Here is a 144,179-nt window from a genome sequence, read left to right on the forward strand (position 1 = left end):
AAAATAATTTTGGAGCAGATGAGCTAATTATCTACATGTAATTTTTAATTAAAATTTTAACATTTTATATAGATTTAATAAAACATCTTGAAATTGAGGTAATTTCTTAACTTCAGACTAAATATTTGTTTTTTATCACAAAGCCATATTAGGCCGTGAAGTCTCTCTCTAAAATTAAAAATAAAAATCTAAAAAAATGCAAGAGTTAGGTATATTTTTTTCAACATTAGAGGTTAGGTACAGATTGTCAGCTACAAATAAAGACATTAGTATATTTAGACTTTTCTTTTTTAATCTCCATTTCCTTTTTATGTGGTTCCTTCAGACATTCCTGAGCTGATTTTCCTTTTGCTGCATTTTTCAAACAACTTTAAATTTCTGCTATCTTGCTATATTTTATGTATTTTTGCAAGCCACCCCTTGTTCATAAGAGGAACAAGGCAGGGTAAAAAAATCACGGATAAACATAAAGTATGGGAAGTTATTATAATTCAGATGTTGGTAAACATGACTCATGATTTACTGGTAATTTTTCTGTGTCAAGGTTTCTTCTGACATATCTTAATTACTGAAGGCAGAGTTTAGAATAACAAAAAAAAAAAAATCTCTTTTTAAATCAGTATTCACCCATTCACAAATAAGTCCCATCATAAATCGTTGTGTCTCAACTAACCATTGATGAGGAGCGGAGAAAAAAAACTTGACTTTACCTGCTTTGATATTGAAATTGTGTGTTCTAGTATAGTGAGGCCATGAGGCGAGTGACTTCTGGCTTCCTGTTTCTTAAATTATAGGTTATTCAGTAAGATTTACCAGGATCAGATCCTAAAAATGAGTTATTTTTCACATATCAAAATCCAAGTTGAAACCCTGGCTTGCTTGTTAAGATTAATTAACTAGAGGTAATACTTGCACACTGGCTCATTAACAGAAGAAAAATTGGCTCACTCTAATCACTCACAGAATTTCAGCAGAAAAGTTAATGATGAATGTAAGCGAAGCTCATATAAATACAACCCTTTTACTGTTTAGGAAAAAAAGAAAAAAAGAAAACTTTTTTTTTTTTCCCTTCTAAGGCAGAGGTAATTACCTAGCGTGCAATTCTCCTGCAGCCGCCTTCTCATCTTTATATGACCTCTCTTTCCTAGTGTTAGGAATCAGAAGCTTAACTGTTTCTAATCTTGTATGGTCGCACAGTATTGGGTGTAATAAGACACACAGTGGCTCTGTCCTAAGTAGATTTGAACTTGGACAAGCTTATTAGCCTTATGAGCCTCAGTTTCACCGGAAAAAAAAATGGAGGTGAACTAGTGGGTCGCTTAGTGTAAAATTTTTGTTCTTAAAATAAACTTTATTAAGCATATTCTTAAATCAGTTATGTTGAAACTATAAGAGCTCTTGGGCGTGCCTTGTGTCAAGTCGCCATGGAACAATTTCAAAACATTCTTTTTTTTTTTTTTTTTTTTAAATTTCAAAACATTCTTGAAAGAAAATTGTATTGACTTGCTTTAACTTAAGCTTCAAGTGGTTTTACGGTATAAAATGACTGTAACTGAGTGCCCCATGGTAACACGGAGGGTCACCAGCGATGGTGTTTCTGTGATCAGCACCACGTTGCATCACTGAAGCCCTATATAGTACTTCAGTCTACCAGATTGACCGTTAACCTTTTCCAGTTCCCACCATGGAGGCTGCCTCTGACTATCTGGAGCAGGTGAAACCTTAATGTGGTGAAGAGAGGAGTCTAGTTATTTGATAAAACAATAATCATACGCCTGCTTACTTCATAACTGGTACAAATCCAAGGACTTTCGGCTAAGGTACGCAACCAACAGAACCGAGTATTTTCTACCAACTTTTAGTATAATGTTGTTGCAACATCATAAGCAATGAGAAAGCATGTGTCAACCTTTATTATGGTTATTAAGTCCCATAAATCTTGTAGTGTATGAAATTTCTTTATAGAACTATTAGTATGTTGAATGTAAATAAAAGTTTTACAGTGTTGTTTTCTTTCTTTCTTTCTTTCTTTCTTTCTTTCTTTCTTTCTTTCTTTCTTTCTTCTTTCTTTCTTTCTTTCCTTTTTCTTTCTTCTTTCTTTTTCTTTCTTTCTCTTTCTTTCTTTCTTTCTTTCCTTTTTCTTTCTTCTTTCTTTCTCTTTCTTTCTTTCTTTCTTTCTTTCTTTCTTTCTTTCTTTCTTTCTTTCTTTTTTCTTTTCTTTTCTTTTCTTTTCTTTTTTTTCTTTTCTTTTCTTTCTTGCAAAAAGGTGCTTTTATTAAGGGGGACAGGACCCCTGGGCAGAAAGCTGCGCTGTGACTGTGAGGAGCGATTGATTATGTACTTTCAAGTTGTGGTGGGAGAAGAGATCACGCAAGTCTCTAGATGGATTTCTGTCTGTTAAAGAAGACTTGGGATCCTGGAGGTCTGGCTACGATGTTGAGTTTTCATATATATATTCTGTGTCTTCATCAATATGTCAGTGAGAATGTTGTGTTACGCTCTTCTACTTAGACGTTTTATTCGTAAAAAACTAAGGGCTTTCTAGTTAGATGCCGTCTTAATCAGAAAATCAAATCTGTGAGTCTTAATTTCTCTCATTAGGTAGAAAATGTCAGACTAGATCATCTTTAAAGGTCCCTTAACTCCAAACTACTGTTATGTGTTTAATTTGTGCTCAGAGTAATTGAGCCGTCTTTATTTTTCTCAATTAGTGATAATGCCCCTCTCTCTGAGTTTATCCCAACTACTGGAGGTGCACACTGTGTGCTTTAGAGATGTGAGTAGACGGATGCGATTAGATGTAAACCGTTTGAAATGATTGAAAATTACATGTACTTAAGTCATTATTAGAAAAACAGCCTTTAAAAGTTCCACTCGTAATCTGAGTTTAGCAGCCACAATTCTTGTGTCTAGTTTGGGATTTTAGTTCTTTGATTCGGTCCCACTTATCATGGGACCGAATATTATGCCCCTTAGGAGTCATGTGTTTGTTTCTTCACTGCAAACCACGACAGCTACTTCTGGCAATCTCAGTGCAAAGCGATTTCAAAATAATGTTTAGCCTGGAAAATGTTATTCCTCCCTGCCTGGTGAGTGATGAGACGTGGGCATGTTGCTTCCTGCTGTTGTATTGCTTCCACAGAGCACCATCCTTGTAAATAAGAGAAGGATTAATGGAAATGGTGAAATCTGCATCTCATTTTAGGGATTACTTTTTCAAAGCCAGTCTTTGTTCCTGAAGCTTAATAATCTTTTTTTTTTTTTTTTTCCTGATTCTTTTTGTTGACAGAGCATTGGTATGTGGCATCATCGAGGAGCATAAATAGTTTTGAGTCCACTGTAAAACTCTGTCTACCTCTGGTGCCCTTTTTCTTCCTCTGTAAAATTTTGTGATCTGCAATTTTTTTTTTTTTTTAAACGACATGGTAGTGATGAGGAAGGGCTCTTAGATTAGACAAGGCTGGTTTTGAATTCTGGCTCCAACGCTTAAGAACACTGTGATTCCTCTTGGTCTACTTAGTCTAAGACTCAGTTATTCCAGAGGTAAAAAATGGGGTTAATAGTACTTGATGTACTTGTTCTGAGCATTAGATTAGATAATGCATGTAAAATATTTAGCACAGTGCCTGGTACAAATACATATTTATTAACCGTTGGCTATTATTAACTCTTACCAAATACAATGCAGACCCACGTAGAAAGCACTCAAACTATTATGACTGAGCACGTAGGAGGCTCGGTAGGTGTACTCTTAAGCAGTAATTAGAGTTAGTCTCTTTTCTTTGTATATCTATTACCTAATATGTTCTGAGAAGATATTCCTGATAGGACATCTATTCAGGCATTAAATTGTGGTGGAGATGACTCATGTTTGGCCTATTCTACTTTTCCACTTCACTGGATCCTGTATGATTTTCTTGAAATTAAATTGCCTTTTTTATTTCCACCTGCACACCAGGTTGCTGTCTGGTGCCAGTATTTCCTAACCAAAAAATATTCAGTCAGTCTTTATTCTGATGAAGGAAGATCCTTAAAAGTCTGTAGCAGGTCCTTTATCTGGGGTATTTAACAAATTCTAATTGCAAAGGACATATGGTACTAATTTTGCTAGTAATGTAGATCCGAGGACAACTGTAATATAAGAAAGAGGGCACGTCCTTGTTTTTCTTAGAAAGTGAATACAGTGTGTGGGAAACTTTTCCCTGAGCGGTGGGTGATTTCAGTTATTTAAAGCAAATGTTTTTCTGTAGAATATACACAATAGTAACCAGTAGTATAGATAACCCACAATTTTGCTTATTTAGTTCATAGACTAATAGATTTTTTTTAAAGAGTAAAGTGTGGTATAATATGTTTTTGGAAGGAATATTTATAAGAACTATTCCTCTTATTAACAAATTAAAGTAAGTTAATTTTTTTGGCTAAGGAAAGATGATTAAAATTTTCACAGTATGCATGTATATATATATATTGTGTATATATATAAATGGCAACAAACTTTATATATATACACACACTATGAAAATTTTAATCATATATATTACACTAGAAAACATGAGGATTTGACTTTTAAAATGTGTCATTATCCATTTTTTCAATTCTCACTATATTAATGTGAGACTACAGTGTTGTGTATACTGTCATTGCAGTATACTGTAGCGCAGAGATTGACAGCCTTTCGAATTACTGCTGGATTAGAGATACAAACGATCACATTTTTTGCTCTATATACCTACACAGAAACATAAACACATATACACTCACATATTTATATATATAAAACTTTGTGTAACTCAAACATTTTTGGGGAAAAGTCTCCATCAGCTAATGTAGTGAGAGGGGCATACCTGGGAAGAGAGTCTACTTGAGCTCAAGACTGACGATCACACAGCCTTATACTTACAGGGTCACCTCCCTCATCGTCTGCCCTCCACCTCATCCTTTCTTTTTTTCTTGTCTTTGGGAAGATAGGTAGGCTCATGACATCCAGGTGGGAAGACGAACACTGGATCATAATCAACTCCTCCCGCCATGATTCTGCTGCCTAGTGAACCAATTGGGACTATGTTGAGGATCGTTTACATCGAAAGGACATAGACTCTGTCCTAGAATCAAAGTGATTTTCCATGTTATGTTCACCCTAAATGTGATGATCCCGTAGAAGGGGTAGGGCTGCTGGGTCACCTTTAAGACTTGGTGCAGCATTGGCTCAGGTCCTTTGTGAAATTTTGTGATGTGTGATTTTTTTTTTTTTTTGGAAATGGCATGGTACTGATGAGGAAGGGCCCTTGGATTAGACAAGGCCAATCTTGAATTTTGGCTCCAACCCTTAAGAACTTTGTGATTCCGCCTGGTCTACTTAGCAGACCCAGAGATCTCAGTAGGGGTTGTAGCTGCTGAGCGCCTGTTGGTTCTTCTCCTGCAGCTGGTGGGAGTGCATACTCAGGGGCCCCAGGGAGCTGGGCGGGGAGCTGGTCCCCAGGGAGCTGGGCGGGGCCCCCAGCCCCGTCCCCACCTTTAACTGTTGTACCCAGGACTGTGACTGTCACATCCTGTACCGAGATCCGCCCGAATGTGCTTGCTTCTCACACTGACTCTTCCTGGAGGGAGGTCTGGGGAAGGGCAGCGGCAAAGAGAGGGCCTTAGGATCCTTTCTGTAAGCTGTAAGCCCCCAATATCCTTTTATGCGTTCTGTTCTCTTTTGTGACTCTGGGGATTTCCCATCCAAATACTCTTTTAAAAGCCTAGTGATATATTTGATATCACCCATGTATCATTATGACTTTGATGTATAAAAGTGAGTTTTCAAAGACTTTATTATTAAAGAGAAATCATGTTATGAAAAAAGGAGAACAACGGAGTAGTTATTTGTCTCTCCTGAATACTATAGATTTGTCCACTTATTCCCTTACTTCTTGGTGTTATAGAAATAAGAAGATCGTGCATGGTTCCTGGTAATCTCTCATGGTTTCTCTCATGCCCTAGATTCTAGAATAAAATTTATCTTCTGATTTAGATACGTGTAGAGTTATCGCTCTGGTCTTGGAATGTATTGTCATTTCCCAAGTCAATAAATCAAGGAGGCTGACTGAAAACTCCAAAATAACTGAATAACCGAGTTGTTGAGTCACTAACAAGCGTATGCAATTCGTCACTTAACTGATACATGCCGCAATGCGTAAAACTTTGTGAAGGATGTGCTATTGCCCTCTATTTATTTATTTATTTTTAGTTTTATCAGTTAAGTCATCAGGGCAGAGAATATGAAGAAGAGGATATAAAGGGGAAGGACATAAAAAAGGAAGATTTCATATTATTGATTTTAGAGGATAACAGTTTGTTATTTATAGAGCTAGAAGGGGACATTCAGGCATTAGCTCTTTATAATAGAGCACCGCGGTTGTGCTCAGGATGCTATTTTAATCGGAAGGGTCAAGAATAACACTTTTAACTGCTGTTAATAAAGCACACGTGGGGCGCCTGGGTGGCTCAGTCAGTTAAGCATCAGCCTCGGGCTCAGGCCACCAACTCTGGTCCTGTGGTTGAGCCCACACGGGGCCCCTGCTCAGCCAGGAGCCTGCTTCTCCCTCTCCCTCTGCCCCTCTCCCTGCTGGTGCTCTCTCTCTCTCTCTCTCTCTCTCTAATAAGTAGTCTTTAAACACATAATAAAACACAGGTAATGTCTGTTTTAGTACCTCTTAAAAAATTCACCCAAGCCAATTGTTCTCAACCTTTGATTTGCATACACATCAAAGCGAGGCCTTTAAAATTCAGATTCTCAGTCTCCCTCTAAAGATTCTGATTCACTCCCCGGGTGGGTTCCCATAGCTGCATCCTGAGATTCACTGTGGGTGGTTGGCACATTTCTTTTCTCCTCTGAGTCCTGCCAGAACTTCGGAATGTCTGAAAAACAGGACCGTTGTTCTTAACAAAGTCTAAGTAGTTACTGTAGAGTAATGTCAATGTAAAGCCTGGTACCGTCTCCTACTTGCCATTAAATCCTGGTGTTGTGATTGCTTGTGTGACTTTGAAGGTGTCCTGTTTGACGCATCTTGCTATTCCTGTTGTCTGAGTCCAGGGGGTCTGTGTTTGTTGCCTAGAAACAGAAATCAATTGTGGTTAACTGAAGCAAAGAAAAAAAATATTCAAAAGAGCTCATAGAATTGTTGGGCATCGGAAGGACCAATTTTGGAAAAAGAGCAGGAGTCAAGGGAGTTGTGGGTGGGGCTGGGGGCCTGGAAGAGGACCACCTGTGGGGTTGCCCTGCAGGAAGCCTTTGGGCCACATCCTGCCCTTGTGATGCTGCTGAAGAGAACATCAGTGCGGATAGAATATCACTGTCTGACCTGCTCAAGAGTCAGGGTTTGGGGGAGAGTGTTTGCAATTTGTACTGCTCCTCACTCCCTGGCTGGAGATACAGACAAGAGGCAAATCCTAAAAGCAGACTTTTGAAGGCAGTTTTGAAGACTTACTCAGGCATCAGAGTTCCTGACATCTCGGTTTTGTTTCTTATGGTGATGCTGATGAGAAAGCGCAGGTATCAACTATGATTTGTTACTCAGGCCGACTAGTACAGAGTCAGTGGAAAGAGCAAAAGGTCGTCTGAGTCCAGAAACGCAATGTTGACATTAATTCATTAATTTGTAAAGATGTATCTGTTTATTTTATTGAGGGAGAGAGAGAGAAAGAGGGAGAGAGAGAGAGAGAGCTCAAGTGCACTTGAGGGCAGGACAGGGGGAGGGAGAGAATCGCAAGCAGACTCTCTGCTGAGCAGGGATAGCATAAGATCAGGCTATCACTAAAAGTGTGTGACTACTTTTTTTTTCTTATTCATAATATGTAAATATGCCAATCAATTCATGAAATAGGGCTTTTAGATAACAAAGTTTGTTACCATTTGTTACACAGAAAGCCATTTAAAAATTTTAAACCCTGTAAATTTTTTTTTTTTGGAATATTTTCTTGACTGAGACAATATTGGATGCATGAAATAATTGAATATTTCTTGGTGGATTGAAAAATGCAAATTCCTTAAGATCCCTATTCGACTATATATAGGAAATTAAGCACTCTCTAAGGACTTCCACTTATTTTTCAATGCCCAGAGCTAACCAATGTGGCCATACTGGGTGCATGGTGGGCTGGGAATCTCATTATTTTGAATGGATGTCAAGTGAGCCAATGTACCTTAGCTACTATACTGATAATGGTGGAAAACAAATGCACCGGGGGAGTGGGTGGGGAGGGAGAATGAGTAGATGGGGGGCAGAGAGAGAGAGCTCAAACTCTAATAATCAGACAAGGCAATGCAAGGGGAGATGTAATATGTGAGGCACCCAGTCAGCATTTTGAAGAATTTATCAGGAGAGAAATTCTCAACAGGAATGAAATGAGACTGTACTGAAAGGAATTTATAGCTACTATATAAGCAAACAATAGTTTTTGAATAGCATTCACTAAAAAAGTGTTTTTTTAACTAAATTTTTAAAAATACTAAAGTCAGATTGAATTTTTATTTGTTATAACATTTTTATTATATAAGTGTGATATGGTTTTTGACCTAAACTCTTTATGTCAAGTGTACTTGCTGTTAGAGGTAATAATTTATAAATTATTAATTAAAAGATTCTATTATTTATTTATTATTTATTTATTTATTTATTTATTTATTTATTTATTTTTAGATTTTATTTATTTATTCATAGACACAGAGAGAGAGGTAGAGACACAGGGAGAGGGAGAAGCAGCCTCCACGCAGGGAGCCCGATGTGGGACTTGATCTCAGGTCTCCAGGATCACACCCAAGGGCTGCAGGCGGCACCAAACCGCTGCGCCACTGGGGCTGATTTTATTATTTTGTGATTATGATTTATGATATTATTGTTTATGATTTTATTATTAATTAAATTATACCTAAAATGAAATATGATAAAGAAAAGAGGACTTTTAAATGAATGATTTGCAAAGACTCTTTAAAGATCCAAATATTTTTTTTCGATCAAATGGGTCGCATCTAAAAACTAAAAGCAAAAATAAAAATATATAAGAATTCTGCATTCAGTTGCTTCGCAAGGTCAAGTTTTCTCTTGAATTTGAAGAAACCATAAAAGAAAATAATATATGATGCATCATGGGGACTTAGTAGAACAATAATTAAAAAATGAACCCTACGACGAAATGTGGGGCACCTGGGTGGCTCAGTCAGTTGAATGTCTGACTTTTGATTTCCGCTCAGGTCATGATCTCAGGGTCCTGGGATCAAGTCCTGTGTTGGGCTCCATGCTCAGCGCAGACTCTGCTTAACATTCTCTCCCTCTCCTTCCTCCCCTGCTCTTGTCCTTGTGCATGCAGGTGCATGTGCTTTCTCTCTCTTTCAAATAAATAAAGAAACGAAAAATTTTTTAAATTGAAAAAAAGTTATATATTTATATATCTATATGTTTAGAATTAAAAATAAAAATGCCTAAGATATGCATGCATCAATATATGTTATTTTCTCTTTTAACTGACATACAGATTAATTGATCAACTATTAGTTTTGATTAATTTGGATAAGAAGTTGCTAGAGATAAAGCTGGCAGATGCAGCTGGTTGTAATGCAGCAGTTTAAATTAGGTGTGAATACTGTGTTTGAAAAATATGTAGTTGGCCTTTACACATATACACATATTTTTCCAACAGTATTCCATGTGAAATTTCAAACATCCAGCAAAATTGAAAAGAATTTTAGCATTAACACAGCAACTAGTTTCTACTATTATTTTTTTACTCTACTGCGTTATCCTATATGACATTCATCCCTCTATCACCAATCCATCTTTTTGGATCCATTTTAAAGGATGCTGCAGACATCAGTACATGTCTCCAAATACTTTAGCAAGCATATCATTAACTATAGTTCAATTTTTTATGTTTTTTTTTCCTTTAGAGACAAAATGTACATCTGATAAAATGCATAGAACTTGTTATGGTTTTAGAGTTTCACAAAATGCATGGCCCTATATAAACCAAATCTCTGTCAAGGTGTAGAGCATTAGTACCACTCCAGAAAATTTCCATGAGTCTATTTCCAGTCAATCTCTGTCCTCCTCCCTGTCCAAGAGGCAATCATTATGATTATGATCAAAGTATGATCAAATTTGTTATGAATTAGCTTTGCCTCTCCTAGACCTTCATGTAGGCAGAGTTATAGATTTTTCTGGATAAGTCTCTCTCACTTAGCATCATCTTTTTGAGACTCGTCTATGCTGTTGTGGCTGTTGGTAATTTGTTCCTTTCTATTTCTGAGTAGTGTCCCTTCCGTGGATGCACCACAGTGTGCTTATTAATTCTCTTTTATATGAACACTCAGGCTGTTACCAGTCTTTGGCTCTTATCAGTGAAGTTATAATGAAAAGTCTTATACAAGTGTTTGTGTGGACACTATCTCTTTTCTTTGGCTAGGATTCCATTCCCATTGGATTTCACGAGGATAGGAAGCAGCATTAGGGTAGTTTGTATTGTAACCAGACTTCAAAAGTAGGTGTGTTTCTGCAAAACCTTCCTTATTGTGATACAAAGGAATCTGCTTTAGCTTGATCTCATGAACTAGGGAATCAATCCTTAGTGAGATTAAGGTGTTACACTCTACTTTTAGAGAATGTAACTTTTAGGTTCTCTGGGAGGCAATGATGAGAGAGTGAGGATTGCAAAAAGTGTTTATTTATTTATTTTTTTACTTGGATTTGCCATAAGAAAATACCACAGGCTAGGTGGCTTAAACAGAAATTTAGTTTCTCCAGTTCTGGAGGTCAGAAATCCACGATCAAGGCGCCAGCATGTTTGTTTTCTTCTGAGGCCTCTCCTTTACTTGTTGGCTGTTGTCTTTTCACTGTGCCCTCTTCACACGGCCTTTTCTTTGGACACACACACCCAGCTATCTCTCCCTCTTATAAAAGTCCTATTGGATTAGGGTCCCATCCTTATGAACTTAGTTAACTCTGATTACTTCCTTAAAGGTCCTCCTTATTTCCAAAGACAGTCACATTTGGGATTAGGTCTTCAACTTCTGAATTTTGAGGGGATACAAGTCACAGTTCAGTCCAGAACAAGCTTTATGGAGAGGTAACACCTGTGGAAGATTAAAAGGGAAAGATGCATTGCTTAGGCAAGGAAAGATTTCAAGCCATGATGTAAGTCTATGGAAGGAGTGAGGGAAGGAAGCAGAAGATGGTGGGGAAAGCCTTAGCCAGTAATAGAGATCATAGTAAACTCAAAGGAGAACTTTGGAGCTAAGTTTGCCCATTGGGACACTGATGTGGGAAGAAATGGCTAGAACCTAATACCCTTGCCGTGGTCTTTGGCTGAAGGCTTTGTGGGAAGAATATAGCCTTTAGGTTATAAAATATAGCCATTTTATACCCTGATGGTCACCTTGCCTATGTGACATTTCCCCCTATAAATCTAAAGATTCTTTGTGTGATTACCATAAATAATCCCAAATCATATACATCCTTCTCAGAATATTCCATAGATAAAGACTAACCTTCCATCAAATATGATTATTCTATTTCGTAGGCAGTCTAATTACCAAGATTTTACAAGATCATTAAACGGGCACACATGCCTTCTTCCTTTCCCCAGGAGAATCTCTACTCTCCTACCAAATGAGGAGGGAAATGAATCACAGTCTAGTTCCTTTAACTTCCTTCTCCCCAGTAGATGGTCTGATACTACTTAAAATCCAGTTTATATTATTACCTTAAATGACTAGGAAAGACAAGTTCATAAGACAGAAAGTAAATTAGTGGTTTCCTGGGTCTGGGAGTGGGAAAAGCGATGAACTTCATGGACATAAGAGATCTTGTTGGTGGGATGAAAATGTACTAAAACTGATTTTTGATGATGGTTACACCACTTGGTGAAATTACTAAGATCATTGAATTATAAATGTGAAATGGGTGAATTTTACCATATGTAAAATTATAAAGTTGTTAGAAAATGAATGTTGCAAATAAAACAGAATGGCAGATAAAAATATGTCAGATTTGGGAGAAAAAAACGTATCTGAAGAACATGTTTAATTAGTGCAATTCAGTATATCAACTTTGCAAATCACAGACTTGCTTAATGAACAGTGTTATCTTAAGATAATTCAGTCCAATTATATTATTATATACTCTATAATTTATAGGATAAGTAATTTTCTTTAGAATATCAAAAAAAAGTTATATAAAATTAAAAATCAGGGTTACAGTTTCTTTCTCTTCCCATCCAAATAAACAATGATAAAGCCATAGTAATTTGCAAATCATGAAACTAGGTCATTTTGAGAAAAATTATAACAGATATAAATAGCCTCCAAAATTCAAATTATAGCAACAGGAGACGTTTGGTATGTCATAATATACAATGGATTGAGGAAATGCTCTGGAAGTGTTCCAAATGCAGTACATATGGCATATATTTGAATCCTACACCGAGAGGCTGTTCTGCATTGTTGATCATAAATTGGGTTGGCTAAGTAATTAAACTGAATTTTTTGGAGGTGAAAGACATTGTTTTCGTGGCACGTTTTACTTGTACTGTTCTGTATATAGTTAATAATAGTACATTACTGAGCCAAATTCTTAAAGTAATTCAATTATAGTAAATGATAATACTCAACTAAGAGAGTCATTAATCACTTTTAATCTATCTCTTGCAGGCATAGGATTCTTTTTAGGGCATAGACTTTGTAATGATTTAGTTTTAGGAAATCATGTACAAGTATATTTAGTTTTAATAATTCATGAAGTACTAAAATATTGAACAACTTCAATCAGATCCACAATAAACTTATTAGCTGGAAAAATATAGCATAGATTCACATATTTTAATTTGAGACTGTAAAGTTTATGATATGTTAAATGTTTGGAATGAAGAATTTTTCATTCACTGTTAGAATTTGTAGGCCTCAGGAGAAGTCTGAAGATACCATGTTCTTTGTTACTTCTCCATTCATCTCAGGTAGCAAAAAAACATTTTTGTGGCACTGGGAATTTTTTTCCCTATTCACCCACTTGCTATATCATTTTCTTTATTATTATTATTACTATTACTATTTTTATTACTATTAGTTTATGCCATTCTAGAATACTGGCTTCAGGTTTTTTCCCTTTGTCTATGTTTCCTGAGTTTGAGATTGGCACCAGGACCTCATTTCCTAGGCCTTCTAACGTCTTTCTTCACTGGTTTTAGGGTTCAGGAGGAAGCACTGGCAGGATCACCTGTACTGATGGTCTCTAGTCTCTCAGCAATCTACTTGGACTTACTTGTTCTGCTTTTTGGTACTGAGTGTTTGAGAGAAACTAGAGTTTGGGGATATAATAAAATGTATGGGTACCTATGTACATATGAAAAGATATCAACTCATCATTATTTGCAAGGCTTGAGTGCTGGGTGTCCAGGGCTTCCCCTGTTCTTTTATTTTTTTGTTTGGGAATCTTTAGATCTCTAATGGACTTTAAGTAAATCTTCATCATGGGCATGTATTGGAGGGTAAAATCCTTCTATAAAATATGATGAAATATTTTGTTTCGTGGGCAATTAAAAAAGAAACCAACTTAGCTCAAGATATAGAAAAAATACTGATTCAGGAAAAAAATATACATATTTTTCTTTTTTTTGAGAGAGGGCAGAGGAGAGTCAGAGGGAGAAGGAGAGGAAGAGAGAATCTTAAGCAGATTTCACGTCCGGCATGGAGTGTGACACAGGGCTGGATCTCACAATTCTGAGATCATAACCCGAACTGAAATCAAGAGTTGGACGCTTAACTGACTGAGCCACCCAGGCCCCCTCTCCCTTTTATTTTCAGGAAGGAATATTTAGGAGTCGTTGCTTGGAACATTCTGAATCTGAAAGCTTTATTTGCTCAGACTTTTGGGAAAACATTGGTTATATGGGAGTCTTCAGAAAATACTGTCTTTAAAGAAAATTCTTACAGTATGGAAGACCAAAATTAAAAATGGAAGGTCAAGTTGAAGTTAAAAACAAACAAACAAACAAACAAACAAACAAACAAACTTGTCTTTAAGAAAGAAACTATGGAAAATAGAAGTGGACAGAAACTGTGGGAAATGGAATTTGCACGGCCAAACTTTTCATAATAAATAATTTTCATAATTATTTTCATAATTTATAAACCCAGCTGAATGTTATCTAAAGTGCAGGCAGTGTGACCTAATTTGAGGAAAGGAGATCTAGGTCTTGCACTATGGTTGTAGAGGGTATTTGGTGGAACCCTCAAAGTAGAAAGGATACCCAAGGTCAGGGAAAAGCTGAAAAGAGAATTTAGAACGTGGAAAGGGAGGCAAAGACTTTAAGGTAGATCTTAGGAGGCATTTTAAGAAGAGGTATAATCCAGCAACCCAGGAGCCAATGTGGTGTTGGCGTGTAAGAACCAGGAGGGAGTCCTTCCGTTGGGATGAGGAGCTGGAGGCCAGAGGGATTCCTGAGTAGGCAGTAGTGTCAACAGGGTGGCAGAAAGCCAACTACTAAGTCAAGCATGACACACAAAAAGAAGAGGAGGCAATGGGGAGTGTGAGGAAGGAGATTCTATGAATGTTTTTTAGTCAGTTGCTTATTATTAGGAAGTATCTCAGAAAAAGAACAAAAGCTGTGTCTCTTGACTCAGTCCACATAATTTGGAATTGAGGTGCAGCCATATAGGGGTGAAGGGGAATCTCAAGCACATTGGGACCTGAAGGTGTGAGTGTCAGTGCTCAGGGTGGGAGCCTCGGGGCCTGCAGTGGCCATCATTACCAAAACGGAAATATTTTCTAGCCTTTCTAATGGCAGCCTCTAATCACGTTTTAATTGGGGAGCCCTAAGTGATTGAAAAAAACTCTTTCAAGACCAAGAAAAACCTAGAAGCCATTGATGCCTTTGTCTTTTTCTTACATTTTTGCCAATTAAACTAAGTATGTGATCCGTCAATGAAACGAGGTCTGTGATGGATTAGAGGATTGTATACGACATGCAAAATACCAGACAGTAAGGTTCAAAGGTTCTTAAATTTGATTCTGTTTTTACCGTTACTCGTACACTAAGTGATTATGAATCTGCTGTTGTCATTTGGGCTTCGATATCAACCTTCCATCTACTCTAGGAATTCACAAGTTGGGCTTTTAAGAGATGACATGGAAGACTTACCAGAGTTTCTTCAAGAAGAAGCTTAAGCTCTAATCAGATTTTGGAATGAAAGTCTTCTGCTTTTGACTACATTGGAAGAAAAAAGGAGAGGACTTTCACTTATCTCACTTAATCTATGGGAACAAAGGATTTAGAATATTGTTTTATTCACAAGGGAAAAATGATTTAGTGCCTCAAGTATCAAAGAAAGAACTAAAAAGAGAAATTGAAACATCTTTGCAAGCTTTTTCTCTCTTTCCCTTGGATCCTTTTCATAGGAAAAGTGAGGATATTTTAATAAAAGCTCTCCTTGGGGGGGGGTTGCTCATTTTTCTTTGTTGATGTATTAAAATATGAAATAAAATATCAAATAATCTTCTCTAGCGTTTCTCAGTTTTTCCTCATCAAATATAACAACCTGCTGCTCAGTGCCTAACAGAAGAACAAGCCAATAGGCAAACAGACAAATGTTTACACATCAAAAAACTAGCAAAATAGGAAACATGGCATCTTACTCTTTATTACATGGGTTAAATGATATGAAAGTCACATTGTTGGTTTGTGTCTTCTCCTAGAAAAACAGAGGTATTAATAAAACTCCTGAATTATCTAAAAAAATAAAATAAAATAAAATAATAAAATAAAATAATAAAATAAAATAAAATAAAATATAATAATAAAAAAACTCCTGCATTAGCAGCAGAGTCTGCTCAATATACTCCTACGTGGTCTCTGTAGCAAGAGAGCAGAGCTCACTCAACATTTCCCTCTGGCTAAATGTGTTCCGTCTATATTCCTGTGCTCTGTCTCACTAAACATTATTAAGTACATAATTAGCTAAATGATTTTAACAAGATAAAAATGATGCTCTTAAATTGAGATTTAAATTAAAAGTTTAAATTAAATTAAATTACGAGTTGTCCTTCTTGGTGCTGGAGAGACACTTTTACAAATGGAAATTTCCTTTATAATGTAAATTTCCTATACAAGAAGGGAAATTTATGCAGTTCTTAGAGCTTTTCCTGCAGATGCTCTTCTTCAATTGCCTTCAGTTCAAAATAGTCCTTACAACAAAGAGGCATATTTTGGGGTGGCATATTTTGGTCTCTTTCAATATATTGACAAAAATATATTTTATTTATATATAAATATATATATATACACATAAATATTATAATCTTGGAATATGCATCTATGCTCTCTCTCTACAATCAACAAAATCCTTTCTGAAACATAAAAAAATGAATGACTAAAAAGTTCTTAGCCTCTTCAAACTTCCTTTTTTTGGTAGAGATTTTAAGAATTCTTAGGATAGGTTTATCAAGGCAAAAATTGCATTGGACCAAGCTGAATAATAGACAAAGACATTATTTAAGACTATTGCAGTAGGGGAATGATAGCAGAAGCGGAGAGCTGGATGAGTTGTAAGCACTGGGTGGGCAAGGGGAAAAGTACTTGAGGTGTTTGTAGGGGAGGTTGGTCAGTGGGATGCGCCGAACACTTTCAGTTACTTCCTGAGTTTGCAAATGTTTTGTTTTGTTTTGTTTTTCTCCATGATTAGGCCATCTGTGTTTGTAATTGGTACCTACCCAGAAGTTAGGCTCCTACCCTCCTAGAAACTGCCAGAGACGGGCTTCTCTTGATGATTACATTTCAAAAGGGTTGGTTCCCAGGTCTTTGAGAAGGGTTTCTTGGGCAGCAAAACTGATGAGAGGCCGTTAGAAAGATTTACGTCTCAAAGGAGCAGAGCAATAATTTACAACTACAAATTTTCTAAAGAAAATGGTCTAAGAAAAGAGGGGCCAGGGCCTAGCCTCAGGAAGAAGACTGTTTCTTAGGCCGAGGGATTGTTGAGACTCTTGTGCTCTGTTTATTTGATCAGAATCTTTTGCTTATAAATCTGAAGCTCCTAATTATGCAGACAATACTTTGGTATTGAAGAAGCGTATGCACGTGTTTTGATCTTCAGTAACTTTCCTTCGTGCGCTCGATGATGTAAAATGCAATCACGTGGCCGTCGTTGATGGTACCGATAGTGGAGGATGACTTTACGTGAGCTTTCTTAGTTTTGAAAAGTTTAGAGACTACGTGGGCAGCTAAGTTTCAATATATTAATCGATGAGGGTATTTCCTTTGGCTTACTGCTTTTTTGAGAGTGTTTGCTTCAATTTTTATCAACTAAATATTTTTATTAATACATGGTTTAATTCCTTTGTAGTTGTCATTCAAATAAATAGGTGGCTTTGATGTGAGAAGTATTGAATTTCCTTTTATTAACCTATACAGATGGATTTAGCTAAGACCAAAAATTCTGAATTCTCTGGGCTTTTCAAACTTCTGCTTCCCAACATCCATTCTACAGCACATTAGTTCTATAATTTTTGTTCTTGCCAGGACAAGTACATGGCATTTACCCCACTTTTAATAGACAAGAGACATTTCAATGATTTAGTCTTGATTTTTTTGTTTTGCTCATTTTTCTTGTCTTAACATAGCTTTTTATTTCCCTCAACTCCGAGTTTATGACAAAAATGAATTTTTAAAATTATCAGTATATCTGAGTCCTGTTGGGAAAATATAATTAAAAATAAAATCTCCTGCCAACCCCGTGAATCTTTTCCACAAGGTGTAGGTAGCAAAGAATGAAACAATTTTAATATTTATAGTCATTAAACCCAACTGTGGTGTGCATCACAGGCAATATGCTAAAGAGATTGCAAAGACAAAAGGAAATACTCCTTTTTATGTAGCCAGGCAGATACAATCCATTACACACATGTTAATTGTCTTTATCCAAGGAAGAATAAAACTGCATTTATCTTCTTGACAACCAGGAGGTTTCAACTTGGAGCCCAGGCACCTAGGCTCAACTCTGACAGAGACAGGGAGCTGGGGCTTCGTCCTCCCTGATGAGTTCACAGGTTAAGGGGACAGTTCAGGCCTCCACCCCCACCCCCTCCCAGAAAGACCTTCCCAGAGTACAAAGTTGCCAAAGAGCTCATTTAACATTTTTTGGAGGATCATTTAACTTTTAAGAAGATTTACATATATTTAAATCTCGAAAGACGGAGAAAGCGTTTATTTATTTATTTTCTAAAGATTTTATTTATTTATTCATGAGAGACACAGAGAGAGGCAGAGACATAGGCAGAGGGAGAAGTAGGCTCCATGCAGGGAGCCCGACGTGGGACTCGATCCCAGATCCTGGGATCATGCCCTGAGCTGAAGGCAGATGCTTAACTGCTGAGCCACCCAGGCGTCCCGAGAAAGCGTTTATAATTTCAGATCTTTTAGAAGGAATGCTAACGGTAAGGGAGGGGTGGGGAAGTGTGACCCAACCCACATGAGTTTGCATGTCACAGAACTGCACCAGGTGAGTTGTTGCACAGACAACTTTACTTGCAGCAGATAAGGAGATCCTGGGAAGGCTTCCAAAGCTCTAACTCTCTGAGAGGGGGTGGATGGGTATCTTTTGTGTAGGGCTGGGATGCATATTTAGATAGGGAGGCCTCCTTGTTGTATGTAGAGGGGGCATGAAGTCGCCCACCCATTAAGGGGCAGTGCCTTTACATACATTGTATGTTATGTAAATGAGGCTGAGGTTCCTCCCTGGGTGGGGAGTTTGCTATGATAATGAGGTAAACGTAACTGTAGGTCTTCCAGAGGTTACTCCATGGTCCGTCTGCGCAGTTGGGAGTCTGGGGTGTAGCTCCACCGCCTGGGAGGTCTGGGCCGGGGGGAGGTCTCATCAGGAAAGTCCCCATCACCTGAGGGCTGGTTTCAGGTGTCACTTGCATGAGTGAAGAGGTGAGCTGGAAGAAGAGCTGAAGGAAAAACGAAGACCAGCATTAGTGAGGGCAAAGCAGATGAGGAGTCAAGGTCAGGTCTTGGGTTCGAGCTGGCGACACAGTTCTGCGTTCTCCTTCACAAAGGGGGAACTTTTACACGGAGATATTTTAGATTTGTGTTCACCCTTATAATCTGTGCAACTTTCTTTTAAACTATTTTCTCCAACTTTAAACTTACAGGACCAAAGGTAATGTATTTAACCATTTAGCAGCTAAAAGTCCCAGATAAGTGCTTCCTTGGTTAAAGGTATCCTTTGTGAATTATTGAGACCACCTTGACATTTTATCAGAAATTATTTTTAAAACCTCACAAAATCTGTTTATTTAAAACACAATAAAAAGGAATTAGAGGCATATCTGAATTTTTGTAGTGATTGCAAATCAATGAGTTTGAGTAAGTAATTAGTTTGAATAAGTAATTAATTGTGAGAACATTTATTTGCCTATGTCTCTATTCTAACTGTGCCCAAATTGCACAGCAAGATTCTTAAAGCTTCACATTTATTCATGAAATTGGAAAATTTGGATGGACATATTACTTTCAAACCGAATCATGTTTAGAATTTTTAAATTCGTTCTTTCATTCATTCACGGATTATTTATTGAAGGTCGACTCTGTATAAATCACTCTTCAGGGATCGGAGAAAGATTTAGTGAACAAGGGACTAGATGTTTCCAGGTGCTAATGTTTGTCATGATCCTACAATGTTCAGGGAGTCAGAATGAAAATAATATTTGCATTTATATAATGTATTGGAAAGAAATATGTGTTCCTTAAGAAAAATGTTAATAGATATTCGTGCATTTCCATATTTTAAGGTTCCTCCATTTGCAACTTTTCCACATATGCCCGTGAGGTGATCACTTACAGTGTTGCTGAGGCACAGATTTGAATTTAAGTTGCTGCAAAACACGTGAGCTGCAACAAGTAAATGATCTGGTAAGTGAAGTTAGCTGGCTGCCACAAAGCACATCACAATTTGACTCTGTAATTCTCTACTTATTGTTAAGTGTGAATGTAATAATTCTTGTGAAGTTATTTGGTTTTGGAATCTTGGAGTAAATTTATATCCATTGTTTCCACGTTTAAGAGAGTTTTAGGATATATCATTTCGTAAGCTGAGATTATTTTATGCTTTTGGTGATTCATTGCCTCTCTTTTAGTTTTTCACTTAGCATTTTTATTAAACCTTTTTTGGAAAGTTTAAATGGTAGCAGTGGAAGGATAAGAATGTCTATCAAAGATTTTTTTTCTTCTTTTTTTTTTGAGGTTGTTGATTGGTCAAAGCTATAAAAACTTTATAAGGAGTGAGCAGAGTGAGGAGTAACATTGGGGTTGGCGATACTGATCAGGGTAAAGGAATCCCATGGAGAAGATCTAACAGGACCAGAATCACTGCTCAAAGGAAGGTCATTACCCAGGAATAAAAGAACTCGAACTTGCGTTTTTCTTCTTTTGTTTCTTTTTGTTTTTAATGCAGGAGATCATGTTCCATGTTGGTAAGACATACAAGATATTAATTATTCCGAGAAAAAAGGCCGTGTCGTTTTATTTAGAATGGTTTATTTTGTTCAAGTTCTTAAAGTTTACCCAAGGAAGGGGAAGGTTGAGTAGTTTTTTTTTTTTTTTTTTTTTTTTTTTTTTTAATACTGGTTGTCACTCTTTGGCCTCAGACTCTTCAATCATTTTTCGCTGCTGTTACAGTGAAGTCCAACGTCCCCAGTGTGGACTGGGAGGCCTTCCACGGTAGAGCCCATGGTGACTGGTCTAGGCCTGTGCTTCGCAGTGCACAGTGACAGTTCTCTCTGCTGTGCTGTTTCAAGCCGCTGCGACTTGGCTGATTCTTTCCCCATCCTGCCCTCCTGGGAGCGAATCACTCAGGGAAGATTTCCTGGGTGATAGGACACCTTAGCAGAAAAATAGCTTACTCAAAGAGTTCTCAAGCTCTGGAGTTTGGAGAGTACTCCAGAAGCTCGCTTGTTGGACTACAGATTCCTAGGTTTCCAGGAAATTTCAGATTCAGCAGGCCTGGGAGGTGAACCCCAGAAGCAGCATTTTTAGCAACCACTACAGGGGATTCGATGCAGGCGGTTCATGATCACGCTCTGGAATAACCTGCCTTACAAGATGAGGGGCCCTCAGAGAGGCAGGAAAGAGTCTGGATAACGGAATAAAATGGCATTCCAGGCGCAGGAACACCTTGAACAAAGCCATATAAAAGCGGTGGTATGCTGGAGCTCGCTCATACTGGCTTGCCAAAGTTGGCAGCTAAATCTTCAGGAATTTTGTGTGCTGCTTGTTAAACGCAGCCATTATTAAAATTAGATTTATATGAATTTGCAATTAAACAGATCACATTAAAAGCATCAGTAATAAACAGAAAACTCATCACTTTCTAATTATTTCACCACATTCACTATTATCTATGCTTTGTTAAGGTTACTTATGTCTGTTGTGTCTGTGTGGTGGGACCGCTACGTAATTATGTGCTGCTGGGAATGTCTTCCTAGGTCCATCTTCAGTGACTCCATGCCGGTAGCTTGGCGTAGGCCGTAACAGGAGTATTTGCTGTCTAGGAATGAGCAAATGTTACAAACCAGGTTCTACCTACATCCCCTTCTCCCCCAGGCCTATTTATACCGCTTCGCTGCATAAGGAGTGAAAACAGGAATTGGTTATATCTCGTAAAATATAAGCAGTGTGATACTTCTGGAATTTCCACTGGATGTAGCTAACTATGGAACTCAGGAAGCAGGCATTGCCGTGTCGCAGTGTGCTTTGTGACCCAGTTTTGAGACACACGGACTTTATTCTATTGATGACGGGAAACCATTGTGTCAGGTTAGGCTGTAGAGTGCTTTCATCAGATTTGTTTTGAAAAGGGGGCTCCGCGGAGGATAATTTTGAAGCTGACAAAACCGAAGACCAGGAGACCATATCCATTTAAGCGTTGGTGATGAATTGGACCATGGTATTGGGGAAATATTTAGAAGTTAAATTTGATAATGATTAGGGAGATCGTGAGAAAGAGGCAAGGGTCATGTACGACTGACATCTCCAACCTAGATGACTGGGTGGGTGACGATAACAAGCCAGTGAGATAGAGAATCCAAGACTAAGAAGAGCAAGTCAAGATGAGGAAAATGATGTTTACACTAGAGATTTGTTGTTAGATATGTTAAATCTCCTTATCGCACTTCCCAAACTTTTTCATGTTATGACACCTGCAGAGAATGATAATGTGGCATATGAGCTAAAAGGAAGAGGCTACTTAAGATTAGACGCAACCGAGTTCTGGGTTCTAGTCTCCTTGGCTCCTGCTCTGATTGGATCAAAGCTGAAGAGATCCATATGGTGACCCACATATTACCCGGGGGGACATGTTTCATTTCAGAAGCTTCCATATTTTTTTTTTTTTATTGGTGTTCAATTTACTAACATACAGAATAACCCCCAGTGCCCGTCACCCATTCACTCCCACCCCCCACCCTCCTCCCCTTCCAACACCCCTAGTTCGTTTCCCAGAGTTAGCAGTCTTTACGTTCTGTCTCCCTTTCTGATATTTCCCACAGAAGCTTCCATATTATACTCATTATCATCTTGTATCTCTAAACTCATAAGCAACATCAGGAAAGGGCGTTGGGGTGAACGTGCATGTGTGGGAGTGTATGTTTGTGTTACATAATACGATTCATGTGGTCAAACGCTCACAGAGCTCAGTTAAGTTACACATTTAATATTGATGTGACCCGCTGGAAGGTGAGAGAGTTGAGAATGAGACACATAAATTAAGACTCTAGCATTTCTTTCAAAATTAGAGCAATTGCAGTCACTCTGATTGAGGTTTCTGTCACCACCACTATAGCCTTGTGTTTCTTTGTTATCGCTGAAAAGAAGGAGGAAAATGCAATTGAGAATTGAGTTCCCTTAATCTAATTGGGAGTGCAAAAGGAAGCAAGTTAATGTCTTTTTTTTTCCCCAGATAATCTTAATTGGCAATTATAGTACAAAGAAAATTGAATATTTTTAGTAGAAATTGAGAGAGGAGACTGCCCAAGTTCTGGCCTACAGCCAGAAGACTTCTAACAGTAAGAAATACCTAAATGTCTATATCCTTTAAGGCCTGAGAAAGTTGTTATTTTTATTTACGATAACGTACCAGCGCATATGATTTTATTTTCTTTCTCAGACCCATATCCAGTTAAATCTATGCTTGTCATCATATTTTTGTATGCTAAAAATGAAGAAGTAGCATCCCTGGAATGTTATTCTGTATTTATGGCAGCCATGAGATAAACTATATGATAAAATAAAAAGATCCAGGTTGGTATAGAAACAGTATCCACATGAGTGTTATGTAAAAATTAAAAACCATTTCATCCTTTTGGAGCTCCCAGGTTGGGCAGGAGGAGACAAGCACACCGGCAGTGTGGTGGTAGTATAAATACGGCAGGTGCAGAGTGTGAAGGAGATGCTCTTTACTCCCGGAGCCTGAGAGGAAGGCAAAGGGGAAGGCCAGGGAGGTAGTGTGAGTGGGGACCAAGTCTTCCAGGCACATGAGGGCATCAGAGAACACTGTTCCTGTGGCATTTCAGGCGGTGCTATATTATTAGGTTTTATGAGACGATAGAATGGGAGATGGGATAGGCAAGCAAGGACCACAACATGGAAACCAGGAAAAATTGCTGAAAGTTTAGAGCTTAGCCTGAAAACAAATGGAGACCCATTGGGAGATCTTATAAGGGGACAGATAAGAATAGTTTTGAGATTCTTTCTTTCTTTCTTTCTTTCTTTCTTTCTTTCTTTCTTTCTTTCTTTCTTTCTTTCTTTCTTTTCCTTCTTTTCTTTCTTTCTTTCTTCTTTCTTTCTTTTCTTCTTTCTTTCTTTTCCTTTTCTTTCTTTCTTTCTTTCTTTCTTTCTTCTTTCTTTCTTTTCTTCTTTCTTTCTCTTTCTTTCCTTTCTTTCTTCTTTTTCTTTTCTTTCTTTCGTTTTGAGTTTTAGAGAGGATCCTTCATCAGGGATGTGGAGAATAGAGAGGAGGGGGGATGACCGAGGTAGCAGGGCAGGAGACCAGTTGAGGGACTTAGTAGTCCAAGTGAAAAGTCCTGTAAACCTGAATTTAAGCAATGGCAGTGTGGGTATTGAAGAAGGGAGGGATTCAGACCTGTTTAGGAAAGGGAGTTTAGAGACTAGTTGAGAAAATGAGACAGAAGGGGCAAATCGAGATTCATTTGGTCTAATGTGTTGGGTACATAGTGGTACTTTTTCCTGGCAGAGACGATAAAGTAGTTGAGCACACTGCAGTGCGTTACACTGATTGCCATCACTACCAAAGCCTCTATGTCTAACGACATCTTGTCATCACCAAGATGACGTCTTATGAGAAGTTAATTATGGATGTCACATGACTGGAATAGTGAGAAGACAAGAAAATTAATTTTGCATTTCTGATGAGAAATGAACATTTCTACGAGGAAATATATGTAAATACTTAAGGTAACAAAGGTGTTGCTGCTGCATATTATTTTTTTTATAGCTACAACTTCTTCTACTTGGAATGACCGAATAAAAAGTGGTGCAATATAATGAGGTATTCGATAAATTAGGCCAGTTTAGTTATGTGAAGAATAGATGTTAAAACAAGGGTAGGTTTTACTTAACAAGGTGAACTGTAGGAGATAAAAGTAGTTTTACTTGTAATTTTGAAATCTGTATGCCCTGCACCATTTTCATATTTGTGATGTATTGGACATCTTCTGGCCATTGCTAGTGATTGCTAAGGAGTGGAGAAATTAAATAAATCTTCTCAACTTTACTGTCAAAGTTATGCACATGTAGCTTAAAAAGTTGGGAAAATATGTAGATGATGATAGATGTACTGTGGCTGTAATGCCTACCCTAACACAGTAGGCCCGTGACACGTTTCTTCAATTTGTGATCTCATTTAAAATATGTACAGAAGATACTAGAGTGAATCCCTTGTTCGTATTGGGAACCAATGAGTGAGGAATAAAAGCAACTTTTTTGTTGGTTTCTAATCATTGCATATTTCATTGAATGGATTTAAAAAAATATTATTGTGAAAGCATAATTTTTTTTTTTTTTTGCTAAAAATGGTCATGTTTACTTTACATTTTGGACCCAGACCATTTTTCTTTTTCTTATGAACACACGGGGTTAGAAACCAGGATGTTCTTCATTAATTTTGATAAAATGTCAGAAATGTTATATTTTAAAAAGTCGGCAGTCTGTAGTTATGACTGCCAAGGTCAATGCAAACACATTACAAAGATTAACAAGGAAAATCACACTAAAAACTTACACAGAACTTTTTCTGTGTAAGAGCTGTGAAAACCTGAAGCCTAATGATATGTCAGCCTACTCTTATAACAAACGGGCACAGGATGCCTTTAAAGCAACGGGATGTTGGTATGAAGTAATTACTGAGAAGCAAGTTGAGGTGTTAAGTTTGATACTTGGGTCTCTCCTAGCTGGTCCAATTTGCCTCCATGGTAACCGTTGCTACTTCTCCAGCCTGACTACCATCCGGCTCTCAGCATTTCCTTTTAATGAGAGATATTCTTTGGTTGGGTGCAATTTCACTTACCACCATTTAGTTGGATTTTTTAAGCAAAATAATTCAATGCTTAATTATATGTAAACTGTTGATCTTCAGGGTATTGATCTATGGAGAAGTTTATGTTTAGAATTGGATTTCTGGCCCCTTTCACTTTATGCCTTTTACTGGACTATGTATTCAGTTAAAAAAAATTTCACATTAGCTTTGAACACCTTAGAGAAAACAACCACATAACGGTCATGACATTGGTATTATGAGTTACTGGGTCCAAATTTTGCCCTCAGAAAGCTGAGAGGACAAAGAGCCATGAAGAATATTATGTTAATTTTTCATACTCACCTATTCAATGTTTTCCTTCTTTAATAAAATATCAATAAAATTTTTATATTTATATAATTTATATTTTATAATTTATAATTTTTCTCTCACACTTTCCTCAGATATTGAAAAATAATTACATGCCTTTTTTTTTTTTTTTTTTTCTGTGAGAAGAACCTGGACTTCGGAGGTAGATAATGTGCACTGTGAGTCTTGCCTTTGCCACGTACCACTGTAGCCTCTGGTTAAGTTACTCAACATCTGTTTTTCACCATCCTCATCTGCATCGTTAAGAGCAATCACATTTGTTCTATCAAATGATATGCATGACAGTTCCTAGCACAAAGTAAGAAGTGAGAACATGTTACACAAAAGGTAGCTTTATTTTTACAAAAATTTATAGTTTATTTGTTTTTTTAAGTAATCTCCATACTCAATGTGGGGCTCAAATTCCAGACCCTGAGATCGAGAATCGCATTCCCTCCCGAGCCAGCTAAGCACCCCTAGCTCTATTTTTGTTCTAAGGATAGGGAAGAGTTCTGATTATCTAGGGTTCTTCAGAAATCTTTGTGTTCTATCCCAATTTTATATTATTTTTACTTAATTTTGTACAAAAAATGATTTGAAACCATTGATGAACACAACAGTAAGTATTACAAATTTTTTACAAGGAAAATGGTGGTTCTCCTTTTGAGGTCTTACATGAAATTCAAGAAAGTATTGTGTGACGCTGTTAAACAGGAATTAAAATATAATAAAGTGGTGCATGCAATATTCAGTCCTGAGAGCATTTTTTTCTCTAGAAATATATAAAATCATGAATTTGAGTATTTTTATTACTATTATAAAAGTAAAACATGTGCTACATGATGCAAAAAAAGAATTGAGAACACTCATTGCCTATGCTCCTACGATCGAAAGAGAAATGACATTTAAATTCAGATCAATGTGAAGGGAATTTCAATTCTGTACAAGTAAAGAAGAAAAGTCTTTTTCCACTGGCTCAAAAGCTCTACATAGGAAACTTAAAAAGATTCAATTTTTTCACAGTAATTGAATGGCCATGTAATTTCGGTTTTTACCCTATAACTACAAAAGTGAACCTTGGTTATGGGATGGAAAAAACTGAAACTATTTAAGTTTTACTTCTACCCATTTTCTCCTTCCACAGGCAATTATATAAAATGTATTTTTATGTTGCTATGGAAGAAAATGCAGTATTAACTTTTTTGCAATATTAAATATTTATTCAATGCAATATTATATATAAAATATATTCTAATTCTATTAATTTAATTAGAATAGAAAATAGTTCATGTAGAATATATAACAAAATTTTTGAGGGGCTTGGAAAGTAAAGGAGAAAAAGCTCTTTAGACTAAATAATATTTGTTAGTAAAGAATACTGTCGGTATCTGAATAGAGGGAATAAACGTATTGAAGTCTATTCTTGCATATCTTACAATAATTATGGTATCCTGCACTGCACTCTTGAGCTTCCCTGAAAAATTCCTTATGTGCCATTTTTTTTCCTTTTTTTTAAATGGAAACACCATCTATTTGTTTGCTTAAATCAGAAATATGGGTTACTTTAACCCCTTTCCCTCACCTCACATCCTAGCAATCAAGGCTGTTAATCCTGCCCCATCTCAAAAACTTTTCCAGGCTTATTCACTTCTCTCCATTTCCACCGCCATTGCCCTAATCTGATTCGACTTTTTGGCAATTATGAGTAATGCTGTTAGGACCATTCACGCTCACATGTTTGCATGACTATGATCTCGTTTCCTTAGGTGTAAACCTAAGGGTAGACTTGCTGTGTCATATGGTTATAACTATGTGTTGAGCATTTTAAGAAACTGTCAGGCTATTTTATTCTAGAAAGATTGCACCAGTTTGCATTTCCACCAGTCAAGTATGGGGATTCCAGGTTTTCCCACATCCTCACCAATACTTGTTACTGTTTATCACAGCCGTGCTCGCAGGTGTGGAATGGCAGCTCTTTATGATTTTGATAATGATGTTGAGCATCTTTTCATGTGCTTATTGGATACTCACGGATCCTTGGAGAAATGTCTCAGTAGGGCCTTCCTCCCACCTTTCTTAAAAATAAGCCCCATGCCCAGCAGAGTCCAACACCAGGCTTAAACTCAACCCCGAGATCAAGATCTGAGCTGAGATTGAGTCCGATGTTTCGCTGACTGAACCACCCAGTAGCCCCAAAGTAGGGCTTAATTCTTAAATGTGAGTGGTCAACCAAGGCTCTCGAGGGATAGAGAAAAGCCTAATCCACAAGAATTGAGATAAACATATAGAAAAAAATGACCCTAGGAAAGCAGTAATAATTCAGGAGGCAGAAATAAGCAAAGAAAACACACTGTGATAAGCAGCCTCCGAGACATGTGAGATCTACGACAGCCACAAGAGGATGCACAGCAAAGACTGTTTTCCTGAAACTTCTCCAACGGGGGAGAGGTGAGCTCGGAGACATGCAGCTGGGGGTGGAAGAGGCTCGGGACCCAGAGCATGTGCTTTCCAGGTAACGCGTGGGTTAGTGGGTAGTTTCTTCATTACATCCTGTTGGGGATGAGCTCATCTTGTACTTTGAGGTTTTTCTTTTGTAGGACATGGTTATTGTTTTCTGTCCTTGAAACAGAGAAATACATCCTGTATTAATGTTAATTAGTCAGATAATAAGCATGTTTTGGCTTAAAATGTAAAATTTATAAAAGTGAATACTGGGGACGCCTGGATGGCTGAGATGGTTAATTGTCTGACTCTTGGTTTCGGCTCAGGTCATGATCTCCGGGTCCTGGGATCGAGCCCCACGTTGGGCTCCATGCTCAGCAGGGAGTCTGCTTGAGATGCTCTCTCTCTCTCTCTCTCTCCCTCTCTCCCCCCTCCCCGTCTAAAAAATAAATCTTTAAAAAGCAAAAGTAAGTTGGGTACTGACTGCACATGAAGACCTTGAATGATGGAAGAGTCCTCAGCGTTGATAATGGCCTAATGGAGAGGGACTGGTGATGATTAGTCTTTATCTGCTGGTCTGGTAGTAGAGAAGGGGGCAGAGCCTAACTCAGGGCTTGGACTCTTGTGGGACATTAACTTGTTTGATCATAAGATGCTTAAATACCAGAGAGAGATAATGGGGTGTTTGTCCTTCCTGTTTTCAGGCTTCCCCTCTGAGCCCCCATTCACGAATTTCTCCCGGTCACTCAGCAAGCAGTAGAAGGGCTGAGAACCTAGGGGTGTGGGTTAGTTCCTACGCTCTTAGGACTCTGTTGCTTGATTTTGAGGAAAAGCAGCAGAACGATTTGAACTTGGTAGCCATTCGGGGGCTTTGTCTTGGTTTAAGAGCGTTCGTTTAACACCATCTGTGGCTGACGTCCGTCCCCTGTGGAAGAACGTCTACCCTAAAGCCAGCAGCAGAGAGTGGGAGAAAGGGCAATCGATTCCTCTTTGCTCTTTTTCTTTTCATTCACTACGCACAATTAATAGGCCTTTCCCCCTGTTTAGTGCCTGCTAGTATTAAGTGAACTTGGGGGAAATAAAAGGGAGCTCTGTAAGGTAAATCAGATTTCCCGCTCTATGGTAGTGACTCCAGGCCCCCCAGCATCAGGGGTGTCTGTTGGCCAGAGAGCGTGTGTATAGCTATTAAAGAACTAAAAAGAGAAAAAAGGAAACGCCTGACTTTGGTGTATAAAATTAATACTAATGATCGTTATCAATAAAAGTAATGAAAACTGGGTATCACCTGTGGATAATTACCTTCCGTGTAACAACGATGATGAGTATCATTAATATCTGTCAAATTATTCCTGTAGATTTTATTTGATTACAACACTAAATCATGTTCAGCCTTGCCCAGGTTCGTGGGTTCGCTCTCTGAAGTCTTAAACTGGAATATCCCATTCTCTCATCATCATCATCTCCTGTCCTGCGTAGTTAAGCATCTACAGCGAACTCATTTTAATTCTTTGAACCTGAGTTTGTCCATCAGTAAAATGCACGGTGTTAGGAAGGGTTAGTATAAGAACTAAATACCATGTGGCTGGAGTGCTTGGTAGAGGCAGGCCCATTGCTGACGTATGGACGTGTCCTCCTCCATTTCCCCCATTTTTTTTTTAGGTCTTCAGACTCTTGACCCTTCAAGTTTACCTCAGTTCCTCTCTTGCCTTTATCCCTGGGCTCCTCCTCTCCCTGCCCTTCTTACAAATTACTTCATATTTTATGTAGTGGGACTTCTCTCTCCTATGCCTGAGTGCTCAGCGCAGGAAAGAAAATTACATGTTGATGGATTGGACCCCCTACAAGTTCAGTTTCTATATTATTTGAACTCTCAATCCCCTTTATCTACCCTTTGCATTTTCTTTGTTGCGTTCCCTTTCGTTTGCACTTACTTATTGTTTCCGAAGTGTGTGTCTTCTGAGAATCCTCCATCCAAGGTTCACACCTTATTTTTCTCCTGTGGTTTGAACATGTCCCTCCCTCCCCAAAAATTCATATGTTGAAATCCTAACCTCCAAAGACGCTGTTACTGGAAGGTGAGCTCCTGGGAGGTGCTTGGCTCCTGAGGGTAGAGCTGACTTCTAAATAAGAAAACTGTCTTTTGTGCCTGAATTATCTATACATTTTCTAGAATGACCCCCGAGTAACACAAAGATTGTGCTTCCTCGCCTTATAAAGAAGGATAATGGAATTAAGTTTGTTTTGGCCTTTTCTAAACGTAATGTATTCATAACAGTTGTGATTACCGAATTTGAGATAAAAGAAAGGCTGATCCATCAAAAGAAAAGTAATCTTTTAAATTTAATTATGTATAAGGAAGAAGATTAATATAAATACACTTCAGTGATCGTGTGGCTTTCAAGTTAAAGGAAACATGCTCATGTTTATGCATAAATACTGGTACAATATCTATCCATAAAATGATTTTCTTCCAAGGTTTCATCAGTCAGGGGTAATAATAGTACGTTATAATATAAATAAGAAGTCCTCACAGGTTTTCAGAGGCACTGTTCATAATACGTCCTTATTCCCAGGGTGATCTTTGACTACGTCCTTATAAATTAATTGCGTATTGTAACTTAGGAGAGCATTCTGCTCTTCCAGTCTGCGAGCGCTGATTAACATAATGCATTAGCCAGAGCTGTTAGCTTCATTACCATGGCAGGGATAAATTGACTACATTTTAAAACCTGCACTGATGAGAAAACTTTAAAGGTGCAGCCAAGAATGTCTTCTGGCCCCACTTGCTTCCAACATAATCCTGGCAAAACGGTAAAGTTGCTGTAGGGACTGGAAACTGAAGCCTGGAGGAGAGGCTGTTCCGGGGCACCCCAAAAATACACTCGCCTTCGCAGTGAGATAATCAGCGTTTTGGTTATTATACACGTATTAATCAGGAGAGCTCAAGGTTTCTCTTGTCTGAAAGCCACCGCTTTAACAGGAAAGAGCCTTCCTTGGCCTTATGCTTTCCACCCGGCAAGTGTCTGCCTACCTCTTTAGTGACCGTGGAGCTCATTTCACAGTCCCAGTCATGGAAAAATACTGCAGACTCTTATCTATTAGCCAGAAACTACATTAGTTCTTATGGCCTACAGTCTTCTGGGAAAAAAAAAACAAAGGAACTATGGTATTCTGAAATGCAAGCTTGCGAGATTCACTGAAGATCTTCACCTGCCTTGGCTCTAGGTGCCCCTTTGAGCCCTAAAGACAATTAAATCTACCCTTTCAGGATCTCACAGGTTGTCTCCATTTGCACCTTGACAGCTCTCCTAATGAGTCTCAGTATCTCAGCTTCCATGATAGACGTCACCCTATACCATGTGGACATAGCTAAAACTGCCAAAGTAATACTCTCAGAATTATCACCGCAAGGGAAACTGAAAATATTTATAACTGAATGAAAATGAAAGTACTGCATGTCAGTGTTTGCAAGGCAATGTTAAAATGATGCTTAGAGAGCAATTTAGAACCTCAGTTATATTTACTGAAAAGGGCAGAAAGCTATGCGTTGTCAAGAATCTAGAAAAGAACAGGGTAAATGGCCAAAAAAGTAGAATAAAGAGGTATGAAGATATGAGTAGGAAAAAATCACATAGAAATATTTTTGAAATAATAAGTTAAAAAAACCCAAAGACAGTTATTGGAAAAAATTAGTCTGTATAAATTCTAGGCAAGAATGATCAAAGAATGAAGAGAAAAAGCACAAGTAAATAACAGTTGTGCCACAAAAAGGCAACATGACCTGAAATATATTAAGATTAAAAAAAAAAAGTCTTAGGAGAAGTCTATGAACAATTTTATGCCAAAACTGTCAGAACTTGAAAAAATAGATAATTTTGTAGTAAATATAAATGAAGATATTTGATCAAATAATAGAAATCCAAGAAAATCAATGAAAGTTAAATGAATTGAATTAGTAATCAAAATCTGACTCAGCAAAAGACACTACACCTAGATGGTCTTCAAGATAAATTTTATCAAGCTTCCTGGAAAAGTATATTTCTTTTTTATATATGTGATATTTTAATTGAGATATAATTTACATATAACTGTAATTTTAAGATGTATAATGTATAGATTTGATACACATATATTGCAGTATGATTTCCTCTGTATCATTAGCTCATGCCTCCATAACCTCATATTATCACCTCTTTTTTGTGATAAAAATATTCAATATCTAACCTCAGCAATTTTCAGGGATATAATATTTTGTTATTAATGAAAATCACATTGCTTGGCATTAGAACCCCAGAACTTATTTGTCTTCTGACTGCAAGTTTGAAAAACATATTTGTAATATTTTTATGAATATATACACACAAATGTAGGTGTATATATATTCTTTCAGGGTGTAGGAACAGAGAAAATCATTCAGGTAGTTTTATGAGGTCGCTATTACTTCGGCACAAAAACAGAGTAATTATAGTGCAGATAAATAAAATTGTAGACTAATCTCACTTATGAGTTGAAATAGATTCTAACTATATACTCGCAGATCAAGTTCAGCATTATGTAAAAATGAATATATCTCAACCTGATAAAACATAACAAAATGCAAGAAAGTTTCAATATCAATAGATTGAGGAGGGTGAGGGATCACTTCTATAAGTGTAGAAAAGTGCCCTCTCATCAAGTGCCCATCACCCGGTTACCCCTTCCCCTCAGCCACCTCCTCTCCAGCAGCGTTCAGTTTGTTCCCTAGAGCTAAGAGTCTCTTGTAGTTTGCCTCCTTTTCTCTTTTTCTTATTTTATTTTCCTTCTCTTCCCCTATGTTCCTCTCTTTTGTTTCTTAGATTCCACATGAAAGTGAAATCATATGGTATTTGTCTTCCTCTGACTTATTTCACTTAGCATAATTCCCTCTAGTTCATCCACATCTATGTAAATGGCAACATTTCCTTCTTTTTGATGGCTTGGTGATATTCATATATATATAAATATATATACACACACATATATAATATGTATATATAATCACATCTTTATGCATTCATCTATTGATGGACATCTGGGCTCATTACATAGTTTGGCTATTGTGGACATTGCTGCTATAAACATTGGGGTGCAGTTACCCCTTTGAATGGGTATTTTGGTATCCTTGGGTAAATACCCCAGAGTGCAATTGCTGGGTGGTAGAGTAGCTCGGTTTTTAACTTCTTGAGGAGCCTCCACACTGTTTTCCACAGTGGCTGCACCAGCTTGCGTTCCCACCCAGTGTAAGAGGTGTCGCCTTTCTCTGCATCCCACCAACATCTGTTTTTTTTTTTTTTTTTTTTTTTTTCCTGAGTTGTTGATCTTATCCATTCTGACTGGTGTGGGATGGTATCTCATTGTGGTTTTGCTTATATTTCCCTGATGCTTAGGGATGTTGAGTATTTTTTCATGTGTCTGTTGGCCATTTTTAAAAATATTTTATTTATTTGAGAGAGAGTGAGCGTGCATAAGTGGAGGGAGGAGCAGAGGGAGAGGGTGAAGCAGACTCCCCACTGAGCAGGGAGCTTGACACAACGGCACAGGGCTTGATTCCAGGACCTTGAGATCATGACCTGAATCAAAAGTGGATGCTTAATCTACTGAGCCACCCAGGTGCCCCTCTGTTAGCCATGTATACGTCTTCTTCGGAGAAATATGTCTGTTCATGTCTTTTGCCCATTTCTTGACTGGATTTTTTGTTTTTTGGTTGTTGTGATTGGTAAGTTCTTATAGATTTTGGATATTAGCTCTTTATCTGATACGTTGTTTGGGAATATTTTCTCCCATCTGTAGGTTGCTTTTTAGTTTTGTTGATTGTTTCCTTTGCTGTGCAGAAGCTTTTTATCTTGATGAAATCCCAGTATTTTGCTTCCCTTGCCTCTGGAGACCTGTCTAGGAGGAGGTTGCTATGCCCCACATCAGAGGTTGCTGCTTGTGTTCTCCTCCAGGATTTTAACAGATTCCTGTCTCATATTTAGGTCTTTCATCCATTTTGCATTTATTTTTGTGTGTGGTGTAAGAAAGTGGCTCCATTTCATTCTTCTGCACTTGGCTGCCCAATTTCTCCCAACACCAATTTTTGAAGAGGTTGCCCTTTTTCCACTAGATAATTCTTTCCTGCCTTGTCAAAGATGAGTTGACCATAGAGTTGAGGGCCCATTTCTGGGTTCTCTGTTCTGTTCCATTGATTTCTGTGTCTGTTTTTGTGCCAGTACCACACTGTCTTGATGATCACAGCTCTGTAGTACAGCTTAAGTCAGGCATTATGATGCCCCCGGCTCTGGTTTTCTTTTTCAACATTGCTTTGGCTACTTGAGGTCTTTCCGGGTTCCTTACACATTTTAGGATTATTTGTTCCAGCTTTGTGAAAACTGCTGAGGGTATTTTGATAGGGATTACATTGAATGTGTAGATTGCTTTGGGTAGTACAGACATTTTAACAATATTTGTTCTTCCAATCCATGAGAATGGAATGTTTTTGCATTTATGTCTTCCTCAAATTCTTTCTTTTTTTAAAGGTTTTATTTATTTATTCATGAGAGACAGGGAGAGGTAGAGACATAGGCAGAGGGAGAAGCAGACTCCCAATGGGGAGCCTGACATGGGACTTGAATACAGGACCCCAGGGTCACAACCTGAGCCAAAGGCAGATGCTCAATCACTAAGCCACCCAGGCGTCCTCTCAATTTATTTCACAAGTGTTCTATAGTTTCCAGAGTATAGATATTTTACCTCTTTGGTTAAGTTTTTTCTTAGGTATCTTACAGTTTGTGATGTCATTGAAAATGGGATCAATTCTTTGATTCTCTTTCTGCTACTTCATGGTTATTGCATAGAGATGTGACAGGTTGCTGTGCATTGATTTTAAATCCTGTGACTTTGCTGAATTCCTGTATCAGTTCTAGTAATTTTTTAGTGGAGTCTTGGGTTTTCTACATAAAGTATCATGTCATCTGCAAGGAGTGAAAGTTTGACTTCTTTCTTGATTTGGATCACATTTCTTCTTGTTGTCTGACTGCCGAGGCAACGGCTTCCAAGACTATGTCGAATAACAGTGGTGAGAATGGACGTCCCTGTCGTGTTCCTGACCTTAGAGGAAAAGCTCTCAATTTTTCCCCATTGAGGATGATATTAGCTGTGGGTCTTTTGTATATGGCCTTTATGATGTTGAGATATATTCCTTCTGTTCCTACATCAAGGAGGATTTTTATCAAGAAAGGATGTCGTATTTTGTCAATGCTTTTTTCTGTATCTATTGAGAGGATCATATAGTTCTTGTCCTTTCTTTTATTAATGTCATGTACACATTGATTGATTTGCAAACATTCAACCACCCCTGTAGCCCAGGAATAAATCCCATGTGATGGTGGTGAATAATCTTTTTATTTTTATTTTTGAATAATCCTTTTAATGTACTGTTGGATCCTACTTGCTAGTCTCTCGTTGAGAGTTTTCACATCCATGTTCATCAGGGATATTGGTCTGTAATTCTTTTTAGCTCAGTCTTTATCTGGTTTTGGTATCAAGGTAATGCTGGCCTCATAGAATGAGTCTGGAAGTTTCCTTCCATTTCTGTTTTTTTTGGAACAGGTTGAGAAGAATAGGTATTAACACTTCTTTAAATGTTCCGTAGAATTCCCCTAGGAAGCCATCTGGACCTGGACTCTTGTTTGTTGGGAGATTTTTGATGACTGATTCAATTTCTTGACTGGTTGTGGCTCTGTTCAAGTTTCGTTTTTTCCTGTTTCAGTTTTGGTAGTTTCTATGTTCCTAGGAATGTGTCCATATCTTCCAGATTGCTCAATTTGTTAACATATAACTACTCATAATATTCTCTTATAATTGTTTGTATTTCTGTGGTGTTAGTTGTGATTTTTTTCCTCTCTCAGTCACAATTTTATTTATTTGGGTCCTTTCTCTTTTCTTTTTGAAAAGCCTGGCTAGGGGGTTACCAATGGTGTTCATTCTTTCAAAGACCCAGTTCCTGGTTTCATTGATCTGTTCTACTGTTGTTTTATTATTTTTTTTTAATTTCTGTATCATTGATTTCTGCTCTAATCTTTATTATTTCTCTTCTCCTGCTGAATTTAGGCCTTATTGGCTGTTCTTTCTCCAGTTCCTTTAGGTGTAAGGTTGAAACCTTTCTTGTTTCTTGAGGAAGGCCTGTGTTGCTATAAGCTTCCCTCTTAGAGCTGCCATTGTTGCATCCCAAAAGTTTTGAACTGTTGTGTTTTCATTTTCATTTGCTTCTATGTTTTTTAAAAAACTCTTCCTTAATTTCCTAGTTGACCCATTCACTCTTTAGTAGGATTCTCTTTACCCTCCAAGTATTTGTGGTCCTTCCAATTTTTTTGTTGTGGTTAACTTCAAGTTTCATATCATTGTGATCTGAAAGTATGCATGGTATGATCTCAATCTTTTTGTACTGGTTGAGTCCTGATTTGTGACCTAATATGTGATCTATTCCAGACAATGTTTCATGTGCACTTGAAAAAGAATATGTATCCTACTGCTTTAGGATGGAATGCTCTAAATATATCTGTGAAGTCCATCTGGTCCAGTATGTCATTCAAAGCTCTTGTTTTCATATTGATTTTCTGCTTAAATGATCTATCCATTGTCGTGAGTGGGGTGTTAAAGTACCCTACTATTGTATTATTATCGATGAGTTTCCTTGAACTTGTTATTAATTGATTTATATATTTAGCTGCTCCCAAGTTAGGGGCATAAATATTTACAATTAGATCTTCTTGTTGGATAGACCCTTTTATTATGATATAATGTCCTTCATCTCTTATTACAGTCTTTATTTTTTTTAAATTTTTATTTATTTATGATAGTCACAGAGAGAGAGAGAGAGAGAGAGAGAGAGAGGCAGAGACACAGGCAGAGGGAGGAGCAGGCTCCATGCACTGGGAGCCCGATGTGGGATTCGATCCCAGGTCTCCAGGATCGCACCCTGGGCCAAAGACAGGCGCTAAACCACTGCGCCACCCAGGGATCCCTTATTACAGTCTTTATTTTTTTTTATTTTTTTATTTTTTTTATTATTACAGTCTTTAAAGGTTAAAAATCTAGTTTGTCTGACATAAGGATGGCTAGTCCAGCTTTCTTTTGATGTCCATTAGTGTGATAGATGGTTCTTTGCCCCCTCACTTTCAATCTGCAGGTGTCTTTTGGTCTAAAATGAGTCTCTTGTAAGTAGCATATCAATGGGTCTTATTTTATAATTCATTCTTTTTTTAATTTAAAGATTTTATTTATTTGACAGAGAGAGAGAGAGAGAGAGAGAGAACTTGCCCAAGAGGAAGAGTGGCAGGCAGAGGGAGAGGGAGAAGCAGACTCACTGCTGAGCAGACACTCTAATGTAGGACTGGATCCCAGGACCCTGGGATTGTGACCTGAGCCAAAGGCAGATGCTTAGTTTACTGAGCCACCCAGGTGCTTTTTTTTTTTTTTAATCCATTCTAATGCACTGTGTCTTTTAATTGGAGCATTTAGTTCATTTGCATTCAAAGTAATATTGAAAGATATTAATTTAGGGCCAACGTATTATCTGTAAATTCATTGTTCCTGCAGATTGTCTTTGTTCCTTTCTGGTCTTGTTACTTTTGGGCTCTCTTTCTGCTCATAGGTTCCCCTTTAATATTTCTTGCAGGGCTGGTTTAGTGATCATGAATTCCTTTAGTTTTTCTTTGTCTTGGAAACTCTTTATCTCTCCATCTATTCTGGATGATAACCTTGCTGGGTAAAGTACTCTTGGCTGCATATTTTTCCCATTTAGCACCTGAATATGCTGAATCATGCCAGTCCTTCCTGACCTGCCAGGTCTCTCTGGACAGGTCTGCTGCTAACCTTATGTGTTTGCTTTTGGAATTAAGGACATTTTGTCTTGTGCTACTTTCAGGATTTTCTTCTTTTCCTTGTAATTTGCAATTTTCAGTATAATATGTCATGGTGTCAACCTATTTTTGTAGATTTTGAAGAGAGTTCTCTGTGCCTCTTTGACTTGTTTGCCTGTTTCCTTCCTTAGATTAGGGAAGTTCTCAGCTATAATTTGTTCAAATACACCTGCCCCCTTCCCCCCCCCCCCCCCCCCCCCCCCCCCGCCGCTCTTGTTCTCCTGGGACTCCTGTAATATGAAATCACTGAGCTCCCTAAGTCTACCTTCATGTTCTAATAGTTTTCTTTCCCTCTTCTTTTCAGCTTCATTATTATCCATAATTTTTTCTTCTATATCACTGATTTGCTCTTCTGTCTCATTCCTCTTCATTTTATGGCCTCCACTTGAAACTTCATCTTGGTTATAGCATTTTAAATTTTGGCCTGACTAGATTTTAGTTTTCTTATCAGATAGTAAAGGATTCTCTCATGTTTTCTATGCTTTTTTTCAAGCCCAGCTGGTATCTTTATAATCATTCTGTTAAATTCTAGTTCAGGGGCACCTGTGTGGCTCAGATGGTTAAGTGTCCATCTCTTGATTTCAGCTGAGGTCATGATCTCAGGGTCATGGAATCGACCCCTACATCAGGCTCTCTGCTCAGCAGGAAGTCTGCTTCTCCCTCACCTTCTGCTCCTCCCACTCCTCATGCTCTCTTTCTTACTCTTTCTCTCAGATAAAATCTTAAATAATTTTAGTTTGGACATCTTACTTATATTCATTTTGATGAGTACTACCTCCTATTCTTTCTTTGGGTTAGATTTCTCCATCTTCTCATTTTGGCCAGAAAAGAAAAGAAGAAATAAGGGACAAAAAAAAAAAAAAAGAACAATAACAAGAATGAAAAAACAAAAAACAAAAAACCTTAGATTCTGGGTGTCTTTTGGTCTGTTTAAAATAAACTAGATCCCAAAATTAGGAAGAAAATATATAAATAAAATGCAATGAAAGGAGACAAAAATTTAGAAATCTATATGAAAATAAAAGTTAAAAAGAACTGGAAAAAATAAAGTAACTGAGACAATAAAAGACTGAGGAATAAAAATACAAGGAATGCTATATAGCGTTTTCCCCTGGAGCTGAAGCTTTGCAGCCCTCTTTGACCAGCAAACTTAGTGTGAGCAAGTTGGTCCAGCTGGCCTGCTGGGGGAGGGGCCTGTTCAATGATTCTCAGGTGCACTTCCCTCGTGGAAACGTGCCCCCCTAGTGCAAGGCCTTAGGGCCTGGGGTAAGCCCCTCCGGCTCCACCCTGCAGTGCTCTTTTGCTGCCTGAAGGTGGTCAGTGCTGATGCCTGAGATGAACGTGGTAGTCCCAGAGCTGAGAACTCACAGCCCCCACTCTTCAGTGGCCCCTCACGGACGAGCAGTCAATCACTCTCCTTTCTTCCATCAGAACTCTGCTCACCTGGCCTCTGTCCGAGTGCTTTTATCTCAGGTGTGCAACTGAGTTTGAAAACTCAAAATTTTAGCAACTTCCGAGGTGCGCACCCGCACCTTTCCTCCCAGGGAGGGTGTTGCTAGCTCCTGCCATTTGCTGGGCCTGTCTCAGGAAAGTGGTTGCAGCTGTTTGAGGTTCCTGGCAACGCAGCAGAAACCAGCAGGAGGCTTGCTGTTCTCGACTGGCTTCCCCCTCCTGAGCCGGGAGCTGTGCAGATGCAGGCACCAGCCCTCCTCCTTGTGGCCCTGGGCATCCTCAGGCCTGTCACACCTGGGTCCCACCCCGCTACCCCGGGCCTGTAGGTCAGGTAGGTAGCCCTCTGTGGCAGACTTCTCAACTTCTCCAAGTTCCAGTTTTGCACCCTGCTGCTTACAGTATTGAGTGGCAGGCTCCTTGAGCAGCCTCCTCTCCGCCGCCCTGTCCCCAGCTGTGTTGCATGGGAGTCCAGTCTCTGCACCTCCTGTCTCCCACCAGCCGTCCCTTTCCCGCTTGTAGAATCGCAGCATTTGTGGTCTCTGAACTCCGCCTGATTTCTCAGGTGTGCAGAAGGATTTGCTAACTATCTAGTTGTATTTTGAAGGATGAGACAAATCCTTCACTTTGAGGCTCCCACTCCACTATCTTAAATCTCCAGTGCTGTTGTATTTTTTTTTAAAGACATTTGAAGCTGATATAATATCTAGCATCCAATTGTAGATAAAGCTGTATTATATTTCCATTATGTTTTATACATTTTTTTTTCTGTATGTTTGAAACCCTTATAACAACAAAATAAAGACTGGATCAATCTGGGATTGGTTCCTGGATAAGGAGAATAATTTTACTTCTACAATTATGTAATTTTGTTTAAACAGTGAGGTACAATTAAGATAAAAGATGAACAAGTGTGTAGAAGCTGTAGCTTTAAAATAGTCAACTTGGTTTTCTTTTTAATAGAACAAGTAGTTATTGTATATCAGCATCTTAAGGAAATTATAGTGTGGCCCTGTTATCTGTCTTTAATATAAAATATAACCTTTTTATTATATATTGAAAAGACAGAAGAAATACTGAATATAAGAAAAAGGTAAATGTTTTGAAGGAAATTGTAGTAGATAAAATTGAAATATACATACTTTATAATTCATAGCTTATAAATTATGTAGGCTGATGTTAGTCTATGAATTGTAACTCCATGAATACATTAATGTTTCCTCTGTCTTTTAACTCAGGAATTTAAGGTGAAATAATATTTTGTTTAGTATAAATTATATGTGCATGACAGGGAAGTTAATTTTCTTTCCAACCATTTCCTCTGAAGTGGGTTATAAAATCTACCTCATGAATTTTCTCTTTAAAATGTATTTCTCTGGATCAAAAAAGAGTTTGATCCAAAAAATGTAGATATTACATATCTCAGGTAAACACTATTCATATAACAGTTTATTATGCATTAAATTCTGTTGATAAACAAAATATGGGTAAAGATAAGAAAACAGATCAAATTTAGGATAATAATTACACAATCCCAGGATGGTGATAGTTATCGTATCACTTTTGTTTGTTCAAATTGAAGGTGCTAGATACAAATCTTGATGTACAAATATGTACATTTTGGAAGTACTTTGTAGGTGCAGCAAAAAAATTGCGAAGAGTCTGGTTTCTCTTTCTGTTGGCTAGATGCCCAGTGTACTTTATACGTTTATGTCAGTTTATTTTTCACCTTTTGTGTAAACAACTTGATCTGAGTTGTCACCTACAAAATATATTATGGTTTGTGTTTGTTTTCTATTGCTGTGTGACAAATTTCCACACGTGTAGTGGCTTAAGACGTCACACACTCATTATTTTACAATTTCGGTGGGTCAGGAATCCAGCACGGTATCACAGGTCCTCTGCTCTAGCTCCCACAAGGCTGAAATCAAGGCATCGGCTGGAGTGGGTTCTGTCTGGAACTCGGGGGCATTTTCCAACGTCATTCAAATTATTGACAGGATTCAATTCATTGCAGTTGTAAGACTCAGGGCAACTTCTTTTCTCAAGGCCAACAGGAAAATTCTGACTTCCATCTTCTAAAATGGAGTGTTATGTAGCCTCGTCAAATGAATGACATCCTAAAAAAAAAATAAAAAAAAATGAACAAAAAAAAATCAGTGACATCCTATCATATTCACAGGTTCTACTCACACTCAAGGGATGGGGATAACATAGGGTGTGCACACTAGAGGCAGGAATCTTGAGGGGACCTCTTAGGATTCTGCAGAGTGTTTTATGTTCTCATCCTTATTTTAACTAACATAAAAACAAAAATACTAACATCTTATTTCTGCTCTTTGTGTTATTGTTCCTGAGCAACTAAAAAGACTATTTTCTGATAATAACTTGCATGGCTAGTGGTGGGTGCCCTTCTGATCTTTGAATTAAATTTGAAGAAGCGGATAATTATAACCAGGCTCATGTTGCTTTAGCGATTGTGAAATGATTTCTGCATTTAGGGGTGCATGAAATGCTGTGAACCTTGTCTGTCAATAATAATAAATCGCTTGATAGGAACTAGTATTTATTGAAGTAAAATTTGAACTTTTAAATAAAATTGTTAGTGATTATATATACATATTTTAAAGATTTTATTTATTTGTTCATGAGAGACACACAGAGAGAGGTAGAGACACAGGGGAAGAAGCAGGCTCCTCACAGGGAGCCTGATGTGGGACTCGATCCTGGGGCCCCGGGGGTCACGCCCTGAGCCAAAGGCAGATGCTCAACCACTGAGCCACCCAGGCATCCCTGTTAATGATTATATTTGAAGAGCAAAATTAGTGGAATAAAATAGTCTGTTGTCTTGGAGATCTATAAAAGTGAGCTCTAAAATTTTATGGTATAGTGAAAAACTTCAAGGAAATTCTTATTTTTAGACAAGATACCACAAAAATTTTATGTTCCCTTTGTCTTCTTAAGCAATGATAATCTTCATTTTGCTTTTTACAAAATAATGTAAAGTGGATTAGTCATGGAAATATACTTGTATCATTTTTCTCTTTGTTTTTTGAAGAGCAGAGAATTGAGTTTCATTTTCTAAACTAGAATTATTTTGAGCAGTCATGAAATTGGTTGGGGTCAAAAATAGAAATATGTAAGTCAAAACTCTGTATTTTGTATTGTTGGCCACTTTCAGGACCTGCTAAATTAATGGGGAAATACTTCAAAGAAAAGATACTAAAAAAGCTGAAGTCTGTATGAAGCATATTTGGGTTCTTCAGACATAGTCCTATGAAAGAAGTATTGTCTGAAGAAATGGATTAAACTGCGAATCCAGGTCCTAACTCTTGCCAGTCTGGGTAGACGATGACTTAGGTCACCTTATGGGACCCATACAATGCAACAAGTGTGAAGTCTTCACATGTCCAACCTCTGTGCTGTCCTCCTCTCACCCAGAAGGGATTAAAACAGTTCAGATAAGAAATTCTAGATGTAGTTCTTCTGTCCTTTAATATCTGCTTCAACTAATAGATTTCATGGTTAGTCCTGGAAGGTTTCAAGTGTGAGATTGATGACTAATAATTCCCAAGTGCTATTAAAAATAGCATCAAGAAGTTTAAGTAATGATTGCAGAGCTGGTTTTCTGGAATTTTCCAAGTTTTATTTCTATTAGAGAAAATTTAAGCACACAGAAATTATGTGAACTTTTATAGTTTGAGGCAGTTATAATTGATTATATTAATCATTAATTACATACTGCAGATCCTATTGCATTTAATGGCCTTTGCTTTAAAGCAAATTATAATTTTGATCTGAATTCTTATGTTTAACTAGCATTTATTTAAACTATATGATTTTGTAGATTTACCTAACCCTAAAAATTTATAGCTTAGTTTTTCTAAGCAATGGAAGAACTTCCTTTATTTATGGTTGACACAAAAAAGAGATAGTACATGAAGGGATAATAGATAATTCTACTCAAATAAATTCTTGAGAGTTTCAGAAATACATTCTAATAAGAATGGAAAATACTGAGATTCTTATAATACTTTTTTATAATGCGTGTTATCTATTTAGACTGTGGGGCATTTTTTCTTTCATGAAGATTTAGATATTGGATTATATATGATGACTATGATTGTACTTTTCATTGTATAGAACCTGAATCAGAACTTTGGTACATTATTTTAATTATTTTTGGTACATAATGACAGTTAAATATTTAGTTAATAGATAATATAGAACCAACTTAAGACATATATAAAATCATCTTGGTGATAATAAAGATGAGTCAAAGATTGTAAGAAAAATCATACCACTCACCTCTTATATTATGTTGGAATAACATTTAAGCCATTTATCAGAAATATAAAAGGTATTATTTATAAACTTCAGTCAATTAAAAGCAATTGGCTTTAATTTTTTTTGAATAAGATTTGGTAAGCGTATCATGTATTTCCAGAAATTAGAAATAATACCTTAAATTAAACCAAATTCTTTTGAGATATATCATGTTAGCAGGAAGGCAGGGAAATGTTTGAAATAAAGTGAACATATTAAAATGTGCTGAGTTTCAATAAAAATTAGGAAAAAAAGAGACTAATACAACAAAGCAACTACTTTCTTGCATATTGAATAATACCTTTAGCAACCAAAACTAATTGGTTTAAGTAACAAATGAGTTAATAAGCAGTTTAAAGATAGAATATAGAAATGCAGATAATTGCTTGTGTTCCTTTGAAGTACTGAGCGGTATTCTTTTTCATGTTTTTCATTTCCAAAAGGAAATATGCAAGCTATTTATGTCTGATGAATTAATCTGAACTCAAAATTAATCAAGCTTTTTTATTCCCCCTTCTTAGTATATTCCATTGTTAAATGTAAATGACTAGAGTCAATTTTAAAAATGGATTTAAAGTGAGGAAAGTGGAGGAGTGTTAATGATAGTGGAGTTGACTTTGATTGGGGCATAAGTTCAGAAGAAGAATAGCAAGGCCCTGAATTAAGTACTATAAATAGAATGTTTATATTAGCAAGCTGTAATCATTCTGAAACATATGAACTCGAGCAAAGTATCTACAAGTTGAGATGTAGTCAACTTTTAAAATAGCAGTACAAGTTATTTCTGATGTCTTTATTCTCTATTTTATCATGGGCTCTGATAGTTCTGTTTGACACTGCTTTATCCACTGAAGCAACGTCGTCTCCAATTTTCCCATCTTTATATTATATCAGGACATCAAGTGACAAGATACTTCAAAATAAATTTTGTTGTTACAAGTTTTATCACGTAAAGTAGATAGATTTGTAACTCTGCCCCTTACCTGCTATGAGATCTTCAGGGAGAGTCTCTTTGGTGAGATGGTATTTAAGCTGAGATCTGAATAGTAAATATCAGCCAGTTCTACAAAGATTAGGAGGAAATAGTTCTAAGATCAGAGGGAAGAGAAAATGCAAAAGTGAGAGTGAACTTAGAGTGTTAAAGGAGCAGAAAGAAGGTCTGTTTCCCTGAAGTTGTGATGAAATGGGGAGAGCCCAGGATGAGGTGAAAGGGGACGCAGGGGCCTCATCGTGTTGGCTTTTGTCCATGAAAGTTGAATTCTGAATTTTATTCTTAGGGTGATGAGAAAGGCAGCCACTAAAAAGTTTATATATATATATATATATATATATATATATATATATATATATATATAATTTTATTGTGAAATATACCGTACACACCAAAGAGTGTTTATCTATAACTTAGCTTAAGAAATAGATGCTGCCTACATTACCAAGACGCTGAAGACTACTTATTCTCTTCCCTACAGGGTTTCCCTCCCCCATGCCCCCCAGCAGCCTGAATTTTAAGCTTTGTCTTCCCCATTCTTTCTAGTTGTTTCATATGCTGCAAATCGTGGTTTAATTTAGGTTTCCCTCTTTTGAATATTATGATAAATACAATTCATACTTTATTTTCTGTGACTTGATTTTTTGGCTCAATATGATATACTTTCATTTGCTTTTCCTGCTGGATAGTATTTCATTGTATTATGACACCACAATTTATTTGTCCATTAAATTATTATTGATATTTGACTTATCCCCTCCTTTTTGTTTTTTTGCTCTGAAGAAAAGTGAATAAATGATGAATAAACTTGCACTATGCTCCTTGCATGGTATCCTGATGTACACGTGCAAGAGCTCCTCTAGAGAATTGTTGGATGTAGAACGTGTGCATTTCCAACATTAGGAGGAAATACCAAATAGTTTTCCCAAGTGATTGTATCAATTTACATATGTATCAGCAGAGGATGAGAGTCCCATTTTTCCATATTCTCTCCAGTACTTGGTATTGTCAAATTTTAACTTTTTAAAACTGATCAAACCAATCCAATGTAGTAAAATATTAATTCCTTATGGTTTTACATTGGATTTCTCTGAATGTCAATAAGGTCAAGCATATTTTAATGTTTTTCCTTTTTTTTTTTTTTTTTGGTCTTTTTTGGGGGATTTGTTTTCATTTAATTATTTATAAATGTGTGTGATTTTTAAGGCATTTTCTAAATATGAGCCTTTTTAGTTTTATTTGTTGCCGGTATCTTTCACCATATGGCTTTTCTTTTTAATTCTCTCAATAATGTCTTTTGGTGAACATAAGTTCTTGATTTTAATGTATTCTATTTATGACCCCTTCTTTTTAGTTAATGCTTTTATAATCTTGTTAGAAACCCTTTAATACTCCAAGTCATGAAATTTATTTTCCTATATTATTTTCTAAAAGCTTTATTATTTTGCATTTTATACATGTTTGCAATTACTATCATAATCAATTTTAGTGTTTGCTATGAAATCAACTTTCTTCTCATATGAATCTACAGTAGTATGTGGCTTTTACTAACAGTCATAATTATTTGCTTATTTGTTTAGTGATAATATCTAATTGAAAAAACTCACCCTTAAATCACTTCTCTTTTGTCCTGAACTTGCTGTAAATCAAGGGTCCACCTATGTGCTAACTCTCACTCCTTACAGATAATCTCCCTTTTTTCAGCCTTTTCTGCATTTTTATTTCAATATATTAGGTGTGTTTCCTCTTTTCTTCTGGAAGGAACCTTGGTATACATGTTCTGAAATTCAGTTCTGGACAACTCTTGATCATTACCTCTTTACATATTACTTTTCTCTCATTCTGTCTGTTACTTCCATGTGGACCTCTAGTGATGCATGTGTTGAACATATCATATCTTCTAACCTGTTTTCCATATTCCATAAAAAAGATTTTTCATCTTTTTTCTCTTGGTGAATTTATTCCAATTTATGTTCTAGGTTATTAGTTTTCTCTCCAAATAGGACTATTCTGGTTAATCCAAGCATCGAGTTTCTAATATCTATTATTTTAAAAAATTTTAGATATATATCTCTGGCTATTTTTCTAATCTGCCTAATATATATATTGATAATTTTTTAATTTCTTTGTCTTATTCTTCAATGTCTTATTTTTATTTCCTTAACATATTAAGTATATTTATTTTATATTTTAAAAAATATTTATTTTTGATGTATATTTTTCTCAAAATTCCATCTTAGATACAGTAATCATGAGCTTTATTTTGTAGTCTGTGGCCTTTGCTAACTCATATTCATGATTTCTTGTTTCCTTGTGAACTTAGTAATTTGTTACTATGAGTTTATATGTTAGGCAATATAATGGTCTTTAAAGATGTGTATGTCCCAGTCCCTGGGACCTGTGGATATGTTATTTAACATGGGAAAGGGATTTTGCAAATGGTCTTAACATTATGAACCTTAAAATGGGAAGACTATTCTGCTATATTTAGGTGGGCCAAGGCAAATCACATGAAACTTAAAAACTGAAGAGAAGGGAGGAGAGATGAGACACCAGAAGGGATAGACCCAGCATTACTGGCCTTGAGGATGAAGATGATACAGGAGAGCTTGGTTCTTGTCTCACAAAGAATCTCCCGGACAACAGAGTGAGCAAAGCGATAGAGGTTTATAAAGCAGAGATACAGAGACAGCTCTCAGGAGTGAGAGGGGTCCCAACAGGGTTGCTGCTGAGAGCTTTTATGGTCTGTCCTTTATAGGGACCGACCCCGGGAACTTGGTCAATTCCTTGTCCATATTAGGGTGGATTTGTAAATGTCATGTCAATCCTGAGAACAAACATGGGGGACTTATAACAACTGAGATGTTCTTGCAAATATCATGAGCCCAAACAAGGTGTCCTCTTCTCTCTGGTTAATGTCTCCTCCATAACATCCCTCTACAGCTGGGTTTCTGTGAGCCTCGGCAGGGAGCCCTGGCCTTGACATTCCTGTGTCCTCAGGGTTTGAGCAGGGACTATGACCACACCCTAATGACCTATTTCTTTGTAGTCTGGTGAGTTTCTGTGATTACTTAGTAGCCATTAAAGGGGGGGACTCCCTAAAATTTTGGAGCTGGGGAGTAAGTTTTTCTGATTTTTACTGTCTTATCTTTGTTTTCTTTTCTTTGGATGGGTAGAAGCCTGACTCTGAGGCCTTTCTCTTATCTTTCCCTGCCTAGCCCTGTCTGCCCCCTAACTGGTTCCTACATCAAAGGTAATCATGAACCAAGGAATGCCAGTGGCCTCGAGAAACTGGGGAGGGACATCACTGACAGAAGCAAGGATTTCAGTTCTTGGTGCTAAAAGGATAACTACTATCCTGATTTGCATTTATATTTACTTTGTTTTTTATTAGCATACATTGTGTCATAGGTAAATTGACTTTAGTTCTGTTTGGTTTTATTTTTTTAAAGATTTATTTATTTTAGAGAAAGAGCACAAGCGAGGGGAGGAGTAGAGGGAGAGGGGAAGAGAGAGAGAGAGAGAAGCAGACTTCCCCACTGAGCATTGAACCTGATTTGGGGCTTGATCTCATCACTCTGACATCATGACCTGAGCCAAAATCAAGAGTCAGATGCTTAACCAACTCAGCCACCCAGGCACCACTGGTTTTTTATTTTTAAGGCAAGTAGATAAGACTTCCAGTTTTTGCTCTAACTTGAGATTCATTACGTCTATCCTCACAACAGGAAAAACACTGAACAAACTGGAAATTGACAACTCTCTATAGGTTCATCAGAAAATTGAAATTAAGTGGCAGATTTCTGCCCTGTAAATCAACAGGTGAATCCAGAGAATCAATTTATGGGGAGTAGAAACCACAGTAATAACTGGTAGGAAAACATAAACAATAATTAACAGGTTTCTGGAGATTGAACTCAACCAACTCTCCAGGAGCTAATAAGTGATTATAGTAACTTTACAGTATAAAAGTTGCTAACCTATGTCGGTTGCTTTTCTATATACCAGCCATGAACAATGTGAATTTGAAATTAAAAACATTATGACTTACAGCAGCACCAAAGATGGACATTTTTAGATATAAATCTAGCAAAATATATATATAAAAGAAAAGCTTCAAAATTGATGAAAGGAGTCAAAGAAGATCTAAATAAATGCAGAAATATTCCATATTCATGGACAGAAAGACTCCAAATTGTTAAGATATCAATTATTCCCAATTTGATCAATGCATTCAATGAAATGCCAGTCAAAATCTCAGCAAGTTATTTGGTGGATATTGGAAACTGATACTAAAGTTGTATGGAGGAGCAAAAGAACCAGAATAACTAATTTTGAAGGAGAAGAATGAAGTTGAGAGACTGACATCTGATTTAAAGATTTCATGTAAAGTCATAATGAAGATGATGTAGCACTGAAGAAGGAATAGACCGATAGAACGATGGAACGGAGTAGAGAGCCCAGAAATAGAGTCACACAAATATAATGAACAGATCTTTGACAAAAGAGCAAAAATAATTCAATGGAGAAAGGATAATTTTTATAATAAATAGTGTTGGAATGACTGCCTACATGCAAGAAAGGAAAGGAAGGGAACAGAAAGAAAGGGGAATCTAGACACAGTCCTTACACCTTTCACAAAAATTAAATCCATAGGCTCACAGGTTTCAATGTAAAACACAAAATTTATAAAACTTATAGAAAATAACAGGGAAATCTAGGTGACTTTGGGTTTAGTGATAATTTTTAGGTACCACACTGAAAGCACTATCCGTGAAAGAAAAAAAATTAAGTTAGACTTCATTAAAATTAAACATTTCTCTGCAAAGGGCAATGTTAATGGAATGAAAAGACAAATCACAGATTAGGGAAAAACATTTGCAAAAGACTTATCTGATAAAGGACTTGTATCCAAGTATACAAAGAACTCTTAAAACTCAACAGCAAGAAAACAAGTAATTCAATTCAAATATAGTTTGCAAAAGATCTGAACCTCACTCAAGAAGATACAATAATAGCACAGAAGCATATGAAAAGATACTCAGCATCATCTGTCATTAGAGAATTGCGCATGAAAACAACAATAAGATGATATTACGTACCCATTGGGAAGGCTAAAACCCATATCCATAAGGCTGACGGCGCAAAATAATTGGCAAGAATGCGAAACAACAGGAATTCTCATTCATTGCTGTTGAAAATGCAAAATTGTACTGCTACTTTGGAAGACGGTTTGGCAGTTTCTTACAAGCTAAACTAGTCTTACCATATGATCCAGCGATTGCATTCCTAGGTATGTACCCAAATGAGTTGGAAACTTATGTCAATGCACAAATTTGTTTATGAATGCTTATGGATTTTTTTATTCAGAATTGTCAAAAGCTGAAAGCAACCAAGATGTCCTTCAATAGATGAATGGATAAACAAACTGGTAACCCATGCAATGCACTGTTATTTAGCAATAAAAATAAATGAGCTATCAAGCCATGAAAAGACATGAAAGAAATCAATAAATGCATATTGCAAAGTGAAAGAGGCCAGTCTGTAAAAGCTATGTACTGTATTATTCCAACCATATGACATTGGTAAAGCACCTGGGTGGCTCAGCGGTTGAGCATCTGCCTTTGGCTCAGGCTGTGACCCTGGGGTCTGGGATCGAGTCCCACATCGGGCTCCCTGTATGGAGCCTGCTTCTTCCTCTGTGTCTCTGCCTCTCTCTCCAGGTCTCATGAATAAATAAATACAATCTCTAAAAAAAAAAAAAAAAAAAAGGATCAGTGGTTGTTAGAGGTTTGAGGGGAAGAAATGAGTGGAGAAGGAGAGAGAGATGAATAGGTGGACCACAGGGCATTTTTGGGGTGGAAAAACTGTTCTGTAGAGTAGTGTAATCCTGGATACCTGACATCATCCATTTTGTTAAAACCCACAAAATTGTACAACACAAAGAGCAAACCTTATGTAGTCTTGGACCTTAGTCAATAACGATATATCAATATTGCTTCATCAGTTGTAAGAAATATACCACACTAATGCATGATGTTAATAATAGGGGAAACTGCACAGGTTTGGGAATAAGTGAGACACTCTGCACTATTTCTTTGCTTTTTCTCAAAATTTAACACTGCTCTACAAAATAAAGTCTATTGATAAAGCAAAAAGAGAGTATTAGACTATATCTTCTACAGTTATTTTTATTCAATGTTTTGCAAATGAAAGCAATTAGTTTTTTACATATTTATATATTTTATATTATTTACACATAATATTTGTTATATAATATTCCACTTATGACTAGACTACAATTTGTTAATTCTTCTGTCAGTGTTTTTTGAATCACTTCAAGTTGCTTTTTTTTTTTTTTTTTTTCTTCAGTGCTGCTATGAACATTCTTGAACGTATCCCCCTGGTCTATATTGGTGAGTTTCTTTTATGGCTGTATCTACTGTAATACTATTTTAATTTATACTTCCACTGGCAAAGTATAAGAAATACTATTTTTAATACATGTAATGTTAGGCTTCTTAATTTTTGCCAATCAAGTGATAAAAATGGGTTCCCTTTGTTGCATTCCCCTGTCCACTAGTGGAAATGACAGTGTAGGTATACATTTATCAATATATGCTTTTTCCTTTTTTGTAAAATGCCTATTCATGCCTTTTCTTCATTTTTAATTAGGTTGTCTTTTTTGTAATGATTTGTTCTTACTGTGTCCTTAATATTATTTTTTGTTTTAAAAAGTGTCTGAATTCAAATTCTTAATTTTAAATAGTTAATATATCATGTCTCTTGTTTTGATAGGTTTTATTTGTTTATTCAGAGGGCACTTGAGTGGGGGGAGGGGCAGAGGGAGAGAGGGAACCTTAACCAGACTCCACAGTAAGCTCAGAGCCCTACTGGGGGCTCCATCTCCCCACCCTGAGGTCATGACTCCAGCTAAAATCAAGAGTCAGACACTCATGACTGAGCCACCCAGGCGCCCCAATATATCATGTCTCTTACAGTTTGCACTCCTTTCTATTAGGTTTATGAAATACTTCTAGGGACACCTGGGTGTCCCTAGTTGGTTGGCAAAGTTGGTTAAGTTGGTCGGACACTTGATTTCAGCTCAGGTCATGATCTCAGGGTGGTGAGATAGAGCCCCGTGCTGGGTTCTGTGCTGGGCTCCACACTGGGCTGGGAGCCTGTTTAAGATTCTCTTTCTCCCTCTGCCTCTCTTTCTCCAAAAAAAATAAAAATAAAAATAAAAAATAAAAATAAAAATAAATAAAAAAAAGAGAGAGAGAGAGGAACTCTGTACCACAAAACCAGAGAGATATTTACTTATCTTTTCTGCTAATAGTTCTAAAGCTTTGTTTTTTACATATAAGTCATTGGTTCACCTGGAATTTTTCTTTGTATGTAATATAAGGTAAGGATGCAATTTTGTCTTCTTTTTATATTTAGATAATTTTTCAGTATCATTTATTTAAAAAATACCACCTTCTTCCCTAATTTGGCAGAACATCTTAGTTATATACCAAAGTTCCATGTATGCATATGTCTGCTTCTGGCCCCTTTACTGCATTGTTTGATTTGTGCCTAAAGTAGCACCATGGTGTCTAATTACTACAGCAGGAGACCCAGATTCTAGCAGGACGATTCCTTCTCTGTGTTCTTCTGTCACTGGCTTTTTACATGTCTGTATAATTCTAAAATAATTTTATCAGTTCTAATTAAAATATACCCTGCTTGGATGCAGACTGCGATGGTACTGTGGCTAGAGATCCACCTGACGAGAATTGACAACTTTAAATATTGAATATTTCCATCCATGAAGATTGTATTATGTCCTTTATTTTTTTTTTTACTTTATATTTCTCCCCTTAGAGCTTATAAACATCTTCCATTAGACCTATTACTCATCAGTATTGGCTTTATTGTAAATAATGTTTTGTTTTTATTTGTCTTGTTGACAATTCTTGCTTGCATTTAGAGATGCAGTTGATTTTTGTTTTGATCACATGTCTGACCATTTTGTTAAATTCTAAATACATTATATTATGTGGAAATACAAAAGCAATAGTGTGCACAGAATGAGGAGCATAGTAGAGGGAACTCAGTTTTCTTGAAGAAGATACTTCTGGGCTGAGATTTTTAAAAAGCATTTTAAATTCTAAAAAAAAAGACAAGCTTGTAAAAGTTCGAAGTATAGTAAAGCACATAAAGGGATGGGACTCTATTCCGCTACCTCATCCTATGATAATAATGATTATTCTCAGTGTATCTTCTCAGACTTATTTTTCTCTCTCTTAATACTCCCTTTATGTATGTAGGTTGTTACTAAACAGGGATAATAATTTACATATTATTTTATTTTAAATAGCTATTTTGGACTTTTAAAATGTCAAATTGATGTACATTTTTATTATAACTCTAAACTATAATCCATTCCCTCATTCAGAAGCACTCTAGTTTAAGGATCATAAGTTTTATTATGACCCATAATACGATTCATCATAAGTCTTAAATCATCTACTGGAGTTTCTACTTACCCTAGAAAAAGGGAAAGTGCTTTGGACAACAGCACCAATCTCCTTGTCTGATCTGATATATTATACACAGTTCAGCACAATATTATGAACCAGTTTATTTCATGGCAAAACCTTTCTTTTTTTTTTTTTGATGCTATGCTCAAACAGTAACCTTGTCAAAAATAACAGAGTTCAACTTATCTTAATTCCAGCCCCAACCCTCACCAAACACACCCTTTTGTGCTAGTAATTCCCACTGCAACTACCATAACTAAACTGCTTATGGTAGCCCAGTAGTATTTCCTCTTCATTAATATTTCCTGTTTTCAAAACTAGATTTACCTCACTCTAGCTTTTCTATTTCCTCCTATTTTAGGTTTCATAGTTAGATTTTTCCTGCTTCAGTCTTTTTCTCTCAGAATGGTTTGAGTATTTTGCTATTGTTTTGCTTATGATCACCTGATACGATCTAGCCAGAATTTGCTCCTTTTATTCAAACTGATATAATTTTGAAAGATCTTTAAAAATGAGAAGTACCAAATTATATTATTTTAATTGTTTCCAAGTAATCTTGATAATGAATTCTTCTAAGTTAGTTTTCAAATATAAAACATTAAAAAAACTATTAATTATAGAATGATACTTAGGTTTTTCTGCACTGAGGCACTGGGATGGGAAAATCTTAATTTCTTCTTTTTCATAAAAGAAGAGACCTTTAAAACATTACCTATGTTTATGTTTAGAAATATATGTAAACTTTTATTTCACAAGATACTAGGTTTCCTTTTTTACCTGGCAAATATCAAGAAGATCATTGAGAAATTTAGAGAAAGGTGAGTTAATTATTTATGTGAGATATTTATCTTTGTTTTAATGATTTTTTTCAGTTCCTGATTTATGAGAGACTTGAATGACTTTTTATGACTTTTCTGATCAGAAAATAACCAATTAAATACAGAAATTGAAAGTTCAGGTCAAGTTAAATGCTTTTATGGTTATAATAACACTTCCCCTAATTTTAGAGAGCTCTGATCAATACATTATTTCTTTTATGAATACTACTTTGGCATATGTTTACCACTCTATTTTTCTCTTCCTCTTCAGAAATAGACATTTATCTAACTCTTTGATTAATACATAAATTTATAATGTTTGAATGTTTAGTATTCATGACCATTTATTAAAATTGCCATGACTTGATTTTGCTTATTTGTGCATACAAAAGTTAGTTACAAATTGGTCCTTTAAAAAAAAAAAAAAAAAAAGAAGGTCTTATTTATTCATGAGAGAGAGAGGCAGAGACACAGAGGGAGAAGCAGGCTCCATGCAGGGAGCCCAATGTAGGACTCGATCCCAGGACCCTGGGGTCATGCCCTGGGCCAAAGGCAGATGCTCAACTGATGAGCCACCCAGGTGCCCCCTGTAACTTCGTTTTTGATCTGTAATCTTATACTAATTTGCTGGGTCTAATTATAGACTCAATCACATATACATTACTTCTCACATATACAGTGTAAGTCCTAAACAGTGTCATATTGGTACAATATTTCACCATGTAATTTGTGTGAATTCAGTCATATTAATCAGGATTACCTGTTCTCCCTTTGTACAAATCTTAAAATTTATACAAGATTTTATAAAAAAGAACAGTATTTTTTCTTTTCTCCATTCCCAGTGATAAGTGGAAAATGAGGATCTTTAATAGAGTTGTGTCAAAAATGCTCTGTGCTCACCTTTCAATTGTTGGTATTTCTCATGGCTTTCTTTTGGAATTTCTCTTCGTAATTTTTCTGGGTACTATCACCACCTTCTGGGGCTTTTCCTTCATAAATAGTATTTTGTATGCTGATGACTCTGGTATATACAGATCATATCTCTTTCCCAAGTTCAAAATCTATGTTTACAAAATATTATCGATCATCCTATATGAATATATTACAAACAACACAAAGTCAACATATTAAAAATTGCTTCTTAAGTTTCTTGGTGAAACACACTGTTCCCTTTTAAATTCTGTTTGGATAGTGGCATTGCTGCTCATATAGTCTTAAGCAGGAACCTTTTTTGGTCCAGAAATAAACACCCAGGCCACATCTGAACTCTGAGAAAAGAGTTTCTACTCTTCTGTTGTCAAGATTTGTTAACCAAACCACTCTGTGATTTAGTTAATTCCATTGTAGTTCCGTTTCCTTAGCCATTGGCTAGTAAACCCTGGTGTTCTCCCTAACCTGCTCTTATAGTTAACTATTGATGTGTTCAAACTGATATGTAATGGCTCAAAACAATATTGTATTATTGTTCAGGTCGATGGACTCAGCTAGGCAGTTCTTACTTGGATCCTCTCATGCATTTCCAGTCAGATTTTAGATTGGATTGAAGTCTTCTAAAAGATTGACTAGGCTTAACATGCAGAATGACCCACCACACAGCTGACTGGTGGTGTTCTCCTGGGGCTCTTAAGCAGAGCGCGTACCTGTGGCCTCTCCGGGTAACTTGGACTTCGCCCAGCATGGCAGGTGAGCTCTGAGAAGTGTCCTGAGAGCAATTTTTACAAAAGGCAGGAAGCAAACGCACCAAGGCAGGTAAGGGCTATTCCCGAGAGTGACAAAATACCCTTTCTGTCCTGTTATATTGGTCAAAGCAATCAGAAGATGGTGGAAAAATAAACTCTGCTCCTCACTGGAGGCAAGGTCACCTTGTAGAAGAACATAGGAGATGAGAGATACTTCTGCGGCCATTTCTAGAAAATACAGTCTTCCATGACTTGCAAATCTGAGACTCTGGGTAAATCTACGAAAAGCTCGGTTGTTGAAAGATCAGTTGACGAATGACCTGTATTTTATTTTACCACTTTTGCCGATTTATCTAAAACTTACTTATTTAAATTATTTTTAAAATGTATAGTACTACTTAAGGGGCCACTGGAAGTTTTTGAATGTTTTGGAAATCCAGGGCTCTGGAGCCTTCAGACTCTTCCCCGTACCTCAGTCTTACCTTTTTATGCCCTCCTCTTCCCCACTCCTCCACTGATCCCCCTTTCTACTTCTCTTTTTTCATCTCCTATTCTTTCTGCTTCTTTCTGTCATCTCTCAGCCCGTCTGCCAGTCCTTGCAGTGGCGTCTCAAGCCTGTGCTCAGTATTGATAGTCTTTTCTGTCTTTCTCCCAGCAACTCCATTTACTCATTTTTTTTTTAAACATAACACTCCCATAGTACTTATCACATTGCTTATTTATATTATTTACTTTTTTATGTCTCTTACTAGACAGAGCAACTGGAGGTCAAAGACAGTGTCTTATTCATCTTTATAGCTCCATTACCAGGCTTGACTCAAAGTAGGCTATCAATAAATGTTTGCCTATTGAATTACTTATGATTCAGAAACATCTTTGATAGCTTTTAGTGCAGGTCCAGAAACAAGAAGATGAAATTTAACAGCAGTAAATATAAATTTCATTATTTAGGCTCAAATGGTTTGCTTTAGTGCATTTGTGAATGACTCTGCTTGTTGGCAATTCATGTGAAAAAATTCTCATGGGATTTTGGTAAATACAATTTCAGTATTAGGCATTAAAAAATATAGTGCAATGTTAGGCATGATGAAGACCCTGGAAATAATTTTGTTTAAGGAAATACATAAAAGAGAATGAATGAATGAATGAATGAATAAAATGTGTGACTTGAAGAAAACTTTGAGAAAATATCATTTTTTCAAACAACTGATAAGCTAGCATGTGGAGATGCTGCAAGTTATGGAGTATGTCTGTTTTGCTTATACATTGTGGATCTGGGGAAAGAACCAGAGAACAAGTTCAGGAACCCACTGAATTCACTGTGAGATGGACCTGAGCTGAAACTCAAATGGTCACCTACCCACCATACTCTGGCCACAAACCACATGATGTTTTAGGTCTTCTGGAAATAGGTCAGTTCAGAGCCAGGGTGCAATAGTCACAGAAAGGTCTGATTATTTCTTTTAGCCCAGTCTGCAGTTATAGGTCCCTTTGAGGAGCACTGGGAGAGTGATTACCAGTATAGATTTTGACTGTGTATTGGGATCCTTCCTCAAGGGGAAGACCTCTGTTTCATTCATGGGATTCTGGGTCTGATTTAAATCAGGAAATTGATTGAGGAGCCATGACTCCTGTTTTTATGATTGAGGTTAGACTTTTGTTTACTTGACCTAGAACTTTCCTGCTTATACAGATCAAGTAAGAATTTGGTGGGTTTTCCTTTCAGTTCTAAGAACACCATGATCAGTAAGCAAATGTCATACTAACTTGCGGTTTCTAACTTGCTCACTCTGGGCAATCTTGATCAGTGTTTTAGCCAATCAGTCGACCAAACTGTTAGAGACCTCTCTGATATCCCTAAACTGGAACGTTAGATGAAGAATCTGCTCAGCGAGTTCACTCAGTAAATTCAGCCTGATTTAGCTTTGTGTTCCTTCCGCCATTATCCCATACCCTTGGATGTCCATTCCCACACACGTTCTCTGGATTTCTGTCTGTTTAGAAAACTTAAGCAATACTTTTGGAATGTCAACACATCTCATGGGTCACACTGTACCACATGAGAACTATTGGTATGTTTTTAATCTGAATGCTAGTGAGCTCAAGATCCAGGGAGAGTAGATGTTTCAGTTTGAATCTGAAGGCAAGAAAAAAATAGATTGATTCAGTGCTAGAAGCATATTTCTTTAAGACTCAGTAAATTTACTTCTATAGAAAGTATTCAGAAGAAGAAGACAGGTGCTTGGGACCTTTGAGATGGCTGCATATCATCAGCTAGTTTCCCCTAACAAATACTTATTCAGCAATATGTGCAAGATGTACTTTATGCTAAAAAACAATGTGTTTTAATTTAAAGAGTCAACGGCAGAAGTGGGACTGTAAGAGCACTGAATTGGAGGATGAACCAAGAGGGGTGTAAGATTCTTTCAAGTGCTACAATTCTCAAAATGATACAGGAATGCAAACAAACTCGTTCTTTCTAATTCTGATGGCTCATTTCTTAATTCTTTATAACAAGTTGACACTTTAAGAAATACCACTTTTGGAAACAAAACACTAATTTACTTATAAATTATAAATGTGTTGCATTTGCAAAAATACCTAATTCAGCATAAAAAACAAGTAATTCAATTGAAAACTGGGCAGAAGACATGAACAGGCATTTTTCCAAGGAATTACAGATGGCCAACAGACACATGAAAAGATGTTTATCATCACTCATCTTCAGGGAATGCAAATCAAAACAACAATGAGATATCACCTTATAGCTGTCAGAATGACTAAAATAAAAAATGTAAGAAATGAGCGTTGGTGAGAATGTGGAGGAAAAGGTACCCCCCATGCATTGTTGGTGGAAATAAAAATTGGTGCAGCCATTGTAGAAAACAGTATAGAGTTTCCTCAAAAACTTAAAAATAGGGTAGCTCTATGATTCAGTAATCACACTTTTGAGTATTTACCCAAAGAATATAAAAACACTCATTCTAAAGGATGCATGCACCACTATGTTCATTGCAGCATTATGTACAATAGCCAAATTATGGCAACAGCCCAAGTGTCCATTAGTAAATGAATGGATAAAGAAGAGGTGGTATATATACAATGGAATATTATTCAGCCATAAAAGGAATGAAATCTTGCCATTTGCATCAACAACATAGATGGAGCTAATGCTAAGCAAAATAAGTCAGTCAGAAAAAGACAAATACCATATGATCTCACTCATATGTGAAATTTAAGAAACAAGTGCACAAAGGTAAAGAAAGAGACAAACCAAAAACAGACGCTAGAGAACAGATGGTTACCAGAGGGGAGATGGGTGGGAGGATGGGTGAAATACGTGCAGGGGATTAGGAGCACACTTATCTTGATGAGCACTGAGGGATGTACAGAATTGTTGAAACACTGTATACTTGAAACCAATTTAACACTGTATGTTATCTATACTGGAATTTGAAAAAGTGAATTGATGCTCTCAAAAAGAAAAAAAAACCCAAACTAATTAGGCCTACTTCTGGTGTATCTTAATGGGTTCAAGTATTTTCTTTCAGGCCAAAAATGTTCATAGAATTTTTAATTTTTTTCAGGTTTAATTTTAAAAAGTTAACTGAAAAAATGGGCTTGGGAAGTGACCTGAACTGTTTAAATAGGTTGACTTATGTTTCAAAAGGGACCATAGCTATAATTTTGGCAGAACCAAAAGAAAGAACACAGTATCTAGAACTGAATACTTTTTTTTTTTTTTTAAGATTTTATTTATTTGAATGAGAGAGAGAGATCACGAGCAGAGGGGAGGACAGGGGGAGAAGCAGACTCCCCAGTGAGCAGGGAGCCCGACATGGTGCTTGATCTCAGAACCCTGAGATCATGACCTGAGCCAAAGGCAGATTCTTAACCATTGGAGCCACCCAGGTGCCCCGAAACTGTTACAGAATTAGATGCATATTCTAGAAATTATTATCAAAAAAGACGTTTATGTTTTAAAAGCTAATAGTAGTAACAATAATCTGAGTCGATGTTTCCAAAATCAGTCAAGACAAAAAAAGAAGGGAATGAGGTGATAAAAGACCCAGCACAACTTCATTTTCTGTATGGTGCTGACAAGAGTAACTGCTTCATTTTTCACTTAATACTTAGAGAATATAGGCTGTCATGGGTTTCCAATGGTTAGTTTTTTCCTCTTTTCAAGAGTTACATTTGCTGGTATATACGAGACTGTGGAATTTTTATTTGTCCTTCTTGAGTTGTCCATTTTTAGTTTTCCTTATGGTAATGCACTCTCTCTATACCCACCATCTCCTTGTGGAATCCCATTTTATTTGATGCTGGTTACTGAAAATTCACGAGCACAGATACCTCTGCAGTGTGCTCCTCTATATTCCCTTACTCTGTTATATATTTATCCTCCACCATCACCCAGAAGAGTTTGAGTCATTGGGGAATATTTTAGTGTAGGAGAGGAAAATTAAATCTGTGTGCTACATGTGACTAATCTATGGGAAAGCACTCAAAAAGTAAGACCCTTTACAGAGACTTCTTACTGGTCTGCTCCACTTCCTTGTCTTTGCTTAGATCTGGGCCTCACTGACAGGAAGAGAATCTCAGGTTGCCTTTTCAAAGATGTCTAAATATAGTGATGGTAAAGTTATAAAGTTCGGAAATAAAATAGCCAGGCAAATATGAGTCAAGAAAACTGGGTTATAGATTTAATTTTGGGCAACATGGAATTAAGGGCCAAAACATCCTAGAGGATAGAAAAGAGATATAATATAGTCGTGAACATATTTGCAGGCAACAATATAGCTTTAACATAAATAAAGGAAAAACTGACAGAGCTACTAGAATAGGTAAATAAGTCAACAACGAGCAAAGGTTGTTTTAACATATTTCTCTGAGAACTTGATACTAGGAGAGAAATAAGCAAAGGTATTTGAATAATATCTTTTGCTTATATATACATTTATGCCCATCATGGAGGGAGAGAAACAGTCTCTCATGCACACATGAGATATTTATAAAAATCGACAAGAAACCCGTTCCTAAAGAAAGGTTCAATAAATACCCCAGATCCATTCCACGAAGAGTATACTGTCCCGGAAGCCCAAAGCTGGTGAACAAACCTTGCTTTAAAGAGGAGCTGAGAGGAAGAGGGGCACCTGCGTGGCGCTCTTGGCTCTTGGTTTTGGCTCAGGTCATGATCTCATAGCTCTGTGCTCAGTGGAGAGTCTGCTTGAAGATTCCCTCTCCCTCTTACCTCCTGCTCTCTCCCTCTCTCTCTCTAAAATAAATAAATACACAAATCTTAAAATATAAAAAGGATCTGAGAAGAAGAGTTATGAAATTCCTAGAAGAGTGAAGCACAGCTACGTCAGCTGTGTATTTAGGGTTTGTGCACTTTCTGTGCATGTGTTCTGTTTCAGTAATCATTTATTTAAAGGACTAGAAATTGCTCAGATTTTTAAAAAGTAGAATTAAATCCCACTGGAGTTTTGGTTGTGATTACATTTAACCTTGCAAATAATTTGGAAAGGATGAACATCTTTAAAAACTAACATTAATTTTGAAAAGTCAACCTTTTGACAGCAAACAGCTATTCCAAAACATGTAGCTTATAGGAGCTATATTATCTTAGAATGGCATTCTTAAAATCATAGAACTTGATTATTTTGTGTTCTCGATATTGGATCACTTAAATGATCCAAATGTTTTGGTTAATGCAATTGTTTAGATAGATCATGGTACAGATAGATGAGTTCAATGTTGTAGCTTTTATCGATCCATTCGAACTCCTATGAATGGGAAGTCAATATCAGCATTTTATTTACTGAATATATTTGAGTAAAATTGCAAATAGACCGCATGTTGTATCAAAGACGAAACTTAATTTATATTTTCTGCATTTCTTACAGAAAGAGGTTGATTTTATTGTCAACCAGATAACAGGCCGTACCCTTATAGTTTGCTTATTTTACTACTGACTTGAAGGATATTTTAAATTTTAAAAAATGCCTGTCGTGGGCATATCTATCCAAGAGGCTTGTTTATTTCTTTACACAAAGAACGTTTTTGAAAGTAAGATTAGAAAACAGTAATAAAGCGATCACAATATCAGAAACAACTAGCAGAGCTTTCACAGATTGGGTAGGAAATGAATCGGTTGCTTCTCTCTGTCACTTCTGAGAGTGTAGTTCTTTTATGAGTTCAGAAATCTATTCAGCATATCATCCTGATTATAATAGTAAATTCCTGTTTATCATACTAGTTACACACCATTTAAAGAATAATTACATATATTATTTGTAGCTTGTTTCTCTGGTTAAATTTGATTTGCAATTTCAGATAACACAAATATCTTAATTTCTAAATGCAAAGAAGAATGTGTGCCTTGTGTTCTTTTAACATACTTTAGAAAATGGTGGTGGTCTGTTCTTTACAAATGTCTTTTCAACGTATAGTAATGAGTTTGTAAAGAGCTGTTATTACCAGGAGAGATGCTAGCTTGATCCAGATGATAGGATAAATATAATTAGTATAATTTTAATAATTAGCTTCTCTGGTTGATTGTTACTTAAACCACCTTAAATAACCCCGATCTACATATTTTTTCTTCTTAAGAATTCTCTTTTTTAAAATGTGTGACTGGAATCTATAATACTTGTTGCATTGCATTCATGACGGACAGAACGAAGTTAATTCAGTTTCTCTTAATTTCTCACTTCTCTACGTTTACAAATAGTTGCTGATATGAAATTCAGTTTCCTTTAGTTTTTGGTTAGAATTTTCTGCTGTGGGTTACTTAGTTGATCTATGATGGGCGTATGTGGTACTTTTTTCATCTTTTCTAGGGAGAGGTATGAGCAAATCACCTGGGCACTATTCAAGTCATCCTTCTTCTGTTGTCTTGAGAAAGGGGTTATAATATAAATATGTTTTATTTAGATGCCCAATGCCTGGGCTCAATCCTCATGGAGGGGATTGGGATTCTTGGGTTACCAGAACCAGCTGAGACCCCATGCCACTGTGGGTGGATTCATCATTTCATGGATGAAACGAGAGGTTAGCCTTGAGGATAGTGCTTTAGGGCATCCTCACGATGCCATGGTGTTCTGCACAGGTACAGGCCCTTATGAAAAAGTTGGGGAGGAAAGCAATGTCATTTAGTGTTAGGCTCTTCCTTCTCCCAGAACCTCCACATCTGTTTTATCTCTTACTAAAAATGGAAATATCATACTGTTGAACTTTTCTCTTTTCGATAATTTTTTTTTCCAGTTGTTGGTGAACTTTCTAGAAAATGAAATTTCCAGAAGTGGATGTCGAAACCAGCCTGTTAACTGTGTCAAGTAATTTTTTAAGACCCAGTTAATTTTATATTTAACCTGCGTCTTATACGTTGACTAATCGAATTTAGATTAAATGCGTGTCTCAAATTTGTTTTGAAGAAATAAGTACCTGCTCTTCTATTGTATTTTCTCTTAAAAAAAACCCTAAATTGGAATTTTGATGGCACACGTTTAAAGCTGAAGTACTTCTGATTCAGGAATATGTCATTTAGTATCTTTAGGCAAAGAGGTGTGTTTTGATGAGTGATCAGAAAAGTTTGATGTGGTTTCAAAGCATTGCTCCAAACATCAATATTCCAGGCAACCAGAAGATGTCACTATTGTGTGCAGAATGTATAAAAGAAGGTGGGAGAAAAGCCAATAACTTTTGTATAGTTCCATTCTGTCTCTCCTAATCTTGCTAAATTTCCTCTGGAGCTCTTTGAAAGAAAACACTGGGGTGAAACATTGTCTTCAAGTTGACAGGCAGGGAAAAAATTACTACATTCATTGGACGGGCATGCCAGTCAGTCATCCTCCTACATCTTTTCATTTGAAAAAAAGAAATTAAAGTACCTTGGCAGAAAAGTTCCACCTCAATTAATAATTTTGTATGGTGCTAAGAGAGAATTAATAACCACACGTATATTTGTTTTACGCTGGCAAAAAAGAGTGTGTCTATCATAAGTAAATTTAGTAGACATTAATTAAGAAAAATCAAACTGTTTTTGCAAATGCCTGTGATTAAAATAATAGTTCATTTAAAGCAGAGCATAAGCTGCCAAAATATATGTTTTAATGTAAGATTAATGCGTGTCTCTTAGAGAATACATTCTTAAACAATTCTCCAACAAATTAGACAAACTAAAAAATTCTTTTTATAATGAAAGTGATGGCATCCCCGTACTTGGTGCCATGAGGGACGTTTATCAGAGTTGACTTCAGTTCTTGCAAAGTTAGTTTTCTGTTCAGGCAAAAAACAAACAAACAAAAAAACAAAACAAAAACCCCAAACCCCAAGCTGGGTGGGAGCTTGTTTGTGGGTGAAGAGCTTCCCAGCGCATAGTTACTGTAGGAGCACACGGGGACGGAGGGCAGGTGGACGTGAACTGGACCCCACGTGCCTGAAAGGCCTAGAAACTGATGTGGTCTGAACAGCTGCACTTAATCCGGGTCACTGGTTGGTTTGACAGGCGGGTGTCGAAGGCCAGGCAATTAGACAGCAACAGAAATAATTCCCACAGAGCACACGAGTGAGTTATTTTTTTATTTTTCATGAAATGTTTTGTTGTTTTACCCTTCCCTTCATTTAGTCCCTAATCGAAGTCTCCCTCTAGGAAATGTATCCTATGCTTTGGGAGAGAACTTGAGAAAGTCTGAATCTAAAAAGCATTCCCTTATCTAAGTTAGTGAAAACAATCACTAAATCTTTTTCCAAACTATGTACAATTTTAAGTTCTTGGAGACTTTATATTTAGCTAATGCTTATCAAGTGCCTAATGTGCACCGGGTATTATTTCAAGTGCTTTGCACAGAAGGTCTCCTCTTAACAAATCTGTCGGGTGGGTCCTAATGTGGAAACACGGACGAGGAAGCCGGTGAAGCTGTGTTACCAGGCTAACGAGGGGCAGAGGCGGCGCTCGGACCCCGGCATCCGACACTGGGGATGCAGCTTTAACCACGTTGTTCCATATTGCTTCTCTAAAATGTATGAGGCACACCCTTTAGGTGTGGTTAACTGTATCATCATATTTGTCATTGCAATTTTCTTTTTTCTTTTTTTTTTTTGTCATTGCAATTTTCTGCTGAGAATTCAGGGCAAGTGCAAAGAAGAGTTTTCATGATCTTCCCCATCCTACTAACATAGCTGGAAATAATTGATCCTGTTAAACTCTGGACACTGACTTTATTTTTTCTATTCATCCCAACCTATCTCGAATATTTAGAAGAGCTAGGGAACATTTAATCTTTCTTCCGTATGTAGTTTTCTATTTTTTTTAAGATTTTATTTATTTATTCATGAGAGACACAGAGAGAGGCAGAGACCCAGGCAGAGGGAGAAGCAGGCTCCATGCAGGGAGCCCAACGCGGGACTCAATCCCGGGTCTCCAGGATCAGGCCCTGGGCTAAAGGCAGATGCTCAACCACTGAGCCCCCCGGGTGCCCTGTAATGGCAGGATTTCCTTCTCTCGTGGCTGAGTAATATTCCTGTGTGTGTGTGTGTGTGTGTGTGTGTGTGTGTGTGTGTGTGTGTCAGCCCAAAACAATTTCCTGTTCCTCTCACCTGAGCCCTGAGTGGAGTCAAAGCCATGTCTGGACAAGGGGTGCTTCAAGATAGGAGGGCAATCTTCTCACTCCTCCTTCTCCATCATGCACATGGCAGCCCCAAAGCTGAGCAGGGCTAAGGACAGGGTTCTCCAACCCCCAGCATCCTGACTGGTGACCAGCACCCTTCTTGTCATTGCCTTTCACCCACCTTAGTCTTTGTTGGGCTTCCCATCAACTCTCAGAACTGTGTGGGGTTTCCCTGGGGCCTTGTGGGGGCTGAGACCTCATGAAAGACTCCCCTCTTCCCATTCTTGTTTCCTGGAGTGGAGGGATCACCTGCACTGAGAATGAGACAGTTTGACACAGATCACAAAATAAAAATCTTCATCGTCTTCATCATCAGCTCATCTGTTGATGGACACCTAGGTTGTTTCCCTTTCTTGGTTATTGTGAATCATGCTGTGATAAACCTGAGCATTCAGATAGCTTTTTGACACTCTGTTTTCCTGTCCCATGGACGTACACCCAGAAGTGAGATTGCTGGATCATATGGTAGTTCTATGTCTAATTTTTTGAGGAACCTCCCTACTGTTCTTCATAGTGGCTGCACAAGGGTTCTTATCTCTGCACGTCCTTACCCACACTTGTCATCTCTTGTCTTCTTGATGACACCTTTCTAACAGGTGTGGGGTGATACCTCACTATGGCTTTGATTTGCACTTTTCTGACGATCTGTGATGGTGGGTGCACCCTTCCATAGCTCAGCTGCTAGAGTGGGGGACGTGGACTGGACGCGTGAGGCATTTGTTTTAATCATGTGTAACGCTTTAGACTACAGGAAAATCCCAATTCAGATGCCTTACTTCTTATGAAATGTATTACGATGTGATTTTGAATAGATAGATTAGTATATTATACTAAGTATAATATAAGTATTTATTAAATACTTGTCATCTTATTATCAGATCAAAGAGCTCAATGAGGTATATGTGACGGTAAAACTTTCTTATTTATTTGAAAAACAAAACAAAACCAAAAAAATCGTCTCTTATAAACCAGAATGGAAGGGGCAGGGATTGCGCTTATTTCTATCTTGTAGGTCTACAGAATATATAATTCTCATTGCTTCTTTCTGTTTCTAGAGTAGATAACCTCGAGTAAGCAGTGTAGCTCCTTATAAAATTTTTGGTCTAGTCGGGGAAACAAGTCATCACTCTCTTTCTGTATATCTATAGATTTATGAGAGTATAATTAATTATCCAAGGGGAAAAAAGATAAAGCTAGATGAATTATATAGACCATCAGATTTTTCTGCATTCAGGGGCGAGGGAGAGCTTGCTGTAGACCAAGGAAATCTGAGAAGATTTTGTGGGTGATAGGGAGCTTGGGCTGGGCCTTGGGAAGTTGGTAAAGTTTAAAAAGAAGAAGAAACAGCCAAAGGGACTTTCCATACAGAGGCAGGTGTAGAGCGCCAGCACTGGATAGGGACGGTAGTAGAGGAGTCTGGTCAAGTTAAAAGTTTCTGGGAGATAGCTTTTGGTTGACTTAACGCAAACCAATTTCTATTGGCAGAAATCCTCTTTCGAGTACACATGATTCTGGTAATAAGGTCTAGGATTGCCTTGGGTTAAAGAATTTCATATTAATTCCATTCAGTACTACTGAAGGGAAAAAAATTCTCTTTTTATTTCATTTTCCCATAGGAGAAGAATATATATTTCCTATCAATTAAATTACCCTGGTAATTGAATTTTATATGTGTGCTCAATAATATATAGTTCCAATATTTCTGGGATTACATTTGTGATAAAATTTGCTCTGAAACAGAATCCACTAGAACCATCATGGCTTAAGAATTGATAAGGCTAATGCTTTTTCCTCTATATCAAGGATACTGTTTGAACAGTGTCTTTTTGGAACTGGAGGAGATATTAGAGTACAAAGTGTGAAGACATTTATGGAGTTTTCCTGAAAAAAGGGATTCTATTAATCTAATACCGCTCTTAAATACTATAATGACAAAATGACATTCTCTGAGCGAGGGAGACTTTTTGATATAAAAATAGAATTAACCTAAGGAGTAGAAAACAAGTTTCCATCTCTAACTTGAAATTTGACATGTATGTTTCTGTTATAGGGAAGAGTTTCCATTTTATTTCATGGCTACATAATTAGAAATATATACGGTAGAAATAATTTTGATAAATGACAACATAGTGCTTGTTACAGTTGGGTTGTACATACTAAATATTAACAAATTTTGAGAGCAGCTGATAAATTGAAACAATTTTTAAGGGGGTGATTATATAAATTTTTTTTTGTCAAAATAATTGCAAGACTTGAAAAGGGATCTTTTTTGATGGAGTAAAAAATTTTTGTCTGGTTCTCAAAAGCAGATTTTAACAAACTATTTTTCTCTGATAGTACTCAATAAAATTTAGTTAGATGCTTCAGTGAAGGCTGGAATGGTTACACAGAATGCCATATTTTGAGAAATTGGTTAGTTTATCCCAATTTAAGTATGATTACAAGCAAGTGTGATTTTAAGCATATTTTTCTTAGCTAAAAATTGATAGAAATTTAAATATTCAAAAACTTTTATCAACATCCAGTCAGGAAGTTATTCTTAAAATCATACTTATCTTTAAGATAGTTGCCGTGATAAGTCACAGCACCAATTCTGTTAAATTATACTCCACTTAGACTTTTTTGATGGCCATTAAATGTTAGCAACTGTGGCACTTACAGAAAGTATCTTTTGGGGGAACCTGGGTGCTCAGTGGTTGAGTGTCTGTCTTCGGCTCAGGTCGTGACCCCAGGGTCCTGGGTTCGAGTTCCACATTGGGCTCCCTGCAGGGAGCCTGCTTCTCCCTCTGCCTGGGTCTCTGCCTCTCTCTCTCTCTCTCTCATGAATAAATGAATAAAATCTTAAAAGGAAAAGAAAAAGCATCTTCTGGTGTTTTGAGGACTGTTACAGTCCTTGATGTTCAACAGTCATATGAACAGAGACTTTGTAGGACCAGAAGCAGAAATCAGATCACCATTTGCTCTCACTCTGTTGGAAAAATATAAAAAAGGGTTATTAGGGATCTTGTCTATGGTGATGGTATTACAGGTTTTAGCACACCCTCAGTAAATATAGTAGCTGTTCCTCTTAAGTGTAGCTTATTCTACCCTTTTCTGAAATCTCTGTAGATTTTATGCCTGGTTAAATATCTTTTATTTTCTAGTATTTTTATTCGACCCTGCTGACTGTCTTTTCCATTACATTTGTATGGGTTGGATATATGGCCTGTGGTCTCTATCTGTTCTCCTATCTAATCATTTTCCTTAATCACATGGATATTTGTTTTCCTATATCCATAGTGTGTGGGGGTTTCAATGAAAGTCGTTAAATTCACTTTCTGTGCCTAGCTCCCTGCGAGAACAAGAACATAGACACACACACACACATACACACACACACACATACACACACACACACACTTCCTCCCCTTATGAGATGGTTTACCAAAGTTTGGCTAAAAAGAAACTCAACTCACTTTGATTTTAGTGGAAGTTGGTGATCGTGGGGATTTCCTGAATATTCAGGAAGAATTATGAGGCACACATGTCTGCTAGGGGGAAAGCTCCAGATCCTGGCCTTTCGTTTCCACGTGGAGAGATGTCATGGAGTGTAAAATGTCCAGCTTCCGAGAGAGTAGCCCAACCTGATGACTTTGGGAGAAGAGATGGAGCAACTTGACTCTTTCTCGCTCTGTCTCTCATCATCTTCAAGTCTGGCTGCCACAAAGTGCGTCACTGGGGTCCCTTTCTGGCTGCCTTTGGTTGGAAACCTGAAATAGGCCCAATCTGCTTTTGCCTGAAGACACATCTGTCTTATGGGGGGGGGGGGGGTGTGTGGAGAAGTATCAAGATACTTGGCAAAATTCCAGGCCCCAAACCATGATCTCCAATGTTTCATGAGAACCAGAAGTGATATTTAGTGTGAAACTTGAGTCCATCTCCCAGTTGTTTTCAAACCTATGAGAGGAAGAGCGAGTATTATTTATTTGACTCCTTTGAGCCCCTAATTATCCCAACATGCCCCCTCGCCACTTTTTTTGGTTTTATTTCACATGATAAACACTATTTCACATGATAAACACTAAAGGTCTTATTTTCACCTCTCTGGGAGAAATGTTTTGTTCTCTCAGCACTTTTTCCCTGGCTCTAAATGTTAAATTTAACTCAGGAGAAATGAAGTACTATTAAAAATCTCTAATGTATGGCCTTGGAATATGAAGCAATTCCAAAAGAATCACAATTTTAAGTTTGTTCATTACCAAGTGCATGGAGAGTGACTCTTTAAAAGTGATTTAAATTTTTTAGGATTTTATTCATATTTTATGTTTAATATTAGTTCAACTCACAAATTGTAGCAAACTTTGTCATGTAATTTCACAAAAAGAGTTTGGTCCTTAGACAAATTGAAAAGTGACTGTGATGAATTAAAATATTTTCCATACTTTTATAATGACTTTTCATTTTTCTTTCTGCATTTCTGTCTATATTTCTCTTAGGGATAGAGATTTGAGGAGTCTCCTTATGCTTAGAAAATGTAGGGAAAAAAGTAGAGTGGCTGTCATATATTTCAGTTTGCCAGGTAAAGTTTTGGTATATGCTTGTTGTCTCAGTATAATTATTAGTAATAGTTCCCTTCACTCTGGAAATATTAGTTAGGATGATAAATTATATGATCACCCCAAGAACAAGATACATAGTTACTGGTATTTGTGTGTGTCATCCTACTTTTAGGTGCTTTAGTGTTATTTGTTTCATTAATATATCTAAATATTAATTAAAAAAATTTGTTAACTCGAACTGAAATTTGTTGCTGTTTTTTCTATAGTTTTAATATTAATTTTTAAAGTGGAGACAGTAATAATATGCACTACCTCGGATTAGTAAAAGGAATTAGTCCAGCTATCTGTGTATCCTCTAGCACAGATTAATTAATATCTCCAAATTTTAATTTAAATTCCAGTGAGTTAACATGCAGTGTAATACTGATTTCTGATATAGAATCTAGTGATTCACCACTTACCTCCAACACCCAATGCTCATCTCCCCAAGTGCCCTCCTTAATGCCCATCACCCATCTAACCCATCCCCCTGCCCACCTCCCCTCCAGCGACCCTCAGTTTGTTCTCTAGGGTTAAGTCGGCTTCTTGGTCTGCCTCTTTCCCCCCCACATGTTCATTTGTTTTATTTCTTAAATCCCACATATGAGTGAAATCATATGGTATTTATCTTTCTCTGACTGACTTATTTCACTTAGTATAATACCCTCTAGCTCCATCCAAGTCATTGCGAATGGCGAGATTTCATTCGGTTTTAATGGCTGAGTAATAATCCATTGTGTATATTGCATATACACCATGTATATATGTACAACAATATACGGTATATATTACATAGTGCCTCTTTATCCCTTCATAAGCCGATGGACATTTGGGCTCCTTCCATTGTTTGGCTATTGTAGATAATGCTGCTATAAACATCAGGGTGCATATATCCCTTCAAATCAGTATGTTTGTATCCTTTGGGTAAATACCCAGTAGTGCAATTGCTGGGTCATAGGGTGGCTCTATTTTTAACTTTTTGAGGAACCTCCACACTGTTTTCCAGAGTGGCTGTACCAGTTTGCATTCCCACCAACACTGTAAGAGGGTTCCCCTTCTCTACATCCTTGCCAGCACCTGTTTCCTGTGTTGTTCATTTTAGCCATTTTAATAGATGTGAGGTGATATTTCATTGTAGTTTTGACTTGCATTTCTCTCATGATGAGTGAGGCTGAGCATCTTTTATGTGTCTGTTGGCCATCTATATGTCTTCTTTGGAAAAATATGTAGTCATGTCTTCTGCCAATTTTTAACTGGATTATTTGTTCTTTGGGTGTTCAGTTTTACCAGTTCTTTATGTATTTTTGGATAATTTTGGTTTCCCTTGCCTCAGGAGACCTATCTAGTAAGAAGTTGCTACAGTCTATGTCAAGTTGCTACAGCCTGCTTGAGATTCTCTCTCCCTCTCCCTTTGTCATTCTCACTTGTGTGCTTGCTTGCTTTCTTTTTCTAAAATAAATAAATCTCAAAAAAAATAAAGTCACCTGACTTTCAGAGTGTTGGTAAAAATGTCTGACTCTTAAGATGAAATGTTCTGGTGCTAAAATAACAAAAGTTATCCCTTTTTTCTACACTTGTACTCATGTTGAATTCTTTTAGCAGTTATTAAGAAAGTATTTTTTTTGTAGTAAGAGATCAAGCCACATTGTATTTTAATATAAGACTAAGTTGTTTAATAAACTGTGGCTTTAAACCGGCAAGAAAATGACATGGAGTTTTTGGAGAAATGTGCTTCCTTTATCGTATAGCACTGAGACAGAATAGTGGCGGAAGTTAATGTATAAGTAAGGTAAAGAAAAGGTCAATTTTCATATTAACCTCATTTAAATATTTCACAGTAGTTCAAATAGAGAAGTTTTGGAAGAATTAATTCATCATGGGATTCAAAACTCAAAAGAACTAACAATGTAATATGCATGTATGTGTGTGTGTTTACCATATTTACGTCTTGAGAAGATGTTGCCCCCAAATTCTGCCTTTATATGTAATGACTTTAATCAGTTAGTTTTAGTAAATGTTTAAATAAATACACAATAAATTATTTTTGATGTTAATTTTTTTGTTATTCACTATTAAGTAGTCTATTAAAATAATACTTTAGTATTATTAACAGTGAAGTTGTTTAACCTGTTAAAAAAACATAACAATAATGTTGAATGAGGTTGCAGCATCATACCCCAAATCAAAGAAGTCAGTTTAGTAACACTTATGTGTAGTGAAATCTATCATTGACAATGTAGATTCAGAAGACATTCAACATATCAATTTTTTTCAGTTTAGTTTGAATATTTTAAAATTTGTTTTTGATTAGAAATTTATATTTTAATTTATGTGGACATATTTAAGATGAAATTATTTGTTAAGAATAGGATTTAGTAAATATTATTTCCTTTGAAGAGAGTTCATTATATGGATGTTTGATAAAGTGCCCTGAAAGACATGACTTCTTTCTAGAACTGAAATATATAGAATTATATATATTAAAAAAAAATATATATAAATATATAGATTATCATATGAATGATAATGATTTTGTCTTTTATGGTAGAGATGTCAGACTGCTTAAATTTAAATCTTAGCTCATTGCCCAAATAGTTTTATAACCTCAATTAAATTACTTAACTCCTGTAAACCTTATTTTTTTTTGTCCATAAAATGTGAATATCTTATAGAGCTGTTCAAAAGATTGAATAACAACATATATGTGGAACATCCAGCACAATACTTAGTATATATAAAGCTGCATAAGCGATAATAACTATTGCTTTTAAAATATTTATTTACTTACTTTAGAGAGAGAGAATGAGAACTTGAGTTGGACGAGAGGCAGAGGGAGGGAGACAGAGAATTTCAAGCAGACTCCCATGTGGGGCTCAATCTCACAACCCCGAGATTGTGACCTGAGCTGAAATCAAGAGTCCAACAGTTAACAGACTGAGCCACCCAGGCACCCCAATGATAATTATTGTCATCCTTTTATTAGTAATAATCATTTCAATTTGTATCTCTATTTATATCTCTTGAGTTATGCTTTTTTTTTGTTCCATGTTTTTACGACTGTTTTGATCACTTCTTTGTCACCTCATTAGTGAGGGAAGGATTCTTGCCCTAGAATTGCCCTAGGATCATGGGGAAGGCCAAACAAATGGCTACTAATTACATACTTGGGTATTATCCACATGGCCTTCCCCTTCTGTCTGGACCGATGAGACAATAGCAGTTTATTAGTCCCATGTGCTCACCATCTGATGGAGGAGGATACCACACACCATGTGCCAGAGGATGGTGATCTTAGGAACAGAGGAATAAGTGGAGGGCTGAGGGAGCAGGCTTTGTAGTAACCAGAGGGTGAGATGACTCTGGGGTCCTGTGGGAGGATGTGATTGGCTTGTTCCGGTAATTCTGCAGGCTGGTGGTGAAATGAAGCCTGGGATACAAGAATAAGCAAGCATGATGCCTGGTTTTCATGATGAGTTTGTTTGGCGAGGGGATTTGATCTCTGAGAGCAGAGTGGAGCAGGGAACTGTGGTTAGGCCATTTGAAGCCTTGGGATCAGATGTCAGGGCAACACGTAATATTTATTTCAGGCCTTAAACCACAAGGACACTGGTTTAATGCCAGAGCTGGATATTAAGAGGATTTAGGTTATTAGTATCAATAAATCCACATTATAGCTAACATCAAACGATATGGGGGGGGAGAGGAAAAGGCCTTCAATTCATATCATAAAATATACTTAAATCAGTTTCTATGGACTCAGGTGGTAGTTTTGGTTTAAAATAAAATTTCTGTCAAATTTACAAAAGTTATTGTGTCTTTTTAAAAAATATATCAGCTATTCTTTACATTTTGTGTTTCTAAGCTTTGGGCTGATGTAGTCACTGTGTATTTTCAGTTTAAGTGTTTCTGGGTGTGATTACAAGGAAACACATTATACCAATGTTCTATAATCTAAATGAATACCAACTTGCTGAAGTAAAATTTAAGATGGGTGTTTTAGTTCCTTAAGTACTATTTGGTTATCTCTTTTATGTGCTTTCATTATAATTGTCATCACACAATATATATGGTGTGGTAAAATAGAGACTTAAGGAATACTATTCTTTGATAATTATTCTCTTAATTCCACATAGCCCCAGGTTATTGACTTAGAATGGGTTTTATATAGAATGCCAATTTTAAGCTCTTTTCGTAAATGCTTAAAGTTTTTCATTACTAGTTATGGAATCATAAATTTCTGATTTCTAAATTACTTCCTCTGTTGGGTTTAGAAAGCTGAACTAAATCTTTCAATTATTGGAATACCATTTTGGTAAATGTTAATGAAATTCTATAAGACCCCTAACTTAGCCCCAGTTTATTAGATCCATTATAACTGACAATGACAATGAGCGTACTTAACATAATTTAACATTTATAGTATTTGAACTAATATATAATACTAATATATAATATTTGAACTAATATAATATTTGAACTAATATATATAATATATAGTATATAATACTTTATAATTAGTTTGAACTAATAAAGTGATGTGAGTTTTACAAAGTCCACAAGGATAATGCCCAAGTATGTAATTAGTAGGCATGAGTGTTGACTGTTGACTGGTAATTTATCATATTTTTCTAGTTATTAAGTTATCCTTTCCTTGGACTTGAAAATAAAATGTTACAAAGAGAAAAAGAATTAGGAATACTATTAAAATTCTTGATCTGTCTGTGGGGTAGAAACTGCTTGCTGCCTGTTCAATATTCATACTCTCCTTTTTTTCTTTATTTATAGAGTCCTGATTGTGTGTCTTACAGGAGTTCACATCTTCCCACATTCCTCCGCAGGTAGATGGAGATGGCTAAAAAGATCTAAGGCAGGTTACCAAACTTTCTCTGTTATAGAACTTTTAGTGTCTTAGTAATTTTTTCATGCTGCTCTTAAGCCAAAAGAAATATCTAACAGTTTGATCCAAACAATTTAATAGATATCTATGTTCTAATATAAAGTAGTATCCATTTGAAAAAATATAAGTAAATTAAGAGAAAAACTATTTTTATTATGTTCTTGACCAACCAAACATTGCATAATGGGAGGTTTGTGCCTTGAATCCTGTGCAACTTTTCAAATCTTGGAATCACATTGGACCCTGTTGCCCTCGTTTTCTGTTCGACATTGATTTGCGTATGGTATTTGCTTTCTTTTTAACAATAGCATTGTCAAAATCCCAGCTTTTCAAGGATATGTCATTTCAATTAACCAGGATCGAATGTTGCAACCGAATTTGCTCAAGTTAATTTTTCACTTAGTCTGATAGATGTTGAATGTCACGGTGCTCTCCTCAAGAACTTGAAGTTACCTTGTCATGTTGCCATGAATTAGCTGATGCCAGGAGGTCGTTTGACACACACTTTGGGAACTATGGGTGTCCGGGAAAAATCACTGGAAGGGACTCCAGGGAATATTTAGAAGTAGACCAAACTCAGCTGGCCTTTTGTCTTTTGCCTTCCATCTTTCTGCTGCTTCCTGCTTGGAATGCAGGTACGATATCTCAAGACGGAGCAGCCATCGTACAACCACCAGAATGAAAGTGGCACCCTACAGATGCCACAGCAGTAAATCAGGGGGAAACTGGGTCCTGGACAACCCTTCTGTCAGCCCAGTGGGTTCTGGATTGATCGCAAATGGACTTCTTGTCCCACAGGAACCACACTGTGGTTGGGTTTCTACTGAATGGTTTCTACTGCTCACTGCCATCCTAACTGACTTCATCTAATTTTTTCGCTCTGCCCTCCATCAATGTACCAGCCTGAGTTTAGTAGTTGAGTTTAGGAAAGTTTGTTTATGCATATTTAATGGATGGGCTGACTAACTCTATTTATCACAACCTTTCCAAGTTTTTTTTATGTAAGATATGAAAGTGCAGAGACATCGGGCTATTACCATTGAAATAAATGAAAATGCCAGTACCCACCGGTGCAATATTGGCAATCCTGCTTCTTTTCAGTTTCACTTTATGTCTTCCTTCCATGCTTCCTTGCTGTCACCGAGTATGAAGGGTCCAAGGACAAATGCTCTCACTTTTATTTTAAAATTCATCCTTGAGTTTGACTTGAAATTTAATTTAAAGAGAACACTTAACTCACTTGCAGGCAACAGAGAATCCTCCTGGGACTGTGAGTGGTAAAGGAACAAGAGTCAACTATTTCAAATACAAAAACTCTATTCACAGTTTATCAAAGTTTTTAAATGTTAAAAATGAGTATAGAGTTTCTTGTAAATGGGATCAATTCCTTGATTTCTCTTTCTGCCGTTCCGTTATTGGCATATAGAAAATGCAACAGAATCCTGTACGTTGATTTTTGTATCCTGCTACTTTACTGATTTGTGTATCAGTTTTAGCAATTTTTGGATGGAGTCTTTTGGGTTTTCTACGTAAAGTATCATATCATCTGCAAATAGTGAGAGTTTGACTTATTTCCTGATTTGGATGCCTTTTCTTTCCTTTCGTTGTCCGATCGCTGAGGCGAGGACTTCCAGTACTGTGTTAAATAACAGTGGTGAGGGTGGACATCCCTGTTGTGTTCCTGACTTTAGAGGAAAAACTCTCAGTTTCTACCCATTGTGGGGGTATCAGCTCTGGGTCTTTGGGTCTGGGTCTGGTGTTGAGGTGTGTTCCCTCTATCCCAACATTGTTGAGGTTTTTTTTTTTTTTTAATCAACAAAGGATGCTGTACTTTGTCAAATGCTTTTTCTGCATCTGTTGAGAGGATCATATGGCTCTTATCCTTTCCTTTATTAATGTTGTGTATCACATTGATTAATTTGCAAATATTCAACCAACCCTGCCGCCTAGGAATAAATCCCATGTGATTGTGGTGAATAATTCTTTTAATGTACTGTTGGATTTGATTTGCTGGTAACTTGTTCAGAATATTTGCATCCATGTTCATCAGGGATATTGGTTTATTAATTCTCATTTTTAGTGAGGTCTTTGGTTTTAAAATCAAGACTACCTGAGGTGAAGGCAGGTGCTTAACTGACTGAGCCATCCAGGTGCCCCTAGGCTTGTTTTCTGATGGTTTTTTGAGGAGTTGTCCGTCAACATCATTGACAATCATAATTGCTGTGTACTGAAGAATTAACCTTACCCACAGAGAGAGATCTTACCTTTGTTCATGAGAGATAATTTCTAAGTCCTTGGATTGACCTGCCAATAAGAATGTTGTTGTTTATCTGTGGGCCTTGGGTCACACTGAATAATCTAATGAATGTAAAGTATGGTATGGGCTTTGGGCCACCCAGCTCAACCCCACAGGGGCTGACAACTACAGGTCAGTCATGTCTGTGTGTTGAAGCCCTAATGGACTCTGGGTTCCATGGCTTGAGGACACTTCCCTGGTAGGCAATACTCTGAATATTGTCACATGTCATTGGCTAGAGAAGTTGGCACCGTCCACAACTTCACTGGGAGAGGACAACTGGAAGTTAGGGATATGGAACTATTTTGGACCATGTCCCCTGCGTCTCTTCCCTTGGCTGATTTTTGCCTGTATCCTTCTCTTATACCATCACCATGAGTAGAAGAGCTTTCGGTGAATTCTGTGACTCTACTGGTAAATTATGGAACTTGAGGATAGTCTTGGGGACTTGCAATTGATGTCAGAGGTGAGGATTGTTTTGGGGACTGCTGAACTTTACAGTTGATGTCCGAGTGATGGTAGTGTTGGGCACCCCTGAACTTTGTAAGCAGGTACTCAGTGATGGCACAGCACACTCCATTTTGAATAAGACACTCAGGGATAATTCTAAGACAAATTCTTCCTTCTCTTTCATGGTAAGAGAAAGAATAGACACAGATTAAAGACTAAGAGCATCCAGTTATAGCTTTAATATATTACAATATAAACAAATGCATTCTATGTATTTAAACACCAGAGGGTATAGAATAAATTAAAAGCCATAATAATATTATTCCATTCTGTTTGTACCTTTTCTGATTTGCCAGATTTTTTATTTTTTTGAGAGAAAACATGCTCGTGAGGGGGAGGACGGGCAGAGGGACAGGGAGAGAGAGAAAATCTTAAGCTCCATGTCCAGTGTGGAGCCTGACATGGGGCTCAGTCTCACAAACCTGAGATTATGACCTGAGCCAAAATCCAGAGTCAGACAGTTAAACAACTGAGCCACCCAGGTGCCCCTGATTCCCTAGAATATTTATAAGGAAGCTTTACTTCACTGAAGAGGAAATTTGGGTTCACACAGAATAAGTATCCTCCCCAGACCCATGAGAATAATAAAGTCCTTACACCTAGGTTTCCTGATTAAAAATTTACAGTTGTTTCCTTTTTAAAATACGTCATATCTTATCCTAGTTGCCTCCCTAGAAATCTACAAGTGCACATAAATTTCTATGAAATAAGATTCTGTGATACACATTGTTTTGTACCCTCAGCAATGTTTCACCACAGCATGAAAGTTTTTGACACATTCTCATGTGTTTTCTTTCGGTATTTTTCTCTCTTTCCTTATCCCATTCAGGCAGGTAGTAAATTTTGTGATTTTTTTTTTCCACCTTGGGAATTTCCTGGCTAGGCACAAGTTCTGGCTGGATAGAATAGAACTTGTATACCAGGTATTTCTCCTGTTTCTTGTCTTTTGTTTCCAAAATTTTAAGCCTACTGAAGACAATAGAGGCCAATGAAAGAGAAAGAACTTTTAAAGATGTAGAGAGGGATTTCCACAAACTACAAAAATTTTCCTTGTTTGCTGGTGATGAGTGGAAGGTCTGTGGATTTCATGCACTAAAAAAATCTCCTTGTAGCTGATCTTAGCTTAACCCTAAGGAGGAATCTCAAGAATGACTGATGTCTGAATTTCATTCCAGCTTGGCAAGATGGTGGCTTGGAATTTAAATAAATTGTGTACAAAAAAGTAACAAATCATTCAAGAATTGCATATATACCTAAGTTTGTGAACTCATTTCATATCTGCGCATCATTCCTTTCCTATTTTCTTTCTGATTAGGATGTCATTAGTATATCAGACCTTTTGTTCATTTCAATCTTTTAAACAGCAATTTAGTTGTGTGTCTTAGCATGTAATTCTAGATTTCTAAGCAATTTAAGTGCTTCTGTCTTTTAAAAAGATTATTTTATTTATTTATTTTTTTTTTAGAGAGAGGGCACAAGTTGGGTGGGGGGAAGGGCAGAGGGTCCGGGAGAGAGAATCCTAAGCAGGCTCCACACCTGGCAGTATGGAGCCCTATGTAGGGCTTGATCTCATGTCTTTGAAATCATGACCTGAGCTGAAATCAAGAGTCAGGTGCTTAATTAACTGAGCCACCCAGGCGCTCCATAAGACTTTTTTTTTTTTTTTTTTTTTTAAAGCAGATTTAGGTTGACAGCAATATTTGAGAAGAAGGTATAGAGACCTCTCACATACTTTTTACCCCCATACCTGCCTAGACTCTTGCACTATCAACAGCACCCGCTGGAGTGGTACATTCGTTATGATTCATGACCATGTGTTGACACATCATAATCATCCAAGGTCTATGTTTATATTATGATTTGCTCTTGGTGTTATCCATTCTGTGGGTTTGGACAAGTATATAATGACATGTATTCATCACTATGATATCTTACAGAAGATAGACTACATTTAAAAGAATTGCATGTGTAACTTTTAATGATCTACTGGTAACTTAAAGACCGTCAGATCCAGTTATCTGTGGCAGTGATTTTAATCACCTTTTGGAGGAATTTTAGTAGGAATACAAACTTTTCTAGTTCAGATAAAAAAACCTTCTTATATTAAATGGGAATCTTAGGAAAAAATGATTAATAATGAGGAAAAAACCTTTAAGAATATGCTATTTCTGTGTTTTCTCATCAGAAAGCTGGTAGGGGATATAATTTTATTTTCAATTTCCTTTGAAAAAATCTTTTCCTAAAATGACAAGAAGTAAATAAAATAGCTTATTCATAAAATAAGTTTTTTTGATAAAAATGATTTTCCTTTTTAATCCAAATAGTATGGGATGAGTAGGATAAATGATAATGTTAACATAAAATGTGTATAGAATCTCTCTTTCATTCTTAAATAAATGATTACTTCATTTCTGTTTATAGGGTCTATCCATCTTTTGTCTGTCTGGAATAGATGGAATTTACTTTATGAGACGCACAAAATCGAAGCTATTACTGGTTATTGAAACAAGAGCTAGTAATTTTTGAGAGTTTATTATATGCCAGGCCCTTTCTTTAGTGTTGTACAATAGTATATGAGTTAATCCTCACAATATCTCTATGAGGTAGGATTTATCATCATTTCAATTTTAGGATTAAAGAAATGGAGGCATAGAGAGGCTCACTTTTTTGCTGATGTTGCTAAAGTTAGTATTAGAGTATTAGAATCGGACAACCATACTCCTAACATCCATCTTTCAGTAGTGTTTATTTTACTAAGTCTTTGGAAGAGGAAGTTGAAACTCTATTGTCTCTATTATCAAGACATTTACAATGTATTTCCATAAAAAGCAATTGTTTTAAAGGGGTAAACTGGTTGAACAGAAGTAGTAGCATGAAAGGCTCCCTAGAGCAGTCCGAGATTCACAGAAAAGGTAGAAAGAATTTGAGTTGAACCTTCTAGAATGAATAAGAATTTTCCAATCGCTAAAGCTAAGGTTGGTGTTCAGGCTGAGGAAATAGTGGGTGAAATTCTAAAGGCTTTGAGAGTTTTGTGTATCGGAGAAAAAAATTATAGATATTAAAGTTTAGAAGCAGAGTAACTCCCTTAAAAAAAATATGTCCTGAAGTTTTGACACAGTGTTCTCTCTCTCTCTCTCTCTCTCCCTCCCCTCAATTTTATACACCCACACATACACAAAGTTGCCTGAGAAAAGATATGCTCTAGTCTTCTAAATTACTGAGAAATGACACCTCTATATTTTCCACTGTTGACAGCTTGACACTATTTTTTCCTGCTCAACAAAATAATTTGGTCCTTATTGGACAGCCCTAAAGGTTTAGAGTACAGACTGTCCAGCAGAGCAATTGCAGTTTTCTACTATTTTCACTTATTTCCATCCTTAACAACACAATTACAAATAAATGGTGACGGCCCTAGCTGTTGCTGAGACTGATGTGGGGGAAGATACAGTAGTAACCTGGTAGGCTTAGGCATTTAAAACTGTGAGTTACCCAAGGTAGGGAATATCCAATTTCAATACATTTATTTAATGAACAAAACATTTTCAGTGGAAGACTAAAGTAGCTTTAGCATGGGAGAAAGCTAAACTATAGTCAATAGGTCATATTTTCAAAGTCTCTTTGTTTCCTTCCTAGTTTTAAGAAAATGAAAAACTAATAAGAGGATTGGTATATACAGCTTCACATTTAGAAATCTCATAGTTGTACAGCCTTAGTAATTAGAATAATCATGGAACCCCTATATGTATACATTTCATCTCTAACTACATCCATATAGTTCAGTTGTTCATGAGCAATTACAAATTACAATTTATCTAGTACAAAATAAAAATATTATGAAAAAAACTCCATACCAATGGGGAGAAGGGAGACAAAACAAGATTTCTCATAGTCTTACTATCCAGAGAAGGTTTTGTTAACACCTGGTGATTCTTTTAAATATCTTCATGAATGAGGTATGAATATTGCCATATTTTTACATCTATTGTAAGGAGCATAGATTTGTAGGCTTATAATACTATTAACTATTATAATTTATTTATTTATATTATATAATTTATATTTATTATAATACTAATAACTTGATAATTATAGTATCTTATTACACAACTATATAATATTCATATTTGAATTTGGGTTGACAGTCATCATCAAATCTATGGAATTTTGCCCATAAAACTATCACATTTTACTCCTTACCCGGATCCTCTCCGTTAAATACCAAACAATGTTTTACTTTTTGGTATATAGCAAATACAGTTGATATGTAGCACATGAGGTATCATTTTTTGATATGTAGGAAATGCACGTTCATTGACATTACCTGGTGGCTGTATGACAGTTTTGGAAAGCTAATGTAGCCTGATTATCAGGTGGGGTTTCCCTGCCACTTCAAAAGTGGGTAGGTTAGGTTGACCCTTTATGTCAGACCCTTCTAGGTTCACAGTCCTCTTTGGCACTTGTGGGAATTCCCTCAGGGCTTTCATTCTTCAGTAACCACTTACTCTGAGCCTCTGGTTCTGTTGATTTGGCTCAGGTTATGGATTATCTCACCCCCTTCACTGGGTGCTCTGGTTACTCTCTCTGTTGGCCCAGACCTGGAATCCATCCCTGTTTCATGGTTTGCTTCAAGTTAATGAACAAGTAAACAAAACCCTCACTCAAGCCATGTGCCTACTTAGTTTTACAAGGGAGGTGTGTGACTGCATGAGTTGGGGCCTATGATACCCTCACAAAATAACCAACTTTAAAAATGAATATTAAAATGAATTAAAAGTTCTTCAGCCACTCAACAAATGGGGATGTTTCACTGACCATCTCACATCATACAGCATTTCTGCCTCAGACAAGTATGCTAACTTCTCTCTCCCGTCATGTGTCTATATTTTCCTTTTCCCCCTTTTCTGCATTTTTTGCATATTCTAAGTAACCCCAGCTTATTCTCAATTTTTTTTTTTTGTGGAGAAGTGAATTCATGTCTTTTACAGCCCCTAATCTCAAAACATTGCATATGCAGACTCATTAAAGAGCCCAGCAGAAGAATGATGATTTTCATTTATTAATTCTAAGACAGCAGTATCATAAATATCATTATTTTTCCCATTACACTAGTTTTAAAAAATAATTCTCACTTTTTATAAAATACTGGCAACACCAAATATCTTATTATAGCAATTAGAAAATCAGGAAATACTACATTTCTTCTGTTTCCTTTTCCTTCTCCACTTCTTTTTCTTATTTTTCACCTTCTTTTAGCTCTTTTTATACAAATGACTTTATAAATATATCTTTATTTGAGTACTTTTAAGACATTCTGAAATTCAGTTTTGAAGTAAAGTACAGAAAAATTGTGTGGAGTTTTTAAAAATATAACGTTTTGGTCAGTAACTATGACTAGTGTAGTATCCTATAATACTGAACATTATATATAGTATAATATTTGTTTTATAGTATTTCACTGTTCTTATGGATAAGATGGCTTAATGTGTGCTAAGGTCAGAAGGTAAAAATTCCAGATTCAGAGGCAAGTTCGGAAATTAGGAACAGAAATACAAAGTAATTTTAGCTGTAGTAAAAATAACTAAGATCAAGATAAGTTGAGTTGTCATCAGGTCTCTGAATTTCCTCAGAATTCTATTATTTTCCATGTATCATACAGGGAATATTCTTTTTTTCACCAACAGCTTGCAACATAAGAATTTTTAGTTTCCTCATTTAAAAAACAATCTATTTATAACTAGTCTTGGGGTTCTAAAAGTGTGAGACACAATCTAGAATTTAGAGAAGTTTGAGCAGCTCAGTATGGCTGGAATGTAGAATTAGATTAGGAATATGACAGACCTTGAAACTGAAGATCTGGGCGAGGAATAGGTGAAGAAGTCCAGGTCATAGGGTTAGGGAGGCAGCTTTAAATTTATTAAAGAATGTGTACCCTATTCTGTTAGACAGTGAGGAACCATAGAAAAATTTAAGTTGGAAGTGATTTGGTCATTGTATCATGAGGTGTTCTTTGTTGATAGTGCTGCTCATTCATTTTCTAGTTTGCTTTTTGGGGAAGAAAGAGCAGTGCCATTGGTCTGGAACTGTAAGAAACCCAAGGTCTATCATTTTATTGCTTGGACCTTTGAAAGTGACCATTACTGAGAAACTTAATAGCACTATGAATGAATTACTACTTTAGCTACATGCTTTTTTTCTTTTGGAATTTCATTTAAATCTGGCTGTGTACTTGTGAACATTTTTCATTGTGTTTCCCAGAAGAAAAGCAAATTGGGAATGGCCAAAATAGAGAATGGGGAGAGAGGCCAGTAGGAATATCAGTTGTAGAGGATCTCTGTCATCTTCTTGAAATGTGATGCAATCCGTACAAAGTAAGTGTTTTTGTGGGTGGAGAAGAGGGAATGCAGAAGAAAATGTCAAGAGGTACAATTCCAGATTCAACAGTAGCATGTGGAAAATGAAGGAGAGAAGAGGAGTCAGATAATTGCAACTTTTTTTTGGTGAGGCTGATTTTACACTGAAATTCAGGGAAATTCAAATGGAGGATGAGATTTTGGTAAAAAAATAGGTTGTGTGGGGTGGGAGGATGTCCATTTTGAATATACTGAGTATGAATATTCTGATTTTCAATGGTTTTCAGAACCCTCTGCTACTTGCTTTAAAGTTATATTGACTTTTCAATAAAAGAGGAAATTCCATCTTTACAATTTAGCAAAAGCAGAACGATATCTATGGTGATATAAAGAATAATTACAAAAATAGAAGAATAGCCTCCAATTGACCTCTGCTCCTCAGTGGCAGCTGGAAAAGACTTTGGCCTATGCCTTCTATTCATTTTTCGTTCTTATTTATTACCAGCATTATATTTAAGACCTAAAATCTTATATCTAGTTTAAAGAAACTAGATGAACTTAACTATGATAAAATTACAAAACTTAATTGTCATTAATTATAACATTCTTTTTTCTCCAATTATTTTGTATTGGGGGAATTTTCAAATACATGCAAAATTAAAAGTAAGTGCTTAATAAACCCCATGTACCCATTACCCAGCTTAAGCAATCATCATGGCCAATCTCTCTTTATTTAATTCCTTCTCCTCATATACCCCACATCATTAAAAATAAAGAAGCATTTTGAGGCATAAATTACAAACTATAAAATTTACCAATTTTAGGTATAAAATTAATGACTTTTAGTAAATTTGCAGAGTTTTACAAACATCTCCACATCCAGTGTTGGATTTTTTTTTCTTTTTTATCATCACAGAGATTCTTTGTACCCAATTCCCTTCACCTACAACCACTAATCTACTTTGTGCCTCTATAAATTATAGAATTATTTTATTGGTAATGGGAACAATATTTATGATAGACCTGTTTTGTGTGAGGAAGCTTCTCAAGCCATATTTATATAATTTTTGGCAACCCTATGATATTTGGTAACCCTTAGTCATTATTCCCATTTTAGAGATGAGGAGACCAAGGATTAATTGATTAATTGATATATCAAGATCAGATCTTGGAGGTGGTGAAGAAGTCACTCAGTCGAAACCTGCCAAAAACCCAGCCTTCTTTTTCTATGTGCACTGCTTTGTTGCTTATGCCATAGTGTTTACAAACGTTCTTATACATTCAATTATCCATCATTTTCTATATTTATATTATCAGATTTGGGGTGATGTTTGCTTAGTAACTTTTGTTAAAAATCTGTTGCTACCCTTCCTGTTTAATCTTACACTGTGTTCCTGGTGATGTTTAAGTACAATATTTCAGTAAGTAGCTTTAAATTTATTTAACGGACTAACTTTTAAAGGTACACATCACTAAAATTTCTTACACCTCCTGGAATGCCACAAAATGAAGAAAAACAGTACCTCTCCTGTTGATACTAGCATGACTCAGAAGAGTCTACAATTTCTTCCTTTTCTGGTTATAAAATAAGAGGTTCAGGAGGGGTGAGGTGCAACGTAGTTAAATTTTACTGTTTTTTGTTTGTTTCCTCATTAATTCCTATAGTTTTATAACAGATGATTTTTAAAGGAGTCAATTTAGTCGTCTTCCTTCCCTCCTAAAAACATTGTAGGAAAGATTTTTATGGATAAATTATGTAATATTCTGGTTCCCAGCCCTTATGAGATCATCAGAACTATCTGGGGAGCCAACACATAAGAAAAAATTTTGTTCGGGCCCTTCATTGGCACCGCTTTTCTCTTTTAAAGCATCCCAGGTAATTCTGGTGTGCAGTCAGAATTAAGTCATAACCTGCAAATCCGACGTAACATTTACTTGTGGATTTCTGCGCTCTCTGCCAAAGTCTCCTTCCCAACGTTGTATTTACTATACCGTGTCCAGAATTGCATGTAGAATTTTTTTATTGTTAGAGCACATATTATTTGATCATTTCAATTTGCCCTTTTGCAGGACACTTACAGAGCTCCTTGTCATTTTTACTGTCAGATAACTGATTTCTCAGTTGTTCCCATCTAGTGTCCAAACTGCCTCAAACGTCCTACCTACATCATTTCTGACTTCTGCAACAAAGCATTTCATTGCTGCCTTAACTCACAAAATGTTATCCCGAAACCCACTTGACAAGTGTTACAGGTTTCACGGCAACCTGAAGGAATGCGTTTCCACTGATTCAACACCATTGCTTGCAGATTTTTCCGCAGCTCACAACCAGTGACAGCACATTTCCAGTCAGATAGAAAACAACTAGTGATTCTAGTAGGATCAGAACATGCAAATAGGGAAAGTATTTTTCTACAGGAAATCATTAAAAGGAATTTTTTATTTTAGAGACCTATAAAAACAAATTTACCTATGTGGGTTTGTGTGTGGGGGGGGGGTGGGGGGGATGAAAGCATGTAACTTTATTTTAAGCATATAAAAATCTCTAAATGTCTACTTAGGTTTTGTATTATGGGAGTGTCTAGGTGGCTTAATCGGTTAAGTGTCCGCCTTCAGCTTAGGTCATGGTCCCGGACTCCTGGGATGGGGATTGGGATTGAGACCTGCATCTGGCTCCCTGCTCAGCAAGGAGTCGGTTTCTCCCTCTGCCTCTCCCTCTGCTCAGTGTGTTCTCTCTCACTCTCTGCCCCTCCCTCCAAAAAATAAATCTTAAAAAAAAAGTTTCATATTGTGGTCAGTACAGCAGAGATAACGGTAAAAAGAAAAAGAGAGTATGAGAGAAAAAGAATAGGAAAGAAAAAAGAAAGAAATGAGAGGACAAAAGGACTATTTGCAAAGAGATTAAAGGAGAGGAAGACACTTGTATCAAACGAAATGAAATCTAGAGTCACCTCATTTCATTAGATGGTACTCAGTGTCCCCCACGTAGGGCCCGTGGAGAAGGGGGACTGGAAATAAACCACTGGCTTACTCATTAATCCTCTGCATCTTGGTACAGGGTTGCATGCCCCAAGGAAGGGGCATCTTAAACAAAAAACGACACCAAAAAACCAAACTTGTACAAAATTACCTCTGTGTTTGCAGAAGTCTAGAGGAAGACACCAGAGAAAGGAAAAAATGAAGAGCAAACCATATGCCAGTGGGAGGTCAGGGGACAGGATGGAGAGAAGAGCTTCAATACGAAAAGAAAGGGAAAAAAAGGAGAGAGAGATGCAAGATAATGTCACCCGGTCTTCTTTGCAATGCTTCTCCTTCTACCTGGAATGACCATAGACTCATCGTTCAAGTTATAAACGCTGCTTCAGTAGGTCAACTTCAGCATCATCTCAGAGCGGAGGTCATTTGTGAGTCCCCGGGCAGAATTGATCACTCCTATACACATATGCACACGTACCTACTCATGTATGTAATACGTGACTTTGCCACATCCCCCATATATTTGACATATTCTCCTACATATTTGAACAAATACTTTAAAACATTTATTTTGAACAATTCAAAATTATTCAAAATATTTGAACAAATAATTCACAGCCCACTAACATGTTTATCACAGGACTCTGTCTTATGAAACATCAATTTTCCCATATTCACAGACATAATGATTCTCTTTATTTATAGGAACCTTAGATTTTTCTGCCAGATGGGAGATAGAAGATACCCCTTTAGCATTTGATTTATTTTCAAAATTCGGAAAAAGCTTTTGTCAAAATTTATGACAATAACTTCAAAAGAAAGTTATAAAACTGTATTAGACAATCATTTAATAGACAAAAATAATGTTAGTGTCAGCAGTTGCCCTCAGCCAAGACAGCGAGTGTTATAACTCAGTAAAGCCAGCTTTGTCTAACATGAAATATTAGAGACAAAAGGAAAAGCCATATACGTTCTATTTGTTTGAGAAATATTGCCCCTAATTTGAACTCATTCGACTCAAATATGAAATCTCAGGAAATGTAAGCCAACAGAAATTCTACTTCTTTCTTGGCCAACATAGTAACACTGTGGAACAGCTGAAAACCACATTTTCGTGTGTTCGTAATTTAATTCTCTTCTACCACCTGCATGTGGCAAACAATTCTCTCACAGTTGCCAACTATAGATGTGCCAGCTGTTGGAAAAAATGGAGGATAAATTTAACTCCTTCAAAACATTTTGACTCACTAGTTATGCTCACATGTCAGTCACATATATTCTGGTCGTCATTCCAATTGGTCATCTAGAATTTTGCTGCTGCCTAAGTGGAGTAGGGTATTGTTGGTTCAGCTGGTTGGCATTGTCCTGAGATAATTATTGCTATTTGAAGTTATTTATCAGGGCTGTTGAAACTAAGGGAAAAGGATGGGCAAACCTGCCTTAAGTTTCTGTGCGTCTGACTAGTTGAGAGAGTTATAACAAAAGGAGTGGTTCAGCTGAATAGGTGGTTCGGCTGCACAATAAGTATGTGGGGTCCTGCTTCTTCCTCTTTCTGGCATTGTGACTTAGAAGCAAGGTTTATTATCTCTCTAAATTACACTTTCTATATCTTTAATATAGGGGTGTATTTATCTTAAATATATATTGAGCTTTTATTATGTAACAGGCCCTGGATAAGTACTAGGGGTGCAGTGGTGGACAAAACAGCTGTGGTGATTGACTGCATGGAGCTATAGCACAGGGAGGAGACACACGTTAAGAAGAGCCACAAATAAATCCATTATTTCAAATTACAAAACTGCTGTGAAGGATAGCATTGTGAACTCTAAAAGATCGTAATGTGAGAATCCAATTTAGATTGAATAGTTAGTGAAGGCTTCTCTGAAAAAAATTCTGTTTTATTGAGATTGGAGTAATGAATTAGGAGACCCTCTGTAAAAAAAAAAAAATAGAAAGGAGGAAAATATGTATTTTAGTAAAAGGAAACAGCATGTGCAAAGGTTCAGCACTTTGAAGGAACCGACGACAGAAGGAATGAGAAAGGTGTGGGTTGAGGCTAGAGATGGAGACTATAGAGGGAGTTGGTCATATGAGGAATTTGAAATATCACCTTGAAAGCAACATGAATTTACTGAAGAAGGGTTAAAGTAGAAGACTGATAAAATCAGATTTGCTTTTTTTTTTGGTTTTGTTTTTTTTGATTGGCATCTTTAAAAGATTACTTCATATACTGTTTGAGAATGGTCTGGAGAAGGGAGAAGGTAGACAAAGGGAGATTGTCTTAAATTGGGTGGCTCTAGCTGTGGTCTTACAAAAATATGGTGGCTTCTAATGTGGTTGAATGAAAAAAAAAAAAAGGATGGGCTTCATAGGGAGTTAACACATCATTAGACTTGGCAATTGATAGGTATAGACTAAGAGATGGTAAAAGAGAGAGAGTCGTCAATGTTGGCCCTTTTTTCAGGCTTGAGGAACTGGTGTATGGTTGTACCATTCAGCGAACAAGGAACCCTCAAAGAAAATTACCTCTGAAAAAAAGACCTCTGAGATATGTTGGGTTTGAGGTGACAATGATGCTATAAAATTGGGAATTATCTATGATTGGTTGTTTATTGAAGTCACAGTTGTAAACTAGATTGCCTGGCCGGGGGGGGGGGAGGGGGGGAAGTAGATTATAAGAAGAAAAAAGGGCGAGTAACTTAACCCTTAGAGACATCAATACGAGCAGTCTAAATAAAACAGTGGATGTAGATATGGTTGATGTTTTAGGAGGAACACAGTCTCACTGGGTGCATTCGACTTGGTGAGAAACTGTTAAACTGTTTTGTTTTTTTATTTTTAAGATTTATTTAATTTAGAGAGGCAGAGTGAGTATGAGCGGGAAGGGCAAAGGGAGAGGGAGAGAGAACCCCAAGGAGACTGAACTGAGCATGGGGCTCAATCTTACAATCCTGAGATCACGACCTGAGCCAAACCCAGAATTGGATACCAGCCGACTGCACCACCCAGGCACCCCAGTTAAACTGTTTTCGAGAGTAGTTGTACCATTTTGCATTTCCACCAGCGAAATATGTGAGTTCCAATTTCTCTACAATCATGACAGCACCAGGTAGTGTCCGTACGTAGCCTTAACTGTTTTTCCAACTCTTTTGGAAAAAGAGTGCATAGTGGTATCTCATTGTGACTTTCATTTGCATTTCCTTAATGGCTAACAAAGTTGGGACTTTTTTTTTCATATGCTTATTACCTGTCTATTTTCTGTATATCTTCTTTGGTGAAGTACATGTTCCAATATTTTTCCCATCTAAAAAATTGGGTTATTTATTTTCTTACAGCTGATTTTTGAGAGTTCCTTACATATTTCGGATATAAATCTTTTTGGATAGGTGATTTACAAGTATTTTTTTCCAGCCTACATAGCTTATTTTTTTCCTTTCCTTCATAATATCTTTCTCAGAGGAAAAGTTTTTGATTTTGATAATGTCCTACTTGGCATTTTTGTCTGTTGTAAAAAATGCTTTTAGTATTTTATCTGAGAACCTTTTTTGGAAAGACCATCTTTTCTACACTAAATTTCCTTTGTACATTTGTAAAAAGTAATTATCCATATACGTGTGGGTCTATTTCTGGATTCTCTATTCTGTTCCACTCTTCTGGTTTTTGATCTTGAGCTCAGCGCCACACATAGCTCCATGCGAGATCTCAAAAAGATCGCATTGAATTAGTTTTCCAACTTTGTTCTGCATTACCAACATTGTTTTGCCATTTCTAGGTCCTTTCCATTTCCATGTGAATTTTAGAATCGGCTTTCCAGTTTCTACACAAAAGCCTGCTGGGATTTTGTTTGGGATTGGATTGAATTTCTAGAACAACTTAGGGAGAAATGAGACAGAACAGGCTTCAATGACGGAAGAAATAAAATTTATGTTTTGTCTTCAATGGTCATGCCATTGAGTGTTGGTGTTGGGATTAGCGGGCCAAAGAAAACGTGGAGCATGCTTTAAAAAGCTAATTATTAAGAAGAGAAGACAGAGAAGAAAAAGAATGTTTGACAATTAGGAATGAAAATCCCAGTAGAATCCATGAATGATTATTAATTATTTTGGATTCAATATGGATGTAAGACACATTGAAAAGATACTGAGTGATTTAAATTTGAGAGAATGAATGCATAGGATATTCACATAAAAGGAGCATTCAGGACTTCATGACTGCCCTAGTGGATGCAAAGCGGAGTAATTATTTTAGCTAGGGAGGGGAGAGATTATGTGAGAAGAGTTGAAGTGAATATTTGCACACTGTAATTTCTGTCTTAAATAAAATAACAGTAACCACTGTGATGCTATCCATTTCCCTAACCCAAGTGTCTATAATTAAGCAGCTGAATTCACCCATCCCTACTTATTAGAAGTGTCAGTTTCTAAACCTTAAGTAGCTTTTTCAGTGCTCCTCAACTGAGCAAAACTTAAAAAAATAGAATAAAAAGGTCTCAGGGATCTCCAAGAACTAATGAATAGATGGCTTGTTTCCTTGCTCTCTAGGTCTTTATTAATAGACACAGTGAGAGCGCCATAGTCGGGGCCTTTCCTCGTGCACCTTAAAGTTGCTGCTTTCTTATGTATTTATTTCTTTTAGTACTTTAGTACTCAATACCATTTGAAATACTCAGAGAGGTGCCTTAAGAGGTACGTAATGATACGGAGGCTAAGAAATAAAGGACTGGGTAAGGAATTAGTGTAGGAAGATGCCCATTAGGGCTGACGGTACAAATATAATCCACACTTTATAATGTGAAAGTGTTTCCAAGCAGGTTTTGTTGGCTTAGCAACACCTCTACCTCGAACAATAAAAAAAAATAGTAATTAACATTCCAAATGTTTGGTTTGTAAAAGAAAGGTAGCTAGGGTCAGATGTAACGGAGGAACACTAATTGCTGCTTTTCCCTGCCTTTCTCAAGGTCAGTGTGGTTATGTGTAATAGTCAAAATCAGGCTTGAGACGAAGTAGAGCCTATAATCCGCAACAGTCATCCTCTAGACAGGAGTCATTTTCCAGAAGGGGAGTTTTTAAAGGTCTGACATCGCCGTTTAATCAAGGGCTTAAGATTTTGTGGAAAATATACAGACTTGTAGGGTAGATAATTTGATCTCACTTCCTTACGGAAGGCGTCTTGCATGCCATCCACTTCACACATCTGCAATACGTCAGGACAGAGCTTTGAGCTGTTTAGTGAGTGAATGTTGACTTTACTGAATAAATGATAGAATTAGGTCTAGGATCTTAGTTCCCTTAATTACTAGTTTTCTACTTACTTTAAAAGCAACATTTAAGTCCTAATGAATTAGACACAGTAAATAAATTTTCTCATAAGAATCTGGTTTACAAGTGTTGTTACCAAAGAACAACGACGAAACTCCAAACCGCAAAATAACCCCTCAAACAACCCTACAGCCAAAAATCTTTGAGCCTTACTATCCTTAAAAGTTTGGAAAAGTAGTTTGATGATATGTTGCTAAGACTTTAACAATTGACAAGTTTCCTTCCTCTTATTTAGAATTGCTTCTGCATTGACTCACTCTGACTCCAGTATTGCATTAGCCTGCGTTACAAATGGGTAATGGAGAGATAAGGGGATTAAAACTTTCGGAGACATATTTGGCAATAAACAATATTAAATCTTTCACTAGGCTACCGACAGCATTTGGACAACACACAAATCAAATCTTGAGGCACTTTGAGTCACAAGATTAAATTAAAGGGTCCAAGAAGCAATGTAAAATGAAACTGTGGATTTGAACACACCTGGGACTTTCTGGTGTCTAAACATATGAGTCTCTACTTTTTTGAGCACAAAAAATTATAAATGTCGGCATCGAGACAATGTGAAAGTCTGAAAGACGCAATTGGTTATAGCACGGGAGCTCATTAAAGGGTTATATGAAAGAATTTTCTGAGTTTTATTTTAGTATGTATTTTCATAAATTCTCAAAGCCCTTCAGGGTTCTTTGTGTCATCACAATTTTCGAGAGATGATAGAGGTTTTTTTTTTTAATAGAAGTTGTGGATAGTGGTTCGTATGCTATGAAATTATCACATTCATCAATCAGTGGAGACTTCCTGTGAAGTGCTGCATTTCCCTTTATCATTAAAAATTTTTAATCAAATAAATACCTAATTATAGTTTAAATTGTCAAATAATGCTTAGTGTTATTAATAATGGTCATTCTTACCACTTCCCCAACACGATCTTCTGGTGTTTTGGTTGTTTCTTCTTGTATTTGCCTCCGTGTGTCTAAACCAATATTGCAGTATCTTTGTCATTTTTGGATATTATCTATTGGCTTCTTCCTGTAATAATTGTAGACTTTACCTTTCTCCTGCTCATACCTATTTCCTTACATTTCTCTTATATCCCTCTTTCTTGCTTCCTTAACTATGTACGGTGATATTTGTTTTGTTGTTAAATCCACAGCTATTCTTTTCATTAGTGTGATTATGTAGAAAAAGTTAACAGCCCAGCCAAATTGTACACCTTGTTTACATTTCTGTTCTATATTAAAAACAGATTTTATTTATTTATTTGAGAGAGAGAACGAGAGCGTGCACAAATGCGGGGAGGAGCAGAGAGGGAGAGGGAGAAGCAGACTCCTCGCTGCTCAGGAAGCCATGTGGGGCTCTTAACCCCAGGACCCAGAGGTCATGACCTGAGCCGCAGGTGGACACCTCACCGACTGAGCCATCCAGGCATGTCTTGTCTTGTCTTTTCTTCTCTTCTCTTTTCTTTTCTTTTTTCTTTCTTTTTTTCTTTTCTTTTCTCTTTTTTTCTTTTCTTTTCTTTCTTTTCTTTTTTCTTTTTCTTTTCTTTTTTCTTTTCTTTTCTTTTTTTTAGAAGTGGTAAGCTGATTTTGTTTTCTTTTTTCAAAATTTTATTTAAATTCAATTTGCCAACATATAGTATAACACCCAATGCTTACCCCATGAAGTGCCCCCATCAATGCCTGTCACCCAGTCACCCCATCTTCTCACCCTCCTCCCCTTCTGCAACCCTTTGTTTCCCAGAGTTAGGAGTCTCTCATGGTTTGTCTTCCTCTCTCATTTTCCCCACTCAGTTCTCCTCCTTTGCCCTATAATCCCTTTCACTATTTCTTATATACCCCATATGAGTGAGACCATGTGATGTTTGTCCTTCTCCGATTGACTTACTTCACTCAGCATCATACCCTCCAGTTCCCTCCACGTTGAAGTACATGGTGGGTATTTGTCATTTCTGATGGCTGAAGGATATTCCATTGCATACACAGACCACAGCTTCCTTATCCATCATCTGTTGATGGACACCGAGGCTCCTTCCAGTTTGACTATACACTCCGTTCTTGTATAACATTTTATTTTTCAGGGCAGCCCAGGTGGCTCGGTGGTTTAGTGCCGCCTTCAGCCCAGGGCCTGGTCCTCATTCCCTGGGGACCAGGGATCAAGTCCCACGTGGGCTCCCTGCATGGAGCCTGCTTCTCCCTCTGCCTGTGTCTCTGCCTCTCTCTCTCTCTCTCTGTGTGTCTCATGAATAAATAAGTAAAATCTTAAAAAAAATTTATTTTTCAGCTAAGAATCATTACTTTTTTTTCTCTGCTTTGAGAATTACCTCATTTTATTTATTTTTGTTTTCTGTTTGTTTTTCTTTCATTTGCTTAATTTGCTTGAATCTACGACAGGTTGGTTCTTTCACCCTCTCCAAGAGCTGGGTAAAATTTTCATTACAGTTTTCCACAGAGTCATTCTTATCAGTTAATGTATTTGCTCCTCTTTTGATTTTCTTCAATAAACCGCTCATCTGTCTGACAATATTCCTTTCTCCTCTGGCGCAGAGGCTTGCAGAAGTGCTAAGGGCTAAGTGCTAAGGGCTGCAGAAGTGCTATTTTGGAAATTCCTTTGGCCTTTCCTCTCAGATCTCTAAGTTTGCCAAGTTCTATGTCTCTCTTCCTTGCTGTATTTCCTCTGGTAGCTTCATGATACTGAATACCGGAGAGATAAAATTTTGACATTCTGAACATCAGAAAATGTTTTTTTTTTTTCCTCTTCCCATTTTTTGAGTGATAATTTGGATACATGTGTAGACTTCGGTTTGGAATAATTTGGCCTTAGAAATTGAGGCACTGTTTCACTACCCTCTCGCCTTCATGCGGATGTGCTGCTTTTTATATGACCTCATCCTTTTTAGGATCATTTCTTCTTTCCTCTTGATCTGAAACTAAGGGTGTGCTTTGGTGTAGATCGTTTTACATGCATTTTGCAGGAAGTATTTAAAAGAGACTCATTTCATTCTGTTCTAGAATATCTTCTTATAGTTTTTGTTTAAAATGATTTTCTCTCATCCACTTCCACTTCTTTTTTTTTCTAGAAATGCTTCCCCCTCCCAGACCTATGAGATATAATTGACATGCAACATTGTGTAAATTTAAGGTGTACAATATGATAATTTGTGTATGTCTATATTGGGAAATAATGACCACCACAGAGCTTCTGGAGCTTCTTTAATTCACCTTTGCACTTCCTTGTCCTATCCCCTAGTTCCTCCGTACCTTTCTTCTCTCTCCTGTTGTCTTCCTTTCTTGCCCTTCCCATCCCCTGCCCACCCTTTCCCTTGTGTGCCCTCCTCCTCCACCAATTTCTCTCTTTCACGACTTCCTCTGAGAGACTTCAACTTTATCAGCTAACCTTTCTGTACTCGTTAAAAAGGAAACCAAACTCCATGCCATATTTTTAATTCCTAAGAACATTTTCTTGCACTGTATTTATTTTGATCCTCGTAGTCATTTTTCTTTAATAGATACATTCTTATCTTTAATCTGAGAATGCTATTATAATTTATTGTAAAGTTTATTCTGCTCATTATCTCTGTATCATCTGAGTTCCTTTGTTGGTTTTGGTATGTATTTCCATGTGGAGATTTTGCTTGCGTGTTTGTTTCATTTTAAAAGTGAGTCACTAAAACTCTGAAGGAAATTATATGGACTGGTGGGCACTGTTGAATCATGAATTCTCTCTAGGATAATGAGTGAATCATCAATTTTTTTTCTTTCTTTTTTTAAACTTTGGATCTTCACATGTCAGTATAAAAAATCAGAGGTTGACCTTTTTTTTTCTTTCTTTAAAGGACCAGTGAGTAAATATTTTAGGCTTTATGGGGATTATACTGTTATTGGCACAAGTATTCAACTCTGCCCTTATAGCAAAAGGAGCTATAGACATTATCTAATTGAATGAGTATGGCTGTTCTAAAAAGAAATGCTATTTGTAAAACAAAAAACAATGAGCTGAATTTTTCTTGAAGGCTCTAGTTTGCTGACCTTTGTCTGAGACATGACTCTTTTAGGGGTTTAATTTGTCTAGAAATGATTTCTCCAAATTTTTTTTTTTTTTTTTTTGATTTCTCCAAATTTTTTACCAAGAGTGAAGAGCAAGGCAGAAAATCAGTCTGCTGGTATTCTAGAGCTGGGAAAGGAAAGCAGCTGGAGGTTGGACCATTTAATATGGAGATCATCACTTAGCATAGTCTAGTATCTCGTGTTTACCCTTCTTCTGCTTGATATCCCCAAATCCTATGCTCCTGTATTTGTTTCTTGATAACAGCATTTTTTTAATGCTGAAACACCTAGGGATCTTATTTAAAGGAAGTTCAGATTTACCAGGTTTAAATCTGGGCCTGAGAATCTATATTTCTCATAAGCTTCTGAGGCTGGTGCTGCTATTCCTAGGAGAACATCTTGAATTGCAAGAGCATAAATACTACATCTTCTGTAGATAAAACAGGGAAAATGTCTATTCTCTCTAGAGATGTTCAAACAGTCCAAATGTTTTCAGCCCCATTTCTCATTCCTACCCTCCATAGCTCAGATCCCCAAGTATTTCCAGTCTTCTATGGGGAAATTACTGCGTTTTAGACAGTGTCCCCTGCAGGCAGCTTGATTTTAAAATCCGTATAAAGTCATGTCCATTTTTTCATATATATATATTTTTTTCATACACAAACACACATATATATTTGCAATTCCTTTCTTGATTTTTAGCAAAGATAGAGTTTATACTTTGAATTTTTAAAAAGTGTTTGGAGGATTTTTTTGAGACAATAAAAAGGAGAACGTGTTTGAAGTTCAAGTTGTATTAGAAAGTAAACCATCATAAAAAATTTTCTTGAACTGTGTTGTGGCAGTCCAAGTTAGTAACAAATCAAATTTTTGTTGTATCCACCCTGCAATGGCATAGGGATATAAATGTACATAAATAAGTAACAAATAACACTTCTAGAGTAATACTTTAAAATGTTTGCTAAGGAAGGGGCAATCATGGTTGTTAATTATTGGACTTTGGATTTTTGTCAGTTTTGAATTTGGTATTGAAAGGATCTTTAAGAAGATCTTCATTCCTCCCATTTCCATTATCTGAATTTATCCCTTGAAATATTTATATTAATAATAAGATGAATTAAAATAATTAATAAACACATATAACCAGCCTGAGACACAATTGGGAAGTAGGTGAAATTTATTTTCACTCTCCTAAATCCTTGCATGCCTTAACTTACTCCTTAAGTCCTATCTTTGCCTGAAAAGCTTCTCCTCTGCTTAAAGACTCAGTATTCCAGGTCTAGATCCTTTCTCTTTATCACTCTTTTGTGTCTTTGCTCATAAATAGTAAATGCTGAATCACAATATAATTTACCAGTTTAGTATATTATAAATAAGACATTGTTAATGTAAAATAATGGATCTTTACATGGTATTTGAGGAATTATGGTATTTTGAGAGGAGGCATATTATTATTCTGCTGGTCCAGAAGTATTTGAATGTTTCGAATCATTACCCATAATCTACTTTATCTTAAAGAGTATGGGTTTGGAAGTCATAAAGATTGCTACAAACAATAAGACATTGGATAAGTTACTAAATTTCTCTATAGTAGGATATTGGGTTAGATGCATTTTGAAAATATATGCTATTTTACATTATAGGGTTCTAAACATCATACTGTATTCGTCAGTCATGTTAAAGATTAGTATATATTTAACCATTGTTCTTGGAAGAACAAAAATGAAATTGCATTCAGATGTAAACTCTTCCTGAGAAATATGTGGTTATTGTGTATATTAGGTAAAAAAAGTCTTAAAATTACACTTCACATAAAAAAATTTCATGAGAAAATATTACTAGTTTAAAATATTTTTGTGTAATAAAGCTATGGAGACGTGAGATTGTGATATATTTCAAAGTATACAAGTGACCAAAAGTCTTTTTTATTTTCTCAGATTATCTTTACTATTTCTCCTGATAATAAAATTAATTCGTTCTGCTACAATTCCAACAATATGGATGATTATTTGCAATTGGAATCTATCCTTCCACAGGATATTTTATGGGTATAAAATATCTATGTATAAATTTATATACTTTAATATTAAGGGATAACAGCATACATAGCATTCTATAATTTGATTTCATAGTTCTTTGAATTATAGGTAATAATGAATTCTGTGGAGAGCAATGAAATATTTTACACTATAGAATCTGATTTCATAGCCATATCTATAAAACTCTTGTTAGCTATAGTAATGTTACACCCTAATGAATAAAAGGAATGCCTAATAAAATTTGTCACTGAGCATCTAATTTATCTCTTATTTTGACAAGCATACTTTAATTTTAGTTATTTATGAATTTGTGTAATAGCAAACTAGTGAATGGAATGATATTTCTTAAAAGTTATTGCCTTAATATTATAAGATTGTATTTTAATTGTGCAGCTTTTGATGAAATGTATGAAGGAGATTTTAGTGAAATTATTATACTATGGAGTAGTAAAAAAAAAATCATTGTGTGAGCATTGACAAAATCTTATAGTGTGACAGAGTTACCTCTAGATCTTTGTGCAAAGGAACTACTTTTCATTTTATTGGAGATGGGAGTTCCTGAGGGGGATGAAAAATTAGGAGCTGAGAGTGAATGGCAAAGGAAGTGGTTATGCTACCTGTACATCATCCTATTGGTTGGGAATCCCAGAAATCCACAGAGAAAACTGAAATTATCCAGAAGATTCCAGTCTCCACTTTGGGGATTCATGGTTCAGCAGTGCCCAATCTCTTCTGTCTTTGTTTCTCTGGGGATGTTCTTTTTGAAGAGTTAAAATAGCATGTTTGAGAAGAAGCAAAGTCTATGTTAAAATTTCAACCTCTTGGAAACATCTGGAAAGTATTTCTGATCTGCTAGTTCAGACCTTCCTCCCAGACCTTCCTTCACCTGACTCTATCCTCAGGCAAAAATAGAGAAAGGGTAATACTTACTGGAAATCCAGTTCCCAAAGAATTAATGGCATGTCTTCACAGCAGTGTTCCATACTAGAACCACAGATGCTACAGAAGTGACTCTTAGATTCAACTTCATGTTACTTCAGTAGCATTTTTTTGTGATGATCCTCTGACTATACAACAAAGAGTAGACCTCTCCAAACATTTGCTAATGGTTGTGAATTGGTCTCTTTGGCTCCTTATAGCATCTAGTCCAACACGTTAAGCAGGACTTCATGGCAGGAGAGCTATGCCCATCAGACAATGGAAAGTCCCAGTCAGAATTGGCAGTAATGCAGCCCTCATATTTCCATTCTCAAGTCCTGTACCCATGGGAGACATTCCTAACACAACATGGCACTTTTTCTCATTGGGATTAAGTGTCATCTCAGAATTCTTTCCCATAGAGTATTCAAGAATCTAGCCCCAAGTTTTGAAATTTGTATATAAGATGAAAATAAATTTGGTCTTATGTCCAAGCCAAAAGATGAAACTCCAAAGAAATTAAGATCCATTTCTTTGAGATCAATAACATAAGTGTGAGCTTTTAATTATTTATATATTTTTTAAAAAAGATTTACTTATTGTATAGGGAGAGAGATGGAGCATGTGCATCAGTGGGGGGAGCAGTAGAGGGAGAGGGAGAAAATAGACTCCCTATTGAGCAGGGAGCCTGAGGCAGGGCTTGATCCTGCCATCCTGAGCTCATGATCTGAGCCAAAATCAAGAGTTGACTGAACTGACTGAGCCACACAGGCACCCCTCAGTGTGGGTTTTAGTGGCCTTCTCTTTCCTGGGTCTTAATGTTATCCTCAGGATAGACTTTCATATGCCTCATGCTCTTGTTTTTGCTTACTGCATTGATCCAGGCAAGCTTCTCTCAGGAGGAGGTCACAAATGGTTTAATAGATTTGAGTCCTGGCTCTGCCCTTGTCAAGCTATATTAAACTTTTCAAGTCTTGATTTTTCCTTTCTAAAATAAGGGCTGTTATACATGATGCATGAGGTAATCTTGTGAAAACATGTTTTAACTTAACATTACATAAATGTTGGGTGTGTTTATTACTGATGAAGATTCCACTTTCAACATTCAGCTGAACAGTGGAAACTGTACATTATGTGAAAATGACAAAACTATATTCATCACGATACTGCGTGTACCTGTTCTCATTGGTCAGGTAGATTAAATTTAAAATACTTCAACAAATATGACAGTCCCATCATCTTAGGTGACATAAAACTACATAAAGATGTACTAAAATTGATCACTAAACTCAATAAATCCTGGACTTATGCTTAAATAGCAATAAGTGCTTAAAGAGTCAGCCTTCTGAGTTCTTTAGACCTGATTGCTATGCTTCTATTTAGACACCAGGTAGAAATATTATGCAAGTGTTATTGGAGAAACAGTCTCTCCTTTTCCTTAAATGGTAAGTTTGAGAGTAAATTAGTGTGATTTGCACTTATTCACATTTAAGGTTGATTTCTCAGTTTTGCAAGGTTTGAATCTGTATTGCAAAAACTCACTTGACTTCATTTCTAGACAAGGTTTGTCATGGAATGACTTATTAAAATAGTCATTCAGAATAATATATTTATATATGGCATAATAAGGTTGTCAGTTAGGGATCCCTGGGTGGCACAGCGGTTTGGCGCCTGCCTTTGGCCCAGGGCACAATCCTGGAGACCCGGGATCGAATCCCACGTCAGGTTCCCGGTGCATGGAGCCTGCTTCTCTCTCTGCCTGTGTCTCTGCCTCTCTCTTTCTCTCTGTGACTATCATAAATAAATAAAAATTATAAAAAAAAAAGGTTGTCAGTTAAAACTTGCTCACGTACACAGTTATTGTAGCTAAAACACATTGCACACAGTCCTTTCTACCTTGGTGGCCATTTCTGTACCTTAAGATCCTGTCTTCTGGCTACAGTTAAGTGCTCTGGGAATGAAAACTGATGGTGAGAAAAGTATAGCCCATAGATTGGCTTAGCAGCAGCCGCCGCTGATTTGTTCTGCCGTAAACAGGTGAACAAGGTCAATCAGATTCTCACTCTTGGGAATTTTAGCTGGAAACACAGAGTCCATTAGCAATAAGCATGCAGCCAAAGGATGCTTTAGGTAGTTGACAGCCTGAAATCATGTTCCAGCTGAAGGTATGATGGAGCAAAAACTGGATGACTGGAGAAAAACACATGACAAAGATGAATGACGTAGGTAAGGAGAAAGAACAGTCCCACTAAGAAAGCTAATTTTGCTCTTGATGGAGAGAGAGGTTAGCCAGCCCTTAGAGCTGATTTTGATTCAGGTCCTCTATCCTTTAAGAATCTCCCTTTAGGGACTCCTGGGTGGCTCAGTGGTTGAGCATCTGCCTTCGGCCCAGGGCGTGATCCTGGAGACCCTGGATCGAGTCCCACGTCGGGCTCCCTGCATGGAGCCTGCTTCTCCCTCTGCCTGTGTCTCTGCCCCTCTCTCTCTCTGTGTCTCTCGTGAATAAATAAATAAATAAAATGTTAAAAAAAAGAATCTCCCTTTAATTAAGGTAAATTAAGTGGACCTCTTTTCCCTGCCTAACCGACCCATGTGATAATAAACACGACATAGGTCAGTTTTGCTTGTAAATCATAATGTTCTGATGCTTATTTTGAATATTTCCTTGGTAATAAATAGGCAATGATAGGACATGAGACATTTTACTAGGATCTATGACATTTAATACTTTGTTGTTACATTAGTGTTTGATAAGTTTATGGTGGCGATCACGGGGGGAGAGATTAGATTACTTTTGTTTCATTATAAGTAAGCTCCAGAGAAGTAGCTTTTCTATAACAAATCTAGATAGTACTGGGCACCAAACTTTGAAGTGAGCCTGGGGCAGATATTAGGAATTCCACAACATGAGGAGGAATACATGTTCATTTAAGAATGGCACTGAGTCGGGATGAAAGGACCTTAGAGCAAGAAGATGGATGTGGGGACCAAACGAAAGGTGCTGATGGGTTATCTTGAAATATCCTGGCCGGCCATTTTTACTTTTCTGTTTCATCAGGAAGTTACCATGGTTTAATATTGTACTTTTTAAAAATTGTTGTCCAGAAACAGTAATTTATTTTTTTGTAAATAGCAAAAGGTCAGAAATTGAAAATGGCAGATAGGTTACATTCAGGATAGTTCCAAGAATATGTTGAAATTTTGCTTTACTTATAAATATATTGGAAAAGAGATAGTTAAGAAAGGGAACAGGCTTCTATGAAAACGTGCAAACACACGTGTAAAGGTAAGCAGCTATCAAGAGATGCATTCTGGCTATAATACCAGCGATGTGCATATATTTATATTTTTCAACATCTTGGATGTGATTTAGAGGATTTTATGTGCTGTACTTTGGAAAATGTAAATGGTTCTGTCTCCTCTAAAGATAGCTTATCTTCTCTAAAATCCTTCATTCACAATATTTATTACTGATTTTATCACATCTGATTTATGTTATTTTCATAAATTGTTTCTTGGGGTAAAATTGTACTCAGTTAAATAGTAATTTAAAATCTGTCTTCCAAGAGTATAACAGAACTGTGCTGGCATGACATATTTTTAAAAGTGTGTTTTCTTGAGGACTATCATATTTCTGAAACTGGCAGTTCTAAATGAAATAACTGTTTAAACTGCTTGCCAGTAGAGAGTTTACCTGGTAAGAAAAATCTTGGAACTAGCCAAGCAGGAAGGTGTTTTAATTTATATTTTATTACACTTATAGGAATGTGTTTCTCTCTCTTAGGACTATTTCTTTCCTATATTGCCTTCTCCAAAGTTTGAGTCACTTACTTGCTTTATGGAGCCATAACCTTATGGAAATTTGGTCCATTTCATTTCCTATAACTGATGGAAATTGAGAAGGATGACTGCACCAAATTGTTAAAAAATACACATTAATTGATTTTTGAAAAGTCAGAAAAAATCCCAAATATAATACTGGAAAGTGCCACTTTCCAGGTGGTGGAAAGTGGAAGAGTAACTACATTGCAGCTTTCCTTTTCTTGTTACATATCTATATAAGATAAAGTCAGGGATCCCTGGGTGGCTCAGCGGTTTAGTGCCGCCTTCTGCCCAGGGAGTGACCCTGGGGTCCCGGGATCGAGTCCCACATCAGGCTCCCTGCATGGAGTCTGCTTCTCCCTCTGCCTGTGTCTCTGCACCCCACCACCCCGTGTTTGTTTCTCTGAGTTAATAAATAAAATCTTAAAAAAAAAAGATAAAGTCAGAAAATGAAGACAATCTATTTCTTTAAGTGATGTGCTGAGGAAATTGAGCAAAGCTATTTGAAGAAAACATGTTTTATGAAGTAGAGACATTTATGATTTGACTTTGAGAAGTGTTGGACCATATAGTCATTTAAAAATTTAGACTCTATTTTGACTACTTTTTTTAAGTGTATATTAGCCAATAAGTCTTTTGCTTATAGCATTTTAAATCAATTGATAATCATTGAAGGATAGTTCCTTTTCAACATAGAGATGTTTTTCCATATGATTTGTGCTATATTTTGTTATATTTCTTGGTAATGAAGTTATGAAGTTATTATTTTTGCACCCCAATATTTGTTTACATTTTTTAATTTAAATTCAATTTGCCAACATATAGTATAACACCCAGTGTTCATCCCATCAAGTGCCTCCCTCAGTGCCCATCACCCAGTCCCCCATCCCCCCACCCTCCTCACCTATGGCAACCCTTTGTTTGTTTCCCAGAGTTAGGAGTCTCTCTTGTGTTGCCTTCCTCTCTATTTTTTCCCCACTCAGTTCCCCTCCTTTCCCTGATAATCCCTTTCACTATTTCTTATATTCCCCGTATGAGTGAGACCATATAATGATTGTCCTTCTCCCATTGACTTACTTCACTCAGCATAATCCCCTCCAGTTCCATCCACATTGAAGAAAATGGTGGGTATTTGTCGTTTCTAATGGCTGAGGAATATCCCACTGTGTACACAGACCACAGCTTCTTTATCCATCATCTGTCAGTGGACACCGAGGCTCCTTCCACAGTTTGGCTATTGTGGACATTGCTGCTACAAACATTGGGGTGCAGGTGTCCTGCCACTTCACTGCACCTGTATCTTTGGGGTAAATCCCCAGAAGTGCAATTGCTGGGTCATAGGTCAGGTCTAATTTTAACTCTTTAATTAAACCTTCACCCAGTTTTCCAGAGTGGCTGCACCAGGTCACATTCCCACCAACAGTGCAGGAGGGTTCCCCTTTCTCCACATCCTCTCCAATATTTGTTGTTTCCCATCTTGTTAATTTTCCCCATTCTCACTGGCATGAGGTGGTATCTCATTGTGGTTTTGATTGGTATTTCCCTGATGGCCAGTGATGCGGAGCATGTTCTCATGTGCTTGTTGGCATGTGTAGGTCTTCTCTGGAGAAATGCCTGTTCATGTCTTCTGCCCATTTCTTGACTGGATTGTTTATTTCTTTGCTGTTGAGTTTAATAAGTTCTTTATAGATCTTGGATACTAGCCCTTTATCTGATATGTCATTTGGAAATATCTTCTCCCATCTGTAGGTTGTCTTTTAGTTTTGTTGACTGTTTCTTTTGCTGTGCAGTTGCTTTTTATATTAAGTCCCAATAATTGATTTTTGCTTTTGTTTCTCTTGCCTTCCTAGATGTATCTTGCAAGAAGTTGCTGTGGCCAAGACCAAAAAGGGTGTTGCCTGTGTTCTCCTCTAGGATTTTGATGGATTCTTGTCTCACATTTAGATCTTTCCTCCATTTTGAGTTTATCTTTGTGTCTGGTGTAAGAGAGTGGTCTAGTCCCATTCTTCTGCACCTGGCTGTGGAATTTTCCCAGCACCATTTATTGAAGAGACTGTCCTTTTTCCAGTGGATAGTCTTTCCTGCTTTGCCGAATATTAGTTGACCATAGAGTTGAGGGCCCATTTCTTAGTTCTCTATTCTGTTCCATTGATCTCTGTGTCTGTTTTTGTGCCAGTACCACACTGTCTTGCGATCACAGGTTTGTTGTATAGCTTGAAATCCGGCCTTGTGATGCCCCCAGCTGTGGTTTTCTTTTTCAATATTCCCCTGGCTATTCGGAGTCTTTTCTGATTCCACACAAATCTTAAGATGATTTGTTCCAACTCTCTGAAGAAAGTCCATGGTATTTTGAACGTGTAAATGGCCCTGGGTAGCATTGATATTTTCACAATATTAATCCTTCCAATCCATGAGCATGGAATATTTTTTCATCTCTTTACATCTTCCTTAATTTCTTTCAGAAGTGTTCTGTAGTTTTTAGGGTAGAGATCTTTACCTCTTTGGTTAGATTCATTCCTAGGTATCTTATGTTTTTGGGTGCAATTGTAAGTGGGATTGACTCCTTAATTTCTCTTTTTTTCAGTCTCATTGTTAGTGTATAGAAATGCCACTGATTTCTGGGCATTGATTTTGTATCCTGCCCCACTACTGAGCTGCTATATGAGTTCTAGTAATCTTGGGGTGGAGTCTTTTGGGTTTTCTACATACAGTATCATGTCATCTGCGAAGAGGAAGAGTTTGATGTCTTCTTTGCCAATTTGAATGCCTTTTCTTTCTTTTTGATATCTGATTGCTGAGGCTAGGACTTCCAGTACTATGTTGAGTAGCAGTGGTGAGAGTGGATATCCCTGTGTCGTTCCTGATCTTAGGGGAAAGGCTCCCAGCGTTTCCCCATTGAGAATGATATTTGCTGTGGGCTTTTCGTAGATGGCTTTTAAGATGCTGAGGAATGTTCCCTCTATCCCTACATTCTGAAGAGTTTAAATCAGGAATGGATGCTGTATTTTGTCAAATGCTTTCTCTGCATCTATTGAGAGGATCATATCATTCTTGTTTTTTCTCTTGTTGATATGATCAATCACATTGATTGTTTTATGAGTGTTGAACCAGCCTTGCATCCCGGGGATAAATCCCACTTTGTCATGGTGAATAATCTTCTTGATGTACTGTTGGATCCTATTAGTTAGTATCTTGTTGAGAATTTTTGCATCCATGTTCATCAGGGATATTGATCTATAATTCTCCTTTTTGGTGGGGTCTTTGTCTGGTTTTGGGATAAAATGAGTTTGGAGGTATTTCCTCCCTTTCTATTCTTCAGAACAGCTTTGGTTGAATAGCTATTATTTCTTCTTTAAACGTTTGATGGAATTCCCCTGTGAAGCCATCTGGACCTGAACTTTTGTGTCTTAGGTGGTTTTTGATGACTGCTTCATTTTCCTAGCTGGTTATTGGCCTGTTCAGGTTTTCTGTTTCTTCCTGTTCTAGTTTTGGTAATTTGTGGATTTCCAGAAATGAGTCCATTTCTTCTAGATTGCATAATTTGTTGGTAAGTAGTTGCTCGTAATACATTTTTAAAATCATTTGTATTTCCTTGGTATTGGTTGTGATCCCTCTTCTTTGTGATTTTATTGCTTTGATTCTTTTTTCTTTTTAATAAGGCTGGCTAGGGGGTCATCTATTTTATTAATCCTTTCAAAGAACCAGCTCCTGGTTTTGTTAATCTGTTCTGTAGTTCTTCTGGTCTCTATTTCATTGAGTTCTGCTTGAATCTTTATTAACTATCTTCTTCTGCTTGGTGTAGGTTTTACTTGCTGTTCTTTCTCCATTTCCTTTATTTTTTTAAAATAGTTTATTTATTTATTCATGAGAGAGAGAGGGGGAGAGAGAGAGAGAGAGAGAAAGATAGAGAGAGGGAGGTAGGCAGAGACACAGGCAGAGGGAGAAGCAGGCTCTGTGCAGGGACTCGATCCCTGGACCCCAGGATCATGCCCTGGGCTAAAAGCAGGCACTAAACTGCTGAGCCACCCAGGGATCCCTCTCAATTTCCTTTAGGTGTGAGGTGAGCTTATGTATTTGAGTTTTTTCCAATTTTTTGAGGGAAGCTTGTATTGTTATGTATTTCCAGTTAGGACCACTTTTGCTGTATCCCAAATATTTTGAACGGTTGCATTTTCATTTTTATTAGTTTCCACTCTTTTTAATTCTTCTCTAATTTCCTGGTTGACCTAGTCATCTGTTAGGATGCTCTTTAACCTCCATGTGTTGAGTTTCTTTCAAATTTCTTCTTGTGACTGAGTTCTAGTTTCAAAGCACTGTAGTCTGAAAATATGCAGGGGACAATCCCAATGTTTTGTTATTGGTTGAGACCTGTTTTGTGACCCAGTATGTGGTCTATTCTGGAGAAAGTTCCATGTGCACTTGAGAAGAATGTGTATTCAGTTGCGTTTAGATGCAAAGTTCTGTAAATATCTGTGAAATCCATCGGGTCCAGTGTATCATTCAAGGCCCTTTTTCATTTGAGATGTGCTTAGAAAATCTGTCTTTTGCAGAAAGTGCTGTGTTGAAATCTCCTACTATTAGTGTATTATTATCTAGATATGTCTTTATTTTGGTTATTAATTGATTGATATTCTTGGCTGCTCCCACATTAGGGGCATAAATATTCATATTTTTTAGATCTTCTTGTTGGTTGGATAGATCCTTTAAGTATGATATAGTGTCCCTCTTCATCTCTTACTACAGTCTTTGGGATAAACTTTACTTTATCTGCTATGAGGATTGCTACCCCCACTTTCCTTTGAGGACCATTTGAACGATAAATGGCTCTCCACCCTTTCATTTTCAGGCTGGAGCTGTCCTTAGACCTAAAATGAGTCTCTTGTAGACAGCAAATAGATGGGTCTTGCTTTTTTATCCAGTTTGAAGCCCTACATCTTTTGATGGGATCATTTAGCCTATTCACGTTCAGAGTTACTATTGAAAAATATGAATTTAGTGTCATTGTAATACCTATTTAGTCCTTGTTTTTGTGGATTATTTCTTTGGGCTTCCTCTTTCATTTACAGGGTTCCCCTTAATATTTCTTGTGGAACTGGTTTGATGGTCACAAATTCTTTCAGTTTCTGTCTATCTTGGAAGCTCTTTATCTCTCCTTCTATTCTGAATGAGAGCCTTGCTGGATAAAGTATTCTTGGCTGCATGTTCTTCTCATTTAGTGCCCTGAATATATCCTGCCAGCCTTTTCTGCCCTGCCAGGTCTCTCTAGAGAGGTCTGGTATTAATCTGCTATTTTTCCCCATGTAAGTTAAGAATCTCTTGTCTCTGGCTGCTTTAAGAATTTTCTCTTTCTCGAAATTTGCAAGTTTCACTATTAAATGTTGAGGTGTTGAACGGTTTTTATTGATTTTTTTTTTTTTTGAGGGGGGAACCTCTCTATCTCCTGGATCTGAATGCCTGTTTCCTTTCCCAATTAGGGAAGTTCTCAGCTATGATTTGTTCAGATATGTTTTGTCATCCTCTCTTTCTCTTTCTCTCAGTCTCTTCTGGAATCCCAATAAGATCGATATTATTCCTTCTCAAGCTATCATTTTTTTTCCCTAAGCCTTTCCTCATGGGCTCTTAATTGTTTTTCCTCTTTTTTTCCCTCTGCTTCCTTCCTTTCTATCAACTTGTCTTCTATGTCACTCACTCTCTCTTCCACCTCATTAACCTTAGCATTTAGAGCATCCAGTTTGGATTGCATCTCAGTTAAAGTAATTTTTAATTTTGGCCCGATTAGTTCTCAAATCTGCAATAACGAAGTCTCTAGAGTCCTTTATGTTTTTTTTTTTTTTTTTTTTTTTTCCAGAGCCACAGTAACTATAATAGTACTTCTGAATTCAATTTCAGGCATTGTATTTAAATCCATATTCTGTAACTCTCTGTCAAAGAGTATTGCTTCCGGTTCTTTCTTTTGTTGTGAATTCTTCCTTCTAGTCATTCTGTCCAGTGCAGAGTGGCTGTATGAGCAAGCTGAGTGAAAAATATCAACCACAACCTAAGTAAAATGCACCCTAGATGATTCCAAAGAGGTCAGAGACCAGAAGATAAAAGAAAAAGAACACAACAAAATAAAACAAAAGGAACACTAACATTAAAAACAAATTTTAAAACAAAATAGTAAAAAATAAAAAACCAAAAACAAAGAAGAAAAAAAAAAGGTTGGGGTGATGGTGAGGAGGTGGTGGGGAAAGAATGTAGTCTCCCTTGAGGGGACCTGGAGGGTGATCCTCTTGGTTCTGAGTGTATTTTGTTCTGTATGTTAGAAGATGCTCTATCCCTAATTTATATAAACCAGCAATACTTATTAAAGACCCAACATCCAACACAAAAACATAAACAAGATAAAAGAGGGGGACAGAATGCAAAGGAAGAGAGAATATAGTCTCACAGAATGAACCAACATGGAACCAAGTCCGGGTGTATTTTGGTCTGTGTTAGGAGGTACTAACTTCCACCATTGTAAAACCAAATGAGACAGAAAAAAGCAAAAAAACAAACAAACAAAAAAAAACCCAAAAACCGATATCTTGTATATCTACCAAAATTAAATTGAATATGTTGAAGGGAATCCAGAAAAGAAAAAAATATCTAATACATGTAATTGTGGAAATATGAAAGTCAAAAAGGAAAAAAAACTTATAAATGAAGGTCGCTAAAATATTGTAGTTAAGATGGGAAAAGAGAAAAAAATTGAAATTTTTAACATATAAAAATGAGTTAAAAAAAAAGACCTTCTAGTTCTATATACAATTTTCCCTCAGTCCTGGAGCTTTCCAGCACTGCTTGGTCAAGAACTTGCTTTTCCCCTGTTCTTTCAGCTGGTCTTCTGGGGGTAGGGTCTGCTGTGCTGATTCTCAGGTGTCTGTACCTGGGCAGAGATGCCCCGTCCCATACTGGGTGCCAGGCTTAGTGGGAGTTGTTTACCTCCAGGATGACTTTGTTCCCTGGTGGTCCTGCCTCTCCCAGGTGCAAGGTGAAAAGAAGAGAAAAACTAAATGGCAGCAGCCAGATTTCCAGCTATGGAGTCGAGCTCCCCGAGAGTAACTACCCACAGTCTTACAGTCCACACTGGCCTAGATGCTCCTGGGGCACCATGGGTACACTGATCTGCACAGTTTTAATAACGCCCAGTGGCAGGGGAGTTATCGCTGTCTTGGACCCTCCCCGCTTCCACCTGTCCCAGGGAGAATGGAGGACAGCTGCCTCTGTCCGTTGCCAGGCTCTGGGGTAGAGGGAGCTCTGGGCCGGCCCAGGGACTTGGCCAGCTTCCCCCAAATGCCCCGAGAGCTGTGAGCTCCAGCCCTTTACCAGATCCCTCGGTAGCTTGTGGTGAGCTTCCCTGGGGTGCCCCCCTCTTATAGTGACTCTGGGAATCTTCATTGCCCTTCCTGTGGTTCTGCCCTACTTCCCTGCTAAGCACTTTTCTGTCAGGGAAAACTGAGGCACGGATTCTTAAAATTCCCTCATATCCAGTGCTGGGCTTTTGTGCCCCAGAGGTTTTTGCGGCTCTGCTTTCGCCCAGCTAGTCTGGTTCTCCTCCTCTAGTTGGTTTATTTTTTATTTTTTCTGCCTTCCTACCTTGTTAGTAGCAAAAAGCTTTCTTCCGTAGTGTTCCCCTGTTCTCTCTTTATATCTCAGGTTGAATTCATAGGTGTTCAGGATGTTTTGAAAGTTATCCAGGTAAGTTTGTGGGACCAGGTGAGTTGAGGACCCCTACTCTTCCACCATCTTGCCAGTCTCCCCTGAAGTTATGAAATTATTTTCAAAGCTCTAGGGCTTTTTAGAAATACTGAAGGTGCTGATGATGAATTTAACAGAGCGACTTTGAGTTCCATTTTACTCACATTTTGATGTAGATCTTATTATCACCAACTTACGATTATGAAGAAATAAGAATATCTGTACTTGTATAGAAATTATGGTATATAAAGTTCTTTGGATAAATTGTATGATTTGATCATTGAAAAAAATCATCAAGGTGGTGGGAAATATATTCCCACTAGTGAATAATGAACAATTATATAGTCTGTCTGCAAATTTCTGTTCATAAAACTGGACCAAATCCAGTGTCTTAGGTTCAGATAGAATTTTGTTTTCCTAGAGATTGCTGTCTCTTAACAGGGACAGAAGAAGGCATGTTCACGTATAATACTTATTTTCTTGACTGGACAGTAATGTGAACAAAAAAAATGAACCAAGGATTTCTCCAAATAAAACATATTTTTGGTGATATTAAACATAGAAAGGAGCAATCAGTATAAATCATATACCTTGATTTAGAATAATTTTTAATTTGATTGAGATCAAGATTCATAAAAGTCCCACATTATGACATAAAATTAAAATGTCTTATGCACAGCAACAAACATTTGACTAAATATTTAAATGGTGTTGATGACTTTTAGTACTTTGAAACATTAGCCCTTTATGAGAAAATTTCTGAGAATTAACTGCTGTTACTCCTTCTGTAATTAATCCTAAATAGGGGAAGATATAGGAATCAGATGGGTCACAGTTTCCTTTAATTGAACATAGTCCTTTATTTGCAACAAATACATTTATGTTATGAGGCAAAAACTATCTTGAACAAGTGTCCTGCCCTTTAATGAATTGAAGCATTTAGTCAAGAGAAGTAGTTCCAAGAAAAAGTTCAGAGAGAAATTTATTTTTAGAGAACTCATATCACCATTAACAAGAATAATAAAATGAGTGAATCATATAATGCAATTGGAGCCTGGTCCTGGCAATTATGCAGCCATTTACCCCTTAGTGACAACTTGGGACCTAGAGCTCCAGCACATTCTGGGTGTTGATTTCCTACAGGGAAATGTTTATGTAGTAGATGAAGCACAGGCTGCTTGGAGGACTTCAGATGGTTCTATTGGGTTGAGGATTAATGAGGTTAAATTAACTCAGTCACTTAATGCACATTTTATTGAAGTTCAAGCTGTTCAGACTGTTGCAGTTAATATGAGTAACCCAGAATGTTGCCAGTTAAATGTAAGTTACACATCGGGGAAACCAAGGTCGTTACTGACAGGAAGAAAGCAATTTTATTTGGTTATGACATTTATCATAAAGGCGTTCTCATGTTTTTGAAGATATCTGTATCTCTGTAACTTTATCTATAAAGATATATATATATATAGATATAGATATCTACATATGTATGTAGATAAAGGTACATCTATAGGTATAGCTATCTTTAAAACATGAGAATGACTGAAATATATATATATGAAGCATACATTATATGTATACACACTATATACACACGTTTTATACTTCATATATATATACATATATACAAATATACGTATACAAAATATGTATATTTTGGAGAAAAAAATATATATATTCTCCAAAATGTCATTCACTTAGGTGTTTGATTGTTACGTAGGGAAGGTTTATGATCTTAACTGTACTTTTGTCCTGATTTTAGAGAGCAGAATGCTGACTTAAGAAAGATAAGTGAAATGAGCAAAATTTTCTTTCCCCATGAGGAATGCTTATGTGGAACATGTTGGGATAGCTGTTTGATCTTAAATCCTTAGGAAATGTTTAAAACTATGTCCTAAAAATCTCCTGTGTTGAAAAGATATCAGTCAGACACGTAAGGCAAAGCCCTAGCATCCATTCATTGACTAATTCATTCATTCATTTTTTATTAAGCTCCCAATATACGGTAGTACTGGGAATATGATGGCTCTAGTTACCTTAGGTTTAGTATTTTTATTACCTTTTGCATTTAAGTATGTATATTTATGTTACCAAGGGCTTTGTGGCTTCCTAGGGAGCATCCCTAGGTCTACTATTGGCTTAAAAAAATAATTTCCAGGTGTTTATAAACTAAATAACTCCTTTAGATGATGGGATCAAGTATTTGCATAAATTGTTCCATTTTTACTCTAGACAACATAAGGAGGCTTAGGGCACCTTAAATGACCTACTAAAGGGCCCCAAATGATGCTTTTCTAACCTTTCATACAAAGTACCATAGACCTTTTTCATATTATATAGAATCTCATCCTCTATTCTATTTCCTGTAGGCTGAGCTACTAGTTGAAATGTCCCTTTTACTTTCAGGCCAGGCATAATGACTTTGCAAAACATAATCCGAAGCAGCTGCAGAAAAGAATACGGGAGCCCCTGGCAAGGCACCAGGAGTCTATGCGCATACTTGCTGGTACAACTCATGCACCACATGTTGCCACTTCTCTCCACCCTGTAGCGCCCTGCCCCTCTGGTTTAGAAGTAAGGTTTTATCATCCCTACTGAGTATAGGGCACTGAGAAGTGATTGCTTGAGGGAAGAAACATTAGAGTTGCCAACCACCACTGCAGTTTTATTGCTCTTCTTGTCATTTCCCTACTGTTATTTTCCAATATCTCTCCAGCATAAAGTCACAAATGGTTTTTATTTATTTATTTATTTATTTAACAAACTTGTTATTAACTGCTAAGTGCTTTGTAGGTTCTTTATGGACTATACCTGACTCAGGTTCTTCAGGCATTTTGGGATGGGGAGAAGAAAAAGTGAAAAAAGTCAAATAAAATCACAGTGATGCAAAGTAGCATTTAATGAGATGGCCAAGGCACACATACATTATGGCCCCTGGCTCACAGATACTCAACACATTTTAGTTTGTCCTTTGCTAGTCTTCCATATTTGCTCTGAGTAGGCTTTGTGTATGTAGGACTTTGAAGAACAGCTAGAAGTGTTTGTTGTTAACTTGGTTGGCTATTAGAAATTACTGAAATTTATTTTCTGTGAGGAAATATAATCAGTGGATAGAAACAAAAATTCAGGAATTAACTACTATTATGAAGCATATGTGATATATAATCCCAAATTTAAAATATGCCTGGAATGGTGCCTGAGTGGTGCATTCAGTTAAGGGACTACCTCTTGGTGTTGGCTCAGGTCATGATCTTGGGGTCCTGAGATTGAGCACTGTGCTAGGCTCCACGCTCAGCATGGACTCTGCCTAAGGCTCTCTCTTCCTTTCCCTCTGCCCCTTCCCCCCTAAAATAAATAAATCTTTAAAATATGCCTGGAGATGTTAAATGCTGAATCTTTTTTTTTTTTTTGGCACATCCCTTATACTTAAGGTTAATATCATCGAAGGGTTATTCATTAAAAATGAAAACAACATACATTTACAGAAGATTGGGTATGTATTAGAATAAAAGAAACCCCCAAGTTTGTTATAAAGTTAAGATGAAAAGAATCTAAAGTAGGAACAAAATGAAAAATGACCAGGGGTTGTTGAAAGTTTACCTGTCAGAGTGTGATAGAAAGAAATAAATGAAATAAACAGACATGTGTTGATATGTTCAATTTTCAGAGTGAAATATTGAAATATGTTATAAACATAGTAATGGTAGATATGATATCTCTTCAGCGTGCTGGAATGGATACTGTGAAGAAACTTAGACCTACCAAGATCTGAGGTCAAGGTCAGCAGATTTATAAGTCTGTGTCACCTTGAAATGCTAGAATTACTCTTAATCATTTCATATGGAGCCAAAATTGAGCCTTGACAGAAATAGCATGTGTTCTTTGATATCTAAGGAAGTATATAAAAATAGAAGAATTAGTGTTTTCCTTTACATGTAGTACCTTATGTATATTAAAAAATAAGTAGATATACTTTATTATATATAAATGATATTTATGAACTTATTGTTTCTCTCATTGTAGGACAGTAAAGGAATATGAGCAGAGTTTTTTGTTAGAAAGTAATTTAATGGAAAGGAATAAAATAATATATACAAACAAGTGAGGAAGAAGTAAAATATTAGTATGGGTTAAGTCCAAAAGTTTCATTGTCGTTTAGGTTTTCAAAATATCTTACTATCTCCCACCTCGTCTCTCCAGTCTCCTCTCTATGTTAAGTATTTTGCTACAGTTAGTTGGACTGTTCGTCAGTTGACACTGGTGATGTAGAGAACAAAGGCAAAATAAATGTAGATAAAATTAAATCTCCTTGTGACTTACAGCCCATTGACAGGTGGTTGAACCAGGCAGAGTGACCTTCCTCATGGAGCTTAGCTGCCTGATAATACTTTGCTAGAGGCAAAGGCAACTTTATCTTAATATTAAGCAGACCTCCAGGATCTTGTAAGTCTTCTTTAACATATGAAAATCCTTTTAGAAACTTTCTCTGTCTCTACTTCCCCCAACTCCAAAGTATATAATCAACCATTCCTTACAACCCCAGTGGGGCTCTTTCTACACAGGTCCTGTCCCCAGGCTATAAAACACCTTTTTGCATCAAAAACATCTCAATGTTGCAGGATTTCTTGTCCTTTGGTGCCCATAGTTCTTAGTCATGCCTCTTCAAAGAATGAAGAGGTAGACCAGGTGAAGAGTGATGGACAGCAAAGCAAAAAGTCTTGAGTGATAATAAAGTTCATTGTGCAAAACCCCTGTAGTGGGAGGGGACCTGAGACGGTTGCCATGGGAGTTTCTAAGTCTAGGGATTTTTACGGGCTTGTTGGCTGGGCTGTTCAGGAAGGGGTGAAGGGCTCCTTCAAGGGTGGTGTAAAATTATTGTAAGAATGGTTTCCTCTTAGGCTAGGGCCCCCTTGTCCCTGCCTGCCTTTCTTCCGACAGTCCTCCATTATCAAGAATTCTTTCTTGGCTCCTGGACTCCACTTCAAATCACATCACTAGTACAGAGAAAAATAGTCCAGCAAGAATTTCAGCTGATAGTTTTCAGATTGAAAGTGAATTGCTTTGGTAGCTTTTTATATAATTTCAGATATTTGACACGTTATGGGCATACAAATAAATTTTACAGTAGTATTACAAATATTCATTACCTTTGTTTTTTTTTTCTCCCTTTGTGACCTAAAGAATTTACAACTAAAAAAAGATAATAATATTTAGAGAAAAGAACCTTAGAGGGTCAAGACCCTAGAGTATTAGGCATTCCCATCGTACGAAGAAATGGGTTAAGAACAGAATAAAAGCTCCCAAAATATGATTAAAATTTGGAAGCTGAACTGTGTCCAGAGTTTACTATTTCCTATGTTCAGGAATGATAATGTTGCAGGATTTCTTTGCTTTGGTGATCCCGGTTCTTGGTAAGGCCATTTCAAAGGGTGAAGCAGTAGACCAGAAGAATGGTGGGCAGCAAAATTTATTGAGCAATAGTACAAAGCTCCCAAAGAAGGTGGGAACCTGAGAGGGTTGCTGATTTGCTACTTAGATCTAGGGGTTTTTATGGGCTTGTTGGAGGGCTGTTTTAATCTGGTTAACCCTCCATGAGCCTGTTACCCAATCAGGATTTTGTCATTTACCTATCATGTGGAAAAGGATAGAGGGCTCCTCTACAAGGGTTGTGTAAAATCCTTTGAAGGGTGGTTTCCTCTCAGGACAAAGGCCCCACGTCCCTGCTTGCCTTTCTTCCAACTATCCTTCATTTGAGCTACAAAGTGCCAAAAATGTAAATTTTTCTAGGCTAATTTATCACTTCAGAGAAATTGTGAGTCCTCATTTTCATTTCTTCCTTCATTACTTAAATTAATATTCCTACTTTGTACCAGGCACTCTGTTAGGCATCGGGGTAAGTAATACATTGAAGTAATGAATAGCAGATAGTAAATAATAAGTAAAAGTATAAATGTGATAATTGTTGTAAAGAAAAGATTTACGGCATAGAGAGTAGATAATAGAGGAAGTTGACTTACAGTCTATGCCAGGGAAATCTTCCCTGTGGAAGCGACATTGGAGTTGAGACTGAAGGATTAAATAAGAATCAACTAAACAAACAAGATGCTGAGGGATAGTTGGAGGGCAGGCAGCAGGGACGACGGGCCCACACCCTAAGAGGACACCACCCTTACAAGGATTTTACACCACCCTGGAAGCAGCCCTCCAGTCTGTCCCCTGTGATAGGTGACAAAAATCTGATGGGTGACAAATTAAACCAACCGCCAACATGCCCACAGAAACCCCTAGACCTAGAAATGCCTCGTGGCAACCCTCTGGACTCCCCTCCCTCATTGGGAACTTTGGACTATGACTTTGCTATTATTGCTCAATAAGCCTTGCTTTGCTGGCCACCACCATCTGGCCTACCTCTTCATTCTTTAACACGACCAAGAGCCATGGGCATTGAAGGAGAGAGAACTCCTGTAACAGAGGGAGGGAAGAATGTTTCCTGTAGAGGGAACAGCATGCACAAAGAGTCTTGGCTGAAGGAAATACAGCATGTTGTAGACTGAGTTGTATCCCCCTCAGAAGATATATTTAAGCCCAAATTTGAAGTACTACAGAATGGGGACGCCTGGGTGGCTCAGTGGTTGAGCATCTGCCTTTGGCTCAGGGTGTGATCATGGGGTTCTGGGATGGAGTCCCTGCATGGAGCCTGCTTCTCCCTCTGCCTGTGTCTCTGCCTCTCTCTCTGTATCTGTCACGAATAATTAAATAAAATCTTCAAAAAAAATAATGACGTACTACAGAATGGGACGTTAATTGGGTCATCGGAGATATAATTAGATGTTAAGATGAGGTCATACTGGAATAGGAACCACCCTTAATCTAGTGTGACACCTGTAGCAATAGGAAGAGAAGAGACCCAGAGACCCAGACACGTGAGGAGAGAATATGGTGAGACGATGGAGGCAGAGATTGAAGCATTAAGGGTGCAAACCAGGGAACACCAAGGGTCCTGGTAACCACCAGGAGCCAGGAAATATTCTCCTGTACAAGTTTCAGAGGGAGGACTGTTGTGTCGACAACTTGATTTCAGACGTCTAGCCTCCAGAACTGTTTGACAATAAACTTCTATTAAATGTTGCAGGGTGTGGTGCCTTATTACGGCAGCCCTAGGAAACCAGTACAAACATATTTGAGAAAATGAAGAAAAACTAATATGTCTGGGGATGGATACTAAGGAGCAGGGGCAGGAGAAGAAGGCCAGTCTGACCAGATCGTATCTCAACACAGATATGGTATATCATGCTGAGGGTTTTGATCTCTAAGATCAATAAGAAATCACTGAGTGATTTTAAGCAAGTAGGTGATTTGACTGAATTTGTGTTTTGCAATATTAGATTGGAATAGGGACAAAATTAAATATTGGAAGACCACTTAGAAGGTTATTCACTAGATATGTTAAGAGGTAATGAAAACGTGACTGTTTGGGACTGAATGTCTGTCCACCACCCTCTACTCCTTCATACGCTGAAGCTCTCATCCCAGTGTGATGGTATAAGGAAGTGGGGCCTTTGGGAGGGAATTAGGTTTAGATAAAGTTATGAGGGTGGAGCTCCCATGGTGGAATTAGTGTTTTTATAAGAAGAGGAAAAGATAGGAACCTCCTGACCCCCGATCTCCATGAGCACACAGACATTGAGGAAAGGCCACATGAGCACAGAATGAGAGCGCAGCCACCTGCAGGCCAGGGAGAGAGTCCTCACCAGACATGGGGTCTGCTGGTGTCTTTTTTTTTTTTTTCCTAAAGATTTTATTTATTTATGAGAGAGAGACACACAGAGAGAGAGAGAGAGAGAGAGAGAGAGGGGCAGAGGGAGAAGCAGGCTCCATGCAGGGAACCCGATGTGAGACTCGATCCCAGGTCTCCAGGATCAGGCCCTGGGCTGAAGGCGGCGCTAAACCGCTGAGCCCCCTGGGCTGCCCTGCTGGTGTCTTGATGTTGGACTTCTCAGCCTTCAGAACTGTGAGAAATAAATGTCTTGTTTGAGTCACCGAGTCTCTGGTATTTTATTGTAGCATCCTGAGCTAAGACAGTGGAGATTGCACCGTAGATGAGTTTTGCATGATGTAAGACGTCTACAAAATAAATTTGCTAGACTAGATTGAGTAACAGGAAAGACGATGGCATCAAGCATAACTCTTCAGTTCTGCATTGTTTCTGGATGGACAATGGGAACACTGGAAAGGGACTAAGTGTCAGGGAGAATGTAGGAATTTAGTCATATTTAATTTTAAGTGACTTTAGTGCATCAAAGAAAAGATGGAAGCAGTTGGAGATGAGGTCTGGAGCTGCAAAGGTAGCATGTTTCCCAATTTGTCTGGGGCTGTCCTGATTTAAGCTCTGCTAGCTTAACTAGTAGCATCTAATTTCACACTCAGAGGTATCCTGGTTTGGGCAATAAGCTAAATGATTACCCTACTGGTAACTGATTTCTCCACTTAGGACTTGAAAGAAACCAGTATCTGTCATTCTAAAATATGTCTTTTCAACATGAAAATTATTTTGAGTTGAAGGCAATTAAGAAGCAGCAAATGCAGGAAAAGCTCTCTCCACCTGCCCCTCCCCCTTTTTGCCTAAAGGCAGGTTGACTCTAGACTCTGATCAGCCCAGAGATGGCAACAGTTGAATCTGCAAACAAACCTTACTGTCAGATGTTTACTTACCAGAGTTTGCCACTTTTGAAACCTAAGCCCACCTCCCTTTGTCTTGTCATTTCTCTACAAATGTATTGATCTTTGTTAAAGATGCTACAGAAGCTGAAGCACCAAGCCACCTCTTTGAGTTATTCATTCCCTGGGTTTGTTACATGAAAATATGAGATATACAAGGTAATAAACATCTGCTTGTTTTTCTGTTGATTGATCACAGGGGCCCTAGATGAGAGCTTAGAAGGGTGTGAGTGAAAGGATTTCTCTCACCCCCCCTCCTTGCAATCTCTTTTGAAAATCTCATATTTTGTACTCTGTAGGAGTGTCTAGCATAGGAGTTGTCAGACTATAGGTAGGCAGTATTTGAAACCATGAAATACATGAAATCAAAGACTGAGCTGCCTCAGAGTCATCCAGCATAAGGAAGTGGGAGAGAGGAGGATGAGGGCACACTAGGTGCAGAGCAGGAGCGCATAAGTGAGGTGGGAGGAGCATCAGGGTAGTGTGATGACCTCTGCCAACTGATGCCCACAGGCCAAGTAAGGAGGAAACTGGGAGCTGATAACTGAATTAGCCATGGGGGGGGGGGGGTCATCAGTGACTTCAAATTGAATTTGAATTTCCATGGCTGATTGGGAAGAAAGTCTCATTGAGTGGTTTTTAAGGAAGATGGAAGGATAAGAATTTGAGACCGCAAATATACACAAATATTTCCAGGAATTTGCTTTTTTTTTTTTTTTTTTCAAGAGAGGAAAATGATGATAGCTGGGATGAAAAGCAAAGTGAAGTCAAGGGGGGTATTTAGGATTAAAAAAATATGGCCCGTTTATTCATCCTCCTATGTATGAGCATATAGGTTGTCTCTAATATTTAACAGTGTTAAACAAGGTTTCAGTGAATAACTTGTGCATAGGTGTCTTTGTATTCCATTGGTTTGCATTCTTGAAGACAGCCAGTTTTTTAAAACTGAAGGAGATCGATCTATTTATCTATCATCTATCACCTACAACTAGCAACATGTTTAAGCTCCAATTAACATAAAGAAAATATTTCATAGTTTAAAAAAGAACAAACACTTTTTGCTTTGTTCCTAGGAGAACAAAGCAACATTTCAGCACATTAAAAAAACAAAAAATGGGCAGCCCTGGTGGCTCAGCAGTTTAGCACTGCCTTCAGCCCAGGGCGTGATCCTGGAGACCTGGGATCGGGTCCCACGTTGGGCTCCCTGCATGGAGCCTGCTTCTCCCTCTGTGTCTCTGCCTCTCACTCTGTGTGTCTCTCATGAATAAATAGATAGAATCTTAAAAAAAAAATACAAAAAAAAATAGTGATGGGTTAGCAAAGAAGTGGGAGGATAAAGATGAGAGATAGGAAGTATGGAAAGGGAAATTGGGATTGTTATTTCCAAAATGTTTCTCAGTTAAACAACTGAAGCTTTATGGAATTTTCTTCTTTGTCTTTCTCACTTCCCGGTTCCTATACCTTGCTAGTGAGATCCCTTCCCCAGTAAACCTCTTCGACTTAAATCTTAGATCAAGCCTTTATGGGTCACATGTGAACACACACACAAACTAGAATTCATTAAAAAGATTTTTTTTCTCCAAGCATTTTTTGCAGGTCATGATACAAAATGCAAATCCATTTGTATTCTGTTCTTTCATAAATTTTCATGGCAATGAGCTTTCTGGGCGACTTATTTGGAGGGGAAGAACTGGTCTCAGAATGGCATATCATAATGTACTTGGGTTTGGAAAACAGCACCATTCATTCTTGTACTGCTCAGATTTTTAGTGTTTAAATTAGAATTTAGATTCCCATATGTTATGTTATATACAACCTGCTAAAAATAGTAGTGAAGTCTATTAAGAATGTCTTATACCTTATATTTAGTATATACATTTAACATGTACAATGTGTTAAGACTGGGAGTGTTGGTCATTTGAAGTGGAATGTCTTCAAAAATCAAGAGAATTGAGTACTTTTTGAGAGCAAGAGAGAAAGAGCGAGCTTTGATTCATATAGTCTTAAAGTGCCTTGGCATTATGGGAATATATTATTTCAAAATGTGTGGATCTGAAGATGATGCTATTTGTAAACAGTGTGTTTTATGTTATATTTAAGCTTAGTTCTACTTGGCTCACCTAAAGTTGAACTTTAAGAACTTACTATCAGAACAAATTCTATTATTTTTCCTCTTCTTTTAGTATTTTGCAATAATTATTTATGTTGGGTTATTTAGTTGCACCATATTTGTGTAGTGTTCTTTTATGGAATTCAGCATTTTGTGAGCTTTCTTTGAGCTTAGTATGTGGCATCTTTTTCAGACTTTTGAGAATATTGCAAAGGCCCTTCATCAGCCAACATTCTGGATATGTTTTTTTGACTTCTGTTTAAAAATATAAATTCATCTTTTCTATTTCTTGTAGTATTCTTCATTCAAGTCCTGTTCACAGCTAAAAGATGCATTATTTATCCAAGAACTATCTAAAAATATTTAGTATGTTATGTGCCTCTGTGAAACATTGTAGTACAAAGACATATATGCTGCTGTCAAAATGGGAAAATTCTATTATAATATAAAAAGTGTATGTATCTAGAACAGCTCTATTTTATTTTTTATTTTTAAATTTTTAAAAATGTTTTACCTTTTGCTTATAATTTAAAAAATTATTTAAATTCAATTAATTAACATATAGTGTATTATTAGTTTCAGAGGTAGAGTTCAGTGATTTGTCAGTTGCATATAAACCTGGTGCTCATCACGTCACATGCCCTCCTTAATGCCCATCACCTGGTTACGCTATCCTCCCACTGCCTCAGTTTGTTTCCTGTAGTTAAGAGTGTCTTATGCTTTGTCTCCCTCTCTGATTTCATCTTATTTTATTTTTCCCTCACTCCCCTATGATCTTCTGTTTTGTTTCTTAAATTCCACATATGAGTGAGATCATATGATAATTGTCTTTCTCTGATTGACTTATTTCGCTTAGCATAATATCCTCTAGTTCCATCCATGTCATTGCAAATGGTAAAATTTTGGATTTTTTTTTTGATGATTGAGTAATATACCATTTTTGTGTGTGTGTGTGTGTGTGTGTGTATCACATCTTCTTTATCTGTTGGTTGATGGACAAATCTGGGCTCTTCCCATAGTCTGGCTATTGTGGACATTGCTGCTATAAACATTGGGGTGTAGGTGACCCTTTAGATCACTACATTTGTATCTTTGGAGTAAATATCTAGTAGTGCCATTGCTGGGTCATACAGTAGAGCTATTTTTAACTTTTTTTCTTTTTTAAGATTTAATTTATTCATCCATGAGAGACAGAGAGAGAGATGGAAAGAGGCAGAGACACAGGCAGAGGGAGAAGCAAGCTCCATGCAGGGAGCCCGATATGGGACTTGATCCCGGGACTCCAGGATCTTGCCTCAGGCCAAAGGAAGGCGCTAAACCACTGAGCCACCCAGGGATCCCCTATTTTTAACTTTTTGAGGAGCATCCATACTGTTTGTCGGAGTGTCTGCACCAGCTTGAATTCCCCCTAGCAGTTAAGAGGGTTGCCCCTTCACATCCTTGCCAACATTTGTTGTTTCCTGTCTTGTTGCTTTCAGCCATTCTGATAGGTGTGAGGTGGGATCTCATTGTGGTTTTGATTTGCCTTTCCCTGAGGTCGAGTGATGTGGAACATTTTTTCATGTGTCTAGAACAGATTTATTTTCAATTGTAATCAACTAAGCCTATTTGTAGCAGAAACTGTCAGTGCTCTGCTCATATCCTTCAACCCACCTGAAAGGTAACATGCAAACAAATATGCTAAATACTAGAGCTTCTATGCAGGAGGCAGGGAGCTAACTTGACAAGGAGGAACTCATAATCAGTGAGGAATGGGAGTTGGTGAATAGATGCCATAGCACCTCAGTAGGTGAATTCTGAGTTCATTCTACATGGCCTGCAGAGAGGTTCCCACAGGAACTATTCCCCAGTTGCCACATTAACAGCATACATTCTTTATCGATTCTTCTTATATCTTGTTTGTTGGGATCACTTCCCAAATAAATCACTTGTAGAAATCCTAAGGATCTGCATATGGGGACTTACACTAAGATAATATTTAAATAAACTACAAAGCTTAGGTACTTCTATTTTCAGGTGTTTCTTATTTCAACTCTTTTTTTTAAAGATTTTATTTGTTTATTTGAGAGAGTGTGCACATGTGTGCACACAAGTGGGGAGAGGGGCTGAGACCGAGATCTCAAGCCGACTCCCTGCTGAGCATGATGTGGGGCTCGATCTCATGACCCTGAGATCATGACCTGAGCCATAACCAAGAGTCAGATGCTTAACCAACTGAGCCACCCGGGCAGCCTCAACTCCTTTTTTTTTTTTTTACCAGAATGATTTGGAAATGAGAAATTATGATGGCTCTCTGAAAAAATATTTTTCATTATCTGAATCAGGGCTTCTTTCTGCCTTCTAGCAAATTAAAAAATGACTGTCCCTGAAGTTCTAACAGTTACCCCCAAGACAAAACATCTATTAACATTTTGTTGTCCCCACTGTATGTCTGCCTCAGGCGAGTCCCAGACCAGAAGGGACAGCTATTAAGATTTCTGAAACAATAAAACTGACATTGTTATTTTATAAGATTATGTAACATGTATGGGATTGTTTTTCTAGACCTTCCTTACTACTCTCTTTTCAGATTTTGTTCTAGTAGTAAACTTCCTTTGATTCCAGCTATTTTGTCCTTGTTATCTTTTTGGAGATCTATAAATATCTATATCTATATATGAAATGGAAATGAGTAAAAGTAAGGAAAAGAGTAAAGACATAGGAAGATTATTAAAGTTTCAGTTTTATTTTTCTGTCATTGAAGCCTACATTAGAACTGGCCCCAAGTATAATGGAGTTTCCAGTTATTGGAAGAATATTAAAATGCCTATTTTAATCTCAAAGATCTTCTTCCATAATCTTTCCAAGTTGCTTAACAATCTCATGAGTATCTTATAATTTGGAACTTATTAAAAAACATCTTATGAGCATCTTATAATTTGGAAGTTATTAAAAAAAGAGTGTGTGATCAAGTACAAAGAAAATACACTTCTGTCTTTTATTTCCTCAATAGATGCTCTAACAAATGGTTTTGACTATATTAAATTACACATGCTTATCATCTTAAAGTACATTCTAACGAATGTAATTTCATTATCTGCATGTTCAGAATCAGCTAGTTAATGTATTAGCACCAGCAAAACATAAATTGACAAGCTCATTGGCTCCTAGTTCAGCTCTCAGAGATCTGGTGACTGGAGGTGGAGTGAATGTCAGGAGCCTCAGATGGGACCAGTACAGTATTAATGGGGGTGAAAATAATTGAGTGAGGGAGAGGATTTCAGAGATTTAGGAAAGCAGAAAAGAGTGGAAGATAAAAATATCATAAATGGTTGAAAGCAAATCTATTTCAACCAATTACTTTAACCAAATTAAAGTAATTATTTAAGGAGGGGTGATTATGGTGAAGAAAGGGAAATGTGAAATGTTGGGACTCATGTTGTAGAAATTATTTTTTCCCCAAACTCCCTTCCTTTTTACCTACTATCTACTATCTTTTCTTCCTCCTCCTTTTCTTTTTCTCCTTTCCCATTCCTCTTTCTCTCCTTTCTGTTTATTTTTCTTCCTTTAATATCTGAAAAAATTTATTTATTTTTATTTTTTAAATATTTATTTATTTGTGAGAGACATAGACAGGGAGAGAGGCACAGACATAGGCAGAGGGAGAAGCAGGCTTCCTAATGTGGAACTTGACCCAGATCCCGGGATCATGCCCTGAGCCAAAGGTAGATGCTCAACTGCTGAGCCACCCAGGTGTCCCAATATTTGCAAACTTTTAAATAAACTCATATATTATTTTTAATTTTGCCATACACAAAAAGGGAAAAGAGACAACTGGAAATTCTAAAATGCCATATGCCTTTAAAAAAGTGTGATGAAAATTTATCTGATCAACTAATAGTTATTCCCAACTTTAATGAAAGAGCCCAAGAAGTCACAGATACTATTCAACATCAAATAAAGAAAAAAAAAATTATAGTCAGCCTCTGAGAAGATTTTGGGAGAAATTGTCACTCATGGCATGGTTAGTGAAATTTGTCCATGTAACCTGTGCTTTACCACCAAGACAGAGCAAAACTGTCAATTCAAAGGTAGGTGGAAATATGCCTTTTTTCTGACACTAGTGGAAAAACCCAAAATGTATACTAACTGAAAACTTCTTTCTCTCATGTAAATGTTGGTTTTCTGAGGTGGAGAAACTAAAAACATTTGATATTAATCCTGTTTTTCTCTATATCTTGTTGGAGACCTAAAAGTTTCAGGGAAAATTCTACAGTAAATTGGATGTGTGAGAACAACACTGATTTATGGACTTCCCGAAGGTGAAGTCCCCCCAGGTTATGTGGTGCAGGTGGGAACTGAGGTTTAGAATTAGTATTTGTTCATGTACTCTAAGTGTTCAATAACCAGTAGGTGGGTATAGGAGATGATTCTGAGCTAGAGCTATATCCCCAGTCTTGGTGAATGCTCCAAGAGAGAGTTGGAATTGGGCTGAAAGCTGAGCATATCAATCAGCCATCCTACTGCAGATTGTAGAGTATGATTCAATCAGACCTCAAATGATCAATGATCAGGGCCAAAGGCAATGTGCACACTCCTCATTAGCACACTCTGAATATAAATAGAAATCTCCTATTCGAGGGCACATAAAACAACAAACTCCTTTGGTTACATATTGCTGTATAATAAACTACCGCACAAGCTCGGGAACTTAAAAAGCAATGATTTTATTATTTATCATCTAGTGTTGACTAGACTTTGTGCTGTGTATGCTGGTTGCTGCTAATGCCATCTGTGGGCTTGACTGGACTGGGACATCCAAGATGGCTCACTCACGTGGTTGGTAGTTGACGCCAACAACTTTCTCCACTGTTGCATAATAATTTTAAGATTGTGATGACTTCATCTTACCCCTGGCATTCATAGGAGGAATCATAGGAAGGCCTATCTCCCTAGTTAGTGATTGTTTTAGGCCTAAACCAATTAATTCATGACTTCCTCATGGATTATGGTAATTAGTTGAGGCATGATTTAGCAAAACTGACTATGTTCATTAGATGGTGGTAGGAAACAACTTTCTTCACCTTTCCTTGGATAAATTTGGTTTGCTGATTATACACCTCTCACAATCATGAGGGAGGCCAGCTTAAGTAGAGAACGACCAAGAGACAAGTGTAGAAATGAAGGAGCTGCAGAGAAATGAAGCTGGAGCCCTGAAAAACAATTCCTGAATTTCTTCAAATTATTTAGGAACTGAGCCACTTAAATCCACTTAATTATTTAAGCTAGTGTGGGTTAGATTTTATGGTACTTGCAAGAGAAAGCATTCTAACTGAGAGACACAGCTAAAAAAAATGATAGGAAAAGGATGAAATAAAAGGATGGGTGTAGTGGTGGTTACTTAAGGGAGGAGAAAGAAACCTGTGGAAATGGAAATCAGTGAATCAACAAAAAATAGAGAAAAGTATTAAAAGAGGTATAAGATACATGCAGAGGTATTTGTATCTTAGGAAAAAATAATAGCAATGACATAACAACAAAGACTATTTGAGCGCATACTGTGCGATTCTAACAGTTTAGTGTGTTTTAAGTCTTTTAGGCCTTATTAAAAACATTATAATCACCCTTTCAACGCTTACTTTAATGATCAGAATTATGAGGCCAAAAGAAGTTTAGTAACATATATAAGTCATGGTAATAGAACCGATGTCTTATGATGTGTAATTTCATGAAAATGTTTTGAAATTCTTGATGGAGAGAAGTTCTTGGATTATTTATATTGCAAAAAATTGATTTGGAAGAAAAAGGAACTGTTAGGCTAATAATTGTGGAAGGAATTTGAAATTACTACGATAATGTTTGCAAAAAAGCCTGGGATCAGATGATTTTATTGTTAATTATTACAGAAAATGGATAATTCATTTACAAAGTCAACTGATTTGTTATAATGTTACCATAATCCTGTCACGAAGGCTGACATCGTGCAATCGTAGACTTTTTTGTGAACATAAGAGTACAGTATTCTAAATGAAATACTTTCAAATTATTTAACATTATGTTTCAATGAATTGGCAGTACCAAATGGTAAAATTTCTCTCCTTTATCTAGTTTATGTCAATATCTTATTTTCTTTTATTATTTTGACTTAAAATAGATTTCCAGTTTTAAGATGATTAGCTTACATTTCTGAAGTGCGATCCACCTTGATTTCAAGTAGTGCCTCCCACTCCAGTAGCGATGGCCAGTGAATTCACAGTGAGAGCATGGCACTGGAAGATCCAGCACAAAAGGGAAAGCTGACCACAAATGGAAATAATCTTTCTTGACAAGTAATTCCACAGTCTTCCACTGATCCAAGAGCAGTGCCCTTTTCTTGGATTTTCTTGGATTTCAGTGGGTAGTATAACTCCAATGGAGAAGGAATGGAAACTGGAAAACCTTCACGTCCTATGAATGTTATCATACACCATGTGAATGATTCAGAAATAGGTTCCAAGGGCCACCAAATGGAAGTGACTTCTTACTATTCCAAATGTAATAACTTAATTTGATTTTGTCTTTATGTATGCTGCCTTTTAACGTGAGTTCTATGAAAATGCCGCATATTCTAATATTTGAATCATTAATAAAGATATTTCCTGGAGAAATACCTAGGTAATTTCCTTGGCACCTCTCATCTCACCGAGTAATCTCTGAACAATCGGCGATCATTAATTACTCCTCCAAGATTATGATCTAAGCCATATTTTACTATCTTGTTTATGAGTATGTTATGAGCGTCACAGTCAAAAGCCTTGTGAAGCCAAGATATATGACTTCATTTGTTCCCCTACATTTATAAGGCTGTCAGTGGGTAAAAGGGAATTCGATTGGACTGACATGATTTGTTGTCCACCAAGTCATGTTGGTTATTACCCTGCCTCCTGTACTTTCCAGAGCTTTGCAAATTGCTTGCTAGGGGATTTGTTCCAATATCAGGAAAGATATTGAAGTTAAAGCAAACTGATCTCTAATTTCAAAAATATTGTCATATCCTGCCTCGCACTTCAACTGTTCAGTCTAACCTCCTCAGCCCTTTAGGGAAAAAAAAGTGATATATTTCACCTATTCCAGTTTCAGGTTTATTTGGAATAGCTAATAGCTATTAAAACTTTAGTAAAATCCTTAGTTATCCTAAATCAGATATCACCAGTAGTTCATATTTCAAAGCTCTTGGCTTTTTGAAGTAATTTTGGGGCATCTTCCTCTGTATTTTATTATACCACAGATATTTGGCAGGAGTTTCAGTCTTTTTTTTTTTTTTTTTTTTTAATTGTGACTGACCTTAGGTAGTTTTGTTTTGGAAATACACTTGAAATTCATTCTAAAATTTAAGACTATAGGAAAAGAAATATTCATTGTCACAATCCTTACACACCCACCATGGCTTGAAGAAGTGATCATATGCAAAATTACTAAGGTTGGCAGCATTTTCAAATGCAGAGAAAAGCGTTCGTGTTCTCTGGTTGTTCTTAACTCTGTTTTTAATTCTTGAAACTTGTCCTAATGCCTTAGCTGAATTTTCATTCTCCTCCTTCTGTTTCTCTCCCCACCTTCTCTACTTCCTTCCTCTCCCTTTTCTCTTCCTTTTTTCTCCTTTAGAATACAATGATTATCAGCATTTCTGTTACTATTTTTTTATTATAACCTGTACTGACATTCTTCACTGTGCCATATTTGGTTGGCATCATTTTGCAGATTCTCTATTTATGAGATATTATAGATCTCTTGGTGTTTTTATGTTTTTATTAGTAGTTAAACTCATCATGGCAATTCCGACTATTCTCATATCAAATTTGTCTTATACTAAATTTATCTCTAAATATAAATTACATATTTTTTCTCGTTATTTTTCACCCATTTCTCAACAGAATAAAAGGAGCATTGAGCTTGGTTTGATAAGACATGTAGATAATTTGTTTTTCTTCACGTTTTTACAATGCATGTGTAATAGATATTCATGATTTCTGTGTCAGAGAATTAGGAATCAGTGAGTCACTGATATCTTGGGTAAGAACATAGAATAATTCAACTGTATAGACCATTGAGTGAACTAATAGGATGGATAAGAAAGAAAATATCATGCTAAAATTTCATTATTCAAAGTGATTAGATGTATAGAGAATTAAATCAGGAAAATGTAGAAGCAATGGCATTGTCTCACGTATGAAGAAGCTGCCCACTGCTCCTGCTATTGCCTGAGTGTATTTGGAATCCAAAGGAGCTTGGAGCTTATGGATGGTTATGTAGTTAAACATAATGAAATTAAAATAAATAATATTTATTTCTATATCATTTATATCCTGCATTTGTCTGTATAATCTGTGTCCTATATAATCCTTCTCTAAATATGAACCGAAACTCCACAGCACCCTAATGTTACTGGGGAGTGGTTTGGGGAATCACGCAGAATCTATTTGCAGCTAGTGCCGCCCATTGCTGATGGATGAGACGAAGCCATTCTCAGCTCGTATAGTGAGTTCAATTAAGCAAGACGGAAATAGGACGGAGTCAAAGGCTTCTAGCACACTAAAATTAGGGATACTGCTTCAAAAGAAGCATGGATAATTCACGATAACATGGGGAAGATACTTTCCTCATATGAGAACTGTCCTTGGTGTCTGTGAAAAAACAAAGTAGAATTTCTGGATCATATAGTAATTCTATTTTTAATTTTGTGAGGAACCTTCATACTATTTTCCATAGTGGCTGCACCATCTTACATTCCCATTAACCATTCACTAACCTTTCAGTTTCTCCACATCCTCACCAACTCTTTCCTTTCCTTTTCCTTTTCCTTTTTTTTCCTTTTCCTTTTCCTTTTTTTTCCTTTTCCTTTTCCTTTTCCTTTTCCTTTTCCTTTTCCTTTTCTTTTCCTTTTCCCTTTCCTTTTCCCTTTCCCTTTTTCCCTTTCCCTTTTTCCCTTTCCTTTCTTTCATAATAGCTGGCTAATGTGTGTGTGTGATGGTCTATCATATATCTTTTAAATTCCAAAATCAACACTTTACCTGTTATGTATTTTAAAATGTTTTTCTTTGGACTCTTGCTTGTCTTTGAATTATGCACAGAGGTTTTAACATTTATTGTAGCCACATTGGTCAGTTTAAAAAAAATGATTTGGGTTGATGTCTTACTTGAAGAGAGAAAGGTTTGCACTAACTTCAAGATTATTTAAAAAAAAAAAAAGCCTCATGTTTAACTATTACTTTTCATTGGATACAAAATTCAGAGTTGATAATATTTTTTTCAGCACTAGAAAGTATTCTCCTACTTCCTTTTGGCCTCCGTTGTTTCTGATGAGAAATTATGCTTTTCTCATAGGTAAGGTATCTTTTCTCTTTCATTGTTTCAAAGATTTTTTTTTTCTTTGTACTTAGTTTTTCAAAAGTTTGTGATGTGCGTTGGGACAGATTTCTTTGGGTTTATCCTGTTAAGATTTTTTCCAGCTTCTTGAACCCGTATGTTTATGCCTTTTGTAAAATTTAGGAAACTTTTAGCCAAAATTTCTTTAGATACATTTTAGCCTCACCCTTTTCCTCCTCTCCTTTGGGACTCCTATGATGGGAATGTTGGATCTTTTGTTACAGCCCCATTGAGGCTTTGCTCATCCTTTCTACCCCCTAATTTAATTTATTTTCTCACTGTTCAAATTTGTTCATTTCTATTTTTCCATCTTCAATTTCTGTGATTTTTTCTTCTGTCCTCCATATTCTGCTCTGTTGAACCCATATGTTGAGTGTTTTTATTTTGGTTATTGTTGTGTAGTTTTGTTTTGAAATTCTAAAATTTCAACTGATTTTTCTTTGCTGAAATTTTCTGTTTCTTTGCTGAGATTTTTTTCTTTTCTTTTCTTTTTTTTTTTTTTTACTATTTTAGGTGGGTTTGTGACTTCTTGTTTAAACTCTTTTTTCATGATCACTGCTTTAAAATCATTGTCAGATAATTCTAAACTTCTGTGCCATCTGGTTGTTGGCATCTGTTGATTGTGTTTTCACATTCAAGTTGACATTTTTCAGGCTTCTGGTATGACAAATGATTTTTGATAAAAGCCTAGATATTTGGGGCATTGTGTTTTCAGAATCTGGATCTAATTTAAACCTTCTCTTTTAGCAGATATTCTCTGATTCCACCTGATGGGGGAGAGGGATGACCTTATTGCTGTCAGATAGGGGTGGAAATCCAGGTTTCCCTCATCACCTCAGTTGATGCCTGAGATGCAGGGGTGATGCTCCTCATCATTGTTGAGTGGGGGTAGAAATTTAGACTTCCTGATAGACTTCTATTGATATTACTCTGCCTACGAAAGCCAAGATACCTTGTTACTCTTCCCCACATAGCCTCCACTGACACCAGAATGGTGATACTGGCAGGGAACAGAATGGCCTCATTATCACTCCTGACTCTCCACTGGGCCTTCTTTGACACCATCCCGGCATGGAGGAAGAGGGGCATCTCAATAAACTGGGTATGGGTGGATGTCCAGCTCTCCGTGTGGTCTACACTGATACCAGGACAGTGGGGCTACTCTCAGTTCCCTGCTTGCTATTCTCTGATACCACCCCAGTTGCTTCCTTATGGTCTAATGAAGATAGAAATCTGGACTCTTCCAACTCAGCCTTTGCTGCTGTGGGTGGGCATGGGGTCACAGCATTTTCTGTGTTGTTTGGGTAGAATAGAGTGGTTGTTGGCTAAAACTTTTCTGTTTTTTGTGCCACTTCTTTCTTTGTCCTTCTGCTAGAAAGAACAAGCTTTTTTGACCCATGCCTGTTGGCATTTTCATGTTCCTCATCAGCTCCTGGTATGGGGTACACGAGCCAAAAAAGAAGACAAAGTCACTGCAGCATCTTTCTCTGGGGTCCTGAGTTCCTTAGGCAATGTGCCTTCTTCTTTCCACGTGTCAGCATGTTATGTTTGGTTTATCCATAATGTCCAGGGGTACAGAGTGTTTATTGTAGAAGAAAGAAAAAAGTACAGTTGATTCTTGTTATCCACGGTTATTATGTTCTATAAAGTTACCATGAACACTCAATTAGCAAATACTAAACCATTGTTGCTACGGGAAATACAGGGTTGGGGTTCTGTGAGCCTCTAGTTTCACTATTTTCATCAAATGATCAACACATGACTTTACTTTATGTTTAATCTATATTGTTGATTCATTAACCTTCAGCTCACAGCCAACAGCGCTGTAACTCTTGCCTGAACCGAGCTTGTCTCACACATGTATTCGCTCTGTGAGGTCTATCATAGCTTTCTTGAACTTAGGAACAGTCGACAGAGCTTTAGCACTCAGCTTGAGGGACATTTTAAACAGTGAAGTTACCAAAATACGTGTCACTGAGCAGACTGAAAAAGACATTTGTGTACAGTATGAAAGTTAAAACAGCATCAGCCTGTTTGGTCTCAGCTGGGATTGTGTACAGTGAGTGACTCAAAGTTTTGGCTGCTCTGCCCATGTCTGCAAATGACCACAAAAGTGCCATGAGTATGGATTCAGGGTTACAGATAAATTTGAGAGAGTAGGCCAACTCATAAATAGACAATTGGCAAATAATGTGGATCAACCGTACATCTACTTCATCTTGCCAAAAGTGGAAGTCAGCTGTTGCTTTTATAATATTGTATTTACATTTGTTCTTTAAGTCATTAGAATTCTTAATGTTGGGACTTTATTTTTATTTTTATTTATTTTTTAAAAATATTTATTTATTCATGAGAGACACAGAAAGAGAGAGAGGCAGAGACACAGGCAGAGGAGAAGCAGGCTTCCTGCAGGGAGCCTGATTGGGACTTGGTCCCAGGACTCCAGGATCACGCCCTGGGGTGAAGGCAGGCGCTAAACCACTGAGCCACCTGGGCTGCCCAAAGTTGGGATTTTAAATTTATTTTTTTCTATAGAAGCCGGTTAATACCTTATAATGAAGAGCTATCTATGTCAGACATTTCAAGTTGTTTTCTAATATCTGTTCTCACTTGTCGTCTTTAGTAGCAGCAGCTTCATTAAATTTTAGTTGGACATATAGCTGCTTACCATGAGACTGCATTTCCCAGTCTTTTGGTTAAAATGATGGTGACTATTAAAGCAGAAATTTATATTTACCTTTTAGATGTTTACTTAAAGTAGAGGTACATCCTTTTTCATCCGTCTTGGGCCCTGAGTAGGAAGTGTATACTGATCACAGCAGAGCAGCAAGATAGCAAAGCCAGAGTCCCTCTTGATTGGATAAAGAACTTGTGTAAGTTTCTCACTGCTTGCTTCCAAATTCCTTTCTTATGTAAGAAAAATTAGCTTTATCTTATTAAAGCCACTGTTGTTTTGGGTTTCTCACTTACAAGCAAAGCTGAACTGATGCTCTATCTCCTGTGTAGTGATTTAAAACAAAACAATTTTTTTTTGTTATACTAAACTCTGCAATACATGTGGGACAGTTATGAACTTTCTACACTATTAAATTCATTATTTCCTAAATTCACAAATCTGAGACTTTAAGATCCTTTAGATTCACTGCATATTTTAAAAAATTCAAAAAAAATTGAAAAAAAAATTCATGTAATATTCTCAGTATTTCCTCGGCTAGATTTGTGAAATTTCTTTTCATAAATTTTGGAATCGACTGATTTTTAGAAGAATAGAAGGAGATATATTCTTATATTTAGTGGCTAAGTGTTCACCTAGAAGGGAGTGAAATTTTGATTAGATTACATTGAATTTGTAAAGTCATTTAAAATGACAACTTCACAATATAAAACTTTCCCATTTAATAAATATATTGCTTTGTTGATTAGGGCCTTCTTTTTTTTTTTTGCCCTTTTGCAAAGTTTTATAGATTTTTTTTTATATAGATCTTACACAATTCTAATCAGGTTTCCTACATACTCTTTAGTTTTGATTGATGTTGGCCATGGGATGGTTTCCCCATGATCTTTCTAATTATGTATTCATAAGATAGCTATCAGCTTTTGTATGTATTTAAGAATCGTACTCAGTTTTCTTATTCACTCTGGTAACTTTTCATTTATGTTTCAAATACAAATAACGACCATTTTGTTTCTTACATTTTGTTTATTTACATTTTATTTATTTTTCTGGAGTTAGGACATTCATTAGGATTTCCTATTGATACTCTGTGTGCACAAGTACTTAATGCAAAGTATCTTGCTTAATCTTAACATATGCACCTGAGCTAGAAACCACGATTATTCCTGTTTTACACATGAGGAAATGGAGGGGACTTGCCCAAGAGGAGATATTTTGCATGTGGCGCACAGCAGGCATGTGAAAGTGGGATTTTCAATGCACTTGAAGAGTTAGCATGAAAGTGGGAGTCACCTGTTTGACTTCTCACTTTAATGGGTTTGTGCGAACGTTTCTCTATTATACCTGAGAATTGTAGTGAATAAAAATGCTTAACTTTAATACTTTGTTTATTTTTGCACATTTGATGGGTGTGGTGTGTTATTCTCTTGTCATTTTAACTTCTATTTTTTGATACCTAGTGAGTCTCTTTTCATATTCTGCTTAACTTTTTGAGTTCCTCCTTCTCTGAGTTTCCAGTTTATATATTTGACCTATTTTTCCTAATGTGTTTTCTTTTTAATGCGAGTTGGTAGGCATTCTTTGTTTGCCCTAACACTGAATTCTTGTCAGATTTTGATATTGCAAGTATCTTTTTTTCAAGGTGTAACCTGCCTCTTAAATTTATTTATATCAGTGGTTCTCAACTCTGGTCTCGCCATTGTTTTACATTCTAAATACTTATTCAACATCCCCCCAATTTTTTATTCATGTGAGTTATAGTTATTAAATATGTACTGACTCTATTAGAGGTTTAAATGGGTTAAAAACATAGTTTTATTGACTTATTTTAAGATAAATTACATATTAGTATTCTTTATGAAAACTATGTTTTCCAGAAGAAACAAAAATCAATTAGAGTAGCATTATATTTCTGTAAATTTCTTTAGTATTTGGCTTAATAAAAGACAGATTCTTTTATCTCATTCTTCATTCAGTATTTTGCTGTATTTCAATTTATTTAAAGTATCAGAACAAAATCGGCTTAATGAAGATACATAGTAGTGAAAATGGAGTATTTGCATAATGTTTTCAGGTAATTATTGATATTACTTTTGATACTATACCAAAACTCGACAGTGAAGTTTCTTAGAGGTCAGTTGCAATGTGAAATCTGAAACTATATTATGAATGCTTTGCACTCTTTTATTAAAATCTATTTTTTAACTTGCACCTAAAAGAATCAATCTTTTACTCATGCACGATTTTGTGGCATAATTTATTGATCTCTTGCAAAATATTGGTACACTGAATAATGTGGGTCTTCCAAATGCTGACCTATTTGTTATATATAAAAATTGATTTTTCTAAAATCACCAATAATCTTATCAGGTTATTAGGAATCCAACTCTTGCCTGAAATCTTTTATTTTATTATTGGCAACAGATACTGCCAGTTATTTTTCTTAAATTGAAGGCTTACATTGTTCATTTTTGAAAAGATGTCTGTCAAATACTGATGCCAGCATAACTATAATTACTATTTGTTCCATGAAAAGAACAATAACTTAGGTCACAACTCAAACAGTCAAACAAGTACTTTTTCATGAGATCCATATTATACTTTGGTGTGTAGCTGAAGTACTTTATACACAATCCCTATTTAATCATGAGAAGTATTTAAAATAGGTGTAAACAAGAGGGTAGGATTTAGAGAAAAGCTTAAAGATCTTATTTTTAGTTTACATCATACTCTTATTTTCTGTGTGTCCTTTTTGTACATGCTGAATAGTGAGATAGTGGAAATTAATGTACATGTATTTCTTTGGTGATTTAGTGGGGAGATTTTTCCAGTTCCACAGATAAAGTCATCAATAGTCAATTTTCCATGATTCTTCACAGAGTAGGCTTAGAATATGGTATTGTATTAAGGTGACTTTTTATGCTAAGTCAAAATAATGTATTTAAATGATTATAATTACTAGTAGTAATAATTTGTGAGCTATGTAAATTTCTCTCATTCCAGATTTTAAAAGAGTTATCTCTAAGCTAAAGCTTAATTGCACCTTGAAAAATACAGGGACATTTTTATAATGCTTTTGGGAAGGTGGTTATGAAAAGTAAATAAATAATACTGTTAAATGTAAACATGCACTTATTTCTTTTATTTGTATAATAACTATCTCTCAGGAGTTCAGATTTATATATTGTTAAGTCCAATCCTCGGAAAATACTTCTACAATAGGACATTAATTTTCAATTTATGGGGGAACATGTGAGAATGGAGATTGTAAAGCAATTCATTCTCTACGAAGGAGATCATCAATGACCTGCACACTGCCAAAGACAGTGGATTTGTGTTCAACCTTATCTTACTGGATCATTCTGTGATACTTGACAAATTTTACTGCTGATTTGTTGAAACTCTTCACCCTCAGCTTTTGAATAACTTTTAAAAAATAATACTTTTACCATAATTCCTTTTTAATATTCTTGGTATCTTTTAAGAAAATCATCCTTCCAAATGTCTGTAGTCTTATGGTCTCTGCTCCTGGTATTAATGCTAGTACATAGATTTGAATCTATGTACTTTTTTTTTTTTTTTTTGGGTGCCTTCATTTGGATCACTCATGTTTCCAATGACTTGTTACATGATGCTGATTCCTATGGTTATGTGTCCAGTCCAGAACACCTGACCTTTACCCAGCTACTTTCTGAATATGTACATATGATCATCCCACAAGTATTTCAAATTTCTCATATCCCAAGCTGAACTTATTATCTTCTTCTAAACTTGCTCATCCCTTTGTATTCCTTATCCTGATGAATGATATGGAGATTTATCAACTGCCCAAGTCAGAACACTGATCCTGAGCTCAAAGTCAACAAGCCCTTTTGATTCTCCATTCTTAATCTCTCTCTATTCCCATTGCCACTACTCTTACTATTCACATAATTATCATGCTCTCATAATAAAACTGATATTTGCTGAACAATAACTATATTTGGAAAACTTTACATGTATTAAGTGTCACAACGACCTCATGATCTAGGTACTATTATTATTCCCATTTTCCAAATGAAAAAAGCTGAGCCTCAAAGAGGTCATGTAATTTGTCCAAGTTACACAAATAAGTTTGCCAAGTAAGTGTCATACCCTGGATTTCATGTTGGATTTGTAAATGCATCAAGATCCAACCTATTACCTAGCTTGGTAGTTGGCATTCCTCGCTTTGGCCAGAATGGAGTCTAACCTGCCCTCTAACCTACTTCACAAAGAAGCTTCTAAAATCTGATGAAAAGCAACCACAGCATGGTAAAAACCTCCAAAGAGTCCCATTGCTCCTAAGATAAAATTCAAACATAATCTCCCATGATATGATTCCTGTGCTCGTAACATTGCTTTCTGTTATTCATTGTTGTATACATTCTCCTCCGGCCCTACTCAGTCCTAAAGGATCCCTGAATGTGCAATGCCATATTACACTTCTTTTCCCCCATCCAACCAGCTATTTTCTCTACCTGAAATATCCTTTCCTTGTTGACTAGCTAATGTCTGTTCATTCTTCAAAGCTCAGCTCATATATCACTTCTGGTAAGCTTTCTTTGACCTCTCATTATACTTTAGATACCTCTTCTGTTTCCAGTACATTCCTAGTATTTACCACCTGGTATGTAATAATTGATAGACAAGGGCAGGAATCATTTCTGTTTATTTTACATTTATCCCTAGGGCCTAATACACTCAAATATTGGCACAAGGCACTAAAAAAATCTTTTCTTTTTTTTTTTTGAATGAATGAATGATTGAAGTTATTTCAACATTCATCTAATTGAACTTATTTTCATATATTTTGAACAAATTTCATGATGTATTTTAAATAATTGAGTTGGAGTTAAAAATCCATTAAATTTTCATTAGTAAACTTATTGCTCTGCTTTGCTCTTCATTTCATTTTTAACAATCTATTTCATAAGGAAAATGTAAGAATAAGTACAAATGTAAAACAATGCTAAAAGCACTGATGAACTAATAAATTGGGGGAAATAGAGATGGGCCAAAGGCAGTGCACAGCAAATAAAGAATAATTAGATAATTTTTTGAAGTTGGATACAGGTGAACTTTTCCTCAAAAATACCTGTCATGGTATTTTTAGGAAGAAATAATATTTTATTATAGGAGAAGACTAAAGTTCAGAGCAATAAATCTAGGTTTCTTTCCAGATTGATTAGCTATCTGAAAACCTTGTGATTTCTCACAGGCAGAGAAGTGCAAGACTGTATTGAACACAGCAATAAATAAAATCACAGAAGCAAATAAATAAAATATATGTTTTATTTGCTTAGTACACAATATAGAATAAATTTAAAAGTTTAGCTTTGTCATTATAAAGTAGAAATGCACGAAAATGGTCTTTCACTTTAATCATATTGAAGGATGTGCAAATTATCATCCTGAGGCCCTAATTTACCCTGAGGTTGTGATTTGTTGGCTGGCACAATGTTTAGAACCCAGTTTGTAAAGAAGGCTTTCTGAAGCTGTGAGGAGCCTTCAGTTCAACCAGAGATCACATCACTTCCCATTATGTTATACCTAGTCTTTTTCATGCATTTATATTACATCCTTGACCCTTATGGACATTTAGTTTAGAATCTTGACCTTGACTAAACAACAAAAACTTGACTAAAGCTCTGTGCTTTGGAAACAGAATCCTTAATTGGCATGAAGTAGATGAACTGGAGGATGGTGGTAAGAATTTGTGTTTGATTGCTTGTTTCTTTACCAGAGGGCCAGGGTTTGGATCTGGCTTTCTATCTTGCTTCCTTTTTTTAACTGCTCTATAATTGAATTAAAAAAATTAATATGAAGCTTATTATTCTTCACAGTGAATTATGAGTAAACAGTTACAGAAATTCTGTATTGTAAAGTATACATTATTCTTAAATTAAGAGCTATTTTAAGTTCTAGCAGAATTCCTGGAACCAAGTGCTTAATAACTGTTGAACTAAATTTGCATATCAATGAAAATCCATTTTCACTCCCTGATATAAATTCTCTGGCCAAAGTTGTATCATTTTTGAAAAGCAACCTAGTCTTCATTTTTATGGCTTAATGTTTTAGTTTGCTAGAGATGCCATGACGAAATACTACAGACTGGATGATTAAGCAACAGAAATTTATTTTCTCACAACTCTGGAGCTGGAAATCCAAGATAAAGATGGTGGTAGGACTGGCTTCTCCTGAAGTCTGTCTCTTCAGACAGCTGCCTTCTTGCTGTGCTCTCACACTGTCTTTTCTCTTTGTATGCACATCCTTGGTGTCTCTTCCTCTTCTAATAAGGATACTAATCATGCTGGGTTAGAGCTACACCCTTATGACCTCATTTAACTTTAATTGCGTCTTTAAAGACCCTATCTTCAAATACGGTGATTGGGATTTAGGTCTTCATCATATGAATTTTGGGGGAGGGGGACACAGTTCAATCTATTAACAGTTACTATAGTTTAATGCTTAATAAAGGGGTGATAGAGTCAAAAGAAAATGTGAACTCAGCCAAATTCCTGGGATGAAGGAGAGAGTCTGATGTATAAACAAAAAATGCCATAATTTTTATCTTCAGGAATTTTTAGTAACATTCTGAAACTAAATCAGTCTTTTTCTTCCCAAATAACAGGATTTTGAGGGAGAAATGTAGCTTAATTCATCATTTGCAAAGTGAGAAAGGTGTGATTATGATCAAGCTTGGACCCCACAGTCCAAATACCCCTTCGTTCAGTTCACATCATTTGCAAACTCTTCATGCCCTCTCTTGACTTTTGCTACTGTCTCTAGTGGAACATTTCTTTCTCTATTCCTGCTCATTCAGCTCTGCTTTTGCTTTAGTACTGAATCCAAATTTAACCTAAACATTTCTCTTTGGGATCCTCTCTGTCTTGTTCATAAGTCAGTATGCAGACCACACTGCTTAGTCACTTTCTTCTTGGCTACTTCCTCCTAAGGATAGGATTGTCTTCATCTGCTGTTTTCTAATGGTCTGGTATAGGGTACCTTATTCATGAAAGTGACCAACTAATGTCAAACATGTGGATGAACTGTAATGAGTCAGAAAACCCCTATCAGCACCACATACCTTGCTTTTTAAGGTTTTGTTTTTGTTTTTGTTTTTGTTTTTATAGGATTTGCCTAATGTCATAATAGGTCATGCAAAAAGGGAACTTTTGGGCATCAGAAAGGCAAGTAATAAGTGATGAGACCTGAACCTGACACAATAAGAAGGGGAGTGCTAGTCTGTAAGCACTATGAGTGTGTGCTGAGGATCTAGGCTGTGGCCTAAAGTCCTTGGTGTGTGCAGCTACTTGATGGAAAAAGGGTACAGAAAGAAGGAGCTTCTAAGTTTATAAGATTGAGAGAGAAGTAGAAAGTAAGCTTTTAATGATGCGTAGCTGGATCACTGGAACTAGAGATAGTACAAATACAAAATTTTCAAATAGAGTGAAAAAATAAAAAATTACACAAAAAGAAAACCCAGAAAGACATTTGCAAACTCTAAGGAAGATAATCATGATTCTAGGAAGTCATTAATTCTTCTAGTCCATGCATATGGGTTAGTACCTGTTAGGTGTCAGTTTTCTACATGGCGTGGTTACCATGGTGAAGATGACAGAAAAGATTCTCACTTTTTTTTTTTTTTTTAAAGATTTTACTTATTAGAAAGAGAGAGGGAGAGAATAAGCAGATAAGCAGGGGGAGGAGCAGAGGAAGAGGAAGAAGCTGATTCCCCACTGAGCAGGGAGCCCAATATGGGACTTGATCCCAGGACCCTGGGATCATGACCTGAGTCAGAGGCAGATGCTTAACTAACTGAGCCACTCAGTCGCCCCAGGTTCTCCCTCTAGTTGAGCTTACAATCTAGTTGAGTTAGACACATAACAAATAGTATTAAAAATATATTATTTCTAGTAGTGGTATTGAAGACAGAAAAATAAAATATGATGTAATGCAAATAAACTTGGTGTGTGGCTAATGTAAAACGGATGATACAAGAAGCCCTCGTGGAAGAGTTGACTTTTGAATTGAGATGTGAATATGAAGGAGTTGTCAAGAACTGAATAGTCTGGAATTTAGCCTACTTGCCTGCTTACAATGTAGTTTGACATAGTTTCATGGATGCTAGCAGAAGACATGAAATTCTTGGGTCAGAGACAAAAGACTTTTTCACTCACACCAGAGCAAGCAGTGTATGTTGCATGTTTGTGTCAGTCCTCTTTGACCCCTGAGTCCTGCTGGGGCAATGCAGGGTACAAGAACACTTCAGTGTTTTATAATGGGCTGCAAGCAAGTCTGCCCAAACTGTGCCCGAGGGAAAACATAATCGTTAGTATGCTAGCACAGTAAGGAAATCTGTTCTTTGCCCTGGAGGGAGACACATATAAATATTCTTGAAAAGACAGTCATAAACATGCAGAACTGTGAGAAAGAAACCCATGGAGAATTGTCTGTCAACAGAACATAGCCAGGCCAAGACGTGAGTCAAGACCTTCCCAGTCGAAAGGAACAGAGAGACACGAGCCTGGAGTGGTTGAGGATTGAAAAGGAGGCTCCAGTATGGATAGAGTGTAGTGAGATGGGGGCAAGGTAGGCAGGGCCAGATCTTGAAGGATTTTCTAGCCAAGTTATTGTATTAAAAACCAATCCATGAGTCTCTGGCTAGAAAGCTTAGCTAATTTACTATAAGAAGAGGATTTATTCCCCCCAAATAAATGCACAAATATATGTGTAGTGAGTTTGAAATTATAGTTCTACAAATTTCCTTTACTATGTATTCATATTGTATATTTAAAGTTTTCTCAAGCAAATCTGTCTCTATCACATATAGCATTTAATATATATGTTGACAGAATAATACATATAGATGATTTATAATTGAGAAAAATGAAAGTTATTAATTGTATTTTATTATATTTAATTTCCCTTCATAACTATCTTACCCATGGGAGAAAAGAGTATTTCATGATTTTGTACCCCAGATGTATTTCTTTTACCTATAAGTGTGATATCCTGATATATCCTGCTATATCAAACACACTGGCCATGGCATCTTTGTTCTTCACACCCTTAAATTGTTTTTTCAGATGAAGTTTGGATGCTTCCACATTCTTGTGCGGTGTCTGAAAAGACTAACTGCCAACAATGTTTCCCAAATTGTCTGTAGCTTTGAAAACTAAGCATAGCTTTATGGATGTCTGGGTTCTTGGAGTTACAAAGGAAATGAAAGATAATTTGCTTGACATCTCCTTTCAAATACATGAACATTTTCTAAAGAATTTATTCGCTCATTCATTTAACAAAGAGTCAAGAGGGCCTGTTGTGTCAAGCAATATATTTGACACCAGGGATGATACCAAGATTTTTAAAAATCTCAGTTCTCTCTGTTTAGATGAACAGATTTTACACAATACATCACAGAGATACGATACAATGATTAAGGTGAGAATAAAGTCCCAGGGGAATACAGAGAAGACGAGTTCCTCCTCCTCCTCCTCCTCCTCCTCCTCCTCCTCCTCCTCCTCCTCCTTCTCCTTCTTCTCCAAGTACCTTATTCTTATTGAAAGATTATGGAAGACTTCAAAATAAGAGTAATAGTTATTTTATTTCCTTAGCTACAGCTCTTTCTACGGATGGAAAGTATCAGTTAATATTGTTTGCTCTAAATATTAAGCTATAACAGCCTTCCTTTTAAATTTTACTCATTGGATAAAGTTTGGCTCTCTGAAGCATCATAAAATATATATTACTCCCTCCATCCCAACGATGCCCATCCCCATGACAGACCTTCTAATTAATATCTGATCATTTCCTTTATATTTGATTTTTGTCCCTTATTTATAAAACTAAATAGAGTTTTCTTAAACTTTGCTTTCTTCATCTTTTCTATAACACTTGATTCTTTGGTCACAATAAAAATTGATTGCTGTAGTTTGTTTCACTTTTGTATGTTTTGGACCAGTCTTCTCATACTTTCTTACGTGTTTCTCCGCCAGAGCCACAGTTTATAAATACTTACAGTACAGCAGTCAGTGCTTAGTGCTACACTTTAAAAGG

General features: G+C 36.8%; 1 long non-coding RNA gene across 1 annotated transcript; it reads left to right on the plus strand.

Annotated features, from left to right (window-relative positions):
• Positions 1-19,816: 19,816 nt before the first annotated feature.
• Positions 19,817-75,193, plus strand: LOC144304692 (uncharacterized). The gene is made up of 3 exons (XR_013371627.1): positions 19,817-19,938; positions 51,422-51,465; positions 75,108-75,193. It is a non-coding gene; the product is annotated as an uncharacterized LOC144304692 (long non-coding RNA).
• Positions 75,194-144,179: the final 68,986 nt, after the last annotated feature.

The sequence above is a fragment of the Canis aureus genome, chromosome 34 (genome assembly GCF_053574225.1).
Source record: "Canis aureus isolate CA01 chromosome 34, VMU_Caureus_v.1.0, whole genome shotgun sequence".
Classification (NCBI taxonomy): Eukaryota; Metazoa; Chordata; class Mammalia; order Carnivora; family Canidae; genus Canis; species Canis aureus.